Source organism: Dama dama, chromosome 16 (assembly GCF_033118175.1).
Source record: "Dama dama isolate Ldn47 chromosome 16, ASM3311817v1, whole genome shotgun sequence".
NCBI classification, from domain to species: domain Eukaryota; kingdom Metazoa; phylum Chordata; class Mammalia; order Artiodactyla; family Cervidae; genus Dama; species Dama dama.
The window spans coordinates 10694458-10806678 of record NC_083696.1 but is presented as its reverse complement, the minus strand read 5'-3'; the positions used below and the strand labels follow the sequence as shown (position 1 = coordinate 10806678).

The window sequence follows — 112221 nt, the reverse complement described above, 5'->3', positions numbered from 1 at the left end:
CTTGATTCTATTTCTCTCCTCTGGAATGTCTGGTAGGCAGCTTCTAAGAGTTTGCCTATAGCTTCCATGGCTCAGTATGTATTTTATTCTCATTATCATCTTTGCGTTTATTCACTGAATATGGAGGACGGCTCTAACACTGTCTTCCTGTTCACAATTTGGTCTTCATTCATCCCTATTCTGCTCTTCAGTTCATCCACTGAAATATTTTTTTATTTCCGCATTGATGTTTTTCCCAAGCATGAATTTCCAAGAACTCTTTCTTTTTATAGAATGCCATTATTTCTGTAAATGGAACTTCCTGACTTCCTCAAGTATACCAACTATCGTATTTTAACTTTCTTTTTTTGGCCATGCCCTCATGACATGCAGGATCTGGGTTCCCAGACCAGGGATCAAATCTGTGCCCCCTGCAGTGAAACCTCAGAGTTTTTACCACTGGACTGCCCGGGAAGTCCCCCAACTATGGTATTTTAAAGTTCTTTTCTTTCTTGATTAACACTTTCATCAGCAGGTCGTTCATTTATTTGTAGCATTGGATGACACTTATGTTCGTTTTCCTCATTTGTTTCATGCTTTTTGAATGCCCGTTAGTTTTCATATGAGATTTTCATCTGTTTAGAATAAGAAGTTCAGTTATATTTCCCAAGGCCAGGTGAGAATCCCTGCTTTCTTAGGAGTAAATAGAGATTTGGTTACAGTGGTCCTAGCTCTAATGGTTTTGAGGGTGGAAGGGAAAAAGTGTACACTGGCTACTTTCTCTGGCTCCAGTGCCTTCTCTGGGAGCCTCAAGTATCATAACTCTCACCTTATTTGGCAAACAATAAGCTTTACTTAAAATTTTTACCTGGGGGATCCACCACTTCTACGGCAGAGAATGGGTGCAGATGTTTGCAACTCATGAATTAATTACCAGCTCACCGTCATATCAATTCCTTCTCCCTGTCCCTGATATCTCTGAACTTGAGGTTATTCTGGTGTTTCAAATAGAAAGTTCACTTTTTGAATAGCCTCTCTTTCTGTTTTCATGGGTTGTAGGTGCATTGGCTGTTTTGTGCATTTATTAATCTGATCACAATCAGCTTTATATCTTAGACAAATAACCTCTATTTTGGTGCTCTGATAATACCCTGCCTGGATTTCCAGTTCCACTTTTAGGAGATTCTGTTTTGTTTTTTCCTGTCTGTTTTTTTGTTGTTGTTGTGGTTGTTGTTGTTGTTTAAACTTACATGGGATTCCCAGGTGGCGCAGTAGTAAACAATCCATTTGCCAATGCAGGGGAGGCAGGAATCACAGGCTCGATCTTTGGGTTGGGAAGATTCCCTAGAGTAGGAAATGGCAGCCCACACTAGTATTTTTGCCTGGAAAATTCCATGGACAGAGGAGCCTGGTGAGCAACAGTCCATGGGGTTGCAAAGAGTCAGACATGACTGAGTGACTGCACACACACATAATTTACATACAGTGAAATCCACAAATATTAAGTATACATTTCTACTTCCAAAGTTTCCCTTTAAGTGACTTTTCAGCATTTGATTGTCTGTCCTTCCCATTAGACTCAGGGCTGTGAAGGCCATATTAACCAGCTATCCTTATATCTGGAACAACTCTTGGTATCTAGCAAGTATTCTACATGTTGGAAGAAGAAAGGAAGATTGGAGTCAAGTCACTGTCTGTCCTCAGTTGCCAGTGGGTGTTAATATTCAGCTCAGCTACTCATCCTTGGAGGAAGCCAATGTAGACAATCCTCAGATGAGTCACCTCCCTACACGTCTCATTTCCTGTTCATTCAAGGGCTCCATGGCTCCTGGATGATCTATCCCCAAGGGACTGTCTCCCACAGTGACTGTCTCCTGGACTCTGATGTCACCCCACATTGTACTGACTTGCTCCCACAGTGGTTTTCAAATGGATATGAGTGAGAAACTTTGAGTCTGTGCCAAAGTGGGTAATGGAAAAGGAAGCGTTGTATTAGCCAGTTCAAAAGATTTCTTGTGCTTTGATTTTCTCTGGCAGGTTTGTGGAATAAACCCTAAGCACTCACAGGTAATTTTTTTTAATCAAATTATTCTTTGTCATCATGGCAGTTACTTCTTGTGTATATCAATAATTTGCCAATATCTCATAGTATTGGGCTGACAGGCCATAGACCTTAGACGCTCACATAAAACACAGGCTGTCAAACATCATCTAAATCAAGTCACCTGCACCTTCCCAAACAGACTAGCTCTCCATATTGCCAACTTACCAGCTGCTGTCAGAGTTCCTCTTTCCTGAATCCCTCTGCTTCACTTCCCTGCTTCATACTACTTGGGAGACTTTTCATTCACATGACTTCATATGATCCAAAATGTTGAAAGCAAAACTGGAAGTTGTTGACTCCCATAATCTGAGAGGTGCACTGACAGATCTGACTTAAGGTGTGACTTGACGAAACGCAAACAGTGCCCCTGGAGTCCAGTTTCTATCTCTTAGCTCTGCTTGCTCTGTTCTTCAGGTTTTCACTGCATTACTACGTGATAGCTGCTGCAGATCAGTTCTTACATCATCTCAGCTTCAAATCCAATGGACAGAGAAAGCTTCTCTTCCCCAGAAGTGACACAAAAGCCTTGAAACTTTTTCTCCCTCGGGACAGAGGTATCCATAGCCACACCATGGTCCTGGATAAGAGGATCAACAAATATCCTAGAGCTACTAGAGCTCAGCCTGAGTGTGGGGTCAGCCTCACCCAAACCCCAAGGACTGAGCCAGGAAGGAGGGATTCACGATACAGGGAAACACTTTTATCAGCAGGGTAAATGGTGCCAGGCAGCAACAACAGTAGGTATGACTGTAAGTTGTGAGCACAGTGGCTCTTCAGAACCCCTCCCTTCTCAACTCACCAGATCTGCCTTTTCACAAATCAAAGCTTATCTGAGCTGGACTCCCCCTCCTTATGGCATTCTAGGGTGTAGCTTTGAGTCTCACCATTCTGGGTTAACTACTTAGTGTTTGATTATTGTTGTTGTTTTAAACAGTATCTACCTAAAGAGTTATTTATGCCCCAGACTGAACACAGTACTTGGGGAATAGATTGACCAGTGTAGAATCAAGTGGATCTTTTCCCACTGGTCCTAAAAATAAATCCTTGTAGTAGACTCACATTTTGTATAACTCAAGTGTACAACCTTAAATGCATACCCATTACATTGTTGGGTGCAGTTCATTACACTTACCTCTGGTCTTCTAGAACACAATGACTCCAGAATACCCTAGAAATGGCTTTCTAGAGATCAACTTTCCAACTTTTCTGGGAGTAATGAGCCTGAAGTTATCTCAGGTTAGCTCCCAGGACCTGTCTGTCTAGGGTGGCCTAAGGGGGAAGTTCCAGGCAAGAAGGCTCCATGGCTTCCTCCAGCCGAATTTGTAGTCTCTGCTAAGATGCAGGAAGGACTGTGGCTTCTAGGTCAGTCAAGGTTTTAAGAAGCATTTCTCTGCCTTAAACAAAATCCTATGGGGGTGGGGGTGGGGGCTTTCATTAGGGGGCCTTTCAGCTGCCCAGAACAAGAAAGAAATCATTAAGGCGGAAGCCTTCAAACTGGACCCTAAAAGATGAGTAGATTTTCAAAAGATGAAAACAGGGACCCAAAGGAGAACACAAGACAGACAGAAAAGAGTTTTTCTCTGGAAAAAAAAAAAAAAACGGCAAAGAAATTTGCTAAGGGTTGGAGACACTCAGAGAAGAAAGTCAGAAATTGAAAGGAGAGTCTTTCCTGGTGGGTCCAGTGATTGAGAATTCAGCTCCCAGTGCAGGGGGTGTAAGTTCGATCCCTGGCTGAGAAACCAGGATCCCACATGCCTCAGGGCCACAAAACCAGAACATAAACAACAGAAGCAATATTGTGGGAAATTTAATAAAGACTTTGAAGGTGGTCCACATTAATAAAGAAAAAAGAAATTGAAAGGAGACTCCTGCTTATGCCCCGTGCTAAGCCTCCAGGCTCTTCAAGACTTTCCCCAGGAAGTGTCTCCAAGTCAGGGTGCTCTTTAATTATAGCAAGAAGAGCCCCCCACTCTGAACCCCACTTTTCAGAGGGTCCTGCCAATTACAAACATTTGCTCAAAAATTAAATGTATTAATGCCCGTAATAATCCTTTCTGGTTCATCATCTGATTATGAAAGTCATATGAGTGAATTAAGGAACTTTTATTTTTTAGACATTTGAGAAATAAATAGTCTTTATTAGGCTCAGATCAGGACCCTGAAAGTCTTGAGGACGTCTGCGTGTTCGTCAGTTTTCTGCTCCACGTTCTTTTCAGCCTGTTTCCGTAGCCTCGTGAGCTGTTCTTCCTTCCTGTAACCGATCTTACCCTTCACTCCTTCTACTTCTCCTCCAGCGGGGCTGTTGCTGCCAACCTGTGAGCCAGAAACCCGGAGGGGAAGCAAACTTCCACACAAGCTTCACACAAACGGCCTTGAGGGCAACAGGAACCACTCTTTGCTTTCCCTGGGCAGAGGGCAGCGGGGTCCCATCAAACACCTTGAGGGCTCAGGGTGGCCTGGCATCACTTGGTTTTGGGGAAGGCCTGCCACGCACCCTCCAAAAGATGCGGCTCAGAAGAGGCAGCGGTTGCGGATAGATTGGTGTTCATCCACTTGCAGAGGAAGATCTGGATTTTACCTTGATTCTGCAGAACTGCCAGAAATGTTGGTGCCCTCACAGCACACGTCCACCACCTCCCAGCCCAGCGGTACCTGCTTGATCGGGAAGGGCATCTGGTTGCCCAGGGAGATGGACAGGGCCATCAGCCTAGGACCAACGCTCTGCCACCTTGGGCATCCGCCTGGGAAAGGTAAAACATTTTAATACAGAGAAGTTACAACGAAGAAAAGGAAAAAAAAAAAAGACTTGGCAAAAACTTGAAAATTAATTTAACAAAAATCACTCAGGGACTTCCCTGGTGGCGCAGTGGATAAGAATCTGCCTGCCAATGCAGAGAACAGGGTTTGGAATCTCCCCTGGTGCTGGAAGGTTCCACATGCCCCAGAGCAGCTAAGAACCGGGGCCACCACTGCTGAGCCTGTGCTCCGACAGCTTGAGCTCCACAAGAGAAACCAGCAGAGTGAGAAGCCTGAGCACCCCACGAAGAGCAGCCCCTGCTCACTACGAACTAGAGAAAGCCCGAGGAAAGCAAGGAAGACCCATGTGGCCGGAAAAGAAAGTCCTTAAGTTAAAAATCGCTCAGCCTCCTTAGCAATTTGTAACTCTAAACATCCACGCCCATGATCAGCCCCACCCAGACTCAGGAAATGTTTCTCCACGTCTGTTGCCCCACATTATTGAAACACAGTGTCGCAGCTAGCTTCCAGATGCCCCAGGAGATTCTCATTGTGTCACTGCTGACATCAGAGGTAGATGCTTCCGAGGGTAGGGAGGTTTGAGAACTGAAAGAACATAAAAGAGACAGAACACAGATTAATTTATTAAATCCCTTCTCTGTGATAGTTTGGATGTAACAGATTTTTTCATGATGAAATACCATTTTCCAGCAGTGCTGAGGGTCCACTATCTGTTTTTCTTCAAGTTATAGCTAATCCATGGCTCACCAGTTTGCAGTTTTGCAACCATTGCCTCTGACCGTTGAGGAATGTTTTGCAACATTAAGAATTCATGTGACTTTTAATTTTGTAAACATATTGCTCTACATCTAATGTATAGGAAGCTGATCCCAGTTCTTTACTGTTGGCAACTGAGTATTAAAGTCTGGGACTGTGAATAGTTTTATTTTTATAGATGTATTTTTTAGATTTCATAGGCTTAATCAAATCTTTACAAAATTAAAAGTCAGAGGGAGGGATGTTGTTCATGTTGTTGTATGGCAGAAACCAACAGAACATTGTAAAGTCATTATCCTCCAATTAACAATAAAAAATTTTAAAATAAAACTACAAAGAAATGTGAGCTTTATTTAAACAATTTTTACATCAAGTGTTGATATTATCCCACCATAATTTGTATTTTACTATTGATTTTAATGAAAGAGTTTGACTGTTTTAGAAGACAATTTCTTATTATATTAAAATAATTTAAAATTTTGATTTACTGTTTTTGATAAAATATATTCAAATTTTGTACCCTGTGAACACAGTAACATTTTATTTTTAATGCTGCAGGATTAAATCAGACCCACCACCTGGTTTTGTTTTGTAAGTAAGGTTTTACTGGAACACAGCTAAGTCACTCAGCACCTACAAGCTGTCTATGGCTGCTTTTTTATTCTGGGCTTTCCTTGTGGCTTAGCTGGTAAAGAATCAGCCTGCAATGTGGGAGACCTGGGTTCGATCCCTGGGTTGGGAAGATCCCCTGGAGAAGGGAAAGGCTACCCACTCCAGTATTCTGGCCTGGAGAATTCCATGGACTAATCTGTCCATGGGGTCACAAAGAGTCGGACCCGACATTCTAGTGACTGTGCTGTGCTTAGTCGCTCAGTCCTGTCCAACTCTTTTCGACCCCATGGACAGTAGCTCGCCAGGCTCCTCTGTCCATGGGGATTCTCCAGGCAAAAATACTGGAGTGGGTTGCCACGCCCTCCTCCAGGGAATCTTCCCAACCCAGGGATCAAACCCAGGTCTCCCACATTGCAGGCAGATTCTGAGCCACCAGTGAAGCCCATTCTAGTGCCAGAGTTGAGTAATTTTCAAAGAAACCATATGGCCCACAAAACCTAAAATTTTTACTATGTGATCTTCCATAGAAAAAGTTTGTCAACCTCTGCGTTGGATGTTTACTGTCAAGACTGTACAAATTATGAGAAAATCTTCAGTATGTCAATATAATTTTGCTAAAATGAATAGAAAAACATGGGGGTACATGCATACATATATATATATATATATTATAAATTGTGTATGTCTTTATTCAATGACTCATCCAAACATCACTGGCTACTCAAGAGAACACCCAGACATGTGCAGTAATAATGAAATTCCGTCATCTTAACAGTCTGCCAACTTTCAGCTGTATAAAAGTCAGAGCGTTTGAGATATTTTTCAACTTTGTAGGGAGACATATTATTCAATATGGGGCATGTTTACTCTCGTCCCAGGCTCTGCAAATGTAGGGGTTGTGGGGACTGCCAGCCTCTGCTGTGAAAGCTGCCTGTGTTCTGAGGTATGGAGGGCTGGGCCTGGATGCAGGAGCTTGGGAGATGAACCTGCTGCTTTCTTTAAAATAAATCTTTGGCAGCCCGTGAGCTCTTAGTTCCCCAGCCACGGATTGAACCCACGCCCCTGCATTGGCAGGGCAGAGCCTTAACCACTGGACCACTAGGGAAAGCCCTGACCCTGTGGCTTTGATGAGAGTTTGTATGGAGGGAGCAGGGTTGCACGGCTGCTAGGATGTTTGGACAGACACAGTACCTCCAGTGTCTCCTCTCCGCTTCTGCATCAGACCACGGGGGACCAGCTTTGACCCTAGAAGCCCATGTGAGCTTCCAGGCCAGGTGTGTGGGTGGCTTGGCCTGGGTGTGTGGGAAGAACTCCTGAGGGATCGTCAGCACAGAGACAGCCCTCTCGCCCACACCAGCAGCTCTGCATTTCCTCCAACAGCTGTGGTCTCCTGGCGGCTGTCCAGACTCCGCTCTGCCTTCCCCAGCAGAACCTCCATGCCTGCAAGAGCCGTTGGGGCCTGTGGTGACCATGCCACTCAAAATGTCAGGCTGGTGCTCAGGGCCCATCCATCCTGGGGGTGGCAACCGATCACAAAATGCTGCAAACCTTTCCTTCACTGCCAGATTTAGCAACTGAAAGTAAAGGATTGTTGTTCGGTCGCTCAATTGTGTCCAACTCTTTGCAACCCCATGGACTGAAGCACGCCAGGCTTCCCTGTCCTTCACCATCTCCCGGAACTTGCTCAAACTCATGTCATTGAGTCTGTGATGCCATCCAACCATCTCATCCTCTGTTGTCCCCTTCTCCTCCTGCCTTCAATCTTTTCCCAGCATCAGGGTTTTTTCTAATGAGTCAGTTCTTTGCATCAGGTGGCCAAAGTATTGGAGTTTCAGCTTCAGCATCAGTCCTTCCAATGAATATTCAGGACTGATTTCCTTTAGGATTGACTGGTTGGATCTCCTTGCAGTCCAAGGGACTCTCAAGAGTCTTCTCCAATACCACAGTTCAAAAGCATCAATTCTTCAATGCTCGCTTTCTTTATGGTCCAACTCTCACATCCATACATGACTACTGGAAAAACCATAGCTTTGACTAGATGGACCTTTGTCAGCAAAGTAATGTCTCTGCTTTTTAATATGTGGTTTAGGTTGGTCATAGCTTTTCTTCCAAGAAGCAAGGATCTTTTAATTTCATGGCTGCAGTCACCATCTGCAGTGATTTTGGAGCCCAAGAAAATAAAGTCTCTCACTGTTTCCATTGTTTCCCATCTATTTGCCATGAAGTGATGGGACTGGATGCCATGATCTTAGCTTTTTGAATGTTGAATTTTGGGCCAGTTTTTTCACTCTCCTCTTTCACTTTCATCAAGAGGTTTTTTAGTTCCTCTTTGCTTTCTGCCATAAGGGTGGTGTCATCTGCATATTCGAGGTTATTGATATTTCTCCCAGCAGTCTTGATTCCAGATTATGTTTCATCCAGCCTGGCATTTTGCATGATGTACTCTACATATAAGTTAAATAAGCAGGGTGACAATATACAGCCTTGACGTACTCCTTTCCCAATTTGGAGCCAGTCCGTTGTTCCATGTTCAGTTCTAACTATTGCTTCCTGGCCTGCATACAAGTTTCTCAGGAGGCAGGTGAGGTGGTCTGGTATTCCCATCCCTTTAAGAATTTTTCGCAGATTTAGCAAATGAAAATATACGATACCCAGTTAAATTTGAATTTCATATCAACAACAAATACTGTTTCAGTATAAGTATGACCCATGCACTCATCATGCACACTATGATATAAACATCTCATGCCATAATATTGCATAATATGATATCATATGTCCCATGTATCACTTCTTAGACAAGCAGTGGGGTGAGTAAGAACTGTGGCCTTTGAGGATCATTGCTTTTTCTGTGCTAAGGAGACTTTGGAGGTCTTGTGTTTTAGATGGTACAGCAACCATGCCTGGTCCATAGAAATGAATTTTATTTATTGTTGGAAGCTGTGAATGTTTAGGGTTTATCTGTTATCATAGCATCACCTAGACTCTCTTGATTATTACATCATCCAAGATCCTGCCCAGACTTCACTCTGGTTCCTTCTCCTTCCATTTTGCTCCTCCAGTGTATTTCTCTCCCTCTAACCAGGGCAAGGAGGCTTGTCTTATTTGACCTTGTGACCACAGGACCTCACATAGTATTTACTCTAGTGTGTGATAAATGAATGGCTAATAATTTCCTGGGTTTGGAGCTAGGAGGTATTTTCATATGTCCCTTGGTCTCACTATGAACATCACCTCTCCAGGTTTTCTGTTATTTCTTAAAAGATCATCTCCCTTTAAAGGTCTGCAGTCTTGGGAAATTGAATTGCGTGTAGCTGTGTTATTTATACAGTGACTGGTAATCTCTTCTGAGCAAGAGATGGTGGGTGATGACATTCATTCTTAGTCACAAATTAAGAGAGAAACAAGACAATGTCATTTCCACTGCGAGAGAAAAGGTCACCTGGCACTCTGAAGCCCTAATTGCAAGGCTGCGCTTGCATTCTAATTGTCTATTCTTTCTGGAGATGCCATTGCCACTGGTGCAGAAAACTTGCGTCCATAGTCTACGAAGAAGAAAGAAGGAATGATTATTTCCCTAAATGTTGACTCTCTAGATCAGTAATTCTCAACCAGAGGGGTGGAAAGGGCACATGTCAGACTCTCAGAATGGAAGAAAACATAGAAAATATTTCTATTTTATCTTTAAAAACTCACTCCCTAATACAAAACACAGAGATTTCAGGACTTCCCTGGTGGTCCAGCAGCTAAGACTCTGAGCTCCCAATGCAGAGGCCTGGGGTTTGACCCCCGGTCATGGAACTAGATCCCACATGCTGCAACTAAGACCCCGCCCAGCCAAATAAATAAACACAAATAAATAAATATTTAAAAAATTTAGAGATTCAAGTGTGACACTCTAGGATGACAGGCACATGGAGAATATGGAATGAGAAAGCATTTAGAACAACCCATGGGACCAAGGTGGCACTCAGCACACATTTGTAGTGCATGTTTGCTACCATCCCTGCAAACACAAAGTAAGTGTTCTGTTTGAAGGGGAGCGTAGGTTTTTAATTTTCAAGCAAGTTCTGATTTTGAGTTCATCCAGTGCACAAAAGAGGGGGCTCTCATGAGAGGAGGAAGTTGAAGAAGCAGAGACCATTCTATTTGGAAGTCTGACTGAGAACTGGAAGATGAGATGTAGAATGGAAGGCAAAGGTGCACTGGAGGTTTTATTTCCTTAGGTCCCAGCGCCGCCATGACTAAGCCCAAGTGCCACAGCTAAGACCTGTTGCAGCCAAAAATAAATAAATAAAAGATTGGAGAGACTTGAGCACAGCTAAAAGGCTGACAGAAAAACCCCATGAGGCAGATGAGGTGGAAGAAGCAAGAGAGATGGGCCCGATGGACATAGATAACGGATCATAGATAGAGTGAGATCTCTGGGGAGGTAGGAGGGGATGAGAACCTGGACACAGGAGGGAAAGAGGAAAAAAGGGACAAACAACAGGTGTGGCTGTAGTAAGTTGTAGAGTCTCTGGCAGGGTGCCATCAAGGCAGTTGGGGGCAGGTAGAAAACAACTAGATTATCAATCTATTTTTTGTGAACATCTGAATGACGATGTCAAATTTGTCCAAATTTCTTCAATTCCACACTGAAGTTTGTGGGTGGTCAAATAAATATTCACTTGATTTAATTTAGAAACTGTTACTCTACTCTGGGGTGAGGCTGACTTTTGCAAACTTTTCAGAACAGCCTAACTCTGCAGTGGAGCTTGTTTTGCTTGGAATATAGAATTGACGCCCTGAAAACATTGAACCTGAATAACAAAGGCTCAAATACCAACCCTGTTTGTTCTTTTAAGCATGGTAAAACAAAAATCCATTTCTAGGTTCCAGTTGACATTGAAACGTCTTTTCATTTTCTCATCTTGATGATATACTAAAGGACAAGGATTTTGAGATTGGCTTCCAAGAAAAACAAATTCCAACCCCCTCCAGTCCAGCTGCAAGATAAATTCAGGCAAACTTTTCCTTGTGTCAGGGGTAGACCCAAATTTCTTTTGGGAAACTCCTCCAGGGGAAAACTCTTCCTTCCTGATAGTCGGTCTTTGCCAGGAAAAATCTCAAGAAGGGTTGAAAGGAAGGTAAGTTTGAGTCAGTTATGTAAGGAAACATTTAGAAAAGCACATTGGAGAATTTAGGGATAAAGCGGTTCCCAGTTTATCACGGAGAAGAGAAGCAATTCATGTGCCATCATATCATTTCCATCACTGTATGTTTGCTAAGCTGATTTGTCCACACCCCTAGCTATGCAAACCAAGCAGGAGCAGACTTGACTTTGAAAAGGCTGCGTCTTCCACAGTGCATAACAGGCAAGGCTTTCATGGCAAGCTGTAATCTCAGGGCTCACATTAATAACCACGTTATTCACTTACTCGTTAGCTCAGTCGCTTCAGTTGTGTACGAATTTTTGAGACCCCAGGGACTGTAGCCCTCCAGGCTCCGCTGTCCATGGGACTTCCCAGGCAAGAATTCTGGAGTGGGTTTCCATTCCCTCCTGCAGGGGATCTTCCCAACCCAGGGATCGAACATGCATTTCCTGTAACTCCTGCATGGGTAGGTGGAGTCTTTATGGCTGAACCACTGGGGAAGCCCTAACCACCTTACAAAAATGTGGTTAAAAAATATGAATTAAAAAAAATAGCCAATATGCATTTGCTCTCAAAAATTGTTATTGTTTTTTTTGTTATGATGGTTATTTACATTATTATACATGCTCTAACAGCCCTAAAGGGGAGCACGAGATTGACATATTTATTAAAGGAGAGTAAAGAAGAGTTGAGAAAAACTGCTATAGCTGGAAAAAATAGTGCTGAAAAAAGACACTAGCAGAAGGATAAGCAATAGCTGTCTGCAGAGGCTCCACCTTGATGATAGCACTCTGTTTAATTAAATTTTCTGGCTTTGTTGGAAGGTGTGAATCATTTCCTTATGGGGAGGAGGTCCTAAAGGGAGGGGATACATGTATATGTATGGTTGAAGACAAAAGGAGAAGGCGGCGGCAGAGGGTGAGATGGTTAGATAGCATCACCAACTCAATCAATACATGAATTTGAGCTGGGAGACCCTGGAGGACAGAGGAGCCTGGGGTGCTACAGTCCATGAAGTCACGAAGAGTCAGACTCCACTTAGTGACTAGACAGCAACAACAATGGCTGATTCATTTTGCTGTGCAGAGGCAATGGCACCCCACTCCAGTCCTCTCGCCTGGAAAATCCCATGGACAGAGGAGCCTGGGGGGCTGCAGTCCATGGGGTCACTAAGAGTCGGACACGTCTGAGCAACTTCACTTTCACTTTCAAATTTCATGCATTGGAGAAGGAAATGGCAACCCACTCCAGCGTTCTTGCTTGGAGAATCCCAGGGACGGGGGAGCCTGGTGGGCTGCCTTCTTTGGGGTTGCACAGAGTCAGACACGACTGAAGTGACTTAGCAGCAGCAGTAGCAGCAGAAACAAACACAACATTGTAAAGCAACTATATGCCAATAAAAATTAATTAAAAAATAATAGATTTTGGGTAACATTTCATATGTGAAATCACTAAGTACTTTATGTATAGTAACTCACTTATTTCTCATGGCAATTCTATGTGAAATGTACTCCTATCATTATTATCACCCTCATTTTACAGAGAAGCAGCCAAAGTGCTGAGAGTAATGGACTGAATTGTGTCCCCCCAGATTCATTAGCTGAAGCCCTAACTCCCAATGTGACTATATTTGGAGATAAGCCTTTAGGAAGTAATTAAGGTTAAAAGAGGTCAGAAGAATGGGGCCCTAATCCAACATGACTGGTGTCCTTAGAAGAGGAATAAGCAAAGAGGCACCAGAGATGCGTAAGCACAGAGCATAGGCCATGTGAGGATGCTGCAAGGGAGTGGCCATCTACAAGTAAGTGGAGAGACCTCAGAAGAAACCAAATCTGCTGACAACTTGATCTTGGATCTCCATCCCTCACAACTGTAAAGAAATAATTTCTGTTATTTAAACCACCCAGTCTCATATTTTGTTATGGCAGCCTTAGCAAATTAATACACCAAGAAACTAGAAAATTTAGCTCAGGATCTTTGCACAGCTCTTTTGAACCCAGATTTCGGAAATGTTGCTCATCTGTCTTCCTCCAGTGGGTTACAGCAGCACTGTATAATAGAAATAACTATAAAAACTATAAGCCACAAATTTGAACCTCAGGTAATTTATAATATTCTAGTAGTCAAATGTTAAAAGACAGAGAAAATTAATTTTAATAACATCTTTTATTTAACACAATATGCTAAAGTATTATTTTAGCATGCAATAAATACAAGGAGTTTAAAGACATAACATTCTTCTTTCTTTATCAAGTCTTCAAAATCCAGGGTCTATTTTCTACTTACACCAGATCTCAGTTTGGACTAGCCACATTTCAAGTGTTCCATAAGCCACACTTGGTTAGTGGCTGCCATACTGACAATACAGGTTAAAGCACTTTCATGATAAAGTGATAAAGTCAAGATGCCTTAAATGGACATGTAAAGTTTGTCCTGATGTATCCATGTTTCCAGCTTCATACTTTACACTCCTAAAATTGGCAATACTTGAACGTTAGGCTTCTGTGCAAACTACACAGCTTTTTTATCTTGGCATCTTTGCTCATACTTTTCGCATTGTTTGGATGCCCCTCTTCTTATCATCCTCCTACCCATTCTATGATACCCAGCCCGGGTATCATCCAGGAAGCCTTTCCTACGGCTCACACTGAGTTGAATACTTCTCCTATGTGAGCCCGTAATATTTCATCCTAATCCATCCTGACATTTAGCTCTTTTTGTTACAATTATTTGTGCGTGTGTTTCCCCCCCTGATTAGACTGTGAGCTCAAGAGCCGAGGATACACTTTGTCTCTGTGCCCAGCACATCGGACATGGAAACATGTGTAGAACTAAACTTCACTTAACACATGTGCTTTGATATACAAGATTCCTCATCCTGGTAAAGGGCATTCAAAGAATCTTAGGACACAAACTATTGATGCTTCCCATTGAAAACTTCATCAGTCTTTCTGGAAGATCCTATATGAAAAATCAAACCATTTACCTACACCGGAGACTCCTGGAGGGTAGACCAAGAGTGATCGGATATGAAGGATGGGGAGAGTCTCTCTAAACTGACTTGGTAGTCTTCCTGCTAAAATTGGACTCTTGAGACCGGGCCCAAGGAGGAGGCCTAGTTAAGAAAATGGCTTAGTGGAGAATGGCTCAAGTGCCATCAATAACATAGTCTTTGTTAGTAGGGAGCAGCTCAGTGTCCTTCTGGCTTGGCCTTCCCAGCTTGGAGACCCCCTTTCACAGGCCAGGGCAGAAGTGACAGGGCCCCAGCATTTTCAACATGCTCCATCTGAGGACAACCTCCACTCCGTGATTAGGGGCTGGGTGGGAGGAAGAAACCCCTACCCCTTAACCTAAAACCTCAGGATTTAGCCTCAGCAACAGATGGCTGTGGGCAGGATGAGAAAAGTTATTGTTCTGCTGCTCTCAGGAAGAAAATACTTTGTGTGCTGGGAGATGTTTTTGACTGCAGCTGTCTGGGAGCTGGTACTGGGAAGAGAGGGAGCCATCTTGGTTTAAATACCATAGACTCTGATCTTTTTTACAAGCTTTTGTTGATGTTCTTTAATACATGCTTCTCTGTGTGCTGTTTGGCTTCAAGGCCCTTTTCCAGAGCCCTTAATCTATTTTATGTTTTAATTTTCATCAATCTTTCTAGAGAGCAGGTCAGTGGAGCCCCTCCTGCTGTTATGGCAGAAGTCAATCTTTAGAACTCTTTTTTTTAAGGTCCATCCATAGCTGGCAAAGTTGTTCAAGGAGACTCAAGATAAATGAAAATATGTATTAGACTTTAAGTGGTGATTTTATTCATGCAAGAGAAATAAAACTTTGAGATAATGCAGAATGATGATTAGGTAACTAACATTCCTACAAAGTTAGATGCTAACTTATAGAAAACTGTTAACGGTGTCATTTCTTTTTTTAAAAAATATCCAGGAGAGAAGAGAACCTCAAATGGCTATACAGCTCAATTGTCAGGAGAAGATTAGCTAGTTTTATATTTAAGTTAGAAATCTCATTTCAGAATTCCTTTGTCCACTAATTATAAGAAAACTAGTTCTTCTAATTCTTTCCTCTCCAGCTCGGTCATTCTTCCAACTCCTTCATTAATGAGTTAAATAAAATTTAAATTCATGCTATCTTCGGTGTGAGAATTATGTTTCTAAGAATTTTCCTTTTCAAACCACTGCAGTCTCAGTTCTCTTTTTCCTCCACAAACAGCACAGGCAGGCCCTGATCAATGAGATTAAAAAATAGACAGCTTTTCTCAGAGTCTGCTCCTAAGGTCCTGAAGATTCTAAGCAGGGTCGTGAGCTCCTAAGGAAAAAATGTGTACTATGATCTGGACTACGCTTCTTCAAATTTATATATTGAAGTTCTAATCCCCAGGACCTCAGAATGTAACTGTATTTGGAGATTGAGCCTTTAAAGAGGTAATGGTGGTAAAATGAGGTCAAATGTTGTTCAGTCGCTCAGTCGTGTCTGACTCTGTGACCCCATGGACTGCAGCATCCCAGGCTTCCCTGTACTTCACTATCTCCCAGTGAGGTCAGTTGGATGGGCCCTAATCCAGTATGACTGGTGTCCTTACAACAGATTAGGATATAACACAGAGAAGAAATCAATGTTGCCAACAACCTTGATCTCAGACATCTAACTCCCAGAACTTGGAGGAAATAAATTTCTGCTGTTTAAGTCACCCAGTTTGTGGTACTTTGTTACGGCATCTCTAGCAAACTAATACATTGTGCAAGGGAATATTTTGGCTTGCTTCGGATTGATCCTGTCTGGGAAATCTGGACTGATGCTGAAGCTCCAATACTTTGGCTACCTAATGCGAAGAGCTGGTTCATTGGAAAAGACCCTGATGCTGGGAAAGATTGAGGGCAAGAGAAGGGGGCAGCAGAGGATGAGATGGTTGGATAGCATCACTGATTCAATGGACATGAGTTTGAGCAAACTCTGGGAGACAGTGGAGGACACAGAAGCCTGGCGTGCTGCAGTTCATGGGGTCACAAAGAGTTGGGCATGACTTAGTAACTGAACAACAATGCTTTTAGGGATCATGATGGAACAAGTTATGGCCACCCCAAAAATGTGGCAACAGCTCCAGCAAGAGAAGGGATCCGTGTATACATACGCTCTGTTAGAGTTTGTCACCCAATTCCCCAAGCCCTAAAGTGGAAGTGGAAAGTAGGTGTTGTTGTAGGTTGAGCCAGGGCCCCCATTTCCTTTTATGAGTATTCACTCAGCCCCCTGTGTAGTTCAATGGAACAGCTGGTGCTAGTTTTAGACAAGATGTTGATCTGTAATAAGCAGTTTGCTGTCTGTAAAGTCACCTGAAGCACCAAGGTTCTATCTGTAAGGGTCTCAGTAGTTTTACTTTAGGGGTGAAGGATGGGGACTGCCAAGGGAAAAAATGGGGAGCTGCTCCCACCAGAAGCTCCTACCAGCTGTAAGGAAATGCAAATCTTTATTTATTTAGCTGATAATCTACTGTATGCTATTCTCTGCATGAATGTTTATTTAAGGAGTCTGCTTGTTTAGTGAATAGAGGTTATCATCAGAACCTTGTAATCTCTTTAATCTTTATGCCTTTATTTGTGAGAATTCAGATTAGTCTAGAAGTGAGCCAACTTGTCTATGCCAGACACATTAATTAATAGTTAATTCTGTGGTTCTAAGAACTGTATGTTTAAAAAAAAAAAAAAATCAACCCAAACTGGAAGCATTATCTGAAAATACAGAGATTCTATGCCTGTCCTGGAAAACCTCGGGTTGAGAGTCACCATTTTTGGACCATATTGAGATATTTAGAAAACACTCCATGTTAGAAAAAACTCGATGTTAGAATAAGGTAAATTCTTGAGACTTGGTTTATAAGCTAGTAACATGTTGCAAGAAAGGATATACATACCAGCACTTAACCCACTTCCTTGATGGCATGGTTAGAGTAATTTACCACTTTGGACCCTCCTGCGAACATATTTGTCTATCAAATCAGCCTATACTAACGCAGTACAGTAATAAGAGGTATGGGAGTGGGAGAGTCCTTGGGACAATCCTAAACCTTTTTTTTTTTCCAAGTAAGTTTTTATTTCTACTTAGTTTTATTTCACTCCCAAGCCCTTTATTGTTTCTTTCATAAAAACAATAAGGGACAGATATGCAGTGGAAATCCTTAGGATAATTAAGGTGATCAAGCAGACAGTTCCTAGTTTAAAATAGACAGCCAGTGGGAAGCTGTTGTATGGGCATAGCTTATTCTGGTTTTCTGTGACAACCTAGAGAGGTGGGATGGGGTGAGCAGCTGGGGGAGGTTTAGGAGAGAAGGGACACCTGTGTACTTCTGGCTAATTCATGATGTGGTATGGCAGAAGACAACACAATATTGTAAATCAATTACTCTTCAATTAAAAATAAATTTAAAAAATCAGAGAAGACAGTTATGATTAACACACCAAAAGTCTTTTGCAGAAGAACCACAATATAAATCCAAACACAGCATTTTTTTTTTAATTAATGAACTAAAAGATAAACTTATTTGGGGGATCAAATCAGATGAAAAGCAGGTTCTTTGAAAATTCTTCTGGCAAGATGACTAAAGAAAAAAGGAGTACAGCAGAAAAAACCAGCAATTAAAAATGGCTATAGTTGCCTATTAGACAGAAATTTTTAAATACTGCATGCATTTTACCAGTTTGCAAACTACTGTGTAAAATGAATTAATATTTTTCCAGGTAGAATGGGAGAATGAGTATGGTTATAGAAGATAAAATACTGAATGTGTGTGTGTGCACACTCAGTCATGTCCAACTCTTTGTGACACTCTTGACAGCAGTCCGCCAGGCTCTTCTGTCCATGGGATTTTTTTCAGGCGAGAATACTGGAGGGAGTTGCCATTTCCTACTCTAGGGGATCTTACTGAATCAGGGATCAAACCTGTGTCTCCTGCATTGGCAGGCAGATTCCTTACCACTGCACCACCTGGGAAGCCCCAGATACTGAATATAAAAGCATCGTTTTGGTGACAGGAATATGAGTTTCATTGTGCTAGTCTACTTTCACAAATGTTTGAAGTCTTCCATTAAAAAAACAAGTTGAAAAAAAACCAAGGTAAATACATTTTTGGAGCATGATAGGAAACAAAATAATTATTTCAAAAACAGATGAAGCATTTATTTTGTCTTTCCGATAGAGACTGCTGCTGCTGCTGCTAAGTCGCTTCAGTCGTGTCCGACTCTGTCGACCCCATAGACGGCAGCCCACCAGGCTCCGCCGTCCCTGGGATTCTCCAGGCAAGAACACCGGAGTGGGCTGCCATTTCCTTCTCCAGTGCATGAAAGTGAAAAGTGAAAGTGAAGTCACTCAGTCGTGTCCGACTCTTCGCGACCCCACGGACTGCAGCCCACCAGGTTCTTCCGTCCGTGGGATTTTCCAGGCAAGAGCACTGGAGTGGGTTGCCATTGCCTTCTCCAGAACTATAGACTATAGGAAACCAAACAGTTGATATTGGGAAGTTCTCTTATTACATAAAAGAAGTACAAATAAAACACCTGAAAGGGATTTCTCAAGTGGTCCAGTGGCAAAAAATCCATCTGCCAATGCAGGGGACATGCCACGGAGCAAGTAAGCCCGTGTACCACAACTACTGAGCCCACATGCCCAGAGTCTGCGCTCCGCACACAAGCCAAGGCGCTGCAAGGAGAACGCCCAAACCACAGAGGAGACCAGCCCCTGTTCGCCACAATTAAAAGTCCATGCACAGCAACAAAAAATATTCAATTAATAAATATTAAAAAACAAAAAATACCCTTTTAAAGGCTAGAAATTTGCTGTTTTGCAATTCCTAAATATCAACTGACCTATGCAGTATCAGCAATGATGTGGTAACACGCCAAGAAAAGACACATGATATGTGCCTGGTGCCATCTAGGAAATATTCTTGCCCGCCACCACCCCCAAAAAAGGGGGAGGCAGGCAAGAGTTAAGGAAAGAAGCAATTGACAATTTACAAAAACTGAGAGGTGGGGAGACATATTAAAGAAATAATGTCATGGAGGGCATGTGAAATCTAGACTGCTAGAATTTTCACAAAACAAATAGCTCAATTTCTTCAACAAGTAAGTTACATGAAAAAAATGATGGGAAAGGAAGCTATATATTAAAAGGCTATCAATAATCGCAATGTATGGGTTAAAACTCGACATTCAAAGAACTAAGATCATGTCATCCAGTCCCATCACTTCATAGCAAACAATGGAAACAATGGAACAAATGCAAACAGTGAGACTTTATTTTCTTGGGTGACTACAAAATCGCTACAGATGGTGACTGCAGTCATGAAATTAAAAGATGCTTCCTTCTTGGAAGAAAGTCTATGACAAACCTAGACAGCATATTAAAAAGCAGAGACACTACTTTGCTGACAAAGGTCCATCTAGTCAAAGCTATGGTTTTTCCAGTAGTCATGTATGGATGTGAGAGTTGGACCATAAGGAAAGCTGAGCATTGAAGAACTGATGCTTTTGAACGGTGGTGTTGGAGAAGACTCTTGAGAGTCCCTTGGACAGCAAGGAGATCCTAACAGTCCATCCTAAAGGAAATCAGTCCTGATTATTTACTGGAAGGACTGATGCTGAAGCACCAATACTTTGGCGCTTTGGTTGTGAAGAACCAACTCATTGGAAAAGACCCTGATGCTGGCAAAGATTGAAGGCGGGAGGAGGTGGAGACGACACAGATGAGACTGTTGGATGGCATCACTGACTAGATGGACATGAGTCTGAGCAAGCTCCGGGAGTTGGTGATGAACAGGGAAGCCTGGCATGCTGCAGTCCATGGGGTCGCAAAGAGTCGGACACAACTGAACTAAACTGATGGACTGATAAGTACCAAAGTATCTAGAGGTGAAATTATATGAAGACTGGGATTTGTTTTAAAATAATTCAAGGAGTGGAACGAGTAGATGAAAAAGTTCGGCCACTAGTTGCAGTTGGGTATTGTGTACATGGGCCTCCATTGTACTAATTAGTATATATTTAAGAATCTTAATAACAAGAAGTTCTGCCAAGCCTTTTGTATCAAGTCTCCTCTTAGGGTGCCAGGGAGCCAGGTAGGTTTTTCCGGCTTTTCTTGATGGAAGTATGTAAGGAGTTAAGATATCAAATAGACTATCAGATTCGGCTTTTATTTACAAAAAACAAAACTAAAATGTATTAATGAAATCTTTTCTGAATCTAGTGGGGGTGTAAAACCGTTCAAGAAGGTAACATTTATTTGAAAACACTGTATTTTCTGTGTTGTCAGAGAAACGTTTTTCCCATAGGTACGCCATGGTCAGAGAAACGCAATATATAGATGTGGAAGAGTGTCATGATGAGACTCAGTACATGGCATCTTGAGTACTTTATAAATTGGCCCTCCTGGGTAGAACAATCAGCTGATCTAAAAAGTAAGGAAAATGGTTTACAGCTCCTTGCTCAATTATAACCATTTTTCAAAATCTTTTTCATTGACATAATACACAGATAAATGAGCAAATTTTAAGTGTATAAGCTCAATGAATTATCAGAAAGTAAGCACTCCTGGATAACTGGAACAGAATTTTAAAAATATTAACCATGCATCAGAAACCTCTCCTCATGACCTCAATTACCTGTTTCTGAACTTGATGTAAATAGAATTACACATTATATATTCATTTTTTGTATGGCTTCCTTTAACATCACATTTGTGAGATTATTTCCTGTAACTTTTATGTAGCTTTATGGTGTTCACTTGTATCAAGTATTCCACTATAAAAATATATCATTATGAAACTTCTTTATCTCTCACAGTGCCTGTTGCCCTAATGTGACTTTGTCTAACATTTATGTAACTAATACTGGCTTTCATTTGGCTAAAAACAATCTCTTAACAGGTTAGAATTTGATACTTATTCTCTGCAGGATCAAGGACTCGGGTAATTCCGTAACTTTAGGCATAGAGCAAGGATATAGGTGCTTTACCTAATCAAACCATGTGCAACTTACTCCAACAAAACCATTGAATTTTTTCCTGTTACCCTGTGTATATCCTTAGAACAAAGATAGGAATGAAAGAAAATACAAGATCTTCATGGAACATTAGAATCACTAATTTTTTTCTACTTAATTATACTTTTTTATACTAGCAGAGGTAGGGATTCTATTTCATAACCCTATGATTATGAATGTTGTAATTGTAAGAAAATGATTAGAATTTTATCAGCTCAACACAAATTAACAAATTAACATATAGTGAAGAATTCCACCAGAAGTGAAAAAAATTCATTGATGTGCAACCACACAAACAGTAAACAAGGTGGGTTTAATACTTCCAACTATTCCTAACAGCATCTCAGTTTAATTATCTGCAAATATTGGGCATTAAAAGTTGGGTACAGCTTGTTTGATAGTGTTATTTCTACAACTGTTCTTCAAGTAACGGCATATGTCTTAGAAATGATCATTGCCCTGAAATGGCTTACTTTCTAGAGATAACTATCACATGATATGTGTTCCTACATGTTCATAATTAGCTGTAGCCATATATATTCTGATTAGAATGGCCTAGAGAGAGGCCTCATGATCCATTTGGGGAGTTTCCCATTAAAGGCAAGAGTTCAAGGCTATTTGACTTAGGGATTTAGGCTGACATTTCTACTAGACTACACAGTTCTTAAAAGGTAAATCATGGTATCTCTAACTTTTCATCATCTTTCCCAGCACATGGCTTAATTCTGGTACAATCAGTACTTGCTGAGCTGAATTGTGTCCCCTCAAAATTCTTCTGTTGAAATCCTAACCCCCAGTATCTCAGAATGTAACTGTATTTGGATACAGAGCCTTGAAAGAGGTAAAACAGTAAAATGGGGTCAGATTGGTGGACCCTAACCCAATATTAACCTCTACAACTGTAAGAAAACACATTTCTGTTGGTTAAGCTGCCCAGGCTGTGGTACTTTGTTATGTCAGCCCTAACAAACTAATACATATAAGTAACTACGTTTTTCAAAAGTTAGCTTTCTCAAATTTGCAACTTGAAATTACACTTTTTAAGTTTTCAGAAATAGGTAAGAACTTTTACTCTTTGGCAGAAATTAACACTCCCATCACGTATGCAGTTTCTTTAAACTGGTCTTGGCTGTTCTCAGAAAAGCACATCAGCACCCCAATCCCATGTATAGACCTTTAAGACTGAACTCACACCACCTGGCAGGACAGAACTGCAATGCCAGGCTGCAACAGAAAGTGCCGGATAATGTCAAGGAGACCTGGGTTGTAGTCCAGACTCTGCCAGGAACTGCCATGTTGCCTTGGGCAGGTTACTTCCTTGAGCCGCTCATTTTTAAAAGGTGAAAACTGAACTACGTGGGCTCTTAGATCCATTTTCTAGATTACTTAGATCCATCCAAGACTTTGTGTGGCTCAACGATGGTTATAAGCCTCTGCTGTGTAAATAAGCATTTCATAGTCAAAAAAAGTTTATAGAAGTTTACAAAAACTGTTTTGGCCATAGGGTTATTTTACCTTTCCCTGATAAAAATGCCTCTAGATCTTAAAAAAAAAAAAATTGATCTAGTTACATTCATGGAGACAATAGATTTTCAGATGAGCAAGTAAAGATCAGTAGTAGTTACAGAGTCCTCTATGCCATTAAAAATAACCACACACACACACAAATTCCCACTTCCAAAAGATCCTAGAATAAAAGATTAAAATAAATGACTGCTTAGACTCCCACAATCCAGTAATACTTTAAAGAACCTAAAAATAAAACATTTGTCTATGGAGAAGAAATAGATAGGCAGCTGGTAACTATATTACCCTTTAATTGAAAAGAACACAAACTTGGTTTGAGATCACACCTCATGTCTCAAGATTTAAGTATATTTGCTCCCTAGGGAAGCCAAAAACTGGAAAAAACGTTCCAGCTCTGGTTTGGCATTGTACATATATTGTCTGTGTGTGTGAAAGAGAGAGACAGAAAGGAGAGAGAGAGATATATACACAAAGATAGCAAAAGACAGCACTCACGCAAATATACCAACGTTTACTTGTACAGAGGGGGCGTGCCATTGACAAAGCTGTTTGTAGGATGATTAGAAAAGCACTTTGTTTCTCAAAACGAGAACTGCTCCTGAACTAAAGGAGAGATGATCAGCAACCTTAAGGTTGTTCAGTTTTTAAAGCTGTCTGCACATATGCCTGCTATGCTGTGACTGTAACAGGTTTAGATGGATGGTTATGAGAAAGAAAAGAAAAAATGACATCATTAGAATTACAGGTAAGACAAGGGGAAACCCAAAGTACAGACAAGAACACAGAAATATTTTAAGAGAGTACAGATGTCATGACATTTATTAAAAGGCATGCTACAGTGCTATACTTGTTAGGAAAAGAGAGTAGAGATATCAATAGGCAGCAAATATACAAACTGAACGAAAATGGAATATACTGTAGTGTACAGAAGCTTTAATTAACCATGCACTACGCACTTAGAAAATATGTTTTTTAATATTTTATCGTCTCTTTGCATTTATAACATGATTCACTTCTACAAACACAGAATCCTTTTCTTCCAAAGCCACAAACTGTGTTACAAATGAAAGCTGGTACTGCAGCTTATCAAAATATACAAGACAATTGATGTTTTATATAAAACCACTTTATATGTCAACTTGTTCCCCAAAACCGCTTTTTTCCCCCCTTTTTTGGCCTGGTTTAAAAAAATGTTGTTACAAATATTTACAGCATTTACTTCTGCTAGATGAACATTCTTATAAACTGAAAAAGGGAATTTTATGAACAGACCACATAAAGCACGAGACAATGTCAGAGGCTCCTAGCTGTGCTATTTTTTTTTTTTTCTTAAATACAGTACTGAAAATGCCCATTGAACCCTTATCATCTAACCCATTCTGTTCACATTTAAACTTCCATTTTCTCTAAGTAGTCTATTCACCAATAGGAAATAGAAAGTAAAGGCCGCTTTGCACTGGGTCTTCTTTCAGAAAGGAGCTTGGGAAAAAATGCTTAACAGAAAGGAGTCAAAACCAGAACAGTCAGTCTTTGGTCAGAGCATGAGGTGACGTTTTGATGCAAAACTCTGCTTGGTTAGCAATCTTTATAATTAGTACTTTTTGGATGTGGGATGAATTTTTTTTTACAGATCTGGGTATCAGTGGTAAAGGGAAAAAAGGCCAGAGGATGATTTTTTAAATGACATAAAAAATAGTTACTTAAATATTTATTATTACAACTACTACACAGGTTCAAGAACTAAAAATAACCTAAAAACAACAACAAAAATCTGTTTACAGTGCTGATTTAAGCTTGCCATAAGCAGCTTTCAACTATGACTATTATCACCAAGGTCACTGGGCCAGAAAAATACCCCTGTTCTCTGGAACATATGCCTCAGGTTACAGAAATGAAGATGACTACCACAAAGACTTACAGCAGCTCTGTTCTTGGACCTGCACATGCTATGAATATTACATGAGGAAGGCAAAAAGTATAACTGAGACTTCATTTTACAGTTACAACTGTTTCCTTGAAAGAATGGTCTGCGGGATAACATTCTTTTAAAATTATATAGTATGCATTTCCTGAAAACCAGAATATTGATACTACCACCTAAACCTCAAATAGGAAGAAAGAGCAATTAAGACTACTGAAGAAGGCACATAAACTTTGGTCCTGTTTCTTTTGTTTTTCTCCCTCTATAAAACCCCCCAAACTGATATTTTAGTAATTTTCTATTTTTTAAATCATTCACAACTAGCTGTTAAAATTTGCTCTGAAAAAAGACTGCAAATAGTCTTCTAGATAATAACACAGGTGAATTAAGAGACAGCTGAATTACATTTTCTTTAAGGGAAAAGTTTTGTGCAATCTAAATGGTATTTCTTTCTAGCACAATAGTAGATTATTTTAAGTCTGGCAGTTTTATTCTTGTTAACAACAGATCAAGACAAAGGAAAGGTTAAGAAGAATGCTTTTACCCATAGTCATGGTGTCTTTTTGGTTTTAAAAATAGCAGTACACAGTAGTTTTTCTAAGAGAGAGCCTGACAATTTGGCAAATAAGGTTTTTAAGTGACTCACTGGGGGCAGGGGAACACATACTCTTGAGCTTGTCATCTTTCGTCCAAAAAATATTTAGTGGGAACAGAAGGGGAATTACAAGATAATACAGTGTATAACCTGGCTGCTTAATAACATGGAAGTTTCCAAAAGTTTATATAAAACTGAACAGAGACATTCAAGAGCGTATTACTTCTAATCAACTGAAGCAGAACCTATGATGACCATACTGCTGCTGCTGCTGCTAGGTCACTTCAGTCGCGTCCGACTCTGTGCAACCCTATCCCCGGGATTCTCCAGGCAAGAACACTGGAGTGGGTTGCCATTTCCTTCTCCACGGCATAAAAGTGAAAAGTGAAAGTGAAGTCGCTCAGTCATGTCCGACTCTTCGCGAACCCATGGACTGCAGCCCACCAGGCTCCTCTGTCCATGGGATTTTCCAGACAAGAGTACTGGAGTGGGGCGCCACTGGTGGAGCCAAAGAAACACTGCTCCCATAAGGAACCAGGCAGGCAAAAACTGTGTCTCTAGAAACTATGAGATTTGCAACTTTCAACAACAAAATCAGAAACATTACTACAAGTAACTTAGCCTTAAACAAAGAATTTAAGGCATTCTGTAGGCACTACTGGGCAATTCTGATACTCTCCAGTAAGTTATCAAATTATTAAGCTTATTTTCCTATTTGTATCTCATACAAAACACAATTTACTACTATGCAAGTTACTTAAATCTCAAAAGTTTTTGGCATAAATTGCTACCATTTAATGTGTACTGCTATTTTTTTTTTCAGAGTTCCATACTATAGGTTTTTGTTGGTTATTCATTTTGTACTGCTATTTTTAAAAGTCCTGAATATATATAATTTGTGTCAAAGTCAGACACCTCCAAAAATAAGACAATTCTCCTGGAAATAAAGTAAATAAACTTTAAAATAGGATACTACGACGGCTCAACAACAAAACATTGCTTAGAAGATATCAACCAACTGCATGCCAAAACAAAAAACACAAAGATCTACTAGTTTTTTCACTGCCCTGATATTTTTTAATCTTTTTACAGAAACTATGTCAACACAAATACTGTAGACCTCTATAATTCAAAGAGCAAACAGCCCAATATGAACAATATCCATGTGCTACAGCTAATTTTAGACACAAACTGATGGTTTCGAACACAGTTTTAAATAAGAATATCTCACTTTTCCAAATCTTAATTTGATTAATGTTTTTGGTCAATAATTTAAGATGTATGTAATGTACATATGCATGTACAACATCAGAGGAGTGTATGTATGTATATACACTCATCTATACACACACACACACACACACACACACAAAGCCCTGAAAAGGATTCAAATGTTCTCTCTCAAATATAAAGGCCATTTCCTACTTCAAAATTACATTCAACACCATTTATGATCTCCCTTCTGCTACACTTCTGCTACACTTACACTGAATGTTACGAGAATCATGAATTCAAACTACACAGTAATTTCTAACTCAAAAAGAAAAAAAAATCCAATTTAAAATATAACTGAAAATTACAATAGTGCTTGTAAAGAAGGAAAAAAATGAAGCAAACTTGGAGTGATTTCTTAAAGAAACTGGTTTTTTCTCCCTTCCCTTTTACTCAGTGTTTTGGTAAAAATATATTTTATAAGTGAAAAAAAGAAAAAAAAAAAAAAACCCTAGATATATGAGTACACCTATCAGCCAATACTAAAACTGATCCATTTCAAAGATCTCAATTTAGTGTCCTTCATATTCTTCCAACTAACTGTTGCTCAGCGTTGAGGGAATTTTGCTTTTGAACAATCCAGAATGTCTTTTGTATTCTCCAATATTTTTGCAAATTTTTTTTGTTAAAATTTTCCTGTTTAATGGTTGGAATATAATAAGAGATTGAGATATTCTTTTAAAAGGTGAGATGAGCCACTCTGAGAATCTGAGAAAAGTGAAAAAGGGGTAGACAAAAATGACCCTTTTAACAAATTCTGCTTTAAAAAATCTACTCAAGCACTGAAGGAATAAGTAATCAATGCAAAGTATCTAATTTAAAAGAAATAATTTTACATTATACAATCACTGAAACAACATTAAAACATATGCTTACATTCAACTGAAAAGAGAGAGGGACAGAGTAGAGAAAGAACCCACTCCTTCCCATACTGCATATATGTGGGCACGCACTCAGTACTGGAGCTTCATTAACAAAGAAAAGCAAGTGCTCACTTGAGTATATGACAAAAACCAAGCAATCCTGAGACAAATTCTAATGGGTGATAAAGATTAGACAAGATCCAGAAACGGAGACTGCATTGTATAGCCCCAAACTGGTATGCTATAAGCGCAATGACCACTACTGGTCACAATATGAAGAGGCCTACAGGTGTGCACTGAGTTATGCCCAAAACCATTTAACCCTTCCCCACCCCACCTCTACACCAAAGCACCAAAAATTTGAATAGCAACTATTACTTCTTGAAAATCACTTAAAATTGCAATTGAAAAAACAAAACTTTAAAAGTCTTGCCAAAACAAGGAAAGAAAAAACAAATGCTCACCAAGCCCACAATATAGCTTTTAAGATACTTGGATAAAACTCTAACCTATTATATCATAAGCACATAATAAGGCACATAATAGGAAATTAAGTAAATACACAGTAATTCTGAATAAGTATTAGAGATTATAGTGGTACAAAAAACCCTTGAGATTAATTTTTTTTCTAAAAGAAGACTTTACCAAAAATAACTTTTAAAAAATCTGTCAAACCATATGATAGACCTGAATATTTTCCTTAAGACTGTAAACTTTTTTTTTTTCTGAAAACAACTATAAAAAAGTAGTTTATAAGTAGGATTATTTTTCTTTTTAAATTTTCCAAGATCATATTACTAGGCAACTGTCATTGTGAAATTTAAAACATGATTTTCCCGAATAAAATTAATTATTCTGACACCTTAATAGATCCTGGTTGGATTCCACATAATTTCCCTGGAGACAATTGAGACATTTCATTCTCCAAATAGTTTCAATAAGTTAAAGATATGCAAAGGAGTGTCTTACAGTGGGGGAAAAAAAAAACTGAAAGAAAACATGCGAGTTTATCGATTTGCTTCCAATACAACCCAATTTATGTATAATAAGTATCAATATATGCCAAATAACTGTTATAACTTATAAGAGAACATAGTTTCCTACAGGACTCAAATTTCTGAATCATAAAGTTAAAAACTTGGTTGTAGGTCATTTAAATTATTTACGTCAAGTAATTTTAAAAGTCTATATGTTTAAATTTTTCAAAGTACAAAGGAATTTAGAAATGTTGTATAAGGCTGATCTGGACCCAAATTAAAAGAAAGTCTGTCCTCTTGAAATCCAATTTAATATAGGGAATTAAATTACTGGAAAAAAAATTTTTTCCTGAAAATTATTTTCATTTTAGAAACAATGGTACAAAGGAAAAACACGCCTCTGATGACGTACTGGCAGAGGGGAGAAATGGGAAAAGAGAACATCCCTTGATTTTTTTAATATACTTGAACGTCAAACTCAGAAAGAGTTATTTTTGAAAAAGAGGCAGAATTGGTCTTGAGCTGCTTCAGTCTATGTCTGAAGGTTTTACTGAAATTATGGTCCAGTCTTAGGAGAAAAATTCACAGAAAAGTCAGATTGTAGATTTTGAGAAGGAAACTCTGAGGTGATGATTTTCTCCAAGGTCATGGTTATGAAGCTCAATGAGGGCCTGGATTGCTTCTTCCACAGATCCCAACTGAATGAGTGCCATTTTGCGATCTTTCCTAAAGTGGCAGAAGAAACAGAAAAAGTACACAGAATTAATTTTGCCTACAAACCTCTTCCCCAACCCTAGAAGACTTCATTAAATTACCATAAACATTTGCAAACCATGTTAATGTATTTTTTAAAAGAATGGACTTACTGGAAGAATTTAAAAGCCTTCACTGAACATCCAGCTTCTGTGAAAAGATTCTTCAGGTCATCTACTGTAACAGAGGGGCTGTGAAAACATCATCACAGAGACAGTCAATTATCTTATCCCTAGTTTTCAAATGAAGCAAAGATTAACTCCTGACATCATCAGGTCTCTAGAATATCTCACATTACAAAGAGCATAAAGCCATGCAATGAAGACATGATTTGCAAGTGCCCTTAAAGATCTTTAAGGTTGGGTTTCTGTGATGGCTTAGTGGTGAAAAATCTGCCTGCAATGCAGAAGATGCAGGAGACGGGTTTGATCCCTGGGTTGGAAGATCCCCTGGAGGAGGAAAGAGCAACCCACTCCAGTATTCTTGCCTGGAAAACCCAATGGATAGAGAAGCCTAGTGGGTTTTCCATAGAGTTGCAAAAGAAAAGAAAAAATGTTCAAGATTGATGCATGCATGTCTTCAGACAATGGAATTTTGTCTCAATTCTTTTGCATAAGACATGGGCAGTATCTAAAAGACAAGAGAATCTTTCTATATTTACTCTTTCAATGGGATTATTACCCATACGTCTTTAGTACCTAACTAGTACTTCCAAGCCCCTTCCCTAGCTCTGATTTGTCTTCTATAGTCCACTTCTAGTCCAGTATATGTTTAGTACTAATCCAGTACCTTTTCAATTACTTTCAGGATAATTATGAACATGTATATGTGCCAACCATGTTCTAAAAGAGCCCCCAACTACTCTTGCCTCCTAGTATTTATACCTTTTGAGTACCCCTCTCCCATTCAGAATAAGGATGTCCTCTGTTAACCCTCAGGGTATTATAGAAATGACACGTGACTTCTGAGGCTGAGAGACACTGTGATTTCCACCTTGCCCTTTCTTGAATGACTAACTTTGGAAGAAACCAGCTGCCTTTTCATGAGGACAGTCAAGTAGCCCTATGGACAGGTCCTTGTGGCAAGGAACTGACTGAGCATATGAGGGAGCCACTTTGGAAGTGGACTCTAGCCCCAGTACAGCCTTCAGATGCTGCTGTTTTGTGGGAAAATTAGCCAAAACCTAAGCCACTTCTGGATTCCTGACTCACAGTAACAGTTTGAGATAAAGAACATCTACTATTGTGCTAAGCTGTTAGGTTTTGGAGTGATCTGTTACATAGCCGTGGACAACTAATACGGTGGTCTACCACATGACAGTCCATTGACTAAAAGTAGACTCCTCCTCATTTCACAACTACCAGCAAGGATGGGCTTACAGAACAACAACTGGCTCTGCTAGGAGAGAGATCTGAATTCGCATCCTATTGGTCATTCACCTGGAATGTCACTCCTGAGTAAGTTACTTAATCTGAGCCTCTTACTTTCAGTGTTAAAATGAAACTAACAACCTTTACTCCAAAGGTTATTATGGATAAACTGCTACAGACAGAACACAGAATGGTGGTTACCAGAGACAGGGTGGAGAGAAACAGAGAGATACTGTCTAATGGGTACAGAGCTTCAATTTGAGATGATGACAAGGATTTCCAGATGGATACAAGTGATGGTTGCACACTACGAAAGTATATAATGTGAATGTACACTGAAACACACACTCAAAAATGGTTAAAATGGTTATGTATTTAACCACAATTTTAAAAAGAAGATTATTATGGAGATTAAATGAGGTAATGCATGTAAGACACCAGCACAGTGCCCAATACTTGGCAGATGGTTAAAAATATATTAACATACTTTCTCTCTCCTACCTACATGTCCAGTGTAGGCTGCAACCTGAGACCAGCTCCTTGACAAATGTCCTTAAGAGGGAGCCTGCTTTAGTCTTTAAATATGTTGCCTCTCTCCCTCATTCTGTAGTAATGAGGTGCTAAATTTCTAGATGCACATAACTGAGATTTTTTTTCTAAAGCTACTCCTCCTGTTGCCTGGAAGGCATAAGGCTTGAGCCACTGCCTAATTCAGATGCAAAGTTTCTCCATGTGCCCAACTGGAGACTAGTGAGGAGCCTGGGCATTCAACAGTATTTTGAATAATTATTTTCTGTTCCTATTCAACGGCCATTCTCATTTTCAGAAATGTCCCAGAACTGTACCCTTTTCCACTCCCTTTTAACTTTTTCCAAAGTTAAAAGTCTTTAACTTTTCACACACATGATCGCATACAACTATACCCCCAGCTTTTACCCTTTCTTTCCAAAGCTTATCCTCCTTCATGTTATATAAAACGGTCATCTTTTTTGGTCAAGGATTTCACAAATTAAAACTGGGATTTCCAGTTTTATATTTCTTAGGCTTTGATGATCATACAGTCTCTATTCTAACAATTCAGCTTTGTCGTACTGGCTCAAAAGCAGCCATAGCTAATACATAAATCAATAAATGTGGCTGTGTTCCCTGAAACTTTTTCATGGAAGGTGAAATTTTATGTAATTTTCTCAAATTACAAAATATTCTTCTTTTGTTTTTCCCCAACCACTGAAAATGTAAAAACTGATCTTAGCTCATGGGCCTTACAGGTGGATTTGGCCCATGGGCTGTAGTCTATCAGTCTCTAAGCTAGATGATGACTAAAGAACAAGTCTGCTACAACACTGGTTACTACAGACTGGTTATAAGAAAATAATTTCTAGCTTTTTTAGATATGTATGTGGCTTGTAGGTTAAAAAACAGAGAATTCAGCTTTACCAAATTCTTGCATGCATTCTCAGTTGCCTCTGACTCTCTGTAACCCCACGGGTTGTAACCCCAAGACCACCACGCGTCTCTGTCCATGGCATCTTCCAGACAAGAATACTGGAGAAGGTTGCCGTTTCCTACTCCAGGGGATCTTTCCAACCCAGGGGTTGAACTTGTGTTTCCTGCGTCTCCTACACTGGCAGGCAGATTCTTTACCACCGAGCCACCCGGGAAGCTTACCAAATTCTTAAAAACATAAATTATTTGATTTTGCTATGCTGGTTACTGAAGGGTCTTTACTTCTACAGAAGGATGAATAAGTATGTACCAATGGAATATCTCTGCATAAATGTAATTTTGTCTTTCCATAACTGAAAGGTAACTAGTTGCCAATTCCCTGTTTGGAAAGAAAAATTTTAAACACTGCTACCTTTACTTCTGGAGTGTAAGTTTAGATAAACTTCTTAAGAGATGATGGCAAATAAATCATCTGACAAGAAATTATTGAATTTCTACTACTACATTAACAATAATTTGTTTTTATCTCCCCAAACCATATACCCTAGGTTATTAATCACTGAAATGAATAGTAACAAATTAAGATACATACGGGATGTTGGAAAGATGCAGAGTAGCTGATGGGGGGAAAATATTCTGGAAGTTTTTAGAGCCAGGTTTTTTAAAGCGATGCAAAGGACTATTGCTAAAATCCTTAGTCAGACCTTGGTCTTCTTGTCCCTCTCGAGGAAGCTGAACTGCTTGATGCTTGGACAGTGTAGCACGAAGCACTTTCCCATAAAGTCTCTGACCGCTCAGATGGTTCATTGCTGGTGCATAAGAAGAAAATAAGGAAATTCTGGGTATTAAGGTAGAGTCTCTGTAAAACTATCATAATTCTTTTTATTTAGTCATTTAAAATTATATTGTCAGTTTGAGGGCTTAAACAGTTTTAAATTTAAAAACTCTTACATATAAAAATACATTAAATGAGTTTGTTTTACCATAATGAAAAGCAATACAACAAAAAATACCTATTTTCCTAGCAGAGTGCTAAAACGTTTCAGAATGCCTGAAATATAACATGAGCTCAGGAAATGGCTACTGAATAAATTAATCTCAAGTAAAGCTTTTTAAAATAAATATCTGACTAGTAATATTTCAACAGCCACTATAAAAATGAATGGTGAGATAGCAAAATGATACTTTCTTGCACTATCATTATGAACTTTTAAGCAACAGTTCTAGAAAACTTAGAAGGAAAACAAACAAGCAAACAAATAAAATGAAAGAAAACAAGTCATGTTTATTAGTTTAAAGCTAATGGAAAAATCTAGAGTCAAAGCTGTAAACATCAATGATAAGTTCAAACAGATAAATGAACTTCAAAGAGTTATAAACATTTTTAATTCTTAAAATGTAAGCAGATCCAAATAATAATGCAGACACTGACATAAAGAGGAACTCTTTCTACTTAAGCCGTAAGTTTACTTCACAGGAAAATTCACATACAAAAGGAGCATATAATATGCACATATAATAATGACTATTATTAATCACTAGTACCTAGTTGAGCTTGATTTGCATCTGCCATCTGAACCAATGCGTTTTCTTTCTTATTAAACATTATCTTCACTCGATGTACATCACCATATACTCCTAATTAAAAAGAAAACAGTTTTTTAGTGTTGACTGTGTAATGCTCAATTAATTTTAACAATATATTTAAAGAAAGCTTCTTTTCTCATGCTATATGCTTTCCCTGAACAATTTCATACATACACTTCCAAATTTGTATCTATATTCTAGATTAATCCCTTCATGTGGATGTCCCATAAACACTTCAAGTTTAATATATTCCAAACTGACTCATCTCGCCTTTTCTGTCCCCTCCTATGTTCACTAACTCTCTTGATAAACAGTATCATCATGCATGTATTTGCTCTGGTCAGACACCTGGGAGTCATCTTTTGACCTACTCCTTTCCTTAAGTTCTTACATCCTATCAACTACTAGTACTCATTGATTCTATGGCCTAAATATCTCTCACATTTGTCCACTTCTCCCCATCCTCCCTACCACTGAAGCTATTATCACTATTTCACAACTGGACAATCACAATAGCCTCCCAAATTCATCTCATTACATCCAATTTTTCTATACCGGTGTTCCCCAAAGTGGGACCCACATCCCAAAAAGCAGGCAAAGTGAATTCACTGGGGTGTGGGAGGATAATGCAAGTGAAAGTGAAAGTCGCTCAGTTGTGTCCGACTCTTTGTGACCCTATGGGCCATACAGTCCATGGAATTCTCCAGGCCAGAATGCTGGAGTGGGTAGCCTATCCCTTCTCCAGTGGATCTTCCCGAACCAGGAATCAAACCAGGGTCTTCTGCATTGTAGGTGGATTCTTTATGAACTGAATTATCAGGGAAGCCCGAGAGGATAATAAGCTGTTATTTATCCTGATTTGTTTATATAAACCAATATGAAAAACTACATTTTACTAATTTTCAACATATAGAAGAAATTATAGGTGGAAATTTTCTACAATGTGAAGGACATTTTCTCATTTTTTTCCATTTAGTGTGCTAAAATATATTGCAGTTCATGTGGAATAGGGTATCACCAATATCGTGAAAATAAGATCCTTAAACAGTAGCACAATTACCATACTGTGTAACAGGATGGGAGAATGACTATGACAATTCTCAGGGCACACAAAGGAGAACTGGTTATCTTATGGGCAAGCCCCTATGAGCAACTAAACTGAGAGATGAACAGTAGCTAAAAATATATATGTAAGTATCCCAAATTTGCTATCCTTTTCAGAAATGACAAGTGACTGAAATATTGCTGCTCAGTCGCTCAGTAGTGTCCAACTCTTTGCACCCCCATGGACTGTAGCACGCTAGGCTTCCCTGTCCCTCCTGGCCAAAATAAACGCCCTTTAAAAAATAATACACAATTTGTATTTCAAGCTGAGGGTGATTTTTTTTCTAAATTAGTGAGAAAAAAACTATTTTTGGAAAGAAATGTGCTCTGGTTACTAAAGAGACATATGAAAATTTAGCATGAAAAGAGACATATGAAAATTTTGTTACTGATAATCACATAAATCTGTCGTGAATTAAAACTATTATAGAAACTATTATTAAAACTACTATAGAAACATGAGTATGAAGTATCTCTGTGGGGTGACAGAGATGTTCTCAAATTGAACTCTGGTGATGGCTGCAGAGCTCTGTACATTGACTAAAAATCACTGAGTTGTATACCTAAGTTAGTGAATTGTATGGCTGTAAATTACATCTGAAAGATGCTGTTAAAAAAAACCTATTATCCACTCAAAAAATTTGAAACAATTTCTCATTATATTAAAAATTTTTCCAAATGAAGATTATTAGTGAGTTTTTAGCCCCATTATTCTAATGCAATAGATTTCAAGATCAACTAATTTAACAAGAGGAAACATGGAACTTTTTCCAAGTAAAATACATCAAAATTTAGTGGATTAGACTAAAAAATTAGTATCCTAATTAGTACAGCAACAATGCAACACTTTCATTCATATCACATTTTTATATTTTTCAATTAAAAGGTTTTCTTGGCCATGCCACGCGACTTGCGGGAGCTCAGTTATCCAACCAGAGACTGGACCTAGAACCCAGCAGTGAAGCACTGAGTCCTAACCACTGGACTGCCAGGGAATCTCCTTGTGTATCCTTATGAGGTATCTTTTTCAGTTACGACTACCATCAAGTATGAAAATAAAGTGAATTTAGAATCAGATTTTGGAATGCTGATTCCAAGTGGAAAAGGTTTTTGAAAATAATGAAGCATATTAAATCTTATTTCTCACTAAATGTTAACAAGATTTTTATTTAAAAAACTTTGAAATAAAAATCTTTAAAATATTAAACATTGCTTACTTCATAGTTCTTGTATTTCTGTTTGTAATGTAACACTATACATAAAGAGTACAGTAAAAGATTGATGAAATTTATGATTAATTAATCATATATAGAGTATATGTTACTTTTTTTTTTTTTAACTGAGAGAGGTACAGTATTAAAAAGTCTAGGGATTATTTTAAAATCTGAATCTCATTATGGATTCCCATTGTTCTTAGGTTAAAAACCAAGCTCCTTAGTATAGTTTACAAAGCTCTTAGTGGCCTTGTCCCTATTCATCTGTCCAGCTTCAACATGTCTCACCCTCACCCTCTCCACTAAGTTTCCTTCATTTCCAGGTTCCGAGAGCTCTGTCTCTCACTGCTAGTATCTGTGAAAGGACATTCACCCTCCCTTTCTGCCTGGCTAACACAACACTTCCTCATTTCTCACAAGTCAGCTTAACTATCATTTCTCTGTACATCATATTTGATTCCCTCAGCAAGGTTAGGTCTTCCAGCTGTATGTTCTTATTACAATCTCTATTTCCCTTTTTATAAAACTTTGTTCTACCTATAATCACTTAACAAATCTTCCTTGTTATTCCATCCTGTGTCAAACACACTAATTGACAGACAGCAGTAGTTAAGTATTACTGAATGATGCAATGGGCTCAATTCACATCATAGCTAATAATAAAAAAAAAAAAAAAAACAGTAAAGCAAAAGAAATTACTTACCAAATAGTATAAAAAGTCCATGTGGTGTTATTAGCTGTTTGAAAAGGAGAACACAAAATATAAGGGTCTCATTAATTAAAAATTTTTTAAAGTTTACTTGTAAAAATGAGAGTTGACTGTGTTTCAAGCATTGCTTTTTTACATGCTTCTTATATGTACTAGTGATCAACTTTAATACAAATTCTTAAACATTTCCATTTGAATTCAACTCGAAGTCAGAAGCTACAATATTTCCTCCTGAAAGACTTTTTACATATGATACTTTCCAACTCACATCAGGATTAAGATTGGTGACAAGCAGAACGGAATTTCCTGGCATACCACCAGCCCCAGGAATGGCCATCCTTCCAGTGACAGCGGAGGAGGTGATTGCGAGGGGGCCGAGCGCTCCAGGACCTAGTCCAGCTGGGACCGACAGACCTTTACAAAACAGCAGAAGCATTTCACATTCTAGTTATCTGGAGAATTATAACACTTGATGCAACTTAAGAAAATAAATGAACGCAAAAGCAAAAATAGAGAAGAAAATGTTTCAAAGCTACCGTAAGGATGACAGAGGTCAATCCAGACTCTGGACGTAGAGTTTCTCATTTGTTGACATTATCATACTTAATGCTCTATTATTTATATAACACTTTGCAGCCGAACCAAATTCACCCGTCTTAAAGCCATGAGGTTTTTTAAAAGGGTCTATAACTACCAGTACTCCTTCTATTTCTTGAAATAGATATATTCCAATACATTTCTCTAAAGCAGATATAATTTTCATGTTGATTTCTACCATTATATCATATATATATGTGTGTGTGTGTTTACACATATATATTCTAAAAGTCCTTCAGCAGAAGTCACATATATGCAAGCTAGGTAGTAATGCATGTTCTAAAACTGCACTGTGGCAATAATGGGTACAACTCTGTAGATTTATTAAAAATCACTGCGTTGTATATCTAAGACAGGTAAATTGTATACATATATTCTGCATGGGGGAAAAAAACATTTTGTAACCTTGTAAAAACATTATTACCATCAACAACAAATTTATGGAATTCAATATTATTTTGAAACAAGAATTTTCAGAGCTCTCTATTCCCCTAGATACTGCAGAAACTACTGAAAGCCCTATAATACTGGAATATTGACACTACATACAATACCCAAAACACTACACTTCTCCACAAGGTCCAATTATTTGTATTCTCAGCTTAAAAACTGTCTAAGATAAAATTCCCAGTTAATGTAAAATGAGCCAATTCTTTAATGTATTGATTCTAAGTTCAAAATTCCTTATAATAGAATCTGGCCACTTTATCACAAATCATGTGTGTGCATATACCCCCTCTATTACACCTGAGAAGCCTTATCAACTCAGGAGCCCTCTTCATGCATTTTTTTTCTCTTTCTTAACATTTACTACAGTGTTTTATAGATACAGCATGTCAAAAAAATACCCAAAATGAAGGAAACCATATATCGCCACCTCCAAATGTGTAGCTCTTGGGAGCTTCAAAGACATGAACACAATGTATAATGCCTTCATTTTAATGAGACAGATAAGATCACTCACTTAATTAAACATATGTTAAAATGTCTTAAAACCACCAGAAACCTAAAACTTTAATAAACCTCAACCTTTCAAATCACTCTTTCTTTCTAGTTAACTTCATCCCCTCTCCTGAAGAGTTACAATTCCCAGACTTAGAAAGGGAAAGTAGCTATGCTGCAGTTTAAAATAGTTATATTCACAGATGAGCTGGAAGCTATAAAGGTAATATGTAGACTAGACTTAACACTGCATCACTCTTCCAATCATCAACCTCAAGTGTTTTCTTTAAGCACAAAACCATAAAGTATTTTTTCTCCTTAAGTTATAATCAAATTCATTTTGCTTATTATTTGGAAGAGTCAGAGTCATTATCAAAGTATTAACTGATTGCTCTCTAATTATTTTCACTAGCTAAAAGAAAAAAATGTGTATACATATATTTTTTCTTCTGAAATAAAACAGCATGCATATCCTCTATAGTAATCTTTCAAACCCATTAATTTTTTTTAAAAAGTACTTACAGATAAAATAGTAAATGTTTATTAATTCAAATGTTTGCTGTCTGCATGATAAGTACTGAATGCCATTATAGGCAGTAAGGATAAGTAAGACAGAAGTCTATTTAACATGTAACTGAGCTGCTTATCAGCAAGCAGCTCATCTGTTTTATATAATAACCAAAGAGACAAACCTAAGGTTATTTAATATAGTCAACCTATAGTTATCTGTGCCAGTGGCAAGTATAGATGATGCAGAACAGATAACAGAACTTTAGTGCTGAGAATGAAACCAGAATTATTCATAACACAAGGAAGCTGTACAATCATCTACTGTCCATGAGCCACTTCCATGATTGACGTGTGTAATGCTTTTTTGGTAAATCCTTCAAACATGGTCATATCTTTCATTTTGATAATTTCCTAGAATATAAAAATCATCATTAAGAAATCATTTCAACTTCAACTTTAAAACAGTCACCTGTAGCTTGAGGAAATCCAATAGCAGGGGCAAATCCAGCAGCCCCTGCATATGGTGAGGAAATGATTCCTGGTGCACCTGATGGGGAAGAGAAGCTGAAATAAATACACTACCTTCTATAAAGATGGTTATCAACACAATAAAATGGCCATATGAGGGCATATTGTTGACAAAGAGATTCTATTATGAGTGAAGATTTGTTCAACAGATGATCCTTGTTGTGTTGTATAAGAGCCTCTGCCACTTCCAGAGGCTAATCCCTTTCAACTGGGTTCAAGGTTCAAGACTACAGCTAGAATGTTATTAATATTTCATTCTGAGTTATTAGTTTGCTTAGTTTTATTTGGTTTTGTTTTTTAGGTTGATATTCTTGCCCTTATTTAGAGCACTGTTTCTATGTAAAAATCATCAAATATTCACTAAACTACACTGTACCTGTGGGGTACTGTGCTCATAAAAAGAAATATGAAATAAAAATCCTTGCCTTTGAGAGGCTTTACAAACTAAAATTATGAATTACAGAAGATTCACATGCTGAGGATCTAGAGGTTTAAATACAAATGTACTGCAAGTGGTCTAAGAAGAAGGAATTGCAAAGGATCTCTGGGACTGTTTGAAGGCTTCTCAGGAGGTAAAACTTGAGCTGGACATTAAGTGAAAAGCAGTGCTTAGCGTGTACCAGATGCCAAACAAAGGCTGATATTCCTTCTCCATTCAGAAGCCTGGCGACTGTGCACCATCAACAAATAGAGGAGTTAGCTCTAAATGGTGGAATCATTACTAGTAGGAAAACGGTTTGATTTAGGACAAGTTAAGGTCAAGGTGATAGTAAGACATTCAAATGGCAATGCCACAGTGGAAATGAGGGGGTAAACTCAGAATTTCTAACTACTGCAAGATACAGATTTGTAAATCATCTATATAGAAATAAATGTAAAAGTCATATGAAGAAAAACTCCACTAAAAAGGGCACAAGACAAGAAATGAAGAAAGCTAAAAAGAGAACCTGGGAGTATTAGTACACTTAAGTGGAAGAGGAACATTCCAAGAAAAAGAGAGAGAGAGAGAACAGCCTCAGAAAACAAAACAATGAATTATAGTCCCTTAGGATCAAGAGACGGAATTTCAGGGAGAGGGGTTCAATAAAAGTTAGGGAGAGTGAGAAACATAAATGGGAAGCAATAGTTTTAGAGCAATAGTGAGAAGCTAGAATGTAAGAGTCAAAGGGAGGCATTTGGTTTTTTTTTTAAAATGATAGGGTGATATGCATATTTATAGGAAGTATGTAGGCTGTATTTTCCAGAGGAGTTAAAAGATCACATAAGTTTATTCTCTTCATTAAAGAGAATTATTTAACATAATTTGTTAAATATGTGCTATGATTTATTAAAATAATTCAAGAAAATATAGTCATAAAGAGACTTCAGGGACAGAGCTAGCAGACAGAACTGACAATAAATGAAGACACAAAAATGAGAAATACAGAGTAACTGATGATATAAGAGAAATATCACTGAAAGCACACGAGGAGGCAAGCATCCCTCTGGTGCTAAGGAAGCACTGAATAACACATCCAAGAATCTCTGCCCTTGCTAAACTTACATTCAAGTAGGCTGAAGATCATAGGTAAAGTGATTCATTTTCATAACAACTATTTTAAGGCATAGAGGAAGACTTACCCAAGACACTTCAATATGGATATGAGTTATTATGAAAATTTACACTGGGAAGATAAACGAAAGAAGAAATATGGTTGCCAAGTATTCACTTGACCCTTCCATCTAACTCTGGCTAGTTGTGTGACTTGCAGTGTCTCCTGCAGAACATACATTTGTATGCAACGCCACTGCATTCAATCACATGATAGGAACACACAGACAGTCATGACACAGACTGCTATACAGAAGCCTTAGGAAGCATTATGGGTTTACACCAGCTCTCTGATTTCCTTCACCTTCTGCCACGAGAACGCCACGTCTCAAATGGAGTGACACCTTCAGCCTGGACCCTCGATCAAAAAGACATGTGAGGGAAGTTTGCAAAAGTTGATTCACAGTTGTTTAGGTGTCAGTTATGTGAGAGGAATAAACGTTAATTACTGTAAATCACTGAGATTTGTCAGAAAGGCAAGGGAGGTCCTTTTAAAACAACACAACAAGTCTAATACAAGTGGTTATGGCGGGGGAGCGGTATGAGGCAGAAGATATGCAGTAGGTTTGAGAGAAATGAGGAAAATTTTTGATATTAACTCTCACTGAACATTAAATAGCAATAAATGAAAGAACTGGCAAACTGTTCCAGGGCCAAATTTTAAATAATTGTTTCCAAGTACAAGAACATCTGTTAATATTTGACAAAAGAAACATCTGTAAAGTTTCCATAAATCTACATTCCTCAAGTAAGCAGGAGCAAAAACATTTTAGCAAATTAACCTGTTAGACATTGGTTTACACAAACTTTACAGGAAAAGGTTTAAGATTTGAATAGCTATATCACACATATTTTACATTTGGAAAATGTATTACCAATAGCAATTGAGGTAATACAAATAGATAACATTTTTATCTATGAAATCAGTTTATCAGTGTTTCAGTATTTCTCAGTGCTATTGTTTATAATAGCAAACCCTAAAGAAACAAGCTTAATGTCTAAATTGGAGAATTATTATATAAATTATGGGTCACTAGACAAAATACAGAGCCATTTGAAACATTACAAACAATATATATTATGGGAAAAAGGCACAATTATTATTTTTTTAAAACGTGAATATAGTAGCAGACTAAGTAACAAAGACCAACCTTGTGGCAGATATGCCCAATGAACAGTAAAAAGATCTTTTTTAAAGAAAAAACCTAACAGCTAACAAGATGATTAAGAGTAACCCAGCTAAAAACCTAACTCTATCAAGCAGCTTTGGTTTTATCATCCTCACGCGTAATGGACAAGATGCAAATCCCAAGGTTAGCCCAAGAGGAAGGAAGTCAACAGGAGACCTCCATGACATTAATCCAACAGGATAAACCTAAAATAACCCGTCCCACTGCCTACTCCTCCTCCCTTCAGAAGACTACGAGGAAAGCTGACTTTGTGTCTAACAGAGAGGAGACAAAACCGTTCCTGAAAAGGTCTAACCAAAAGTAAGTTCTCATGCGAATTTGCAGCCTAAATTCACATTTCTTTGGAATTCAAGGGAAAATTAACAAAATTATGGATTTAGATTGAAATGGTCCCAGACACAGATCCTTTGATGTTGCAAACAAGTAAATTCTTTCTGGAGGAACATACCATCTCGAGGCTAAGCCTCAAAGAAGTCCCAAGTTATTTCTCAAGTAAGTGAATAACTCAAAAAGAAGAAAGTAGAAAAAGAAATGTCTAATTGCAGAAAAATAACTGCAAAGACTTCAGACATTGGAATTATCAGATGAGGATTCTAGATAGTATGTTTGGAAAAATAAAAGCTATGCTGAAAAGTATCTATAAGGCAGACGATACTTAAAAAAAGAATAAAATTTCTAGAAATAAAAAGCACAATTACTGAAATTTAAAGTTATCAGACAAGTTTAACAACAGATTAAACAAAGGTGAAGAGACCATTAATAAAATGAAAGGCCCTAAGGAACTATTCAGGATGCAGATCGGAGAGATAAAGGAAAAAACAGGACAGAAAGTTTGAGATACTCAGAACAGAGAAAGAGAATTTAACAGGTCTAGTCAAAATTCCAGAAACTAAGAAAAGAAACAGTGTGAAGATGGCATATGTGAAAAGATCATTTCTAGGACCAGTAAAAGACAACAATCCACCAAATCAAGATGCTTCTAAAGGGTATGTAATAACATATTATAGTAATTTTAATATCGATTTTGCTGATGACTAGGGATGCTGAGCATCTTTTCATGTGCTTACTGCCACTCATATACCATCTTTTGTAAAATATTTTTTCAAATCTTTTGCCCATTTTTAATGATTTGTTTTCTTATTATTGAGCTGTGAATTCCTTGTATACCTTGATATAACTAATTTGTTTTCTTCAAGTCTATAAGCTTGCCTTTTGGTTTTCTTGATAGTATCTTTCAAGCCACTGAACTTTTAAAATGTTGATGTATATACAATACATAAATTATTTCCTTTTATGGTTTGTGCTTTTTGTGGTTTATCTAAGAAATGTTCGCATATCCCAAGGTTGCAAAGATTTTCTTCTAGTGTTTTTTAATATAAGATTTTTAAATTTATTTATTGGTTTTGTTTTGGCCATGTCACACTGCATAGCATGTGGGATTCCAATTCCCTGACCAGGGATTAAACTTGTGCCCCCTGCAGTGGAAGCATACCAGTTTTAGCTGCTAGACTGCCTGGGAAGTCCCCCTTCCTAGGTTTTATTCTAGGAGTTTTTTAGGTTTAAGTTTTACAGACAGGTCTAAGATCCATTTCAAGTCAATCTGTCAGTAGGGTGTGAGATACTAATCAAAATTTATTTTTTCCAATATGGATACCCACCTGTCCAAAAACTACTTGTTGGAAGATTTTCCTTTATTGAATTTTTACACTAGCAATTTTGCTCAAAATCAACTCATCCTATACATGTGGGTCAATTTTAGACTCTATATGCTTCTCTACTGGTTTATATACCTATCTTTTCAACACTGTCACAGTGGTTTGATTACTGCACTTTATGTTAAGTCTTGCCTTTACTTCCCTATTCTAGATTCTTTTCCATTTCTACGTAAGTTTTAGAAGTTCAATGCATCTTACTAAAGTAAGAGAGAAAAATTAGAATATTTAGAGAAAGAAGAGTTAATCAAAGTTGCTGAATATGAAGTCAAGAAACAACAACACTGCATTTGTGTATTAGCAACACTTTGAAAACCTAATGATGGCTAAAATTTACATTGCATCATTCTAACCTCTTACGTACATTAGCATATATAATATTCATCACAACTCTTACCAGTTAAGTATTATTATTATGCTCATCTCACATATAAAAAGACAAAAGTACAGAGCAGTTAAGCAATTTTCCCAAAATTACACAGATCAAAAAGACTGGTTGAGAATTAGAATCTAAAAAGTACAGCTCTTAGGAATAATTCTAACAAAACACATGTAAACATACTTTTATTTGGAAAAGTTGTCAAACTTTACTCAAAGACATTAAAGAATACACAAATTAAAAAAAAATATATACAAATGGAGAGATGCACAATGTTCAAAATCTGGAAGACTATTGTACAGATGTCAATTGCCTTCTAAGTGATTTATAAAGTCAATATAATCTAATTAAAATCCTAAGAGTGCTTCCCCCCCCTTTGAGGACTTGAAAAGCTCATCCTAAAATTCCTAAGTGTAAATGGTCAAGAACTGCCAAGATACTCTTGAAGAATAAGAGACTTAACTCTGTCAGATACTCAGACTTGTGGTAATGACAAAAAGAATAAATAGACCATTGGAGCAATGCCCAGAAAACTACTTATGCAAATATTAACCTCTAGTTAATGGTATGTGTTAACAATTCTGAAACTTTTTGTGTATTATAGGATTGAGCAAATGGGTAAATATGTTGAGGCTAACAGAAAACTGTATTTCTCATTCTTGAAGAAAAGGAATCACATTATGAAAAAAAGGGTGTTCAATTAGAAATTGGAAGTATCAGTTAAAATCTGGTTTTTTAAAGACACACACACAGAGAGAAATATATTTATGAAGTATACATACACATCCACTTAAAGTTTCTAGAAGCAATGATACCCTATTATCAATAAGCATATATAATGCCTTAATACTGATTTCCAAATACTATTTTCCACTAAAAGGAACCAGGGCTCATTGGAGAAATGGCTGACTGCAGTGCTAAGGTAGGGAAAGTAAAGAAGATTTGACATATCTTCTACCAGAAAGTAGTGAAGTGTGCATACAATGATGAGGACATGTCAAAAGGCCACAGAAACTTGTATGAAAGGGCTCCCACTGGCCAAATCTGGGACAATTTGAATATAAAATGAAAAACAATAATGTGAAATCACTGCCCATAGAATAAGAATTTACAAGTCCATATTAATGTGAAAAAATAAATAGAATGAATAGTAATTAAGTTATACAGAGCTAATGCACAGTATAATGAATATAGACAATAATAGTAAAATTATGTAATGGGATAAATATCACTTATATCATGAATCATATTACACTATGTAAACATAAAGTACCACATTATAAACCTTAAATTCACATAAATGTAATAAAAATGAATGAATGAATGGAGTGGTAAAAAAAAAAGTCCTTTATAATAAAATTCCAGCTACTAAAGCAGGAGGAAAGTTGAAATTAGCAAATCACCAATACAGCAACAACCATCACAGTGACAACTATTTTAGGCGATGGATATTAAAACTGAAGTGTGAAGGACTTCCCTGGCAGTCCAGTGGCTAAGACTTCGTCTTCCAATGCAAGCGATTCAAGTTCAGTTCCTGATTGGGGAGCTAAGAACCCACATGTCTCATGTCCAAAACTCCAAAGCATAAAACAGAAGCAATATTGTAACAATCAGTATGAACTTTAAAAATCGATCACATCAAATAAAAATCTTTAAAAAAAAAAAACGATGACGAAAGGGTGAAAAGTTGTAAGAAATAGGCTGTTTGTATATAGTCTCAACATATTATCCCTACAAAAATGTGTTTTTAATTACAAAGAGAAAAACAATAAGAAAACTGGAAGAAACCACCTTAAGTAATCAAAGTTAACATCACCAGGAATAGGATAAACTGGCAGCATTCATGATGTAATGAAATGAGAAAGACACAACATTATTTCAGCCAAAAACCCAGACACGCACATTGGGATACATTCTATTAAATACTCAACTCTGAACTCTTCAAAAATTTAAAGGTCATAAAAGACAAAGAATGAGGAAATGTTCCAAATTAAAGGCCTCCATGAGACATGACAAATAAATTAGCCTGATACTGGTTTGGATCCCTACTAGAAAAACATTTTCTTATAAAGAACATTATTTTTACAACTGGCAACATTTTTAAAAGGTCTATGGATTAGATAATGGTATTGTATGAATGTTAATTCTCTGACTTTGATATTTACGTTAAGAATGTCCTTGTTCTTGGAAAATATACAATGAGTATTTAGAAGGGACATCATGCCTGCAACTTATTTTCCAATGACTCAGAGGAAGAAAAAAATACCACACACATACACACAAAGACAGACGATAAAGTAAATGTCATGTGATGTTAATAGTCAGAGAATCTAAAGGATATAGGGGATTCTTTCAACTATTCCTGCAACTTGAAGTACTGCAATAAAAAGTTACTAAAATACTATAAACTTTAGAATATTTTAAGTGTTTATATTTATAATATCAAAGTAATAAAGGATTTTTTAAACATGGCACAAAAACACAAGCATAAAGGATATGGCAAATAAATTTGGCCATATAAAAATACCATGAAGAGAATGAACTAATAAGCCAAAACTGATAGAAACTATCTGCAACATGTAAAACCAACAAAAAGACTAGTGTCTAGGATATTAAAGAATTCCTACAAATAAACAAGAAATGACAAGAAACTAAATACAAAAACAGGCAAAAGAATTAACAGAAATTTCATAAAGAATGGCCAACAAACATAAGTTCAACCTCATTGATAATTAGGAAAATTTCAAAGCAGCACTGTTCATAATAGCCTCAAACTAAAATAACCCAAATGTCTATCAATAGTAGCATAGATAAACCAACTATAATGTTATTCATACAGTGGAAATCTATACACTTGACAGTGTTGAAAATGGATATGCAAGAGCCACACATGTGAACATAGATGAATCAAAAAGAAAAACAGTGTGATTCCGTTTAAATAAAGTTCTAAATATAGGAGAAAAATTTTTAGCACTTAGGGCTGCATAATTAGTAAAAAACCAAAACCAAACCACAGGAGAAAAGCAAAAAAGCAAAAGCAGGACTACCATCAAAAATTTGAGACTACAGTTATATTGGAGCAGGAAGAATGGGAACACAATAAATGAGAGGGGTACAAATGGTGCTTCTACAGTATGTGTATACATTTTATTTCTTAATCCGGGTAGTATGGATATTTAACACTGTATTCAGGGGCTTCCTTGGTGGCTCAGTGGTAAAGAATCTGCCTGTCAATGCAGGAGGATCTTTGATATAGGAAGGTCCCACATGTCACGGAGCAACTAAGCCCATGGGACACAACTATGGAGTCTGTGCTCTGGAGCCCAAGAGTCACAGCTACTGAAGCCCACACGCCCCAGAGCTCAGGCTCGGGAACAAGAGAGTAGACCCTGGCTCGCTGCAATTAGAGAAAAACCCACACAGCAATGAAGACCCAGCATAGCCATAACTAACTAACTAAATGAAATTAGTAGAATAATGTTAAACATTACATGAAAAATTTAAAAACTATTAAAAAAACTATATTCACATATTTTTACAAGCTTTATCTCTAAAACAGGTCAGGAAGACCCCAGAATGCTTACAACTTAGCTCTAAGAACCTGAAAGGGTAATCTTTAAAAGGAAGAACAGCTAATGAAGTAAGGAACAGAGTCCTGGAAGTGTAGCATTTTTGAAGCCAAGAGAAAAAAAAAGGAGGGAATAGTGAACCATGTCAAATATTTGTGAGAGGCAGAGTAAACTTTCATACAACACCCAAAGGTATTGTTCTCTGTTTGATAAATTACTTATCTTAGAATGTACATGCTATTTGCAATGACAAAGGACTTATTAACAAAATAAGAAAGGATAGCAACATTTTGATAATTTATATTTGGAAGCCAAAATTCTTAATCATATTTTTTAGATGTCCTCCTCCCACAATGCAGAACATTAATTACACCAAAACAGTATGTATTCAATTACTGGAATATGTGCAGTTCTACACTTGATAGCCAAGCTTTGGCAAACTTGAATGACAGCCCCAGTTTCTATCACTTGTTACTAAAATGCTAATTACAAAGACCTTTGGCTCTGCCAAGTTGTACATATGAGTAGAGGCTGATAACAAATACAGCACCCTTCAGTATCTAGAAGGGATTTGTTCCAGGACACTCCCAGCCCCTAATCCTGTAGATACCATCAAAATCCAAGGATGCTCAAGTCCCTTTATAAAATGGCACAGTATGTGCATATAATCTCTGCACATCCTCCTGTATATCTGAAATCATCTCTAAATTGCTTATAATACCTAATATGTTGTATATGCTATGTAAATAGTTGTAAAGACAATGTAATGCTATGTAAATAGTTGCTGGTACAAGGCAAATTCAAGTTTTGCTTTGGGGAACCTTATGAAACTTTTTTTTTTCTCCAAGTATTTTTGATCTGTGGTTAGTTGAATCCACAGATGCCAAACCTGTAGATATGGAAGGTCAAATGTATAAAACACAAAAACTTGGTCAGACTAAAACAGAAACTTTAACAATTCAGGGACATGAACTGAACAATCCACTTGACTTTGTTCAGTTATAAATAATAAAAAGCTTTTATTTTAAATTTACTGTTTTCTAGAAAATTTGGACAACTATTTGGCTAAGGATTCTTTTTTCTCACCTGTAAAATGAAGATAAACTAAATACCACTTAAAGTCTCAATTAATATTTTATGGTGTCATCTGGGAAAGAAAAATCAACCATGAAGGGTAATAAAATTTAATACCTTATCTAAAGAATAAACCACATCTGAGTGCTGCAAAGCCAAAAAGTACATTAACCTAGTGATATATTCAACTAGGCTATTCACTATGTTTCCTTTTACATAAAGGTTTACTTCAAAAGTTTAGATTACTGAGACCTGATCTTAAATAAAAGAAGAAAGTTCTTCAAAGCAACACTGGCATGAGTAATGCAGAAGATCTTATTTTTACTAGTGCAAAAATGCAATTTCACACAAACTTAGGGTAATGATGAAAAGTTCTGATAAAAAAACAAAAATCCTCTTCCTTGAATAAAGAAAGAACATACTACCAATTTAGGCCCTTGTTTTAAAATATCACTACTTTAAAAAGAAGTATTTCTCTCAAGAGCACTTATGTCAATATTTTGCTGGCTATAAATCAACTTGTTTAAATCAATGGTAATATATAAGACTATTAATTTCAGACAAATGGTTGTATGGTTTATAAAGAACGAGCAATATTCTTCAATTAATGTTAGAAAATAAATTCAATTTTAGGTATCCACTTGTTTTTGACAACTAACAGAATGTACTAATATTAAGATTCAGTTAATGAACACATTTTTGTTCCACAAGTCTCCCTTTTCTTTAGAAATCCTGAGAGAATCCAAGAAGAAATCAGCTGACATATATGGATTAACAAATTAAACTATTAACTTCAGAAAGCTTGTTCTATGACCCAAAACAGAACTACTCACCAAAAGCAGCAGCCATAGGGGGTTCAAGGGATGGCTGGCCATCACCAGTGGGAAGGTCTAAGCGAGTGAAGTCTCTGCTTTTGTCATTATTATATTTCACATTAAGGCTGGTGAGCTTGGAGAAGTCAATACGCAGAGTGCAGCATGCATTATAGATATTCTGGCCATCCAGAGCCTAAAGCATGTAAGAAAGGGACTGATGTTTTGCAAGACAACAATAAATCAAGTAGCCTCTACTTTTGACAAAAAGTGGCAATCAGGCATAAAGCAGAGAGAACTAAACTAAAAGCCAAAGAATTGTATTTTCTTTTACCTTTATCACTAACTATGTGAGCCTAAGAGAGAAAATGAAAACTCTATTTCTCAGGTTTTTCTTCTGTAAAGTGATAATCTCTATTTTATCTATGCTAAGATCAAATGGAAGAGGATAAATGTATAAACTTGAAAAACTATAATACATTATTGTACACTGTACTAATTATTATTATGATTGTTTTAAAATGTTTAAATGTATTTAAATTTTACATTTCATCTTAATTCATATTAGTGTAGTTTATATAGGTTAAGATGATATAGTCTTTGTAAATGGTACTTGTCAGAACCACAATATGTGAAACAGTATCAACCACTTTTTTTTTGTTGTTGTTGTAAATTTATTTCCTTTGAGTAACAAGCTTGAGGGAAGTTTTAAGTCAGAGCAGATACAAGACCAAAAATTAGCAATCTCTTCTTTCATAATGATAAAGATCTTCCAGAGGGATATTAACAGCTACTTATGACTTCCACAAACACTTGAATTTACAAAAAATAGATACCAGAAACTAAAACACAAAAAACAAAACAAAAAAACAAATATACTAAAAAATGCTTACTTATCATAATAGTTACTAATGAGTATGCCATCATAAAGGTACAGAACAATACATGCAGGTAGAGGACACAGCAAATATCAATGCTATTCCTAGTCAAGAGCTAGATACTATGTGAAACACAAAGTGCTGTCAACCTTAGTCTCTCTCTTCCGAAAAAAATTAGAAATGATTCAGATACTGATACAAGATAGAATTAGAGTTAGGGACAGATCTCAATAGGAGATGGATCAAACATAACCAAACTGAATGTGAAGTTTTATACCTTGTCAAAAGTCAAGCACTTGTGTGCTAAAAAGAAGACAGTATGAATTGAAAGCAGCATATTTTCTAAGATTTAATGTCTATCAATTTGGAGCTCAATGAGATTCAACAGTGAATATGGTTGCAAAAATATAGAAATCAATCAATCTTTGGCTCGCTTAATAGAAGTAAATGAGGGCACTAGGGCAAAGATAATTCTATTCCATTAGATTATATCAGGAGTACTTTGCTCAACTCTAGACTTCAAATATGACAAACAGAAATGAGTCCCAGAAATATAAGAAATGAAAGTGATTTGAAGCCATTGCATATGAAGAGAGAAGTAGCTTTTAGACTATAAAAAGAGCATATGTAACAGTATGTTTAAAAATGGTAAATTAGTTTGTTTATTTTATTACAATTTTTAAAAAAACATAGTAAACTACAGCAAAGGAGAAGACATGATGACTTTCTTTGGTATCACTGAAGTGACTATAATAACAATTGGAAAACGAAATAAAGATCATAATTACCATTTTGGCATAATGTGCATTCAATGGGTCAGCATACTGAAGCAAGGCTTGAAACTGATTATTCTTTGTAAAGGTGATAATCTTTAAGACTGTGCCAAATTTAGAAAATATCTGGAAAAAAGTTCACATTAGGTTAAATTTAAGGGAAAAACTTAGCTAACTTATCTTTATAAATACAACTTAATTCATAAATCTCAGTTTTAAATGAAAATAATCTCCTTTATTAAAACTACTGGTACCAAAATTACTTAAATCAAGTCTAAGATGTTCATGTTCTAACACCCATACATGGCTGAAAACAGTGCCTGACATACAACAGGAGCTAAATATTTAACCTATTTTATAACTTGTCATAATTGGCACAGTACTGAAACAGAAGGTTACAACAGGAATTAATTAATGCTATGAGATAATGGTGTTGCAAAGCATATACCTGGAAATGGAAGTCACACAAGATCAACTATTTCAGCCTGAGAATCAGCATCTACTTCCTGAAATTTTTATAGAAAGGAAAACTACAAAATATTCAACAAAACGTCCAATGCTCTATTAATTCATCAAACAGTCATAGAGAATCATTGTAAATTCTGAAAAGTCAGGAGTGAACAAAATAGAAACAAGAATCTCAGCACTGGTTCATCAATTTTAAACAACAGTATCATACTAATGCAAGATCTTGACAATAGGGGGAACAGTATGTCTGTGGGGGTAAGGAGGTATATGTATTCTGCTCAAAGTGTTTTGTGAACTAAAAATGCTCTAAAGAATTCTAATAAGAAAACAAAATGTGAAACGGGAGAAAAACTAGAAAAGGCAGAAAGAGAATGGGGGGAGGAAACCACAAACAAGCACAGTAAGTAGGAAACAGTTATCAACTTGGCAGATACATGTCCAGATATATCTTGGCAGATATATAAAAAAGTCACTTTAAACGCCAATGTTCTAAACATGCTAATTAAAAAACATAACTGTTAGAGTGGGCTTTAAGTACACGCCAAGACCCAACTCTAGGTTATTCGAGAGAAATCCACTTTAAAAATAAAGACTTAAGCTAAAGAGAGAGAAAGATACACCATGCTAACACTAATTTTTAAGAAAAGCTGGCAGAGCTATATTCATTTCCTACAAAGCTGACCTCTGAAGAAAAATTATCAGGGATAATGAGGGATGCTATATAAGATAATGGGAGTCATTTATCCAAGACTACAGAACAATCTTTAAAATATATGTGCGTAACAAAAAAGAACCAAAATACTAAAGAAAAAAAGCTGCTAGAACTACAAAAACACAATTGTTGTTGGAGACTTTAATAATATCCCTCCAATACAGACTTATGAATAAGTCTGCTTTGAGACTGTGAACAAACGTATGAATACCAAAGGGGACAGGGGTTGGATCTAATTGACATTTTATAGAATAATATATCCAGTAACAGCAGAATATGCATGAACACCAAGATAGACATATTCTGAGCCACAAAGCACACTTAAACAAATTTAAAATAATAAAAATCATACAATGTATATTCTCAATTATAGATTTAAACAAGAAACCAGTAACAGGAAAGAACACCTAGAAAATCAGAAGGAAGGAAGGAAGGAAGGAAGGAAGAAGTCTCTGCTCTTGTGAGGAAAGACAAGACAATAAATAAGCAAATAAATAACAACACTTGGTCATACAAAAGTATTTTGTTTTAAAGATAAAAGGAAAAGGGATGAGCGTGATGCAAGTTGGGAAGGTGCAAGGGTACGCAAGGAAGGCCTCTCTGAAGAGCCTTTGGAGAAGAGGAATGAACAGTGAGAGGAAGGTTTCCTGACAGAACCCTGGTTACCAATGCTCTTACAACACTTGTTCTACTTCCCCAGCACAGAAGTTCATGGCCAGAAGTTCCTACAATGCATTATGCTTTCCTCTGACGTCTCATTTTACATCTGGATTTTAATAAGCCAGAAACGTGTCCTGCTTCTTAAATCTAAGTATTCCCTACGCTAGTAAGAATTTGCTGTCATTACACACTATGTATATGTTTCCTTAATAGGCAAATATCCAGCTTTTTTATTATCAGAAAGAATGATCAAGAATAACTATCCTAGGGGATAGGCAACAAAAGAAAAAACAGAAAAATACAACTACATCAAAATTAAAACTCATGTTCACCAAAAGACTATCAACAGGATTGAAAAGGCAACCCACAAAATGAGAGGCAATATTTGCTTATCATTTATCTGATAAGAGGTAATATACAGAAACATGAAAAGAATTCCTACAAGTCAACAACAACAAAAACCCAATTTAAAAAACAGGCAAAGGATTTGAAAAGAACTTTCTTCAAAGAAAGGGCTTCCCTGATAGCTCAGTTGGTTAAGAATCCTCCTGCAACGCGGGAGACCTGGGTTCAATCCCTGGGTTGGGAAGATCCCCTGGAGAAGGAAAAGGCTACCCACTCCAGTATTCTGACCTGGAAAATTCCATGGACAGTCCATGGGGTGCAAAGAGTCAGACACAACTGAATGACTTTCACTTCATTTCTCCAAAGAAGACAATCAAATAGCAATAAGCACATGACAAGATGCTCAATGGCAACTCAAGTGTCCATCCACAGATGAGTGAATAAACAAAATGTGGTGTATACATACAATGGAATATTATTCAGCTTTAAAAAGGAAGGAAATTCTCACACATGCTACAATACTGATGAACCCTGAAGACACTGTTATGTGAAATAAGCCAATCTCAAAACAGCAAATGATGAGTGATTCCACTTTTATGAGGAAACTTGTTGTTTAGTTACTAAGTTGCGTCCAACTCTTACAACCCCATGGACTCTAGCCTGTCAGGTTCCTCTGTCCATGGGATTTCCCAGGCTAGAATCCTGGCGTGGGTTGCCATTTACTTCTCCAGGGGATCTATCCGACCCTGGGATTGAACCTGTCTTCTATATTGGCAGGCGGATTCTTTATACCACTGAATAGAAATCAAACAATTCTAATAAGAGATCAACAAGACTCGTGAAACTAATTTGTCTTGGAAGGGATCACCAGAAAATTCCATTCTTAAAGACGTAGTCTGAAGGCTCTCTATTGAAATTTAAGATGTTTTAAAAAAATATAGTTAATTTCATTATGGTCATAATTCAGGGTTCAAGATATTAAGACCTTAATCCCTCATATAACTCTATTTTGAAAAACACTAGGAAATTTTTGTTTTGCTCTTTTAATGAAAGGTTTGGTCTTATAATAAGTACTTCCTCAATACACCCTCATATCCTAGAGAATAAAGTTTATAAAATAATACCAGGGACTTCTCTGGTGGCCCAGTGTTTACTGATCTGCCCTGCAAGGTTTGATCCCTACATTCCCCTGGTCGGGAAACTAATAAGATCCCATATGCTGTGGAGCAACTAAGCCCATGTGCCTCAACTAGAGAGGCGGCATGCCGCAACTACTGGGCCCATGCACCACAATGAAATATCCCACGTGCCGCAACTAAGGGCTGACGCAGTCAGATAAATAAATAAATAGCTTTAAAATGTATATGTGTGTGTGTATAAACACACACACACACACACATATATAAAAGGAGATATATTTAACTGCCTAACTTCCCTCCTTCATACTGCAGACACAAGTAGTGTTCTAAAGTACAAGCCAGATTACATTTTTCCCTGCTTAAAATTCCTCACCATCTCCCCATTATCCATACAGTAAAATCCAAGCTCTCTGGTATAACATACACCATCTCTCTCCCTGGTGTACCTCTCCAACCTCATTTCCTGACACTTTTTATTTTACACTATTTATTTATACTTTTTATTTTATACTATTTACATCAACAACTATAATGGTTCTCCAGATACACCAAGCGGTTTCAGAGTTCTGTGCCTAAACATGTGACTTTTTCCCTGATCCTGTATCTCTTTACATAATCCTAGGAAATTTTCACTTATTCTCTTTCAAAACTCAGCTCAGGCAATAATGCCACCAGAAAATTCTTAGCCTCACCCAAACCTCAATAGAGTTCATTTTCTTTACCAAATATTTTTATCCCCTTCCTGGCCTCATACAAATACTTGTCTTGCTATTTTCCTTATACTGTATTATACATTTGTCTATATATGTCTCCTTTAGTTAGACTGAAAGTTCCTTGAAGGTATATTGCTTGTCTTGGTCATTTCTTTAGCATTGAGTACAATTCCTGGCACGTAAGAGGCACAGTGTAAAAGTTTATTATTAACTGATAAAAAAATTATACTCTGACCTTTCTGAAGAATAACGGCAATATGCAAATTTTTAAATGATAAACATTTTTTATGTAAACTATCTTGTTAAGAAGTAATAAGAACATATATTTGCTCTAAAATTTGGGGGTTTTATACTGTATTATGGTATAGGACCTAGTTAATTTCCACTTAATCTTCAGATTTTGTTAATGTTTAGATCCCTTTCTCTCATTTAATTTGAACAAGAGCCTGATGTATATCCTCCCTGGTAGATGTGTTTGGCTGTATAATTTTCATATGAATGTGCTAACAGAACATAAATGTACTCATCTGGCTAACCATGCTCTCTAGAGCTCCCTGGACTGTATTTACTGAGGAGCTACAAAGATCAATCTGATATTATTAAATAAAGTAAGCAAACACCAGTATCAGGGAATTCAGCAATGCCTGAAGTGTGGTTTTTAACAACTTTTTATAATTATCAAAATACTTATTTTTAAAGAGATTTGGCCTCAAAAGATCAATGTTTAAGAATGTTTAATATATATTTTTATTGATTACAAGGTCTTTGACTACTTCCCTAATATACATACTTTGCTGTCATAAATACAAACATACACATATCAACTCTTGATATGTCTTGTGCATTTTAATCTTTTCAGACTTTAAAATGGGACTAATAAAATACAAGAGATCAGATTGTTAACATTAATCTTCAGGGTGATGAAGATTAATAAAGCGTGATAAAGAGAACTTGCCAGAAACTGAAAATGTTCACTAGCAGTCACTTGAAAAAAGCATTCTTCATACTGGAAATTTCTAAAATAGCAAGCACATTGGCCACAATTTGTTTACAACAGTCTCTGTGGGCAGCAAAAAAGAAGACTGGAAAATGAGAACCTGGGGGCTTCCCCAGTGGCTCGGTGGTAAAGACTCTGCCTGCCAACGCAGGAGACGCAGGTTCCATCCCTGATCCAGGAAGACCCCACACGCTGCAGACAGCTAAGTCTGTGTGCCGCAACTATTAAAGCTGTGCCCTACAGCCTGGGAGCCACAACTACCGAGCCCAAGGGCCGCAGCTACTGAAGCCCATACGCCCCAGAGCCCGCACTCCACAAGAGAAGACACTGCAATGAGAGGCCCATGCACTGCAGTTAGACAGTAGCCCCTGCTTGCCACAACTAGAAAAAAGCGCGCAGAGCAACGAAGACCCAGCAGTCAAAAAGAAATAAGCAATTTTTTAAAATTAGAATTTTATATCATTAGTGTTGATTCTTTTATTTGATACAATAATAATTGATTTTTGCAAGCTATTTATCTTTATACTTTGATTCAAAAAGGACATCTTTCATCCTGAAGAGATTCATCTATTGGACATCTGTTGGACATAACTAACACCACACATGATGGTACTTCAAAGTAATAAATTCCAAAAAAAATACTATTTTGCCTTACTCTGTTAGTGGACAAAGAAGTTTTTTAGAATGCAGGGTTGAGTTTACATAACGGATCAGTTGATGAATGCCTTCTTTACCTACAAATACTAAGTGATGCCATTCAATCCCGCGCCCTTAAGTGCCAATCATATGCAAATGATCACCAATTTTCCAGTCCTGAATTCTTATGCTCAATACAGACTTATTTCCCAAATGTTTCTTCAACATCTCCCACTGGATGTCGAACAGGTATCTCTAATTTAAGTTGAAAATATACTCTTGATTCCTCCCCTACCTCCCACCCTTGCCCCATATCTTTCCCCCACTCTATCCTTACTATCTAGTATAAGATGGCTCTATTTTACCAGAAGTTCACATCCACAATCTGGAAAGCATTGATGGTTACTCTCTTTCTCTTCATAACTCACATCTACTCAACCCATCAGCACATCTCTCCAAATACATATGTAATCACCACTTCCAGTGCACACATCCCCACCTGGGTCACCACCATCTCTCACCTGGACTGTGCTAAGATCCTTCACTTATGCCTATGTGTGTGTGTCAGTCACTTAGTTGTGTCTGACTCTTTGTGACTCCATGAACTGTAGCCCGCCAGGCTCCTCTGTCCATGGAATTCTCCAGGCAAGAATACTGGAGTGGGCTGCAGTTTCTTTCTCCATCACTTATGCCTATAGTTCATTCTTAACATAGCAACAAGAGTGATTCTGTTAAAACACTCAGCCTGTCATCTCACTCCTCTACTCAAAATCCTCCATGGCTTCCTATTTTACTCAGTGTCAAGATTATAAAGGCTCTGCATCATCAAGTCTTAACCCCTTCTCTGAGCCTATCAGTCATAGCTTTCCTTTTTTTTTTTTTACATCCAATGATAGTCTTTTTTTGATATCTGAATACATTAAGCACACTTTCATTTTAGGGACTCCACTTGCTGTTCTTTCTGATTGGATCATTATTCTACCACATATACACATAATTTAACACCCTTACATTCTTCAAGCTTCTGCTCAAATGTCATCATATTGTAAATACTTCCATCATTTGAAACTTCTCTCATCTGAAATAGCACCATTCCCATCTCAGTCACTCTTAATTCCCCCACCATGAGCTAAAGGAAAAACATTAGCTTCCATAGATGTTAGAGAGCAGTTTAGCTAATGTCAACTCTTCAACAGAAAATACAGAAAAATTTGCTAATTATAACATGTGCAACCAACTCTACTCTTCCATGTATTTCCCAATCACAATGTTTATCACATTTCATGCTATAACTTACATCTTACCCAGAAGGCCACAAGAGCAAGGATCTGTTTCTCACAAAGCAAATGCTAGTTTCTTACTAGCACCCAGTAAGTACAGTGAACGTTTCTTGAGCACTTACTATGTAACAGGGCACTGCTGTAAGTGCTTCAAATGCATCAACCCACGAAATCCTCATAACAAAGGTATAAAATAGATACCATCTTCACCCCCATTATGTAAATAAGAAAAAGACATAGAAGCAGCAACTTTCTTGCCCAAGGTTATAGAGGTAGTAAGTGGTGGAGTTAGGGTTCAAACCAGCTCCAGAAACTGTATCCTTTATTATATGCTATACTATACTTAAATCAGCTAATGGAATACAGTGCTGGGGTTAAGGGCTTAGTTAATGTAATTAGAGAAAGACACACTGAGGGGGTGAATTTGAGCTGAAAATGGAATGATGTAGATTCAGCTAAGTGACTAGGCCTAAAAAATAGAAGACAGAAATGGACTAAGACAGAAATAAGAAGGGTAACAGGAAGAGGGTCAAAGAGCCAGAAAAGCTGGGGTGCTAACTAAGCAGAACAGTCAGGAAGTGAGGTTACAGAGACAGTGAGAGGTCTGCATATTGGGGCACTAAGGGCCCTGGTAAGGAATTTTGCTTTTTCCAACAGCAGTGTGAAGTTGGGTTAAACAAGAGAGTGCTATAACTAAAGGGCTGAAGAGTCCTATTCCAATGGTTACCATTGAAGACTCAGAAATACTTCTCTTCACTTGAAGGACCCATGATCTTTAGGGAGAGAAACAAGGTTTGTTACTGGTCTCAGGGAAATGACAAATGGAATAACAAAGAAGGACCACACAACCTGGGCTAAGATCACTGCTGACTGATGGCAATGTTGAGCCACAGGTGCAGTAACATCTTTTGTGAAGCAACAGAAGTTATAACAGCAGCCACAGTGCTACAGGAGCAAAAGCAAACAAAAAATGCTGATGAATCACAGAGAGCTTGATGCTACTTGGTGGGATAAACAGAAGAGATGAAAATCCATCAGGATAAAGAAGCCAATCAATTAAGTAACTGCTAAACTCTTTTAGGAAACAATAGTGGCTATGAATACCACTGCTAAAGCCCTCCACAGGACATGCTTCACAAACGCACATATTTAGAAAATGGTACTCAGGAAACTATCATAGGGAATAGAGTAGGCACAATAAATGATCTATTTTGATATTTACACGCACAGCATGTGAACCATGTGCTGTGCTTAGTCGTTCGGTCGTGTCCAACTCTTTGTGACCTCATGGACTGTAGACTACCAGGCTCCTCTGGCAAGGGGGATTCTCCAGGCAAGAATATTGGAGTGGGTTGCCATGTCCTCCTCCAGGGGATCTTCCCAACCCAGGAATCAAACCCAGGTCTCCTGCATTGCAGATGGATTCTTCACTGTCTGAGCCACCAGGGAAGCCCAACATGAACCATATTAGGAAATATATCTGAGCTCTTATCACCAATTGGTACAGTGACTGTGGGGAAAGTAACAGCTTCTAAGGTCCCCAGTTCCCTTATTTGTAAAATATGAGAACAGGAGAGGATACATTTCAATTCTTAGACATAAGCGCACACATACAACCCCCTGTGACGCTTCATTCAGTAGTACAAACCCAAAGGTTTAGAAAACAGTTAAAATGATTCTAAATTGGCCTAGGGTTATGCTGTTTAATATTACATATATTGAGATATAAATATGAAAATAAGCATATGTTTCAGTGTTTTAAAATAATTTTTATATATAGATTGTCAAGTATAATGAAATGGAATACTGGAGCTGACATCAGGAGGCTTGAATTCTAACTGGTTCTTCAACTACTCCTTACAATACTCAACTCATCACTTATCGGAGGTTTAGTTTTATTCATTACAATCATGTAATAACTACGTGACAAATCTTGTAATTCTTAAATTCCATCTATTCACAGTAGGCCATGATGTGATACACTGCCCCTTATCAAGATGGTTTAGACATAGTAATGGATAGTCTATGAAAGTTATGTTGAGAGTCAGTATTTAACTTGATACTTCCATATTACATGTGAAGTTAGTCATTATCTTCCTTTTAGAGTTTTTAAAATAAAAGTGCTCAAATATATGGAGGAGTCTATAGAAATAAATTTGCTGTTTTCTATATTGATGTTACTTTCTCAGGAATAACTAGTACCAATTTTTTTTTATAGGAGTCTATGCTTTGTTCATTTTCATGCTTAGGTATAAAAACACAGAATTCTTACATACCTTTTAAAATCAAGTATTTAGGTTAGAAAAAGGAGGCTTTCAAAAAAACTACCTCTAATTGACACTATCCTTGCATGAAACAGGATGCTGAAGACTTTTATTATTTAAGTAAATATATTAACCAGAATCAACAACCTGAAAAACTAAAGATAGGAAACATTAAAAGTTACAGAGGTCATAGTTGACTCTGCTTTCGTAAGAGTGTTCCTCCTTACCTGATGAAGAACGTCCAGGGTAACAGGATAAAAGAGGTTCTCAATGATTATTCGGAGCACAGGGCTCTGGCCCGGCAGGACTGTGCCTTCATTGGGAGGCGCTCCAGGAAGGGCCAGGCTTCCTGACTGGGCCGCACCGACCGCCTGCAGCGCAGCTTGGGCTCTCTACGGAACAATCCAAAGTGAGAACTTGCGGTTACACAGACACACTGGATAATCCTTAGTTGGTGCAGATTAATGTGAAGTACTACGGTTAAATAAAAATACACATATCTAGTAAACTTTCTCTGGGATGCATATATCCTAATATTGTAATCAGTCAAGAATCAAAAGTCTTGTTTTCTTATCACAGTGACATGATATTTAAGAAAGTTACTTAAATTTACTTGAATAAATGAAAAATATACAGCCAAAAAGGAAGAAAACTTGTATATAACTTTCATATCCTGATTTTTTAATGACAAAAGGGAAGAAAGCAATGTGAAAGTAACATTAAAGACCACTTTAAAAAAAAAATCTCTCAAATCCCTCTTGGTGGCATATGACAGGCATAAACATGGAGGAGCTGTGGTGGTTCAGAATGGGGCAGGGAGGGCATCCTGGCATGGAGCATCAGAGCCTGAGCAAAAAGAGGAACGCATCCATCTGCCTGGCAAGCGGAACCTGAGCCCAAACAAGGTAAGCAAGTCATCTGTGAGTAGATGGCTCACTGCCAGCTGTCAGAACCTGGGGAGCCTAAGAAGGGTAAGAAAGATATCCAGAGGGAGCAGCCTAGCCAGGGTTATCAGAGCCCAGGGAGAGTCAAGAAGAGGGCCACAAAGAACTGGGGGCTTCCCTGGTGGCTCAGTGGTAAAGAATCCACCTGCAATGCAGGAGATGCGGATTCGATCCCTGGGTCGGGAAGATCCTCTGCAGAAGAGAATAGCTACCCACTCCAGTATTCTTGCCTGGGAAATCCCATGGACAGAGAAGTCTGGCGGGCTATAGCCTGTGGGGTCACAAAAGAGTTGGACACAACTTAGCAACTAACAGAAGCAGCCGCAGGGAATAGGTAGCCAATGCAGTAAAGATAATTTGAGTGGCGAGGTCAGTCCATGGAGCCTGAATGGAGTAAGGAATTCAACGGAGAGGCAGCCTGGCATGAGATGTCAGAACCCAAGAAAAGGAAGGCAGAAAAGTTTCTAAATATGATGCTCTATTAAAAGGAACCGGGGTGCTCTAAAAAAAGTCTAGTTCTAAAACTGGAGCAGGAAAGCACAAGATGAGTGTACAACATTTCCAGTTTTGTGGGGTTTTCTTGTTGTTGTTTTGTACCAGAATGCAAAACAGTTTTCAAAGAACAACAGAAGCAAGCCAAAAGGACACAGAAGCTTGAAAGAGGCTCCTGCTGGCATTATTTGAGAACCAAAATAATGACTGTAACGAATAAAAACCCATCAAATAAAACAGGAAACCTCTAAGTCCGCAGGCTGATAAAAATTGACAATTGATAAGGAGCCATCTATTGACACTGCCTTAAAGTACCTCCCCTCAGATACTCTTCTTTCCCCCTTTGTAAGTTGTAACTTTATAGTGGAGAAGCCAGGCAAACACCTGTCAAATCAAGTGATCAAAGAGTACACCATCAGCAATGCAGCAAATTGAAATTATGTGCCACCTGATATGATGCAATGAGAAAAAAAGAGCATTACTTCTGTGATATTCCTGTCAAAGCTGCATACACTGAATCTTATCACAAGGAAACATCAGACAAACTCAAATTGAGGGACAGCCTACAAGATGAGTAGTCCATAATTTTCAAAAGTATCAAGGTTATGAAAGTAAAAAAAAACAAAAAAACAAAAATAACTTACTGTTTCAGATAAAGGGAGACTAGAAGATATGATTTCTAAATGGAACATGCGACTCTGAATAATGCTTATTCTACTAGAACAAACATCACTAGGACAACTGGCAAAACTTGAATGGGGACTGAGGTTTGGAGGGAAGTAATACATCAGTGTTAATTTCCTGATTTTGACCAGTGTATTCTGGTTTGTAAGAGTATCCTTCTTTGAAGGAAATGCACACTGAAAGTTTGGCCAATGAGGACAGGCCAGATTAACAGTTTTTTCCCAAACACCTCAAGTAATCAGAACTTCTTTGTATTATATTTATGACTCTTTTTAAAAATTTTGTGACTGTCTCAAAATTTAAAACAATTATTTGAGTGAAAAGGGGGAACTGAAGAGAAAAAAAGTATGGTTAATAATTAAGTTAATAATTAGTGAAATTAAATGCAAGCTTTTAATCAATCTTTTGTTCTTATAATGTCCTAACAATAGTGATAATGAATAAAATGTTTGTGCCACAAAATGAAAAAAAATCCCACCACTTTAATGCAGATTCTTTCATTTCTATATCTTGTATTCACTTGCAATTTTAAAGATAATAGTATTGTTTCACAGTACTTTGTTATATTAACATTTATTTTGTTTTCATGACTTTAATTTTAGTTTACTATTTATTATACCACTTTCGAAAGTGGGATGAGTGGCTTTTTAACATTTTGTTATGAAAAATAACATTAAAATAAATGTCTTTCTGAAAAGTGGCAGTCTTTTCTGTATGTTTAACAACTGAACAACTTCCACTTTTGTACTTATATACAACTCTTTTTTAAACCGTTTAACAACATTTTTATGCCATATAAAGACTTTTATGTATCAAGTAATACTTAAACTGCCAAATGTTCAGTTTCCAAATCATCTCTGAGAATAACATATAAATTATTTGAATATTTTATATCATTAAATATATATGTGCCTGTAAAGTCAAGTGTGTGAAGTACTGAGCACCCCAGTTCTGCTTCACACATAGCAGTTTATCTATTTTATACTGGGCGCCCCAGGAAGATTTTATTTGGAAAACAGGGTTGTACTGCTTTTAAATTTGAAAACTGGCTCACAGTCCCACTTTAAGCCTTTAAAAAGGCAAAGATGAGGTTCAGAGGTCATTCAAAAAAGACTCAATTAACACGGGGATTAGAATTAGCAAACAAGAACATTAAAGTAATTATTCCAAGTGCTCGCACACACATACACACACACACACACACACACACACACACACACACACGAAAGGTTAAGTAGACACATGGAAGACAAACAGTATTGTCCAACAGGATTTCCTGTGATAATGAAAATGTTCGACATCTGCAGTAGACTGGATACTAGTCACTGGTGGCTAGTGAGCACTCGAAACGTACCTACTGCAACTGAGAAACTGAATTTTTTATTTTTAATTTATTTAAATTTATTCACATTTAGCTAGCAGCTGAGGGCTTCCCAGGTGGCTCAGTGGTAAAGAATTCACCTGCCAGTGCAGGAGATTTGGGTTCAGTCCCTGGGCTGGGAAGATCCCCTGGAGGAGGGCAAGGCAACCCACTCCAGCATTCTTGCCTGGGGAATCCCATGGACAGAGGAGCCTGGCGGGCTACAGTCCACGGGGTCACAACAGTCGGACACGACTTAGTGACTAAACAACAACAAGCAAGCAGTTACCATATTAAACCTATGAAACAACAAGCTAGCAGTCACTCACAACTTTAGAATGTTCAGGAATAAACATCAACACAGTGAGGCTCTCAGTGGAATAATGGTTCCTTTTTCTCTCATCAGGATGGTATGAGAGAAAAAGGAACCATTCTTCAAGATTTAATCATCTTATCAAAACTAAGCCTGAATAACTGAAAGTAAATTGAACTTCACTGACATTTTTTTTGGGGGGGGGGGGGGCCACACTGTGTGGCTTGTGGGATCTTAGTACTAAGTGTGGAGTCCTAAGCACTGAACCGCCAGGGAATTCCCAACCTCACTGACTCTACTTCCTTATCTACCAATTATTCAATCAATTCATTTTATTAATCAGTTCTATATATATGCTTTTACTACTGCTGTATTATAGTTATTGCTGCTATTGTTGCTGCTTCTCTTCCTTCACTCCTTCCTCTTTGGCATAAAAGATATCACACTGGAGAAATATGAGAAGATATGGTGTATACTGTCTTAATCATTCTACAGTTGTCAATATACTCCGCATTAGTACTTGACAGAGCATTGAGTACAAAAGTCTCCGCATAACAGGCATGCAAAAAAAAATTCTTCTGACAATAAGAATCTGAGAAAGATTTGTCTAATAAGTAACTCTAGTTTCAATTAATTAGGCAAAAATATTTAAGGAAGAAAATGAAAAGTAGAGGGACACTCTTCACTGAGGACAAAAGAAAAGTGAGGGGGAGAAAAAAGAAATGTCTTCTTAATATGAAGAGACAGTTCAGGTACACAGAAGACATATTTTCTGTGTATCTGATGCTAAACATTATGAGGCAGCAGAATTCTTATTATGGGAGATAATTTTTCAGTGTTTCAGCCACAAACCCTCTGGAATGGTTACATTAACTAGTACTAAAGCAAAGAGCAGTATTGTGATGGAAAAACCAACAAACACTTATTGAGGTTGGGAACATATATATACTTCATGTAAAATTTAAATATGCCTAAGAAAATATAAAAGAGGTATTTCTATAGTTGAGATAGAAATGAACATACAACAAAATTCACAGACCTTAAATGTTCAGTTTGATGATTTTGGGGGAAATTTTTTAAGGAAAAATTTTTCCATGGTCATCATTTTGCAAATTTATAAATCTCTACCCACAAGACCAAGAAAAACTGTCTATACAAAACTGAATGCTATTAATACAACCATTTCTCAAATGCTGCACCTCAAAATACCATCTAAAATTTTTAGCTCTAATTTTAAAGCAAGGGAGGAAAATAGTTGATATTCACCTGACCCTCTGCCAAGTATGTCCATAAGTATGTTTTGGGCTATCTTGCTATTCAGAGAAGAAAAGAGAATGAAACAGTAACTAATCGGCTCCCGAGGGCTGACAGGTACCTCTCATTAATACATATGTAAACAGATACCTTCAGTTCTGACCTCAGCTTTTGTGTAGGACTCTGAATAAAAGAAAACCGAATTTTATCAAAAGTCAATACAAAAAAATGGACAAAAGTAACAAAATGGCAAGGGTACTGGGAAGAAATCAAGGCTATCTAAGAATAAAGTAGGTCATTTAGGCTGGCTTTGGTTGCCAAGCAACTGGGATTTCTGTTTCCTTTAGAATAATCCAGTCTTTAAGAGTTTTATTAAATTGTTTGTTTCTTCTTCAAGACTTAAACTAACATAATTAGGAATCACACTAATGACAAAACTGCATGACTTATACAAAGGAGAACTGAAAATTCTACTGAGAGATAGGAAATAAAATATAACTTCCTCCTCAAAAGGATTAGTTAGCAATATAGACATGTTAATTATCTCCATATTAATCTATAAAATCAACCCAATTCCACTGTGTTTTGGGGGGTTAGGAGTTATAAAAATAATTCTAATATATCCTGAAAAATAAACAAAATCTATTATCCATTTAATTTTTAAAAAGAGAGGGGAAAGAATTGAGCCTTGCCCTACATTAGGTTAAGCCACAGGGACATGGAACAGGAACGGAACAGAACAGAATCCAAAAGGTAGTCCAGATTAGACACAGACTGCATACCACATGAGCAGCACACACATGAGGGTAGATGGAGGTCATGCAAGCAAAATGCGTGGTCATGTCTAACAAGTATGTTTATGCAAGTTCTAAGTAGGCAAAGCCTGTGTATAGAAAAGTAGAAGATGACAAAGGACAAGTTTTACACGAGCGGATGATAAATGGCTTATTCAACCACAACAAAAGAGAAACTGGTCAGTGGGAGTAAGTGAAAGACCCTAGCCTCCCTCTACACCCACAAAATAGTCTTAACAAAGATTTAAACACTAAAATAAAGACAACCAAAACATTAACGTATAAGAAAACATAGGTAGAAAAAGAAACTTTTTAATCTTGCTATACTGGGTTTTTATGAGTATGGTACCCATGTCAGAGATCATAACACAACTTAAGAGATTTGACTCTTACATAAAAATAATTTAAAAAATGAATTAGCAAACAAAATTCAGAGACAGAAAACAGAATGCCAGCTGCCAGGGTGGGGGTAGGGGGAAATGAGGAGTCAGGATTTAATGGGTACAGAGTTTCAGTCTGAGAACAGGAAAAAGTCCTGGAGATGGATGGTGGTGATAGGTTGTGCAATGTAAGTGTATTTAATGCCACTGAAGTGTTATTCACTCGCTTAGTCATTTCTGACTCTTTGCAACCTCACAGACTGTAGCCCACCAGGCTCCTCTCTCCATGGAATTCTCCTGGCAAGATTACTGGAGTGGGTAGCCATTTGCTTCTCCAGAGTATCTTCCCGACCCAGAGAATAAACCAAGTCTCCTTAATTGCAGGCAAATTCTTTACTCTCTGAGCCACCAGGGAATGCCACTGAATCATACACTTAAAGATGATTAAAATGGTAAATTTCATATTATATACATATTTTATCACAATTGAAAAAATGGGGAGGAAACCTGCATTAACAGAAATCATTATAAATACTTCACAAGTTATTACATAAAAGTAAATAAAACAATAAGATATAATTTGTTAACTATCATACTAACAAAAACAGACAGGAAAATCGCTTGCTCATATATTATCATTATATTATCATATATTATCAGTGGCATCCTAAATCAGCAAATAATCTTTACAGAAAGCAATATTGCAAGATATATCAAAACATAAAACATACATGGGCTAACTACCAGCAATTCTGTTGCCAGAAACATAAACTACAAGATAATGCTGCAAGTGTGCCAAGATATGTAAGAATGCTATTATAGTACTATTTGTAAAAGCATAACATTGCAAACAATCTCAATGTCTATTAACAAGAAACTGGACAAATTATGACTGCCCTTTTGAAGCAGTATTATGCAGTCATTTAAAAATGAAGAAGTAACAAAAAGTAAAATAAGAAGTATGAAGTAATTGTGTATTTCTTGTCATGAAACAACATCACTGACCTACTGTAGAGAAAAAATAATAGCTCTTAAAACATTAGGATTCCACTGGTGTAAAAACATATACACAGACCTAACCTGAACAGAGAAGGGTACACAGTAAAATGTTTGCAAAATGTTTATCAATTATATCTAGGTAACTGGATTATCTTTTGTTTATTTTTTATTTTTCTGGATTGTCTGAATGTTTCACCATGAGCATATATCCTACTTACAAGGCAATGTTTTACTTTAAAATTTTTATACATTTAAAAATATCTAACATTTCATTTACTCAAGTTTAGGTAATTTATTATATGTCATTAATATGTCTTAGAATAAGTTAAGGATTGGATGCAGGAAATGTCATTGTTTTTAAAAATGTGGAAAACTATAATTTAAATTCAGCAGCTTGCATTATGATGACTTTCAACACAGAAACAAAGAGCTGAAGGAGTTCTTTTGCCTAGAGCAAGACTATCAGGGGCAAACGATGCTCTCAACATAATATAAAACCTATTTTTTAAAATGTACTTGCTTCGTGGATAAATTTTTCCTACCATTAAATTACTTCAAATTACTATTTTAACTACTTAAAAAATCAACCTGGAGAGACAAAGATGTTTCAGTATCAATTATATCAAAACTGGAAAATGAGGTAAGAAATGTTCATATTTTATATTCCACATTTATCTTGGAGAGTCAAAAATCATTTAATGAACATATTTATATAAATTCTTATTAACGTAACAATAGAATCACCACTCAACTTCTCAATGCCTTTGTTACATATTCTGTAAAAAGAAAGGATTGACTTCCATAGTTCCTTTAGAGCTGAGATTTTAAGAGACATTAACAATGTACTTTTCCCCCTCTTATGGAAACAGTTTCAAGGGAAAACTGATTGCCTGCCATTTCTAAGGCCATATCCTCAAACATAGCTTCAAGTGGCAGTGCTTTCTTATTGGGGTCTTTGGATAAGAATTTATATATGCAATCTTTATCAACAGAGCATCTCATGATAAAGAAAAACACATGATTTTTTTTTCCACTTAAAAATAGTAAATTAGTTATCATGTATCCTTACAACTATTTTTATAAATGACATTAATACTTACAGCTTGATTAGGCAGATTGTCAGTCTTAAGTTCTCTGTGATTGGAATACTGAATAAAAACAGGCTGGCTTCGAAGGTGAGGAGTAACAGGAGTGTAATAATTCACCATAGTAACAGCAGCTTCCTCAGAAGCCATTTCTAAGAAAGCCTGCAATAAACACAAGAAAGTAAAGTGAAAGCTCTCGTTTTAGAAAGGCAGCTAAGAACTATTTTCTCATTCTAGCTTGCTCTAAAACTCATGCATTCTTAACAGAAGTCATATTGCCCCGAAGGGGATGAAAAGACTTTCGTTTCAAACTGTATCACTGATAGTTACTGAAAACATATTTGACAAAAGTTGGGTTCAATAAAAGATTTGGGATTGGGAAATTGACAGTTGATTAAATGACTCTGTGGTTTTTGGTCTTCTTCTTACTTCTGATTCTTCTAAAATTTAGAAACAACTAAAAAAGCAAAAATAAATGTGTGCATCACTACTATAAATAGATGCGTTCAGTTTCTTCCTAAAATTTTCTCCAATGATCTGTTCTCCTTTGCCTTTTTATGAATATAATTAGAACATTCATGTGCCAAAGCTCAACTGTACAAATTAGGGAAATGGGAGAACATCCTACATTAAGTCAATATTGACTTGATTTGGGTCATTCAAGTAACTTTTTTTGGCTACTGGTAATCACTATACCCTTGTAGCTCAGTCGGTAAAAGAATCTGCCTGCAGTGCAGGAGACCCAGGTTCAATCCCTGGGTTGGGAAAATCCCCTGGAGAAGGAAATGGCAACCTACTCCAGTATCCCTGCCTGGAAAATCTCATGGACAGAGGAGCCTGATGGGCTGCAGCCCATGAGGTCGCAAAGAGTCGGGCACGACTGAGTGACTAACAGTTACACTTATACTGATATTAGCTATTTGAAGACTAAAAAGAACTGAGATCTCAGTGCAACCAAAACTAACTAAATAAACAAAAAACTCAATTAAATATTTAGCAACAACAAAAAAAAGAACTGAGATCGAAGAATCTCCTTAGTATTCATGTCTTATTCTGTTTATGGCTTCTCACTGTCATGACTCCCATTAACTTATGTGACAGGAACAGGATACGTACAGATCTTTAAGGTGGCAGATTTTATCACCCTGTCTTAATGGTCAAGAAGACAAAACATATAACAATTCTGAGCCCTAACTACCTATAAGAACACTTCAAATTTAAAGTACAGGAAGAACTCATGATCCAAATCACTATCTACGAGGAATAAAACAGATTTTGAGTCATTCACAGTATCTAAAAGGTACAGATGTCCATGATACACTTTAAAGCTGCTATCCAACTGTATAAGAATACAGTTTTTCTAATATTTCTAAGAGAAGTAGATAAAAATGATCAAGGTAACAAAAATAGCTATGGCAGTATTTCTTAATTATTTGGCTTTTTAAAATCATCTTTTCAACAAAGAATGTGTAAACTGTCTTCTAATAATATTCACCATATGGGGAGACCTCCAAGAACCATGGAACGACTATGCCTACATGTACTACTACAGTGACTCACATCAGAATCTCCTGCTGAAGTACATTACTAACAAGGTATTTTCTGAACAGGATTTAGGGTCAAAAGACAAGCAATTAGCAGCAATAAGTTAGCACTACAGAAAAATATAAACCTAGAACCAACAGCAGAAAGCAAAGGAAACTGTGACATTGCCTGCTGCCTCTCAGAGTTATTTGACATAAAATATAGGATATACTACACGAAACATAATGTACGTTTAACATGTGCCTGTTAGACATTAGACAGCCATTAGACATGATCATGTTGGCTCTTTTCAAACTGTGCAGACCATACTATTCTCAATAGTGGCATCTGTAAAGAAAATGAAGATCCAAGAGCCTACACTACCTCTAAAAGATGTAAGAAAAATGTATAAACACAACAAGGACTGAATACTAAGACATACTATTTAACTTCTCCAGTTCTTAATAACCTCAACTACCTTAAACAAGGCTGTTAATTTAAATAAACAGTTTACTAAAGATAGTGGTATGAATCAGACATCATTATCCAATCTTGGATGGCAAACAATCCAATCTCTTCTGATAATCGCAGGATATTTTCATAAACCATTTTGTAATTAAGAATGTAAAATATGTTTGGTCAAGATAATAAATAAGAGAGAATCTGTTTCCTATATAATATTTTTGTTTATTGCTTCCTATCATTAAAGAAGTTCTATTTTTTAAAAGCTATGTAAATAGAATAAAATTTAGAAAAAAAGTTCAGGGAAATAAAAAGCGTTCATTTTTTTTATTTTGGCTGCACTTTGCAGGATCTTAGTTCCCCCAGCAGGGATTGAACCTGCACCCTTGGCAGTGAAAGCACAGAGTCCTAACCACTGGACTACTAGGTTATTCCCTTAAAAATAATTTTTATTTTATTTTTTCTACTAACACCCAGAGGTAATAATTGTGGGTCAATCTTGAAAACTTACATACCTGGCTTTTTCCTTTCAACATCAAAAGATTAGTTACTTTGCCAAATGGTAGACCTAATGATATGACCTCTGCTTCGGTGACATCACTTGGAATTTTGCGAAGATGGAGAACACGGGAAGGCGAACAGGGAGGTCTATCTCCTTTAAATTTCTTGTTGTCATTCCCATTAGCTAAAAAATACAAGATTTGTTTCTTAATTACTGAAATTAATTTGGGTTGACATACTACATTAACCATATTATCACATTTGATCTTCTAAGAGTTTCAGGTTTTGAAATTCAGGAACTACGGGGCTGATGGGAGAAGAGTAGAAGACAGCTGAAAACAAAATCATCCACTTTTCAATGAGTGGGTTTTTTAAAATTTTTCACTGCAGGTATATTTTTTTTTAAACTGAACTTGGATTTTTAACTTCAAGGAAAAGTGCTGGATAAATGAATTACATATGTTGAGGTACCAAAAACCTCTAAATGGTCAACTATTCGTTGTGAATAGAAAACAATACTTATATTATCTTTAATCTATCTTAAAAGATGCTTTTCTAGTTTGTCCTATTACTAATTAAATAGAATAAAAACTTTTAGGAGAGATGGTAATAAAAATTTCATGTTTATCACATCCTACAAGGATCTGGATTGGAGATGCATGTTTATGAAAATAAGTTTATTTTTCCGGCATTATACAATTTTTGCCAATTCACTTTTTAAAGTACTTTCAGAAGTTAAATTGTGATTTCCTTAGGATAATCCTATTCTTTAATGATATAACAGGCAGCTCTTAACATAAGTATCATCACCTTCTGGAAATGCAAATTTTTAGCCCCATTTCAGACCTACTGAATAAGAAACATCCCAGCAACCTGTGTTTTTACGAGCTCTCTAGATGATTCTGAAGCAACCTAAAGTTTGAGAACCACTGTTGTAATCCAGTATGCCAGTTTATAGCCAAATTTTATTTAAAGCTTAAGTTTTAACGCTGACAGTAACTAGAACTGACAAGCCTGTAATAAGTAGTCAAATTTATGTACATAAGATTCAGGAAGGTATTTTTTCCCCCCAGAAATAGCACCACATAAGACTGAATGCAAATTATCTAAAAGCCAAAGTTTCATTATAGTGTTGTTTTTTTAATACTAAATACCATACTTAGCACTATTAGAAGAAAAATATAATCTTTCCGAACACCTGAGATTACCATTTTTCTAAATACTAAAAAAACTTTGTAAAACACTAAAAAGACAATCATACGTCTGTGACCCTAAATAAACAAATTTCATGAGGACCACATAAAAGTCTTGGCAATATTTTGTACCCTTTCCTACGGCACAGAGCACCACTTGCTTATAGGAAACTAGGTTGACTTAATACCAAAACTAGCACTTGCTCCCAAATTCTCTATGTTCATGAACGCAGGCAACATCCTTCCATACTATCAATTCCAAGCGGTCCTCACAGGTCTGTGCCTGTACACAGCAAATCCCTAGGACAGTGTGTGGAAAATAATCAGCAAATACTTATTGGAAATCAAGTACTTAATTTCTGGGAGTCAAAAGGTTCCTTCTCCTTCCTCATGAATCATCGTGACATGCTGATTTTCCCCTCCGAAATAACTGATTCCACTTTCATCTCGACTCTCAGTGTCACCTCACCTATGACCTGTGACCACTTCTACTCTGCCTTCCTCTAGTGTCACTCCTTCCACTTCCACTCAGATCTAACATCTTATCATCCTAAATGTCTGTGTCATGTGTTATCCTGTTCTAAAAACCCTGACAGGCTTCCAACTACCTAAAAAGATCTTAATTTCTAGTTTTCGTGCTGTTTTCATTTACACTGCCTCACTGGAGTTGACACATAAAAATACATTAAATTACATCTTATTAACTTTAACAGATGAAGAGATTAAGAGATCTAACAGATCAGAGATTAAATAACTTTTGTACACAGCCAGGAAGTGAAAAGAGCATTAGTCAAACTTAAGTTTAAAGGTAATTTTTTTAATCACAAAAATCTCAAAGTGTGTTACCACTCCTAGAAAAAAAAGTAAGCAACTTGATGATGACAATAAATTGTCAGAGTATATGCAGATTTATGAGGATTATAGTGATAATACTGTGGCTAAATTAAATGCTAAATTATCACCTCCTGGATAGAAAGTCAAGCATGAAGTGCCTTTTTGCACCTCCCCTCTCTGTAAGCCTAGATGGCTAGACAACAATACCACAACCTTGTACATTCTTAACCAGCATGAAGTGTTAAAAGACTACAAAACCATCCTAAGGAGCAAAGGCTTTTGGCAGTTTACCCAGAATAATCCAAAACAAATGAATGAACATTAAGAAGGTTATTTCTTTAACTGAGGTGGTCATAATCTCTGCAAAACCACGTGTGAAATAAAATGAATACCTACACAAGCTACTTGAACCTGAACTGCACTATCAAATAAAGACCAATGGTGACAAATTTTTTATCAAGAAGTATGCAGATACATAACCATTTCAGGTTCTTAGTTGTTCTGTTATGAAAGTCTCTGTGCTATGTTAAAGGCATGGGCTACAAAACCAGACATCTTGTTCTGATATAACTGAGCTTCAGATTCTTTTCCTGTAAAGTGAGTATAACAGTATATAGAAATTGTAGTAGGAGTATTTGGAAAATTAAATTACACATTAATATTTAAATGCTAGATGTAATGCCCATTACAACGAGATCAACAACATATGTCTTGATTTCCTTAAGAGGGCCTATTTTACCTGGAAAGAATGTTCTTTCTACTTCTTTTGGTGTTAAAATGAAGACTGTAGACAACAGTGGCTTTTTTCTCTTGATGTCCTAACTTTGCAAAATTAAGACATTGCTCAAAATTAATTCAAAATTTTATTAGTCTATGAAATCTAAAAATCTAAAGAACTACTCATCTAGATGACCCAAAAAAGGTTATAATTAAAGACTTGATAAATATAATTTAAAAATAGAAAGGTATATAAGCATATATAGAATCATAATTTAATTAAAGAGGAAACAAGGAAATTCTACTGTACTGAATATGCAACTCTGACAAATTATTCTCTATACGAAAGATTAAAGACTTTCTGAAAACTGTATTATGAAAATAAGCATTCAGGGGCGGGGGAATAAAAAAAATAATAAAAAGAAATAAAAGAAATAAAAAAGAAAATAAGCATTCAAAATACTTAACTTGAATAAATCTTGTACTTTTTTGAAAGAAACATCCTAAATGGCTACTGAATGGCTTCCTAAAGACTAGAGATCTCTTCAAGAAAGTTACAGACACCAAGGGAACATTTCATGCAAAGATGGACTCAATAAAGGACAGAAATGGTAGGGACCTAAGAGAAGCAGAAGATATTAAGAAGAGGTGGCAAGAATACACAGACGGTGTGATCACTCACCTAGAGCCAGACATCCTGGAATGTGAAGTCAAGTGGGCCTTAGGAAGCATCACTACAAACAAAGCTAGTGGAGGTGATGGAATTCCAGTTGAGCTATTTCAAATCCTGAAAGACGATGCTGTGAAAGTGCTGCACTCAATATGCCAGCAAATTTGGAAAACTCAGCAGTGGCCACAGGACTGGAAAAGGTCAGTTTTCATTTTAATCCCAAAGAAAGGCAATGCCAAGGAATGCTCAAACTACCACACAATTGCACTCATCTCACATGCTAGTAAAGTAATGCTTAAAATCCTCCAAGCCAGGCTTCAGCATTACGTGAACCATGAACTTACAGATGTCAAAGCTAGTTTTAGAAAACGCAGAGGAACCAGAGATCAAACTGCCAACATCCGCTGGATCATCGAAAAAGCAAGAGACTTCCAGAAAAACATCTATTTCTGTTTTATTGACCATGCCAAAGCCTTTGACTGTGTGGATCACAATAAACTGTGCAAAATTCTGAAGGAGATGGGCATACCAGACCACGTGACCTGCCCCTTGAGAAACCTGTATGCAGGTCAGGAAGCAACAGTTAGAACTGGACATGGAACAACAGACTGCTTCCAAATAGGAAAAGGAGTACGTCAAGGCTGTATATTGTCACCTTGCTTATTGAACTTATATGCAGAGTACATCATGAGAAACGCTGGGCTGGAGGAAGCATAAGTTGGAATCAAGATTGCCGGCAGAAATATCAATAACCTCAGATATGCAGATGACACCACCCTTATGGCAGAAAGTGAAGAACTAAAGAGCCTCTTGATGAAAGTGAAAGAGGAGAGTGAAAAAGTTGGCTTAAAGCTCAACGTTCAGAAAACTAACATCATGGCATCTGGTCCTATCACTTCATGACAAATAGATGGGGAAACAGTGGAAACAGTGGCTGACTTCATTTTTCTGGGCTCCAAAAACACTGCAGATGGTGACTGCAGCCATGAAACTGAAAGATGCTTACTCCTTGGAAGGAAAGTTATGACCAACCTAAATAGCATATTAAAAAGCAGAAACATTACTTTGCCAACAAAGGTCGGGTCTAGTCAAGGCTATGGTTTTTCCAGTGGTCACGTGTGGATGTGAGAGTTGAACTATAAAGAAAGCTAAGTGCCGAAGAATTGAACTGCTTTTGAACTGTGATGTTGGAGAAGACTCTTGAGAGTCCCTTGGACTGCAAGGAGATCCAACCAGTCCATTTTAAAGGAGATCAGTCCTGGGTGTTCATTGGAAGGACTGATGTTGAAGCTGAAACTCCCAATACTTTGGCCACCTGATATGAAGAGCTGACCAGCTGGAAAAAACCCTGATGCTGAGAAAGATTGAAGGCAGGAGAAGAAGGGGACGATGGAGGATGAGATGGTTGGATGGCATCACCGACTCGATGGACATGGGTCTGGGTGGATTCCGGGAATTGGTGATGGACAGGGAGGCCTGGCGTGCTGCGATTCATGGGGTCACAAAGAGAGGAAACGACTGAGTGACAGAACTGAACAGAACTGAATGGCTACTATGTATTAATCATGTTCCAAAGAGAAAAGTGGAGGAGGTTTTTAAAAAATTCACATATTCCCATCTCAAAAGTGAACGGATCTACGAGAAAAACTATCCTAGAAATACGGATCTTTTTTAAAATTTAACTTTATTAGGGCAGATTTTAGATATGGTAAAACCCATCTATATTTTAAATGCAGAGTTTGACAACCTTTGACAAATGACTCATATGACCACAAAAAAGTAAACTGCACCTGAATTTTTAAATTACCAATTTGATTTTTAAAACAGACATAGGGCTATTTGTGTGTTAGTCACTAAGTTGTGTTTGACTTTTGCGACATCATGGACTGAAGCCCGCCTATTCCGTCCATGGAATTCTCCAAGGCAATAATACTGGAATAGGTAGCCGTTCCTTTCTCCAGGGGATCCTTCCAACCCAGGGATCAAAGCCAGGTCTCCAACAATGCTGGCAGATTCTTTACTGTCTGAGCCACCAGGGAAGCCAGTTTTCTATTTCTTTTGTACTTATGTTTTTCAAGCAATTTGTCCACTTCATCTAAATTTCCTGGCTTAAAACTGTTCATAATTTTCATCTGAGATCTATCTTAACCTGGTCAGGATACCATGACAAAATATGACAGGGTGATTTAAATAATAAAAATTTACTTTCTCACAGTTTTGGAGAATAGAAGTCCAAAATCAAGGGTCAGCACTGTCACTTTCTAGTGAGGACTCTATTCTTGCCTTATAGACAGCCATCTTTTCACATGGTCCTCACCTGTCAGGGTGGAGGGAAAAAGCAAGCTCTCTGGTATCTCTTCTTATAAAGACACTAATCTCTTTGTGAACCCCACTCCAAAGGGCCCATCTCCAAACCCTCTGGGGAAAAGGGCTTAAACATGAATTTTAGGGGTATACAAACATTCAGCCCATCAGTTCAGTTCAGTCACTCTGTTGTGTCTAACTCTTTGTGACCTCATCGACTGCAGCACGCCAGGCTTCCCTGTCCATCACCAACTCCCGGAGCTTGCTCAAGCTCATGTCCATTGAGTTGGTGATGCCATCCAACCATCTCATCCTGTTGTCCCCTTCTCCTCCTGCCTTCAGTCTTTCCCAGTATCAGGGTCTTTTCTAATGAGTCAGCTCTTCACATCAGGTGGCCAGTATTGGCGCTTCAGCTTTAGCATCAGTCATTCCAATGAATATTCAGGACTGATTTCCTTTAGGATGGACTGCTTTGACCTCTTTGTAGTCCAAGGGACTCTCAAGAGTCTTCTCCAACACCACAGTTCAAAAGCATCAATTCTTCTCTATAGTCCAACTCTCAAATTCATACATGACCACTGGAAAAACCACAGCTTTGACTAGATGGACCTTCTGTTAATATGCTATCTAGGTTGGTCATTGGAGAAGGAAATGGCAACCCACTCCAGTACTCTTGCCTGGAAAATCCCATGGACGGAGGAGCCTGGTGGGCTACACTCCATAGGGTCGCAAAGAGTCGGACACGACTGAGAGACTTTACTCACTAGGTTGGTGATAGCTTTTCTTCCAAGGAGCAAGCGGCTTTTAATTTCATGGCTGCAGTCACCATGTGCAGTGATTTTGGAGCCCAAGAAAATAAAGTCTCTCACTGTTTCCACTGTCTCCCCATCTATTTGCCATGAAGTGATGGGACCAGATGCCATGATCTTAGCTTTCTGAATGCTGAGTTTTAGGTCAGATTTTTCACTCTCCTCTTTCACTTTCATCAAGAGGCTCTTCTGTTCCTCTCTGCTTTCTGCCATAAGGATGGCGTCATCTACATACCTGAGGTTATTGATATTTCTCCTAGCAATCTTGACTCCAGTTTGTGCTTCATCCAGCCCGGCATTTCACATGATGTACTCTGCATATAAGTTAAATAAGCAGCATGACAATATACAGCCTTGACGTACTCCTTTCCCAATTTGGAACCAGTCCATTATTTCATGTCCAGTTCTAAGTGTTGCTACTTGACCTGCATACAGATTTCTCAGGAGGCAGGTAAGGTTTTCTGGTATTCCCATTTTTTTAAGAATTTTCCATAGTTCATTGTTATCCACACAGGTTTCCCTGGTGGCTCAGCTGGTAAAGAATCCACCTTCCATGTGGGAGACCTGGGTTCGATCTCTGGGTTGGGAAGATCCCCTGGAGAAGGGAAAGGCTACCCACTCCAGTATTTTGGCCTGGAGAATTCCATGGACTGTATAGTCATGGGGTCGCAGAGAGTCGGACACGACTGAGCGACTTTCATTTTCACTTCACTTTCCCTTTCTGTTAGAACCATTTGGTGATGAGGGTGGTTTCCTTGCCCTTCAAGAAACAGAGTGGGCCCTAACTTAGTCTCTTCCTATTAATGGTGAAACAGGAGGGAGGGGGGGCAAGACACAACTTTTGGGGCTTTCCTGGTGGCTCAGACGTTAAAGAGTCTCCCTGAAGTGCGGGAGACCCGGGTTCGATTCTTGGGTCGGGAAGATCCCTTGGAGAAGGAAATGGCAACCCACTCCAGTACTCTTCCCTGGAAAATTCCATGGATGGAGGAGCCTGGTACGCCACAGTCCATGGGATCGCAAAGAATCGGACACAACTGGGCAACTTCACTCTTGTTTTTTTGATGATCCAGCGAATGTCGGCAATTTGCTCTCTGGTTCCTCTGCCTTTTCTAAATGCAGCTTGAACATCTGGAAGTTCATGTACTGTTGAAGCCTGACTTGGAGACTTTTGAGCATTACTTTGCTAATGCGTGAGATGAGTGCAACTGTGTGGTAGTTTGAAAATTTTCTGGCATTGCCTTTCTCTGGGATTGAAATGAAAACTGACCTTTCCCACTCCTGTGGCCACTGCCGAGTTTTCCAAATTTGCTGGCATATTGAATGCAGCGGTTTAAAAGCATTATCTTTTAGGATTTCAAATAACTTCTCCAGGTCTTCCCAGGTGGCACCAGTGGTAAAGAACCCTGCTGCCAATGCAGGAGACCGAAGAGACACAGGTTCAATCCCTGGGTCGGGAAGATCCCCTGGAGGAGGACATGGCAATCCACTCCAGTATTCAGTCCATAAAAGTACCTTTTTAATGTCTACAGGATCCTTCTTGATTCTGGTAACTTACCTTCTTTTTCTGTCTACCTAGAAGTTTATTAATTTTATTGCTCTATTAAAAAGCAGCTACTGCTTTCATTAATCCTCATTTTCTTCATCATTAACTTTTCTTTTCATATTTAATATTTTCATTCCTCTATTTACTTGGGGTTTAATTTGTCCTTCTCATGCTACACTTAGAAGCTTATTCATTTTAAACATTTTCTCCTTTTCTCATAGAACATTTAAAGATGTAAATTTTCTCTGAAGAACAGCTCTGGCTGAATCCTATAAACTTTAGTAAGCCATGTTTTCCTTTTAATTCACTTCAAAATATCTTCTAATTTCCCTGTGATTTCTTATTTAATCCATGGATTATGTGTTACTTTTTTAAAAAATTGTTTCATTTATTTATTTATTTTCTGCACAGCCACATGTGATAGAAGGGACCTTGTTTTTTTTTAAAGATAACTCATACAACCATTGATTGATTATACAGAGCCATTTCTCAGTCCTCTTTTCTTTCCACTTAAGAAAATTAAAATATACCATGATGAGAATGATTAATGCCAAAACAAGATTTCTGGCTTATCATTTAGGGTACAAATACACACTTCATTGCTTGACATTTTATTGAACGCTAAGCAAGACTAAGCATCTCTGCCTTTGTTGTACACAGCTGGAGCAGAAGACCAGCGAGGGGGAGACAGCACTATTGTCCTTGGCAGGGAAGATGTCAGCCCCTGTTGTCCTGTCTTGTTGTGGGGAGGCTAACCCATGTTCTGCCGGTTGCCAAAGCCTCTAGGATGGGTGTCCTTCCAGTCATCCCACTCCCGAGCTCTGCGGACCGCCTGTTCATCATCCTCTTCCTCCTCATGCTCCTGATCTTCTTGCTGCTGAGCTGCTCTTTTGAACTCTGACGTTGTCTTGGCTATTTCCTGATCTGGTAAAGCTCCAAATTTCTGATGCTGTTCATACCAGTCATTCACTGTCATAGATGCCAGACTTGGATAACCAGCTCCAAATACTTTGGCTTGGGCTATGTTCTGAGTGAGAACAAACGGTTTCATTGGAGGCCTGTCCTGATGAGATGACTGAGAAGTTGATGCCTCGTTTGTGGAGTCTTTTTCTCTCAAGATCTTTATCTCCTGGTCAATGCTCTCAATCTCTTCTAAGCTGATACCAATCCACCTTCGAAGGTGAAGGAGATAATATTCACGAACATGCTCATCATCTGCTTGACCACTTTCCACAGCAGATTTCAGTGCAGACAACCTATGCTCCACCTCCTTCTTCTGCTTGTATCTCTCTTTTTTGGCTTGTCTCTGAGATGCCATATCAGCAATGCTAGGATAGGCCATGGAGGAATTAGCAGTGTTATTTTCAGCTGAGTTGGTCTTGGTTTTGGGCAGCTCAAACTTTGCCACATGATAGTACTGGCACTGAGTTAAGTAGTTTAAAAAGTGTTCTCGAGCCCACTGCAAATGATCTAGACGCTTGCTGGGACTGACTTGTTTCATGGCGAATGCTCCTTGAAATGCTGGCACCATCAGGTACTTCAGGTCGGTGGATGCGATCTCCTCCAAATCGTCATTTTGGCTGAACAAGTCGAGCTGCGACAACATTTCAGCAGCCTTCTTCAGGAGGTCCAGTCCCTTGAACACCTTATCTTGGATTATTCGGGAGCCGGTGGGTTCAGTTGCGATTTCCACTTCGTCCAAAAGCTGCTTGCTGGTTTCAAACACCTCGGGGAGCCGCGGGAGCAGTAACTCGTCTTCGGCTGCTGCCATCTTAGGGAGGGAGGAACCCCAAATTTATTTTTTAATTAAAGGATAATTGCTTTACAGAATTTTGTTGTTTTCTGTCAAACCTCAACATGAATCAGCCATTGGTAGACATATATATGTGTATACATAGATACATAAGGGAGGAGAGGGTGAGATGTATGGAGAGAGTAACAGGAAACTTATATTACCATATGCAAAACAGGGAGCCAATGGGAATGTGCTGTATTTCTCAGGAAACTCAAACAGGGGCTCTGTGTCAACTTGGAGGGGTGGGGTGGGGAGGGAGATGGGAGAGAGGTTCAAGAAGAAGGGGATATATGTACATGTATACCTGTATTACTTTCTCTTTCTAAGCAATTGGAGATTTCTTCTCAAATATTTGAGTATCATTTTTTAAAATTTCTAGTTCTGATACAACTCTAATACCTTAATGCACTCATGTTTAACTGAGACCTATTTAAGGACCCAGCATATAGTCTACCTTGCAGACCACTTCATGTGTACTTGAGTATGTATCCTGATGGTGCTGGAGAGACTATTCCATTATGTCAATTAGGTCAAGCTGGTTGAGAGTACTGAAAACTTCAGTGTTAGAGGACCTACAGACTTCTTTTAAAGGGTCACATAAATATTTTAGACTTTGTGGGCCATACAGGCTCTGACCCAGCTATTCATCTCTGCAGTTATAAAATGAAAGCAGCCAGAGGTAATATGTAAACAAGTGGGTATAATTGTGTTCAAATAAAACTTTATATATAGACAATGAAATTTAACTTCATGTTAAGTTTTACAATCACAACAAAATATTCTTTGTGTTTTTTACCATTTAAAGTGTAAAAATCAGGGACTTCCCTAGTGGTCCACTGGTTAAGGTTCCATGCTTTCAAGGTAAGGGGCTCCAGTTCAATCCTTGGTTGAGGAACTAAGATCCCACATGCTGTGCCATAGGGTCAAAAAATTATAGTAAAAAATTTTAAACAGAATAATATGAGGTATATAGTTTATTTTTTAATGTAAAAATCAGTCTCAGTTCATGGGCAATACAAAAATGAGCAACTGGAATGGATCTGGCCAACAGGAGAATTTGCTAACTCCTGTTCTGTATCCTTACTAGTTTTTATGTATTGGGCTATCAATTACTGAGAGAGGAGTATTGAAATCTCCAGCTCTAATTGTGGACTTTTCTATTTCTTTGTTTAGTTGTTAGTATTCTTTATGTATCCTGAAGCTCTATAATTAGGTGAAATATATATATGTATCAAGAAATATAAATAAATATATGGAATACAAAGTAATAAATGATAAATAAAATGGAATATAAAAAATAATCTAAAGAAAGACAGGACACAAAGCAGAAACAGAATGAATATAAATAGAAAACAAAGAGCAAGATGACAGACTTAAATCCAACCATATCAATAACTGTATTAAGTGAAAATGGCATAAAGATTCCAATTGAAAGGCAGAAGTTACAACGGTCTAGATAAAAGCAAAATTCAATTATACGGTGTGAATAAGAAACTCATTTCAAATATAAAAATCTCAGGTTAAAGCTAAAAAGATGAGAAAAGATAAATATGTAAACACTAATCATAAGAAAGATAAAGTGGCTGTACTAACATCAAAGTAGACTTCAGGAAAAGGAATATCACTAGGGATAAAGAAAGACACTTCATAATGGTAAAGGGTTCAATTTGTCAAGAAAACATAATACGTCACACATAAAACATGCACATAAATGGTAGATAACCTCTGGTTTTCAATTATAATGTTTACTTTTTTCGTTAGTTTTTTTAAGTGATTGCTCTGGAGTTTAATCAACAATAAGTTTCTTTAACTTACCCCAGTCTACCTTAAAATAATACTATAATATGTAGGTATTATGTAAGAACTTTTCAAGGTATACATCTCTTTCCCTTATCATACATATCCTTTGTATTACTGTCATATATTGTACTTTTCACATTTGCTACAACCCCCCAACTATATTAATTTTATCTTGCTTTAAATAATCAATTACCTTTTTTCCTTTCTGCATCTTGTTTTAATCACTTGTATGTTATGGAGCTTTCCATAGAGAGCATTCTATAGTTCTTATCAAAAATTTTTTTTACTATGGTATAATACACATAAAATCACTATCTTTAAACACAGAATTTAGTGATGTTAAATACATTCATAATGTGCAACTATCACAACCATTCATTTCCATAGCACTTTTCACCTTGTGTTGATAAAACTGAAATTCTATATCCATTAAATGCAGCTCTGTAAACCCTCTTCTTCCAGTCCCTAGCAACCACCATTCTACTCTCTCTCTCTAAGATTCTGTCTACTCTAAGTATTCTTTCTCATTTCTTTTTGAGCATATTAGATAGCTATTTTCTTTATGGTTACCATGGGGATTATTTTAACATCCTAAAGTTATAACACTCTAATTTGAATTTAGTCCGGCTTAACTTCAATAACATACAAAAACTCTGCTCCTTTGTAGATCTGTCCCCACCCCTTTCCACTATTATCACAAAAGTAGATCTTTAAACAATGTGTGCCCAGAAAAACAAACTAACAATTCATTTAAATGTTATCAGTCTCCTAAATTATGTAGAAAACAAAATGTGGAGCTACAAACCAGGTCACTTGAGAGCTTTTAGATTAATAATTTTTAAAAAAAGTGCATTAGGCCCTTAAATCTGCAGAGAAGAAAAAGTGGATTACAAACCATTGTTTGAATGATATAGGCTTTTACAATGGCATTCACTGAGATCTTTATTGCCTCAAAAGGCTTTCAGCTACTGTCTAGTGTCTTTTCATTTCACCCCAAGGGACTCCTTTGAATATTTCTTGCAGGGCAGATCTAGTTAACCAATAAACCTCTTCAGTTTTTAGTCATCTGGGAATGTCTTAATTTCTCTCTCACTTCTGAAGGACTTTTACCAAACACAGGATACTTGGTTAACGCTTACATTCTTTTAGAACTTTGAATATACTGGCCCACTGACTTTTGTCCAAGTTCCTGAAGAGAAATCTGCTCATATTCTTATTAAGGATCCCTTGCATGTGATGAGTCAATTCTCCCTTAATGCTTTGCGGATTCTGTCTTTATCTCTGACGTCCAAAAATTTGGTTTCAAATGTGTCTCAGTGTGGGTCTCATCGAATTCATCTTACCTGGAGTACATTAAGGTTCTCTGATGTTTATATTCATATTTTTCATCAAATTTCGCATTGTGGTAATGCTGGAAATCAGATTCTTCCCTTTTCTCAGGGTTTTCTTGTCTGTTATTGTTTTTCTGATTCTTTTGGACTGTCTCTATGCCAAGAATAAGCTTAAGGTGTAAATTTAAGTCCTTCTCAAGTGTCTTCTGAGCCTTTTCCTGGGCATGCACTATTACCTTCTGATTCTCTCTGTAGATGCAGTTGTTTTTTTAATGTCCTAGTCTTTAATATTTGCTTCCCAAAAGGGTGCAGGGGAAGGAAAATGAAGGAGAGGAAGGTGTGGAAAACACCAACCAAATCCTGTGAAAGTCACATACACTGGGGGTGAGGGGTGTTGACAGAAGGGGGAGGATGCAAGAACAATGGCTGCTTGCCTCTTCGCATCTATGTGATCAGAAGGAGCACCCAGAGCACAGATCCTTGAAGCTGGCAGACCAGATCCTTTCTGCCCACCCTGGCTCCTATTTGTAAGCTGCCCTGGAACTCACACAGCTGCCTGCCATGTGACTGAGGGTGAGGGATGGTAGCTGCTACTGTGCTGAGAGCTAAAATTGACCATAATTAACCACAATTTACCTTCCAAGTCTTCCCCTGGAACTCGCAGGCCTTCAAAAGACTCCAGAGTTCCAAATTAGTTACAGGCAGATTCTGCCAGCCCAATTGTCGCTTAGGTAGAAAGACTCCTGGTGCTTCTTACTCTACCAGCTTCCCAGAACCCCTCAATTATCTTTGAACTTAACCAAAAACATGAGGAAGAAAAGTCACATATCCACATATTTACCACTTTGTGTAGACCCAAATTTCCACCTGGTATCATTTTCCTCAAGTCTGAGGAATTTCCTTTCCCGTTTCATAAAATTTAAGTCTGTTACTAACAAATGCTCTCGGCTTTTGTGTGCCTCAAAAAAGCTTTAGCTTTTATTTTTGAAAAATATTTTAACTGTACATAAAATTTCAGTGTGATTGTTATTTATCTTCAGTACTTTGAAGATGTTTCTCCACTGTCTTCTGAGTTGCACCATTTGGGGGCAAGAACTCTCGTTACTCTTATCTTTATTTCTCTGAAAAATGTGACTTTTTTTCCTCTGGCTACTTTTAAGATTTGTTCTGCATTCCTGGTTTTCAGCAATTTGATTACGATGAGCCTTGGTGTGGTTTCCACTCTGTTTATCCTGCCTGTGGTTCATTGAACTTCTTGGATGTGTGGGTTTACAGTTTCCACCAAATTTGGAATATTTTCAGTCATAATTTCTTTAGACATATTTGTTTCCCAATCCCCATCTTTTTTCCCGTGACTTCAAATATACATATGTTTAGAACCACTTTACTTTGTTCTACAGGTTGATAAGGCTCTGTTTTTCAGTTTTTTGTTTTTTTTTTGGTCTGTGTTTAGTTTCTACTGTTGACTTTAAACTCGCTGATGATTTCTTTTACAGAATATTAGTGCTGGTAAAGCCACGCCTGTTTCTTTTCAGATGCTACATTTTTATCTCTAGAAGTTCCATTTGATTTTTATTTTCTCCTTGTTGATATTTTCCTTTAAATCCTTTCACATACTTTAGTAACTGTTCCAAAGTCCAAATCTGCTCATCATCTGTCATTTTTTAAACCTGTTTCTGTTGACTGATTTTTCTTCTAGCTATGGGTCACAATTCTGTGGTTCACTCCATGTCTGGCAATTTTTGGCTGAATGCTCAACACTGTGAGCACTAGCATTTGTTTCATTCCTTTAAAGCGCCAGACTCCTTTCTGGAAAAAACTTACTTTCAGATCAGGTAACTGTTTTATAGCTTGCTTAATTTTAAGTCTTTTTAGGGTGGGTTTAGAACAGTCTTTATGGTAGAGCTGAAATACCATCCCTACTGGTCAGGCATGTGTGGCTTAATATTCAGCAATAAACTCAAAGGCAGATTTCTGGAGCATTTTTCTCACAGATGGAAGCTAGCACTCCTATAGGCAGAAAGATAAAAAGAGGAAAACCCATGTAGAAATGTAACACTTCCACTTATATCTTGTTAACAGCACTCAATCACATGAGCACACCTAGCTATAAGGAAGACTAGAAAAGTAGTCATTTAATCTGGGAGACAACATGCCCTGATAAATATTAGGGCTCTGTTGCTTGAAAAAATAGAAAGTATTTGGGTACACAATAAATAGTCTCTGCCATCATTCCTAAGATTACACTGAGAAGGCAAAGCATATGATTTACGTAAACAAGTGTAAAACATTTGTCTACAGAGCTGGACATCCTGGAATGTGAAGTCAAGTGGGCCTTAGGAAGCATCACTACAAACAAAGCTAGTGGAGGTGATGGAATTCCAGTTGAGCTACTTCAAATCCTAAAAGATGCTGCTGTGAAATGCTGAACTCAATATGACCAGCAAATTTGGACAACTCAGCAGTGACCACAGGACTGGAAAAGGTCAGTTTTCATTACAATCCCAAAGAAAGGCAATGCCAAAGAGTGCTCAAACTACTGCACAATTGCACTCATCTCACACACTAGCAAAGTAATGCTCAAAATTCTCCAAGCCAGGCTTCAAGAGTACATGAACCATGAACTTCCAGATATGCAAGCTGGTTTTAAAAAAGGCAGAAGAACCAGAGATCAAATTGCCAACATCCGCTGCATCATCGAAAAAGCAAGAGAGTTCCAGAAAAACATATATTTCTGCTTTATTAACTATTCAAAGCTTTTCACTGTGTGGATCACAACAAACTGTGTTTCTTAAAGAGATGGGAATACCAGACCACCTGACCTGCCTCTTCAGAAATCTGTATGCAGGTCAGGAAGCAACAGTTAGAACTGGACATGGAACAGACTGGTTCCTAATAGGAAAAGGAGTATGTTAAGGCTGTATATTGTCACCCTGCTTCTTTAACTTATATGCAGAGTACATCATGAGAAACGCTGGGCTGGAGGAAGCACAAGCTGGAATCAAGATTTCCGGGAGAAATATCAATAACCTCAGATATGCAGATGACACCACCCTTACGGCAGAAAGCAAAGAACTAAAGAGCCTCTTGATGAAAGTGAAAAAGGAGAGTGAAAAAGTTGGTTTAAAACTCAACATTTAGAAAACTAAGATCACGGCATCTGGTTCCATCACTTCATGACAAGTAGACAGGGAAACAGTGGAAACAATGAGACTTTATTTTCTTGGGCTCCAAAATCACTGCAGATGGTGACTGCAGCCATGAAATTAAAAGATGCTTGTTCCTTGGAAGAAAAGTTATGACCAACCTAGACAGCATATTAAAAAGCAGAGACATTACTTTGCCAACAAAGGTCCGTCTAGTCAAGGCTATGGTTTTTCCAGTGGTCATGTATGGATGTGAGAGTTGTGGACTATAAAGAAAGCTGAGTGACGAAGAATTGATGCTTTTGAACTGTGGTGTTGGAGAAGACTCTTGAGAGTCTTCTGGATGCTGAAGCTGAAACTCCCAATACTTTGGCCACTTGATGCAAAGAACTGACTCATTTGAAAAGACCTTGATGCTGGGAAAGATTGAAAAAGATTGAAGGTGGGAGGAGAAGGGGACGACAGAGGATGAGATGGCTGGATGGCATCACCGACTTGATGGACATGAGTTTGAGTATATTCTGGGAGTTGGTGATGGACAGGGAGGCCAGGTGTGCTGCAGTCCATGGGGTCGCAAAGAGTTGGACATGACTGAGTGACTGAACTAAACTGAAACTACAAAAATTTTGTGATGAAGACTGTACTGAATACAAAAAGATCTTTCAACATAGTAATACACATGGCTTTCTTTTAGCAACCCATTATTAATGTGATTTTTAAAATTATTTGTGTCTTTGAAGAACTACTTAACTATCTTACAATGGGATTAAACTCTTTAAATGAGCCTTAGAAACTTTCCAATAACATTTATTCAAAGGAGTCAAGAACTAAGAGTAACATAATCTTTAGTTTTTGAAGTTTTGAGAATTGCAAATATTGAATCAAGTATTACAAAAGTATTTTTAATGTATAGGTGACCTAAAAAATAGAAGTAAAATTTCTAGGTACCAACAGGCCAGCCCCTTAGGAGGCCCCCTTTTAGTACAAGGCATATTAAATTTAGAAATTTTCCATCTACCACAGGTATTGAACAAGGAAGTATATGTCTGTTCAGAGATCTGAAAGGAGAGATGTAAATATCCAGATTTTTATTTTCTCTTCTCTTCTGATATGAATCCCCAAAGCAATATATTAACATATACATTAGGATATGTTAGCAGAACTATACTATGCATATGCGCATGCTCAGTTGTGTCTGACTCTGTACGACTCCTTGTACTATAGCCCACCAGGCTCCTCCGTCCATGGAATTTTCCAGGCAAGAATGCTGGAGTGGGTTGCCATTTCTACCCTAGCAACTCTGGCAGAGCAAACACAAAAGATTCTCACAGAAGGAAAAAAATAATTTAGTTGACGTTTATCTCATAACCAAAAATTATGAATCAAGTAAAAATAATATACCATAAGCAAACATTAGCTGATACAAAACCCAGGAATATTAGAACCCCTAACAACTCCATAATTGTAAAATCTGAGACTATAAAAATTGTTTTAAATAATTTAAAAATTAGAGGAAAAAACAACAGAAACCATAAGAACACAATATTAAAAAAAACCCAACTAGATGGTCTTTAAAAAATGAGTCAAATAGACATAGAAAAATGAAAAATATATGCCTTGAAATCAAATACTCAACAGAAGGATTAAAAAGCATATTAGACAAAGCTGAACAATGAGTGAATCAGAAAACCATTTCAAGGAAATTATCCAAAATACAGGACTTTAAGGGGAAAGTGGTGACAATGAATCTAAGAGGTCAAAACAAATGCAGAACTAAATGAGGTGGCCCAAAACATGTCTAACTGGAGTTCCAGAAGGAGGCAATTCTTTGGAAAGTTGGGGTCACTACTAAGCAGGATAAATGAAAGTAAGTCTGCAGCAATGGTCTTCAACCCCGGCTGTACCTTACATGTGTCAGCTAAGAAGCTTTAAAAACAGTACCTAGGCCTCTCCTTCCCCAACCAGCAATTTTAGAATTGGTGTGGAGTAGGTCAAGGTATCTGTATTTTCTTCAAAGCTTCCCAAGCTATTTTAGTGAACCCTCAGAGAACCAGCGATCCACACCTAGACATAGCTAGAGGCACAGAACAAAATTAAAGAGAAAAATGTTAAAACAACTACAGAGAATTAATTCTATCTACACAATAATAACGAAGGCTGACAAAGGCTTCTCAACAACAGAGGCTAAAAGAATAATAAAATAGTACCTGCAAAGTACTAAGAGAAAATAACTGTCAACCTAAAAACACTGAACCTAGAATGAAATGGGATACAAGAAGGAATTCAAAACATAAAGATAAAACACAGCGGACTATGCTGCCAGATAAACTCACAGCTCATACATCTTTCTTTTCCTAAGTAATCAATCAATCAATCAAGATGTCAGTCTTTCTGGTCATCTGTTCCAGTAGTTTGTAAATATGACCAAACAAATTGACCTCAGTTTTAAAGTTAAAAGCAAATACATGGGCCCCACCCTAGATGTACCATAGCTCTAGGAGTAAGAGCCAAGTTTTCCTTAAAAAATCTAACAGATCAAGAGGATAATCAGATTTCAGAACTTCAAATTCTAGTTATTTCCTTCATTCAGTAATTCTCTTTAAGTATGGCTCCTCAAATGTCAGCATTATCATTCCTGGGAACTTGTGGAAATGCAAAATTATCAGGACCCATCCCGGATCTACTGGCCCAGCAATTCTGAGGATGGACTCTGCAACTGTGCTTTAACACTCAGATGATTCTGAAGCCAAGTCAGGTTTGAGAGAGCTTTTAGTCTCCTCCTATTATCTACTGTTCACACTTCCACAAGAACAAACCCCCTGCTCTGCCCCACCAACACATCTTGTAGAGTATTGTTCCATGGCTGAGCAATGCTCATACACTCCTGGTCTCTTCACTGACGTCTCTTCTCATCTTTCATCTTGACTGTCACATCTCTTACAGGGGTTCCCACGTAAAGGTTGTCCATTCTTCCAGACACCAGCATCTAGAAGGTGAAGTCCACTCATTCTCTAACTTCCTAGAACTCCAAAAACATTTGGATAAAAAAATCTCACCTTTTCTGAGACTCTCTACTCTCAGGGCTTCCATGGTTAAGTGAGTATGATACTGATTTCCAAATTTCTCTTTATGATGCTGAAACCAGAAGAACCCACTACCTACCTGACACTTCCATCTGGATGTTCCCAGAGGAACTTCAAATCAATATATGAAATCTGAACATGCTATGTTGTCCAACCCTATTCTTTCTGTATTTTCTAATATAAATGAAGGCACTACAATTCAGCTACACAATTATCCAAATCTAAAATCTGAAAATCATCAATGGAATTCCTTATTCAAATATTCAACTAATCACCAATTACCATCAGTTTCACCTCTAAGTTCTCTAATTCTCTCCATCACAACTGCTACTGCTACAGTACAAATTTTCCTCCCTTACCAGGATTTCCTGTGCAGCAATAGCCTCGTAACCCCCTTGCTATCTCTTCAGTACTTCACTCCTCCAATTCATTTTACAGTCCTCAAATTTCAAGAACATTTAGTTTTAAAATCATGTGAGCTTATAAATTTTTAATTTAGTTTTAATACTTCTAATGCAATCATCATTCAATGCAAGCTTTTAAATCTAGCTATTTTACTCAATAGTTCTAGATCACCAACTTACTGATAATTTATCACAATTATGTTAACAAAGAATGTCAGTCAAAAAAGGAATTATCAAATTAGATCCAAATTAATCCTTAAAATTTAAGAGTGCTGTAACTAGTAACTTCATCTATATGAACTTCACTGCCACAAATTTTAGTTTTTGTTATAAATAGTAGCACTTGATGTTATAAGATGAGCAAAATAAGAACACTGTGGAAGAAATGTTTGAAACCCAGGGAAGAAAATTCTCAAATTTTGAAAAAAAAAAAAAAAATGAAAACTCACCATACACACCTGCAGAAGGAGTGGAATTGTTCATGGTAAAAGGTCCGTTAATGATGCCAGAAGAAAGAAGCTCATCAGACCCCCGCTGAAAAGCAAGAGCAATATTCTGTTAATAAAAATGAGTCTCTGATAATGATCCATAAATTTACTACTAAAAAATATTAAAAGCTAGTACTATTACTTAAATCTGATATCACGGCATTTAAGGAGAACACCTCAAGAACCATAACATCTAAAGGTTGGAAGAGAACAGTAAAGGAAAATTATCACACATCTACATGGCTGTTAATGATAAAAAACAGAACTGCCATCACATAATTGGGAACATAATCCCATAACCTTTTTTGATCAAACCCTCTGAGATTTTTTTTTTTTTGAAGCTTCCAGACAGTTTTATTTAAGACTTTACATATCTGAAGAATCAGTTAAAAAGCAAATGTTTATTTTTAGAGTTGCACAAAAGGAAAATAATAGGGGAAGTAATGACTGGCTTATGATGTGGGGCCAATTTCCAAATCTAAGTTTTAGAACCTGGGGCTCTAAAAACAGCACTTGTAATTAATACTGTTAATTAATACTGTTCATCAGATTCAGAGTTTAAGGAAGTCACTACATTTTATTTCTTGACGTTGTAGATTTAACAACATACTGGTAGCAACATGTAACTGCTCACATAGATTAGACATCAAGAGACCAGTTTATGCATATAAACTTAAACACTGAAAATGAATACATTCAGCTATTATGGAACTTACAACAAATACAAACTTATTAACAACTTTCCAGAAGGCACAAAAGACAGTATTAATAAAGAGTGGTCTTTTGCATCATTTTCAAAAATTCTTCCTTGTTTATTTCTGCATCCCCATCATGATCAGCCTCATCAAGCATTTCCTGAAGTTCATCATCTGTTAAATTTTCCCCTGGTTCCTTAGCAACCCTCTTGATATTGTTCAGTGATATACTTCCTGTATCATCATCATCAAATAATTTGAAAGCCTTCAGTATTTCTTCTTTTTCATCCTTTTCACTCATTTTTACACTCATTATGGCAAAAAATTCTTCAAAACTAACGGTGCCAATTCCTTCTTTGTCAGTTTCAGCTATCATCTTTTAAATTTCTTCTTTCTTTGGCTCAAATCCTAAGGCCCGCATTGCAATCATGTCTCCACCCGGCGCCCCCGGCCGGGACCTCCCAGCTTTACCGGTCGGCCGAGCTGCCCAACAGTAGCGCGCCGCCCGTAAGCCGCTGCTAAGGCCGCTCTCACAGATCTCTCCCCTCTGAGATGTCATGTCTGAAGTACCAAAAACCACATTCAGGGGCTGTATCCTGATTATTATTTTTGCAGTATACTTTTAAGTATATTTAGTGTATTTTAAATACAATTGGTATATTAAGCATGTTAAGTTTTTGTAGTATATTTTTAAGCATTTGCATGTGAATAACTTGTGCAGCACTCCTTGACTTTTTCATACATATATATATACTTTTTCATGATATATGGTATATACATATATACGTATATTAAAAGTTGAACAAAAAGATGTAATTTATTTCTATATTGGCCAAATCCTTTAAATAAGTGACTTTTCATCCATTATTCCTTAAATGGTCTTTACTGTGTATTATTTCTTAAAAGAACTACTCTTTTAAGTAATTTAGACTCTTTTTCAGGTAAGAGCTTGACCAATTTCAAAGTTGAACTATCAAAGCTAAAAGATAAGTGAGTGGGACTAGCCTTTTCATTGTCATCATGAGGTCTATTACCAAGATTAAAACATTTATATATAGGAAGGACAATAAACAACATGTATAAATTTAAAACCAACCTATTTCAAATGGTAATTTGTTCAGCTCTCGGTCAATGTTTTTGGCCACACGTCACCACTTGTGAGATCTTAGTTCTCTGACCAAAGATCAAAACCCGGCCCCCGACAGTGGAAGAGAAATTTCCTGATCCTCCCGACCCAGGAATCAAACCCATGTCTCCTGCTTGGCAGGTGGATTCTTTACCGCTGAGCCATGGGGGAGATCTAGTTATACGTACACAATGTAATTAGTATAATCTCCTAAACGTAAAAATATTCTTTCAATAAAGGAAACTTTCTAAAGTTTTAAAAAGAAATGCAAACTTTTTGATACCAACAAAAAGTAAATTCCCTCTGTCAGATAAATTGATAAAAGACTGGATTTTGACAAAATCAAAATGGAAAGGACTACAAAAGAGATTTAATAAAGTTCCATTTATGATTAACCTTTGAGAATAAGAGGGGCTTCCCTGGTAGCTCAGTCGGTAAAGAACCTGCCTGAAGTGCAGGAGACCCGGGTTCAAACCCTGGGTCAGGAAGATCCCCTGGAAAAGGACATGGCCAACCACTCCAGTATTCTTGCCTGGAGAATCCCATGGACAGAGGAGCCTGGAGGGCTACAGTCCATGGGATGGCAAGAATAGGACATAAGAAGAATAAACAATGAGGCATTAGAACTTTCCTTCAGCACACTGATGATATCTGTTTAGAAAAAAAACAGGAGGTCAAATTTTTCACTGTAACCATCTTCATTTAAACATTTTTGCCTACTTATCCAATTATATCAGGAAAATATTTAGATGTTAATTAGCTAGATCATTTTCATAGTTGTGTTATCCTAATACACACTGTACAAAGTTATAATATCAATCTATGTTCCTCTGTAATCTTTTTAACTGATAAGCTTTTGTCACATTGTTAGTCTCCATTATAATTTAATGAATTCTTAAATTCTACAATTGCCTACTATTTCCCTACTACTCAATATTAGCATCGCATGTAATTTATTGATCCCAAAAATTATGCTGCATTTAGAATACAGTATTTTCTGTATTTTATATTCTATCCATAGAATAAATATTCAGAAGTAAGAGACAATCTTTTCTTTTTGAATGAAGATAAAACTGTAAGAGATCTCAAACTTCTGCTTAACAATACAGAGTAACTTCAAGTTACTAGTATACTACAAGATGCATTTGTACTTCTATAATAAAAGTCAAAGTCGCTCAGTAGTGTCCGAATCTGTGCAACCCCATGGACTATATAGTCCATGGAATTCTCCAGGCCAGAATACTGGAATGGGTAGCCATTCCCTTCTCCAGAGGACCTTCCCAACCTAGGGATCGAACCCAGGTCTCCCACACTGCAGGAGGATTCTTTATCAGCTAAGCCACCAGGGAAGCCCAAGAATACTGCTGTGTGTAGCCTATCCCTTTTCCAGCGGATCTTCCCAATCCGGAAATCAAATTGGAGTCTCCTGTATTTCAGGTGGATTCTTCACCAGCTGGGCTACTTTTAAAGGGGTTTTTCAAATATTGTTGGAATTGGCACATGACCACCACAATTTTAATATTACAGTTTGGCTCACAGTCTGTGTAGTAAAGAATCTAACCTTATTCAAAGAGAGGTCTAGTTTTTGCCCTCTCTTGGGAGGTAATCTCTAAACCACTGGTAAAGTTATACCTGAGAAAGTGTCTTTTTTTTTTAAAACTTGAGGGCCTTTGAGTCACCAGACAGTGTTAGAGGCAAGGCTCACGACACGCCTGGAGGGGTTGGAGAATGAATTTTAAGATCAGCCTCCAGAGCAATCAAGTATGCTTAACACAGAGTTGTTGTCTGTAGTTACACAGAATTGCTGTTTTGTAGTTTAGTCGCTAAATCATGTCTGGCTCTGTGACCCCGTGAACTGCAGTGCACCAGGCTCCTCTATGTCCAGGCAAGAACACTGGAGTGGGTTGCCATTTCCTTCTCCAGGGGATCTTCCCGACCCAGGAATCGAACCTGTGTCTCCCACATTGCAGGCAGATTCTATACCATCTGAGCCACCAGGGAAGCCTATTCCTTAACTTGACTGTTGGCCTAATTCCTTTCATGAATGAATGATGAATCAGTAGAGCAAATATAATAAAACTATTCATTTAAAAGATTTCTTAAAACTTCACTTCTAAATCACCATTTAGATTTCTAACTGTAAAAGAAAATTCAGTCCAAAAACGTGATCTACTAGTCAAATATTTAAAAACAGATAAATTTATATGGCATATTAAGTAAATTAATGCAACATCTTAACTGTTATATCTCATGATTCTACACAAAATATAAACTAAAACAAGGAAATGGTGAACATTAGTCTTCAAAATAAAAGCATTTAAGTTTGATAATTCTACTAGATCTTCCAATAGTAACAAGAATTTTAAAAAAGAGTAGCCTAAAATAATGCATAAGTAAAGCAAACCATATAGGATCCAGTGAAATGCTGGAATGTCTATTTTTATGTCTTATTATACAATAAGAAAAAGTATTTGATCCTAAAGTTTTATACTTGAAAATAGCAGAGATGGGGTTACCATTCCTTTTACAGAATAAACAACATGCATCTCAAATAATTTTGACACTTTAAAAAACTGATAACTTTTGACCCTAATAATTTCCAGATATGATAAAAGATAAAGATAGCAAAAAGAGCTTACATTTGAAAATGCAGTCATAAAAAATATTCTGATTATCAAAATTTACTAGCTAAGCTTTTTTGCTCCCAAAGATTCATTTTCAAATCATAGAAAATAAAGGTTTTAAAACATTATAAAGCTCAAATCCCAAGTCATATTACTTTGTAAGCTTTGTAAAAAGTGACAAAAACACAATCAGTTCACTAAACAACTATTCTTTCCTTGACATCAATTCTTTTTCCGGGGGGGGGGGGGGGGGGGGGGCGTAAATCACTGCCTGTAATTAACAGACTACTTCACAAAAACCAAGAAGTATTTCTGAAAATTATGCTTAATATTTATATCCTGAGGGTCTGAAAACTAATTTTCCATTATAGTCAAGGAAAAGCAATGCAGACCTAGGTAAAATGAGTGTCTTGTAAGGGAGTAAATGTTTGCCTTCTTCTCTTCTAGGTTCTTTGGCTGGTCTAAAAATTAAACTGACACAAACCAGATAAACGGGAGAAAAACAAAATTTAATTTCATACATACAGGAACTCATGAAGATATTAGACTTCAAGAAGTGACCAAAGCATGCAGTTTTTATGCCTTTTAGATAAAGAAAACTATTATTTGTGGAGATCTGACAAAACAAAGAGGCTGGGGCTTAATCAGCCTTCTCTGCCTTGAATTTCCTATCTCTGGTGATAAAGATGACTTCTACCGTCCTTGTACTAATGTAAGGATACTTTCACTTGGAAGATTTATTTCCTGCTTCCAGGGAGACAAAGCAGGGTCAGTGTGCTTACATCATCTGTTCCTTAAGTAACTTTAATTCAAAATAATCAACACGCCAAAGTGGCCTATTTAAGGGTGGCATATTTTGCTCCACGTCACTCTCTGCTGGGGCTTTCCTGGTGGCTCAGACAGTGAAGAATCTGCCCTGCAACGCAGGAGACCTGGGTTCGATCCCTGGGTTGGGAAGTTCCTCTGGAGGAGGGCATGGCAACCTACTCCAATCTTTTTGCCTGAAGAATCCCCAGGGTCAGAGGAGCCTGGTGGGCTACAGTCTGTGTAGTCACAAAGAGTCGGACAAGACTGAGCAACTAAGCACAGCACTCTGTGCCAGCTATGGTAAGAAATTATAGTTTACGAGATGAATGAAAGAGAAGCGAAATGAAGACTCTAAATAAATGATGGAAAGCTTATTTGGATGAGTGACTGTAGAGGATCAACAGAAGAAAACTGTTAAAAAAAGTTAAAAAGTGAAAGAAAAAAAGACTGTATCACAGGTAAACAAATTAACATTAAACAAAAAGGCTTTAACAAATCAAATAATGAAGACATCATGGGGTGGGGGTGGAGGAGGAACAATACTTGCTCAACGGTCTCCTTAGAAACACACAGTAAATTTACAAAAGTTCAACAGTTGTTCTGTGGACTTGTTAGCTTTCTGAGTTAGTCAACACACCAATCCGCTTCCCTGCCTCAAGTACCAATTATTGAAGCTCTCTCCTGCTGAAGAATAATTAAACACACAGGGCCAACAAAGCAAAGGAATACTGCAATTAAGCACCACAAATAAAGTGTTTTATTATCAACTCGATGGAAAGTGGTTCTGTTTAGCCTTAAACTGAGATTATTAATATGACAAAAGGCAATCCACGCAACTGCGAATCAGCCAATAAAACAACAGGTAAGGAAGATTCTGAAAATAAACAATTAGCTCATGGTTAAATTTCTGATCATACCTAAATGCATGTGAAATTCCAGAATAAGATATTTATTTTAGTCTATCAAGGTACTATGATCATAAAAAAGCTATCAAAAAAACTCATTATTTCCCATAATACTAGAACTATCTTTTTTTATTAGGTATTAGGTCTGACCTAAGGTATTAGCTTATAGTTAACACCATAGGTTTTTTCTTCTGTATAATTAGGTTAAAACTACAATAGGCAAAGTTTGGAAAGAAAGAAAAATAATGAAATAAAGTCTGTCACTGTTTCCATTGTTTCCCCAGCTATTTGCCATCAAGTGATGTGACTGGATGCCATGATCTTATAGTTTTTTTTGAATGTTGAGTCTTAAGCACCTTTTTCACTCTCCTCTTTCACCTTTATCAAAAGGCTCTTCAGTTCCTCTCCACTTTCCTCTTCACTTTCTGCCATAAGGGTGGTGTCATCTGCATATCTGAGATTATTTATATTGATAATGTATTAGAAGAGGAAGAAAAAATATGGATAGTTGTCTCTGGTGCAGTGTTAGTCACTCAGACGTGTCCGCCTCTTTGCGACCCCATGGACTGTGGCCACCAGGCTCCTCTGTCCATGGAATTCTCCAGGCAAGAACACTGGAGTGGGCAGCCATTCCTTTCTCCAGGGGATCTTCCCGACCAGGGATGGAATCCAGGTCTCCTGCGTTGCAGGCAGATTCTTTACTGTCTGAGCCACCAGAGAAGCCCTATATATGCATTAGAAAGGTACCAGAAGGGTAAAGAAAAAGCTAATAAAATTGTCTTTATGGAAAAGACAAGAAGAGGGACGACACTGTGAATAAGAGTCCTCCATGTGTACACAGCTGAATTTGTTGAACTACTTCTGTTCTTTTATTTATGAATTTAATTTTTACTTTTATCAAATATGTGTACTAGAACAAATATTACAAAAGAGTTTATATGATAAAAGCAGATCTCGGCACCCAAACTCAGTCTTTAAACAGTTCTTACTTCAATGTGGTTGCCACCACAACACTAGACAACATGTTTATATTACTACTTGAAAAATAAACTGACTGGCCTCTAATGTGAAACCTTAAGAATTTATCTCTAAAATTCTTCCCTTTTCTGTTCTCTCAATGTTTGAAATATATGCTATTAGTTTTAATTCTTGTTTAAATATCTTTGAACTTTAAATACTAAACTTATATCTGTATTGCTTGTTTGGCAACTTGGCACTATCTCTTTTTGTATATATTTTGAAACGTTAGATCTTATTCTTTTATTTTTTATTATTTAAAAATATTTTAATTTTATTGGAGAATAGTTGACTTACAATGCTGTGTTAGTTTCAGGTGTACAGCTAAGTGATTCAGTTATATACACATTCACTCTTCTAATTTTTAAAAAAATTTGATTCTCCATTTTGAAAGAAAGCTTTTGAAAAAAAAAAAAGAAAGCTTTTGGGGCTCGTAATGTGTCCCCCCCCGCCTTCTCTGCCAGCTTCATTTTTCCTTTTATTGGTACAGTTGTTATATTTTGCCCTCCAACAATAGCCTTCTTGGTTCTGCCCATTTCTGTCCTGTCCAAAGGGTGACTCAAAATTGAATATCAATAAACACTATTTATATTTTTATTACTATGTAAATATTGTACAAGGAAACATAATCCTGGCACAATTTGTTTTTTACTCTATATGTCTAATGTCACAACCTTAGAACCACTTGAAAAAGACTGTTCTTAGAACCAAGATTAAATGGATTCTTTATTACACTCTATCAATTTCTTAACACCACGATATATTCTAATTTGGTTCATAGTTAGACATCTTTCTTTATTCACTCATTCATTCATTTTGCTTCCCATGACATTTTAAAACTGTCTTTATTTTTCTGACACTATTATTCTTTGTTATATCATCAAATTTTCCCCAAACTCTTCATGATACCACTTATTCTATATAGTTCTCATTTTTCTTCCTAAGATCGCCCACCTAAAACCCTCTTTTCTCTTGCTTCAATCTTGAATGACTGCTTTCTAGGACTTCTGAACAGTTATTAACTTAAGCCTTCTTTTCATTTTCATCTGGGTTGACTTAACTTTTTCCTAAACTTCTGTCTTCCGTGTCCTCAGTTCACATTACTTTGCTGCAACCTTAAATAACTACCTAAATGATGGTAAACACCAAGTTAAACTTTCTGGGTCCATGCATGTCTATAAATTCTATCCTCATAATGAATCATTTGACAGTAAAGAATTCTGGGTTAAAAATTATTTTTCTTAAGAAAATTGAAAACACAGTCCCATTTTCATCTAACATACAGTATGACTGGTAAGATGCCAGTCTGACATTCATTTCTTTAAAATTTACTTGTTTTTTTTCCTCTCCCTGGAAGTTTTCTGAATCATCTCTTCACCGATGGAATTCTAAAATTTCACAATAACATATCTAAGTTATAATGCTTTGTACTTGCTGTACTAGATAATAAACAGGTGGGTCTGAAGCCCAAAACTCGAATGAGTTGGTCTGAAGCCTGAAACTACCACTGTCCTTTGCACTTCCCGTATTAAGTAATAAGTTAGTTGGAAGTCTGAAGCTAGCATAAACTGTTAACTCCCATCTCTAAAATCAACCATGGAGAAGCTGCAGAAGCTAAAGGGATGTGTGAATCTCTGGAACCAAACTAATGAGAGGAAAGCCTTGATGAAATATAAGGAAAAAAAGACAAATCAACAGCTGAATTGAAATTTTAATACATTTCTCTTAGCAACCAATAGACCAAACACATAAAATATGACCAGAAAAAAACAAAACAATCAATAACTTGAGCTAACAGATATACTGAATGCAGAACCAGACAGCCAGCTAAGAATAAACCTTTATAAAAACAGACACTGTGCCAGATTGGCAAACTTTATATGTAAAGGGCCAAATAGTAAGATATTTTAGACTTTGTGGGCCAAACAGTCTCTGTCACAATTCACAAAAGCAATCATAGACAATTTGAAAATGAATGAGCATGGCTGTGTTTCAATAAAATTTTATTTATAGACAGAGATTTGAATCTCATCTATTTTTCACCTGTTACAAAATATTAACCATTGGATTTCTTTCAAGCACTTAGAAGTATAAAGACCATTTTAGTAAAGGATGTATAAAAACAGATGGCAGTGAGCCCTGTTTAGTCCTTAGACAATAGTTGCCAATTCCCATTTTAGTTCATAAAAGAAGTTTCAATACAATTCAAAGAAATATACTGAACATACTATGTTTTCTATAATAAAATTAGAAATGATAAAAAAAAGAATATCTAATGTTTGACAACTAAACTTTTAAAGCTACTAAATAATCCTGGAGTTAAAATGGAAACTTTTTCAAAATGATACATGTACCGCAATGTTCCTAGCAGTACTATTTACAACAGCCAAGACGTGGGCACAATCTAAATGTCCATCAACAGATGAATGAATAAAGAAGTTGTAAGACACACACACACACACACACACACACACACACACGAATATTATTCAGCCATCAGAAAAAGAATGAAATAATACCATTTGCAGCAACACAGATGGATCTACAGATTACCATATTAAATGAAGAAAGTCAGAAAGAGAAACATTAAGTATCATATGATATCACTTACATGCGGAATCTCAAGTATGATATAAATGAACTTATGTACAAAACAGAAACAGATTCATAGACATAGGAAACAAACTTACGGTTATCAAAGGCAAAAGAAGGAGGGATAAATTAAGGGTTTGGAATAAGCAGATACAAATTGCTATACAGACATAAAATAGATAAACTACTGTACAGCCCAAGGAACTCTATTCAATATCTTGTAATAAACTATAATGGAAAACAATCTGAAAAAGAGGATATATGTACACATATATAAATACACATATAAATGTAACTGAATCACTTTGCTGTGCATCAGAAACACAATACTGTAATTCAACTGTACTTCAAAAGTAAATAAATAAAATTTTTGAAATCATAAGGAAAATGCAAAAACATTTGGATATAATGCAAATGAAAAACACGAGTTGAAAACTTGTGGGATCCAGCTTTAGCACTTAAAGATAAATTTACAGTTGAAAATACATTTATGAGGAAATAGCAGATTTTAAAATATGTGAGTTAATTATCTGACTGAAAAAAAAAAAAGCAAATCCAAACCCCAAAATTAGTGTGAGAGGAATAAAGTACCTGAATTGACCATAAGGATTAAAGATAGTGAGATAATATACAAAGACATGCCTAGTCCCCACTACTGATCCAGGTCCAGATGACTTCACAGGTGAGGTCAACTAAACTATTAAGAAAAAATTTATTCCACAAAACAGCAAAAGAATGAGAGTTCCTCAGTTCATTTTAAGTAGCTAGTGAATGAAATCTTGATTCCAAAAGTAAAATTAGAAAATCACCACTTTATAACTATCATTGTAATAACAATTTCAGGAAAGAATCATCAAAATAGATGTTAAAACTAGTACGTTAAAGTTTGAGAATTAAAATACTATTAGTGAGGCCTCAAAGTATCACTCCACAAAATATTTACTAGTTGCAAAGAGAGAAACAGTAAATTTACAGTGGAAAATCTGGCAAATATAACCTAAAGTGATCAAATTTAACACATTACAAGTAACAGGACAAATCAACATCCTTTGCCTTCTGAAAAAACACACTAAGAACAACATAGCTTCTGTGGTATTCACTTAAATCTAGTTATAAGAAACAGATAAACTCAAAGTAAGGGATATCCTACACAGTAACATGTCTATATTCTTTCAAAATGTCAATATCATGAATCAAAAAGACTGAAGCAACACTTCAGATTAACTTCCAGATTTTGCTAATTATGCTACAGTAATGTCAAATGTCTTTGTTTTTAGACAATATACTCTAAAGTATTTAGGGGTTAAAGAATAAAGTAAAATAATATATCAATGAAGTTGCAAGGAATCTCCTTGACATACAATTAAGAAGGGAAAATTAATAATATAGTGGAGAGCTGGGCTGAAAATCATGCTAAGCAAATGCTGATTCAGAAGGATAAAAAAGGAAAATAGAGAGGTATACATATATCTGCAGAAAGTAACATATAGATATATAAAGAGAGAAAAGACTATAAATGAAAAATAAAACAATGAAGCAAATGTGAAATGCCTGGTTAATGACTATATAAGTTTTTTTTTTTATAGTACTCTGCAACCTTTCTGTGTTTGTGTTGAAGTTTTAAAAAATAAGATATCAATGAAATTCACCACATTAGTACAAAAACAAAAAAGAAAATCTTTATAAAGTAAAAATCAAAGTACGTACAAACTACAGTAAGCTTATCAGAGAGAGAATGTGGTAATATAAAAAAGTCATCTGCACAGTGATTTACAACCAAAAAGTATTTGCATTTTTTATAATCTTGCGTGCATTTTAAGTTGCTTCAGTCATGTCCAATTCTTTATGACCTATTGATTGTGGCCTGCCAGGCTCCTCTGTCCCTGGGATTCTCCAGGCAAGAATAACGAAGTGCATTGCCATGCCCTCCTCCAGGGGATCTTCCCAACCCAGGGATTGAACCTGCGTCTCCTGCACTACAGGCAGATTCTTTACCACTGAGCCACTAGGGAAACCTAAAGGAATAAGTGAAGGTATTTTATACTTCTTATTCTTAGTTTATCTAAAAGAATTTATTTAAAGTAGAAACAGTAACAATATATTGGGTGATTACAGCATATAATTAAGTAAAATGAAAGATGAGGGCTGTTTTGATGGCCCAGTGGTGAAGAATCCGCTTGCCAATGCAGGAGATATGGGTTTCACCCTTGGTCTGGGAAGATCCTACATGCCATGGGACAATTAAGACCACACAACGACTGAGCCTCTGCGCTAGAGCCCGAGACACACAACTACTGAAGTTGTCCGCCTGGAACCTGTGCTTTCCAACAAGAGAAGCCGCAGCAATAAGAAGTCCATGCAACACGCCTGGAGCGTAGCCGCCACTCACCACATCTACAGAAAACCCACTCACCAGTGAAGATCCAAACAAATGCTTAATTTTTTTTAGAAAAGGAAAGATAACAATGTCCCAAGGGACAGGAAGGACAAATTGGGAATGCTCTGTTTAAGCTTCCTCGGTGGCTCAGATGGTAAAGCGTCTGTCTACAATGCAGGAGACCTGGGTTCAATCCCTGGGTTGGGAAGATCTCCTGGAGAAGGAAATGGCAACCCACTCCAGTACTCTTGCCTAGAAAATCCCATGGACAGAGAAGCTTGGTAGGCTACAGTCCATGGGGTTGCAAAGAGTCAGACACGACTGAGTAACTTCACCTTCACTGTTTGAGCTACCTGCACTATACATGAAGCGGTATAGTTATTTGGAGGTGGACTTAACAAAGTTGTAAATATAGATTGCAACCACTAAGGATGTTTTTAAACTATGAGAAACTAACAGAGGAGATAAAGCAATCACATAAAATGCTCAACTAAAACCAGAGAAGGCAAAAAAAATGAGAGGGGAAAAAATAAAAACAAAGAACGAGTCAGTGAATACAGAACAGTTTATGAACAAGATACTTATTAATTCAACCCACTTAATCATCCCTTGAAGTGTGAAAGGTAATGGTCTACATATACCAATTAAAAGACACTGTTCAGAGTGGGTTAAAAAAAAAAAAAAAAAGACCTAACTGTATGTGGTCTATAAAAAATCCACTTTAAAGGAATGGGCAAAAAAGTTAACACTCATAGAAGAACACTCATAAAAGAAGTGAATGGCTAACAAGCTCATGAGAGGGGAACCACTACTACCAGTCATCAGGTCAATGGAAATTAAAACTATAATAAGATACTACTAGCCATTCTAGTTATACTTACTAGCATGGCTAACAGCAAAGTGTTAGCAAGGATGTGAGGCAACCTGAACTCTTAATAACAAAGCTGGTCAGAGTGTAAAGTGGTGCAACATTTTGCAAAAGAACCAAGTTAAATACACACACACCCAATTTTACTCTGAAGCATGGTGTACAATGAAACAAACATCTACACAAAGACACACACACATGTCTATAGTAGCTTTATTCATAATAGCTCCAAAATGAAAAGAATCTAAATGTCTATCAACATGAGGATGGACTTTTAAATATAGTGACATATTCACACAATGGAATACTCTCATTAAGAAAGAAGAAAAACGTACTGATACATAGAAAATAGATACCAATAAATCTAAAAACCCATTTTGCTGAATAAAAGCCAGACATCAAAGAGCTTATGCTGTACATCATTGTATTAGCACTGAGTCATGTCCAACTCTTCTGCGACCCCTTGGACTATAGCCCTCCAGGCTCCTTTGTTGATGAGATTTTCTAGGCAAAAACACTGGACTGGGTTGCCATTTCCTTCTCCAAGGGATCTTCCCGACCCAGGGATCGAACCTCAGTCTCCTGCATTGGCTGGCGGACTGTTTACCACTGGGCCATCAGGGAAGCTCATGCTGTATACACGCAGCATGAATATTTTATTCCATTTATATGAAGTTCAAAATATGCAAAATTAATCTGTGGTGATAGAAGTCAAGAGTTGCCTAGACTGGGTCTAGAAAAGGGCAACAGGAAACAGGGGGATAAGTTTGTCAAATTTACTGCACTGTACCCTTAAGATCCATGCATTTCACTCTATGTAAATTACAGCTCAGTTTAAAAGAAGAAAAAAAAAAAAAATTCCTGGCAAAGGCCTTCAGTATTTTCTGTAGTTCAAGTACAGCAAGTAGCAGATGAATTTTCTTCTGCAAAGGGTCAGAAAGTAAATCTTTTAGAATTTGCTGTCATATGGTGGCTGCTATAACCCTTCTGTCATTGTATCAAAGTATCCAGACAATATGCAAACTAAAGAGCATGGCTATGTTCCACTAAAACTATTTACAAAAACAGGTGGCAAGCTGGATCTGGTCCACAGGCTGTATGTAGTCTGCTAACTCCTGGTGGAGCAAACAGAAAATCAATCTTCAAAATTAATTTAGCTTAATTTCTAATTCAGAGTCAAATTAAAAAAAAATTAATTTAAATACGATGCATTGTTCTTTCCTATATGGTGACAGGCAATGATAATTATTAGAAGCTGATTATAATCCTTCCTAGACTTGTTTTTCTACACTCATGGAATCATTTTAAAATAGAAAGACCAACCAGAAAATCCCTAATATGGTTGATATGCAAGATCATCATTTTAGAAAATCATTTAACAGTTATAATAGTATCCTGAAAAATTATCTAGGAATGTGAGAAATATTTAAGATAAACTGGCTAGTAAATAATTAAAGTATGAACTGGAAATTTAAAATATACTTAGGTACACACATAAAAAGCTATGTTACCCACAGTGGTGATGCTTTGATTTATCTGGTATAATAAAGGTTTTGAAACACGTTCAGTATCACTCATAATCACCTGGTTTGTTCTTTCTCTAAAAGAACTGAAAATTAAGAACAGCAATCCCTTCTTGATGTTTTTAAAAGCATTTCAGAATACTAAGTAACGAAATAAAACAAGCATTTTCTGAGAAGTACCAAAAGCTAATTTCCTTGCCTAATTTAAACAAAGCTCAAAAATTTATATCTTGCAAGAACATCCAGGGTACACAACTAGGTATAAATAAATCTCAAACATGGCACATGTAAGCTGCCTGAAAATGTTTATCCATCTTCAAGAAAATCCCAATCTAAAAAATGAACTTAATCCTCTCTCACCATGGTATATACCTATCAGAAGAAACACCAGCAAAACTAGAAGGCTTGGGTTCCAGTATAAGTTAGCCACCTAATTGGCGGTGTGAGAATCTGGCATCCACTCATTCACAAGGCATTTCTGAGAGCTTAGTATGTGCCAGACACTGGAAACACAGTAGTGAAGGAAATATCAAAAATTCCTGCCCTCATGACACACTCCAGTGAGTCACTTAATCTCTAAAAACAATTTAGTGTTCTTTCTCTAAGATAATGGATTTCATATTTAAGGGTATTTTCAAGTCCCTAAAATAAGATCCATATTACTTTCCTGCATCCCGGAAAGCAACTGATGGAGCATCACCTGAATTCCACTCTTTCACTGGCTAAAATGCTTTCCTGTGTCATCACGTTCAAAGAGAAAAAAAAAAGTAACAGACATTCTTGAAGGACTTATTTTAAATTTGCTAATTTTGTTTTATAAAATTTAGAGGAAATATGAGCCTTATTGGCCTATTACTTGGTAACTAAACTTCCTTGGATGGAATCCAAGAAAGAAGCAGAACAACCTTATGAGAATGTTCTTCATACAATGAATAATTTTACAGACATTTCCAGTACTGCCTAGTGAATCAACTAATCAGCTCATCTTTTCTTCAGACTAGAATTTGATCTTTCTTTCCAAAGTGCTTACTGCAACACAGGTAGTTAAGAAATCCAAATTGTGTATTCAAATCTAGTCCCTTGTGCCCTACATTTAAATTTTTCTTTTATTTATCATCAAGATATATATTTTCCCCACAACAAAACAGGCATGACAGTCCTTCAAGCATAACTCCTCAATTCCCAAGTGGTAAATTTTTAAAATGTCTCATGTATTCATTTTTCCCATACGAACTCTAGAATCACAAATTACATTTCTGGTAAGACCAAAGCAATGCTCACTTTAAATATCCCTTCCTTCATAGGCCCCTACCGAAACACCAAAAGGGATCCAATAAATAAGCCTGCAGTTTCTAATCTATGAGTATTCATTCCCAAATGAGAAACTGACATAAGTATCTACCAAAAAAAAAAAAAAAAGGTATATCCCACCAAAAGCCACTTCTCCATTTATTTTCAACTCATAAAATATATTCAAAGTTTGCTAAAGCAAGCTAACACCATTCAACTTCAAGACAGTATAAGCAGTAGTTCCCAAATACGCTAATCTTGAGCAACCTACCATTAATCTAAAACGCTGTTCACTATATGTATGCTTTTATCTTAAGATGGTTTAAGAATATGAGCACCACCATCAGATTTAATAAGTCCAAATGCAGAAGTATTGAAATTGTTAGCAAGAGATGATGGACAGAAAGCAGAACAGCTTTACATAAAATACATGCAATGTTCACATGAACTATTTCTATTTTTTACAGTAATCTGAACTGTAAGTGGCCTTTAGAACTAGATTTTCAATTCAGGTATATGAAATACCAAATTGCTAAAAGAAATCTTAAACTTCCATCTATATTTTAAAAGTCTCATATTAATGAACTTGATTTATATTTCGGAATCCAATAAATGAAACGACTTTGATAAAACTGAAATGACATAACTTAGAAGAATCATTATTGTAAAAAATTAATTATCCAGCTCTCCTGCTGTTCATCTTGTAGACAGTACCCTCCTCATTACTGGCAGCGAGGTAAAAACAAAAAAAAAAGTCTGGTTTTGGAACCACAAAGACATGGGTTTGAATTCTGAGGCACCATGCCTTAAACATTAACTTTCTGAACCTATTTTTTCATCTCTAAAATGGGAATACTAATACCTAATTTGAATGAATGTTTTAATGATTAGTGAGATATATGTAAAGCAGCTTGCATATAACAGGAACTGAAGAAACTTTAGCTGCTATTTTTATTTTATTACTCATAAATGTATCCAAGAGAAGATAAAAGGAAGGACATGACAGGAAAATAAATTAGAGCCAAGGTCACATGTAAGTGTAAAAACAAAACAAGACAAAAACAAATACACTGACAGTTCAAGTGAAACTTTTTCTTCACATTTTATAGAAACAAGATAATATTGTAACCACTCTTTATACAAACATAAAACCCAAAACTAGCTACAGGTCTACTAATGGTGGAGCTAAATAAAAACAAAATATTATTACCATACAGTAAAACAGGTAATTTCATGAACAGGTGAGGTGATTTCACCATTGGGAAAAAAAGGCTAAAACTAAGATTTTTAAATGCTTATGGAAGGATATTAAAAGATTCCTACCTTTAAACCGACTGCTATAAGATCTGTAACAACACTGTATGGAAAAAGTAAAAAGAGAAAATGGAAAACAAAGTTAGAAACAAGTTTTTAAAAGACAGAGATAATAAGATAAAGAAAAAAGAAAAAGCATTATAATAAATAATAAAAATAAGAATGCGACAAGTTGTGAAATGTTAATACAAAGAAAAGTGGATGGGACAGTCTAGCCAACAGAGTGTAAAAGCAAAGCTTTAACAGCAATGTAAGAAACAAATAATAAATCAAATTCTCTTTCAGTATTTAGAAAAATAATTGTTTCAATAAAATGAAAGTGGGTTTATCCATTTACCTCTATTTAACAAATCCAACCAAGCCTTATAATCACCAAAGTTCCTTCTTTTAAATCACTGGCATGAGTAACCATACTTAAGTTTTAAATGAAACAAAACCAGTGAGTGGATTTTATAGAAATATAAAATATCTTGAAAATTTGCATCCACCACAAAAATGGCTCAGCAAAATATAGCTAAGAAAGTCTTAGAACTAAAATAATTACAAACATCAAACTTAAGACATCAAAATTGTCAAAGATTTGCTTTTAAAAAAGTTCTACTGCATCATATCTGTGATTAAATTACCTCAGAAAGAAATGAACATACACACACATACACACAAGGACAGTTGACAACTGAGGTGGAACTAGAAAGATATGTTGACTGGAGGTTTATTTTTTTTTTAACTATCCAAAATAATGAAAAAGGACCTTTTTTCAGGCTATGGAAAAATGTAGAAATTTAATTAGCCTCCTGAAAGCATAAACTCACTGAGTTAAAAATCATATCCCTTAACATCAAGATGTAAAAAAACCCTATATAGTTCTTCCAAACAAAAATCCATCTCTTCTAACCCCAAAGAAACCATTTTCAATTAGTTTGTCTCGATATCTTCTAAAAGAAAGCTCTAATAAAATTCTATATATTGTTAATAACCTATATCATTACTTAATAGAAGTAAACAAATTTATATTTGTCTAATGACACAAATTTGTTTTAAACAATAACGATATAGACTAAAATTTTTTTCTTATATGCTTTGGAAACTCGAATTTGGTTTGCTTTAAATTTAGATGTGATATCTCTGATATCTGTGCATAAAAAATTAGATTGTGTAAGGTACACCACAGTATTGGTCCGGAGGCAAAGAGCATGCTCCTACTTGAACTCCCAAATGAACTTACCTTCCAATATTTCTTATTGCCTCATGTACTTAAACCAATAAACTCATTCTTAGCTTTCAAACCACATTTAGGGAAAAGAAAAAGTTAATTTCTTAAATACTACCCAAAAGAGTAAGTTTGCACTTCACAGTTGCCCAAGAGTTTAACAGCCAAGATGCATAATCCAAGAGTCCTCTTTATAACACTGTCAAGTTTCCAATACAAAAAGCTAGCCTGCTTTCACGTCTCACGTCAAACCACTAAAGACAATTCACCATACATAATGAAATACTACCTTCACAGCCTTCCTCAACTGAAACACTGGCATACTCACACAAATAATAAAGATAGCAAAATTTTGCGCCCATAGAAAGTGTAGTTGAAAAAAGGTGATGTAAAATCAGTTTTTAACAATGCTCTGAGAAGCTTCAGTTAAACAATAAAAACAGCTTCAATTAAATCTTAATACTTTAGAGAACATCACAATAAGTGAAATCTAAAATTGCACTTTGTCTAACGTCTGTAATAGTCTGCAATCTGCATTCAAATATATTTATAGAATTATAAAACTAGGATAAATGAAATCTAATGAAGGCAAAAATTGTTCGAAGATCCCTTTACACAGGAAGATCGTTACACAGCATGACAACAATCAACTATATGGCAACATATATGTGATTTTACTGTACAAGGAAGTTCCATATATTCTACAACCAAGAGGTTTACAGAAATTTTGCCATCAAAATCAAGTAACAGGCCAACCAAAATCTCAAGTGCATAATGAAAATAAGTAAGTGAATCTGCAGGCTCTATGAGAGTAGATTTTTTTTTTTTTTTACCTTGACGGACATATACTAGGACCTTCAACTAATTCACTAAGATCTTAATCTAGTTGTTTTCTTAATCATTCAAATACTGGTTTGGTCCCACCCCAGGACCCTGAGTCCCCAGAGAAATATTTACATCGATGACCCTAAATCTTTATTTTGGCCACAGACTTCATTCACTTTTAGAGCGTTTCAAAACGCCCCGAAAATCGCACTTTTTTTTGCATACAGAGCAGGGAATTCACGAAGTTCCTTGAGGGCGGAGGTGGGGTTGGTAAGCGGACGCATCCCTGGTCACCGAGTCCAGACGCCCGGTGTACCGTAACCCTAACAGAGCTCCCAGCACAAGCCCGGAGACCGCGTGGGGCCCCGGCTCCGGTCGCCGCCCAGACGTTTACCGGCGCGTGCCCTCGCCGTCCGCCACTCCGCGGCCACTCGTCTCCCCGCCAGGGGAAGCTCCAGCGCTCGCCCCACCTCACCGGTAAACACCAACTCCCCGAGCGGGAGGACGCCCGCCCCGAGCGCCGCCTCCGCCTCCCCCAGCGCCGCGCACCATTTTCTGAGAGGAAGTGTCTGGAGGCCGGGCCGGGCTACACCGACTCTCGGGCGGAGGGCGGACCTCGGCACCCGGGGGCTGCACGGGGCTTTCCGCCGCTTCCCGGGGCGAGGGTGTGCAGCGGCGGCAGGACTGGGGGAGGCGCCCCGAGGGGGAAAGAGCCTGTGGCGGGCCGCCTCTCCGCGATTCGGGGCTCCCCACAGGAGGCGCCCGGAAGCCCCGCCGTCGGGCCCGGCCGGGGCCGCTCCTCTGGTCGCCGGCGCCGCGCCCGGCTTCCCAGCTCCGGCGCGTCCGGCCGAGAGCTGCGGGAAAGGGGATGAGCGCAGCCCGGTGACCGCCGCGCCGCCGAGCACTTACCCATCCATGGCCCAGACGGAGGCGAGCACAGTGCGGGGACTGACGGGCTCACCGCGAGCGGAGGAGGGAGGCGGCGGCAACAGGGCGGCTCCGGGAACCGGCAAGCGGCGCCTCTCCGGAGCCCCGGCCGGTCGGAGGTGGAGAGAGAGTGGGAAACAGGGGCGGAGACCAGGGACGCTCCCGCCACCGCCGCGCCCCCGCCTTCCCCACCCCCCGAGCGCGTCCCCGCCTCGCCTCGCCCCGCCCCTCAGCGTCGACGCCCTCCCTGGGCCCCGCCTTCAGCCGCCCTCCGCCTCGGCTCCAGGGCGCCCTCTTCCTGCGGCCGCCCTAGAGACCCCGCCTCCGGGTGCCCCGCCCCGGCGCGCGCCCCCCGCCCCCGCCTGCCTCCTGTGCTCGCGGGAGCGCGCGCCTTGTGCTTCCCGCTTCGCCGCCCCCCACCCCCGCGGGCTTTGCCCGCCTTCCGGCTCCTCCGCCCGGGGCTCCCTTGGTTGGACATCTCCCTCTACCAGTGGGAAAAACGTTGGGGACCCATCCGGATAGTAGGTAGGAGTGTCCCGCGAGCGCCGCAGAGCTGCCGCGAAATTGCCCCGGGTGGGCGAGACTGTCGGCTCAGCCCCGAGCCCCGAGGCCAGGCGCCGGCTGTGGTCTTCCCCCGGCCTGGCAGCCCAGGGAAGCGCCGGTCGCCCGCCCGGTGACCCGCACCGGCTCGGTAGGTGAGGTTGGGATGAAAATGAAAGGTGAATGAG

At 37.4% G+C, this 112221-nt stretch overlaps 2 protein-coding genes across 5 annotated transcripts; both read right to left on the bottom strand.

Moving 5' to 3' along the window:
• Nucleotides 1–23860: 23860 nt before the first annotated feature.
• Nucleotides 23861–111603, bottom strand: PTBP3 (polypyrimidine tract binding protein 3). Of its 4 annotated transcripts, XM_061163413.1 has the most exons (15): nt 111476–111603; nt 108541–108574; nt 91355–91439; nt 71291–71460; nt 68805–68951; nt 60712–60876; nt 51286–51396; nt 49641–49815; nt 39234–39311; nt 36984–37129; nt 36710–36743; nt 33647–33739; nt 32694–32910; nt 29399–29476; nt 23861–29258 (listed from the first exon to the last, which is right to left on the bottom strand). In XM_061163413.1, the coding sequence occupies exons 1-15, from the start codon at nt 111481–111483 to the stop codon at nt 29126–29128; spliced, it is 1674 nt and encodes a 557-aa protein (XP_061019396.1). In that variant the 5' UTR covers nt 111484–111603; the 3' UTR covers nt 23861–29125. The 4 variants fall into 4 exon arrangements, with proteins under 4 accessions (XP_061019396.1, XP_061019397.1, XP_061019400.1 ...); XM_061163414.1 differs by lacking the exon at nt 108541–108574 and having other exon boundaries at nt 91364–91439; nt 111476–111539; XM_061163417.1 differs by lacking the exons at nt 91355–91439; nt 108541–108574; nt 111476–111603 and adding an exon at nt 74043–74061.
• LOC133071098 (immunoglobulin-binding protein 1-like) lies at nt 79942–91439 on the bottom strand. The gene is made up of 2 exons (XM_061163418.1): nt 91364–91439; nt 79942–81117 (listed from the first exon to the last, which is right to left on the bottom strand). The coding sequence occupies exon 2, from the start codon at nt 81115–81117 to the stop codon at nt 80098–80100; it is 1020 nt and encodes a 339-aa protein (XP_061019401.1). The 5' UTR covers nt 91364–91439; the 3' UTR covers nt 79942–80097.
• Nucleotides 111604–112221: the final 618 nt, after the last annotated feature.

Bases quoted from the DNA above. Each gene is read 5' to 3' on its own strand.
- LOC133071098 (XM_061163418.1), bottom strand. From the start codon at position 81,117: ATGGCAGCAGCCGAAGACGAGTTACTGCTCCCGCGGCTCCCCGAGGTG.
- PTBP3 (XM_061163413.1), bottom strand. The intron at 71,461-91,354 runs GTGAGTTTTCAT...TGTATTTTTTAG, and splicing joins TCCTTCTGCAGGTGTGTATG to CTAATGGGAATGACAACAAG. The intron at 33,740-36,709 runs GTAAGTAATTTC...CTTTTTAATTAG, and splicing joins TGGACTTTTTATACTATTTG to GAGTATATGGTGATGTACAT.